Source organism: Phyllostomus hastatus, unplaced genomic scaffold (assembly GCF_019186645.2).
Source record: "Phyllostomus hastatus isolate PE091 unplaced genomic scaffold, TTU_PhHast_1.1 phas_contig_34, whole genome shotgun sequence".
In the NCBI taxonomy this organism is placed as follows: domain Eukaryota; kingdom Metazoa; phylum Chordata; class Mammalia; order Chiroptera; family Phyllostomidae; genus Phyllostomus; species Phyllostomus hastatus.
Window position 1 is genome coordinate 32,283,025 of NW_025333857.1, and position 144,179 is coordinate 32,427,203.

The following is a 144,179-nucleotide window of genomic DNA, read 5'->3' on the forward strand; positions in this document are numbered from 1 at the left end:
TCTCCTTCTTCTTCTTCTTAAAAAAGCCCTTTAACATTTCATATAATACTGGTTTGGTGATGGTGAACTCCTTTAGCTTTTTATTGTTGGGGAAGCTCCTTATCTATCCTTCAGTTCTAAATGATAACTTTTCTGGGCTGAGTAATCTTGGTTTTAGGCCCTTGCTTTTCATCACTTTGAATATTTCTTGCCAATCCCTTCTAGCCTGCAAATTTCTTTTGAGAAATCAGCTGAGAGTGTTATGGGAACTCCCCTGTAAGTAACTCTGCTTTTCTCTTGCTGCTTTTAAGATTTTCTCTTTGTCCTTAAACTTTGGCATTTTGATTATGATGTGTCTTGGTGTGGGTCTCTTTGGGTTCATCTTATTTTGGACTCTATGATTCCTGGACTTGTATGTGTATTTCCTTCACCAAGTTAGGGAATTTTTCTGTCATTATTGTTTCAAATAAATTTCCAATTTCTTTTCTTCTTCTGGTACTCCCATGATACAAATGTTGGTATGATTAAAGTTGTCCCTGGGGCTCCTTACACTATCCTCATTTGGGGGGATTCTTTCTTTTTCTTGCTATTCTCATTGCTTTTTTTTTACTTCTTTATATTCCAAATCATTGATTTGATTCTTGGCCTCATTCACCCTACTGTTGACTCCCTGTAAATTATTCTTTATTTTGATTAGTGTATCCTTCATTTATAACTGGTTATTTTTTATGCTGTTGAGGTTCTCACTAAGTTCATCAAGCATCCTTATAAACAGTGTTTTGAACTCTGCATCTGGTAGACTTCTTGTCTCCATTCTGTTTAGTTCTTTTTCTGGAATTTTCTTTTGTTCTTTTCTTTGGGCCATGTTTTTTCGTTTCTTCATCTTGGCAGTCCCCTGTATTTGTTTCTATGTATTAGGTAGAGCTGCTACCTCTCCTAGGCTTAGTAGAGTGGCTTGATGTAGTACGCATCCTGTAAGGTCCAGTAATACAGGCCCCCCTATTGCCCAAGCTAGATAAGTCAAGGTGTGCCCACCATGTGGGCTGTTTTCACCTCCTATTGTAGTTGAGCCTTTATCATCATTAGCACTTCCAAGCTCAGCCACTCCCTGTGTTCTGTCCAGGGTCACACAGCATAAGCTACAAAGCAATCTGCAGATGGCTGCTACTTGTACTGGGCTTGGAGTTGCCCAGGTGAGGCAAAGCTGTGAACCAAGACTGGCTGCTGCTAGTGCTGGGCTTGGGGAAACTTAGTGAGAGTTAAGGTGCTTGTTGAAGCCAGATGCTACTTGTTTGAGAGAATTTAGGAAAATCTGAAGCATAGATCAAGACAAACCATTCATTTAGAAAAGTCACAAAACAGCTGGGTGGGTGTGAAAGTTGGGTGGGCCAGGGTCTCAGGGAACCACCAGAGAAACAGTGTGAGTGAGGTTGAAGGAGTCCCAGATATGGTGTCCTCCTTCCAGCCCTGTGGCTCTGTGACTCTATGCAGGGGAGGGCTCAGAAAAGGAACAATGGCCTCTGCCAGCACTTCCGTCTGGGAGAAAGCTGCTTTCAGCTCTTGCACTGATGCTAGACAATTCAGTTCCTGTCTCTGAGGCCTTTCAATCTTCTGCCCAGGTGCTGGAGCTCAGAGAAAGTGAGTCTGAGTAAGTCTGTGTACAGGCCTTTTAAGAGGAACTGCTTGGGATTTAAGAAGTTTCTGTCTTCCACAGCTTTGACCCCCACTTGTTTTCACAGCAGGGAGACTTATTTTCATGGCACTGAAACCCTGGGCTGGGTGACCCAGTGTGGGCTGGATCCCCTTCCTCCTAGATATCCCTTCCAATTTTTAGTCATCATACATGAGTGTAGGACCAGCCCATTCTATGTCTCTATTCCTTCTACCAGTCTCAGTGTGGTTTTTTCTTTAATTCCATAGTTGTAGGACTTCCATTCAGTTCGATTTCTGATGGTTCTGAATGATGGTTGTTCTGTAGTTTAGTTGTAATTCTGATGCGGTTGTGTAAAGAGGCTAGCCATGTTTACTTATGCCACCATCTTCTAGAATCATGGGGGAGCTTTTAAAAATGTGTATGCCCAAGCTCCACTTTCAAATGTACAGCTGAACTTGAATATTGCTGCTGGTCTAGTGAGACCAACATAAAAGTGAGACAAATGATTAAGTGTGGCTTTATATGATGAAGGTCCCTAAGAGGTTATGGGCATAACAAGGGTGATAATGCACCCAATTCAGCCCAAGTCTTGGGAAAGGGTCTGTGAAGGCTTTGCTATGAAACTAAACCTTTGCTTGAGCCGAGTTGTAAAAGGTCAGTAGAGTTTAATTTGGCAAAGGATGTGGGGAAAATGTTTCAGGCATATAAAAATGCCTGGGTGAACACTCAGAGGTGTCTAATGTTTCCATTCGTCATCTTCCTCACCTCCCATGCTGACTCATAACCATGACCCTAAGCTGTAACCCCATCCCTCTGCACCCCTGGCTTCATAAGACCTGTGCTGTAGCTTTGTTACCTGCTTACCATCCTAACCACACCATGCATTTTCCCTCTGCTGCAATGCCTTTCTTCTATCCCTCTAAAAAAAAAACTTAATTGTCCAAGGTCTAGCTCCAGCTGTACCCTCTAAACCAGAAAACTATAATCTGTGAGCAAAATCCAACCCATCACCTATTTTTGTAAATAAAATTTTATTAAAACACAGCCATGCTCATTCATTTAAGTAGCATCTGTGTCTGCTTTCATGTTACAATGGCAAATTAAGTAGAATTAAGTTGTTGTTTCAGATATGGTGTGGCCTCCAAAGCTGTGTATCCTTGAGATAATTGCTACATAACCCTTCCAGGCTTCAATTTCCTTTTGAGTATCATGGTAATAATTATAAATGCTGCAGCATGTATTTTTACAATTATTAAATGAGATGCTGTGTATTTGGTGGATGCTGTGATGTGCTACCCTGATCCCTCTTCGGAATGAGGACATATTTTTCCAATTGTCAAAGGAGCATTTGCCTGTCAGCCTCAGGCGGCACTGGAAGAAAACTTAAAGTTGTAATTTTGTTTTTCTGGGGTATCCCTCCTCTAATGACTTTTTATTCTGGGAGGTATAAAGACCTGGTCCCTTACACTCCAACTTGGATCTGCCCGAGGAGCTGTCTCAGTACTAGAGCTCCCTATGAAGCATGGAAATCCAACCTTTCTTATGCCCAGTTCTGCTTCCTTCACAGCTGTTTATTCCAAGAGCACTCCCTCAGCTCCTTATCAGGGCCTTCAGTCAGTGATCCAAGCCCATAACATTAGAAGTGGTCCACAAACAGATGCTGAGATGGGATCTGGGAGCAGAACACCATCTGGCTGCCAAGGAGAATGTTGTCTCTGGAAAGTGAAACACACATTGCCCATGTAGCTGCTTACACTTCCAGCTGTAATCTGGGATGTACTGCATACTTACAGAAGGGGGTGGACTGGCTGGTGCAAGGCATTTGAGAAGTAAGAGGGAAATAGTAATCATTAGGATTGTGAATTGGCTGGCTGCTGTTAAGCTCCACTGATGCCCTGGAAAAAGGTAGAAAAAAGCTGAGATTGATTAATTAGCAAATAAATGATAAATGTGAAGGCCAGAGGACCTCCCTGGAAATAATAGAGAGGTTCCTATCTCTTAAATTGGGAGAAGAAGGGGTTCAAAAGTGAGGACAAAGGTCCAGATTTAATTGTAAGAGTAGCTAAGACAGGTCTGCTATGCCAAGGTTGGGCAAGTGGGCTCCTGACACAAGGTATGGGTGCATCTGTGTTGATGTCCCCCCAAAATCTTATATCTCCACATTACCCTGATCCCTCTGAGCCTGCACAAATAGTCTTCTCCTCATCTCTGTTAGGGGTAGATACATTTATACAATGGAATACTGCACAGCAGAAAAAAAGGAACTCTTATGTTTTGTGACAGCATGGATGGAACTGGAGAATATGCTAAGTGAAATAAGCCAGTCAGTGAATGACAGAACCATATAATCTCTCTTATAAGAAGAATCTAATGAACAAAATAAACTAATGAGCAAAATAGAATTAAAGGCATGGAAACATGGGACAGAGGGACAGTGGCCAGACAGGAGGAGGGAGGGGAATAATGGTGGAAAGAAGGGGAAAGGACTAGTCAAAGAACATGTATGAATGACCCACGGACATGGACAACAGTGTAGGGATTGACTGAGGGAATGGGGAAGGGAAAAGCAGGGAAAACTGGGACAACTGTAATAGAATAACAATTTAAAAAGAGCTAGATAAGCACACACACACACACACACACACACACACACACACACCCTTCATGCTTGAATTTAATGCAGAGGCCTCTCCTCTGCAAGACATGCACTCCCTTTGGGATCTCTACCATCTCCCCTCCCAACCACCAGGTGAGTTACTGGGGTTAGGTCACAAAATAACTCTGCCAAAGACCTGTGGGGACTACTAAGGGAGGAAAAGAACTATACCCCCCTCCAGCATAATTTCAACACTAGCCAATGGAGAAAATATGCATGTCACTCGATTCTGAGGGTGCCTGATGAAAGTGGGTGGAAGGTCAATTTGGGTACAAGAGAGCTTACCAATATAAGAGCACTCCTTTAATAAAGTACAGGGTATAATAATACACTGGCAAGGAGCCAAGTGAATACATGGTAGGATGGCACCTAGAAACATGGTAAATACAATGACCTGCATTAGCTGAGGTTGAAATGATGGAATTGCTTGACAGACAGCATTACACAACAGAGAAAGGAAAGAACATGTTTGGCACCTCTTCTCTCTTGCCCGATTTGATGGTAAATGACATGCTCAGCAATCTCAGTGTATTTATGTTATGGTTATATCATTCTGAAGATCTCCGAACCAAGCAAGAGAGTGGAGATTAGTGTCAATAATATTACTCCAACAGTGTTCCTCATGGACCCAGTAGTCCAGACAGACACACCAAGAGACTCCCAGGCCATTGATGGTTTTGCTGGAGCCATGCGGTTTTAGTTCCAGGAGTCCTTTCCCTATCTTCTACCCTGTCCTCAACCAGAACAATACCATACCTGACCTAATGGTCCAGATTTGTTCCCTCTGGCTTACCAGACCCCTTTATGTAGGGCAGCCCTGGATATTTGTACCTGATTATGAGATGGGGCCCATCATTTCCAATGACAAATTGCAACTGAGGAAGAAAAGAAGGCAACTCGGTGTACCCTGTGAGATAATTTCAGAGAACTACTCATCTCTGATAACAAAGAGTAATTTTTGTTTAGGAAGCAATCTCTAAGCTTTCTTTCTTTTTTTGCCTCAATCTATATTATGAATTGATTTATAAGTTCTAGCATTTCAGTTATTTTACAGTAATTCTTTTCTGTTTTAAAAATCCACAATGTGTATGTTTAGATGCCACTTGGGCATCCCTTACATACATGAATTTTGTTCTTTGGGAATGCCAAGCTGAGAATGCTTGCTTTTAGATTAGTCAAGTAACCTTACACCACATGGAAATTATTCCTCAGTCACTTGTTTTTAAACTCAATGGCCTTCCATGATCCTGACTTTTCATGGGAAGAATAGATGTTCACTCTTACTACAATTTAAGGAGAAGTAGGAAAGCTTCCTCATTTCATCTTGTACTAAATGGCTTCCTAGAAATATTCTCCCAAACAATAGTAAAAGTTTCACTGCAGTGACTCTATTAATTGGACCCAAAATAGTCACTGTATAATATGATGCTGTTTTAACCATCAACTTTCACTCAGTGCTTAGCAGTTTGGTCTTTTGAATGACACATTGAACTCTCTGTGTTTCTCATTTACTGCATAAGAACCAATCAGATTTTCTCCTTACTTCTTGTTTAGAGAGTACAAACCATTGCTATAATGGGGAGCAGGAAGACCATGAGAAAAAGAATAAATGAAGAAGACAGTGAAGGGGCTTGGACAGTAGGGATAAATGCCAATTTTTGGTTGGTGTTTCTTCAAATGAAAAACCAAATAGAGTGATGGAAACAGCCTTGAAGTAATTGCCAAAGGTCTGAGGACTTTAGAGAACCAGTGCTGTGATCTTAGACATGGCATTTAATGTTTGTTTATCTGAATTCTTTTATCTGTATAACGCAAAGTACTATGCCTGCCCTACTTACCTTTCTGGCTCATTGTGAAGACTCTCCATAAAACATACTGTGTCCTAGGGATGCACTGGGTTTTATTATGGGTATGTAAGCATCCATAAATCCTGCCTCAAAATCTGTTGGGAAAGAAGGTGTGTACAAAAGAGTACATAGAACTGAATTACTATTTGTGAGGTAAACAGGAGTAGAGAAGCTTCTACTTGACAGTTTTGCCTGGTAGCAATCCTGGTGCTGCTATAATAGAGCTGAGGACAGACTTCTTTGGGGGAACCGTGCTACTGGGAAGGAAGAGAGTTGACTAGATCATAGCTATGATATCTACTGACTTGCCTTTCTTGTTGGTTACGTCTCTGTTGAGTAATACCTCTTTGAAACCATACAATTCTGCAGCTTAGGGAAAACAATGTCAGCTAAATTCAGAGTTCCTGCTCCACTTGGTTATTTATTTATTTAACACCAGTATCCACAATTGGTTATTCATTGGCAAGACTGATCCATTTTTACATCCTCTTTTGAGTAATTACATTTTTACTCAAGAAAGAAATAAGATATGGTCCTGGACATCTTGGCTTATATTTTTCTTTTGAATTTGTAGTTTCAATCAACAAAAGCAATGATATGATCAGATAATAAAAATAGCAATAATATTTGAGCAACTTCTACAGTCTGACTGTTGTGCTAAGAATTATACAAGGTGAGACAAAATAAGTTTATAGTTGTGAGCACATTAAACAGTTTATTCTTGTACTATTATTTATTAATATCATTATTTTACATATGAACAACTGCAAGCCTACTTTTGCCACACCCTGTATCTATATTAATTCAGTTAATTCTAACAGTGAAACTGAGAGCCGGTATTTGTATTTACATCTTAAAGAAGTGAGATTTAAGATGAGTCACAAACATAAGATTAGGTAGTAAGTGGTAGATCTAAGATTCAGATCCAGTTTTGTCTGATTTTGAACCCAAGGCCTTTAACTTTCTCTCCCATCTTCACCCAAGGGCATCTATTCTGAGGAAGGTGTGCAGTGTACTGGCAGAAAAGGATGGATAAACTAGCATTTCTTTCCTCATCAAGCCCCATTTAATGTTTGGATAAGTATTATAAAACTACTATTGAGGGACCCACAAGGCTGAAACAATAATTACTATAATAGTTATTTATAGAAATAGTACATTTTCACAGTTTGAGGGGAAATATTCTATTTTTAAGCAATAAAAATGGTAACAGAATGTGTGGTATATCTTGTGTTGCGCGTGGGTCACTGGCCAGCAGTGACCATGGAACACTGCGGATGGCTCGACGATAAACACGCGAGAAAAAACACACATGCGCAGAGACAAACTAGTTTCTGTGGGGAAGTAGGGACGAAATGGCCACCCCTTCTAGTGAGGAGTGTGCTGATTTACAGTCCATACCTGCTTTTATTGGGCTCATTCTGCATAATAAATCAGGTAAAGTACAGTACTCATTAGGGGGAAGTAAGGAATCATAGAAAACAAAGAACTCTGCTGGGGGTCAAAGAGCTGTAAGACTGAGGAACAAACTAACTTCCTCCTAAGACCCTTCTCATTCAACTGAGAGCATTCTAAACAAAGAAGGTTTCACAGTAATTTACAGGTTCTTTCTTAGGCCTGATCACCCCGGGGAATCCGCACCTCTCAGTACAGAGCTGCACCACCCTGTCATTGTTTCAGGCTTAGGTGGAGCAAGGGAACTAAGGCAACTGAGAGACAAGGAGGTTTTCTCCCAGACGCTGAGAACTCAGGCTATGTCAAAGCTGAGGAGCGAGGGTCTATCACCCCCTTTTGCTGCAGCCCCCCAAGTCCTTCTTTTGGGGGGCCTCCCAAAGTGATCGTGCCTGTCTTAGGTCGTTCCCCCTGTGGGGAATCTTACCCGTCTTTGGCTAACCAACCAAGCTTTTTGGGGTTCAGTTATGAATAAAGCAGCAGAAGCAGCATTCCTGCCAGGAAGATAAGCTTTTGTCTCCTTGCTGGCTTACGGTTCCAAGGGTGTTCCCTTAGCCTTAGCCTAGGCGGGGGTTTCAGCTCCTGATACCAGCCAGGGCAGTTCCCAATATCTTGACTTCAACAAGGCATTGGACAATTTTTATTTTGTAAAGTCTTTGAAGAAGAGTGTAGAAATATCATGTAAATGACAGAATGGAGATTCTGTATGGAGAATTTCACAACTAATTGAAGACTTACATCAAAACAATTATGGTAGATTTACACAATGAAATACTACTTGTCTGTAAAAAAGAAGAAAATTTTACCCTTTGCAACAGCATAGATGGACCTGGAGAACATTGTGCTAAGTGAAATAAGCAGTCAGAGAAAGACAAATACCATGTGATTTCACTCAAATGTGGAATCTAATGAACAAACTGAACTAACAAGAAAAATAGAGACAAACTCATAAATAGAAAGCTCCGAGGGGCATGTTAGGGAGTGGAAGGATCAAGCAAAAAGACAAAGGACTCATGGACATGGATGACAGTGTGGTGATTGCAATGGGGAGGCCATGGGTGGAGGTGGAATGGAGTATAAGGGGGATGAATGATACTGGAAAAATACAATTAAAGAAGAATAATAAAAAAGATAAAAAGCATGAACAATAAAATGGCAAAAAATACATATCTATCATTAATTGATTCTAAAAACAGTATAAACAAACAAGCAGAACAGAAACAGACTCATAGATAAAGAGAAAATTTTGAGATTGCTGGGATGGGTTGGGGAAACATATGAAAAAGGTGAAGGGATTAAGAAGTAGAAATTAGTTGTTACAGAATAGTCATGGGAATATAAAATACAATGTAGGGAAATAGTCAATAATACTGTAATAACTATGTATGGTGTCAGATGGGTGTGAATTTATTGGGATGATCACTTAGTAAGTTATGTAATATCTAATTACTGGGGTGTACACCTGAAACTAATATAATAATATATGCCAACTGTAATTTAAAAAATAGTTTACAAATGGAAAAATGGAAAAAATGATTGACTAATACAGACAAGGTCAAGCTGGAGTGAGGTTCTAGAGATAGGCCATTGGGCTCTGTCCTAGTCCTTTACCTATTCATCTCTTTTAACAGTTGATTTGGTTACCACATAACAAATCCTGTGAATTGCATATGGGTTTGAGAAATCACTGACACATTGGGTTAAAAACTAATCATCACTAAGGATAATGTAAAGCTTGGAATTAGGTTCAGGAAGTCAATTACATTTGTGTAGGACTGATGCAAAAACAGTTGGGCTAGAAAAGATTTAAAAGTACAGTAGGTTGATATAACATGATATAGCTGCTAATGGATAAAGCTTTGTGTTCAGATCAAGAAAGATGTTCCAATGTAATCATCATCAGTTGTACTTTAAAAAAATATTACCATAGTTCCAGGTGTCTTCCTTTAAAGGAGATATTGACCAGGCAGTGAGAGGCAGCAGAGACAACATTTTTTTAGAATCTACCAAATACCAGATTATGAGCTAGGTGTCATCCAAATTTCAACATTCCTGTGAAGCACTTTTAAAGAAAACTGCAGCAACTGAACCTGAGAGGTTAGTAAGTTGTTTGGAACAAAGCTGACATTTGATCGCAATTGATTTAAGTCCAAAGCTCAAATCTGTACTATTACACCAGGGTCCCAGAGGGCACTGCAGGAAGTGACCTGGGTGCAGGAATGAACAGAGACAGGTAGAGTAGACAAGGGAATTACCATTGATAAGGCATCTGTTATTTGTGAGACATTTTACATACACATCATAATTAATATGGTAACTCAAAGAAATAGGTATTAGCACATCTGCATTTTAATATGAGAAAATTGAGGTTTAAAGAGCTAACTAACTCATATAAGATCACCTAATCAGTGGTGGAATCAAGATCGGGCTACTCATCTCTTTGCATTTCCCAACTTCAAATATTACGCACAGCACACATATTGATTTTGCCCAATTTGTATTGTAATTTACTTTTTAAAAATCTCACTTATTAAACTTCTGGCCAAGATGGAGGCATAGGTAGACACACTGTGCCTCCCTGCACAACCAAAATAAGGACAACAACAATTTAGAAACAAAAACGAACAGTACCAACAACAGAAAATTGAACTGTATGGAAGTCTAACAACCAAGGAGTTAAAATAGACACATTCATCCAGACTGGTAGGAGGGGCAGAGACAGGCAATGTGGTGGAGAGGACTTGGGGCAAGCCAGCGGTTGGCGGACCCTGGGCGCGTAAGGTGGCAGCTGGTGAACCCAGCCAGGCAGCAGATTGTGGAGGGGCATGGTGCACAAGGTGGCTGGTGGACTGGGTGGTCCCATACTCCTGTACAGGTAAACCAGGTGAAATTGGGGAGCAAGACAGATTGCTCAACCCAGGGTCCCAGCTTGGGGAAATAAAGCCTCAAAACACCAATTGAAAACACCTGTGGGGGTTGAGGTGCTGGGAGAAGCTCCCAGTCTCACAGGAGAGTTTATTGGAGAGACCCACAGGGACCTAGAACATACACAAACCCACCCACACGGGAATCAGCACCAGAAGGACCCAATTTGCTTGTGGGAAGTGGGGGAAGTGACTGAAACCCAGCAGAGAGTGGAGCAAGTGCCATTGTTCCCTCTGGGACCCCTGCCCCACATACAGCATCACAACACAGTGACTGCGTTGCCCTGCCCTGGTGAACACCTAAGGCTCCTCCTCTCACTCTGTAACAGGTATGCTGAGACAAAAAAAAAATGGTCCAAACGAAAGAACAGATCAAAGCTTCAGAACAAATACAACTAAGCGATGAAGAGATATCCAACCTATCAGATGCACAGTTCCAAGCACTAGTAATCAGGATGCTCACAGAATTGGTTGAATGTGGTTGCAAATTAGATGAAAAAATGAAGGCTACACTAAGTGAAATAAAGGAAAATGTACAGGGAACCAATAATGATGGGAAGGAAACTCAAACTCAAATCAATGGAGTGGACCAGAAGGAAGAAAGAAACAATCAAACAGAAAAGAATGAAGAAACAAGAATTCAGAAAAATGAGGAGAGGCTTAGGAACCTCCAGGACACCCTTAAATCTTCCAACACCCGAATTATAGGGGTACCAGAAGGGGAAGAGGAAGAGCAACGAGTGGAAAAGTTATTTAAACAAATAATGAAGGAGAACTTCCCCAATCTGGCAAAGGCAATAAACTTCCAGGAAGTCCAAGAAGCTCAGAGAGTCCCAAAGAAGTTGGACCCGAGGAGGAACACACCAAGGCACATCATAATTACATTAGCCAAGATGAAAGATAAGGAGAGAATATTAAAAGCAGCAAGAAAAAAGGAGACAGTCACCTACAAAGGAGTTCCCATCAGACTGTCAGCTGATTTCTCAAAAGAGATCTTACAGGCAAGAAGGGTCTGGAAAGAAGTATTCCAAGTCATGAAAGACAAGGACCTACATCCCAGATTGCTCTATCCAGCAAAGCTTTCATTTAGAATGGAAGGGCAGATAAAGTGCTTCCCAGATAAGGTAAAACTAAAGGAGTTCATTATCACCAAGCCCTTATTTTATGAAATGTTAAAGGGACTTTTCTAAGAAAAAGAAGATAAAAAATATGTACAGTAAAATGACAGCAAACTCACAGTTATTAACAACCACACCTAAAACAAAAACAAAATCAAACTAAGCAAACAACTAGATAGGAACAGATCCACAGAAATGGAGATCACATGGAGGGTTATCAACAGAGGAGTGGGAGGGAGAGGGAGGAGGAAAAGGTACAGAGAATAAGTAGCATAGATGGTAGGTAGAAAATAGACAGGGGGAGGGTAAGAAGCTAAAGAACTTATGACACATGGACATGAACTAAAGGGGGGAATGTGGGTGGGAGGGGGTGTGCATGGTGGAGGGGAGTAAAGAGGGGAAAATGGGACAACCATAATAGCATAATCAATAAAATATATTTTTAAAAAAGAATAATTGCTTTCCTGGTTGGTGTGGCTCAGTGGACTGAATACTGGCCTGCAAACCAAAGGGTCACAGGTTGATTCCCAGTCAGGGCACATGCCTGGTTTGTGGGCCAGATCCCCAACAGGGAGCATATGAGAGGCAAGCACACAGTTATGTTTCTCTCCCTCTCTTTCTCCCTCCCTTCCCCTCTCTCTAAAAAGAAAATAAATCTTAAAAAAACCTCACTTATTAAAACTGAAACTCAATTATTTAACTAGAAAGCTGTACACAAACGCCTAAATGAGAAAACAACTATGCCAATTCTATGAAAGAGAAACAAGCACCCCTTACCATGAGCAGAAAGAAACCATGAACATAATAAATACATTACAAACAAAATAATGTGTATTCTAGCTAGATACTGTGGCCCACAGAAGATTCTAGCTCTGAGATCTCCTCTCTCTTTGTTAAAGAAGAAATTTAGCAAGGTTACTAAACCTTTTAGTACTTAAGAAGAATTGAAAAATTTAAATAGAGTAATTTTCTCACTATAATTATGTGTAATTCAATGCTTTTTAATGCAGTGTCTGTGAGATAGCTAAAATCATCTCCAGAACCATCTAAGGACATCTTGCATTCTACCAATTGCTCCCCAATGTTTTTGAATATACTCTCTACCATTCTTCTTAACTATCTTGAAGAATAGTGGGATGATGAATGTGGTGGGAAAAAAAGAACAAAGGCTTGGGACAATCCCCATCATTTTCAGATCCTGGAGGGATGACATGTGGGAGATGGTACTGATTTCTTCCTTCTGGCTCATAAAAGTCAAACTAAGACAAAGTGTGTAACATATTGGAATGCAACTTTCAACTCAATATCATACACAAGACAAACATTAAAACTAGGAAGGGAAATGGCTACTGCTCAAAGAACTGAGCTCTCTTACAGGAAAATTGATAGCTAACTATTTTCCAGGATTGATAGGGAAGAAGTGATTTTATTACTTGGGCAATTGGAGTCAAATTTAAGATTCCTTAGAACTTTAAGGTCATTTTAACCTCCACCATTCTCCAAGACTTCACGGTGCTTCTAGAAACTCAAAGATCACTTGACCTGTAGTTGAGGGTCTTCCTCTACCAGGGGTGTCCAATCTGCAGCCCACAGGCCACACAAAGCTCAGGATGGTGTGAATGTGGCCCAACACCAAATCGTCAGTTTACTTAAAATGTTGGGAGATTTTTTTATGATTACACGTTGTAATGTATTTAATGTATGGCCCAAGACAACTCTTTTTCCAGTGTGGTGCAGAGATGCCAAAATGTTGGACACCCCTGTGGCCTAGACAAAGATTTTTCAACCTCAGCACTGCTGACATTTAGGACTGGATAATTTTTTGTTGTGCAGGGGCTCTCCTGTGCATTATGAGATATTTAGCAGGATTCCTGGCCTCTACACACTGGACACTTACTAGTCACATACCTTAGCTGTGACAATGAAAAATGTCTCTATACATTGCCACATGTTTCCTAGAAAGCAGACCATTCTTGGTTGGGAATCTGCTCCAGGCCTACATCTCTCTCTGTGTATCTACTCTTCTGAGACAGGAATCCAAAAGAAATTTCTTAAATTTTTATATCTCATGCATACCTTTACCATTGCACTTAATGAATCTAACACACATCTTTTGAGCATCTACAATATGTTAGATGCTGCATTATGCACTGTGGCTCCAGTGATAATGGGTACAGACCTAGTCCTTGCAGACCTTTATAGTAGGTGGATGAGGTTGCAGAGGTCGAAGGGAGATGATGTAGACCTGTATATTATCATAGTTAAATTGTGTTTCTGTCTGTTTCCACTATTATCTTGTGATCTTTCTGAGAACCATGTCTTTTTAAACTTTTGATTCCCAGGGTTTAGCTGAATGCTTGGAATATAGAAGATGTTCAACAAATGTTGACTGACTAAGTGAATGAGAAGGTAGGGGTTTGGGTAAGGATGGAAAGTGGTAACCTAACCAGTATATTAAACATGAAACATATCCAAACACACCCAGGATTATCTACAAATATGAACCGGGCATGGCCTACCATCCTCTTTCTAGTGCTTTACCTTAAGGTTAACAGATAAAAATGTGACCAAGAGAAATGATCAAAGCAGGGTTTTTTGATGTGGCTCACTTCGATGTATTTGGTCAAACTGCAACTTTACTAAATTTCATTAGTAATTTCAGCATGGCATGAGCAGTAGGTAAAGACCGTGAAGACTAGTGATTGAATCAACATTGTAATGCTATGTATTCTATGCCATTAAAATATCTCTCCATTGAAATAACCACATCAAAATGTTCTATGTCTGGAAATGACTAATTTACTAATATAAATGACTAATTTAATTAATGACTATTGAAATTACACAAAGTAAGTAAGGAAGTACATGGCCAATAGAAAGGGAAATTCCTTATAGTACCAAAATATTAAACATCTTTCATCTCAGTCATAGTGACCAAATTTCTGACCAGATCTATAGGTTCATGACTTTCTAAGGATACAGCAATCTGTAAATAAAAATGACAAGGGTAATTCAACTACACACTTTACTTTTTTAAAATTCCCTTCTGCTCATCATTTGTAGTGTGTGGACAGGAAAAAGCACATACTTACTTTTATATCATGCATAACACAGAACACTTTATCTTACCCGTAGTAGGCACAAAACAAAATTTATTGGGGGGAAATGGAAAGCATGTCACTATATAGTTACTTCATGTACATGATGTATTCTGTCATACTTTACCCATATTTATGCATATTTCTAATTATGTCTGTGCTTATTGTTTCATCAGTAGCTTTGAGTAAAGAAACCTGTATCCATCACACCCCAATAAACATCTGCTGTTTTTATTATCAAGCATCTACTCACCTTCTCAATTTGTCTGGAAAACTATCCCCTTTCTATTCTCAGCTCTATCCCCATTCTTAAGGGGAAGAGCATGTGACTCAGGTCGAGGTGTCACATTTTGTACTGTTCTGTGTCAGCGATCGTTTCAGGATTGCCCAGCTGGGGCAAATAAAGTGATGGCAGTTTGTTTGGTTTTCTCTGGAACATTTGGTGGAAGATAGCTTATTTTTTTTCCCCTCAAGTCTAGAGCCATGAGGAAAGACATTCCAGATGATGGCGTTTGTGTGAAGATGGTGGGGGGGGCGGGCGTGGAGAGAGAGAGAATGAGATACTGGGTACTATAGACATTGATTAAACCTGCAACTAAGCTGTGCCAGAAGCTAGTATGACCACAAGTTTTTTTGGTTATTCTCCTTTGGCTTAACAAGTTTGGGCTGATTTTCTGCCCAACTTAAAGTCATTACTTACACATGCTCCAAACTCAAATTACATTTTATTCATTTCATAGCATATTTTATTATTATGCACACTATTGCAATTTTAATGCTTGGGGAAGGGGTTGAGTAAGTCTGAATTGGGGTATTAAGAGTATATAATGTAACATTAATTCATTTACTATTTACTGTTATGTGCCCTTGCACAAAGGATTCTGAAAATACAAAACCAAATGTATGAAGGCAGCAACAAAATTGCTTCTCTTAGATGCTTTTCTCTTTTCATTTGTGCTGAATTTATATTTAGTGTCTTTTGCTTTTCATATGAGCCTTTCATAAATTGTAAGTTCCTTTATATACACATAATATTAAAAATCATCCCTTTAGAAATGTGCAGAAAGGAATTTTTGCCATTCATTTATAGTTTCCCAAAGAAGTTTAATTTTGTATATTCAAATTAGACTACAAGAATTTCTCAGAACTATTTTTTTCTTTAAAGCATCATTATTTTGTCACTTAACTTGATTTTCAGTTAGCTTTTAATTTCCAAGGATGGTAGTGGCTGACCTTCTGCTAGGGTAGAAACCATAATTTAGCATGGCTTCTAGTACCATGGACCCTACATGCATGCAATATAGCTCTTAGTATACAGCCTATCACGTCCTTAGCAGGGCTGAGCATCTTCCCAACTTTGGAACCACTGTCAGCTCAAGCCACTTGAGCTGTGCATTAGCATCTGTAAGGAAAATCAATCCTACTCATGGTCTCAAGAATTAGTACCTACATAGTATTTCATTCTCTATGTCTCAATTGTTGATGTGGCATGCTGGATACATATAAAATAAACTCTTCTAGTTAAAGGCAGAAAAATTGACGACTAGTTTCCAAAAATGTGTGAAATCATGTTAATGATTCCCTTGACAAATTCAAAACTATATTTCTTGAGCTATTTCTGACACTTGTCCAACATGAGATAGATTGCATGAGATAAGTAAAATGTTAGGTCTGCTTTTGTTTTGAATTATGTTGTTCAGTATGATAACACTAAACAGTTCATGTTGGAAAGAAGCTGTGGTTGGCAGTTTAGTTGGTCTATAACTAATGAAAACAGGGAAATATCTCATTCAACAACAACTTACATCAAGCATCTATCTTGTCTTCTTTATAGATAAAATGTTTTAAGACTTAAGGTCTGAGCAGGAGAAATAAAATTAGTTTTGGGGAATAAAGAAATGTGGAACTGTGATAGCATGTGATCTCCCACTTTACTGATGAAGAAGCCAAGGTCAGAAGAGGTGGAATGACTTTCCCAAGGCTTCAGTGGCTAGAGACTGAGCTGGAATAGGAGCCCATTGTATTGACTCTATCTAGTGCTTATCCTTTGTTATTAAATACAGGATATCTTTATAGCCCATTTTAGGGTAGAAATGTAGACAGAGTAACACCAGATCAATAGCATTTACTTTGAGCTTGCTGTCTTAGCTCTAAGGTGCTATGTGATTCTAAGGATTGGCAGTAGGAGCAGGTGATGGAGACAGCCAGTCATATGGTAGTAAAAGCTTTCTTACCCAGGAAAAAAACATCTTCCTGTACCAGCCTGGCATAAAACCTAGTTCAAGTTGAAACTCAATTCTCTTGTTTTGAAGTTTTTCTTTCTTCATTGAAATTCAGGTAACCTTTGACTGATGTGGTTCAGTTGGTTGGGTATTGTTCTGCAAAGCAAGAGACTGCTGGTTTGATTCCCTGTTGGGGCACATGCCTGGGCTGTGGTTTGGTCCTGGTCAGGGCACATATGAGAGGCAACTGATTGATGTTTTCCTCTCACATCGATATTTCTTTCCCTCTCTCTCTTTCTCCCTTCCCCCCTCTCTAAATATAAATAAATAAAATCCTTTTAAAAATTAAGGTAAAACATATGCTTTCTCCTAAATTTCTTTAAATTTAATTGCAGTCCTACAAAGTAGAGCTAACTTTTTTCTAGCTTACTTTTCTCTCTACAAACCTCTAGTCTACTACCTTTTGTCCCTTTTACATTTGAACTTTATCTAAGAAAACTTCAAAGGTGCTAATGGTGATGAAAGATATGAGCTATGAGATATGAATATTTTTAAGTATTCAAATTTTTAAAAATAAACATAAATTTTACAAAATAATAAAATATCTACTTAAAAATGAAGATGTCTTTAAAACAAATAATGTTAAACAAGTCACATATATCTGCATTGTCATCGATATGTGTCACTTCAGCTCTACTCTTCAGTGCCTATTATATTCACATAAAAATTTGATTGTTATATATATGATAATATGCTATTCTCTAATCGTGCTAGAGAAATGTTGTGCTAACACTATGAAAACTACTAATTCCTACTCCTAGCAGTGAGAAGGGAGATTAGTGTAAGCTGGTAAAGGGTAGGAAAATATCTGTGCTGTACATTGTTATATCCACAGTGCTTAGCATAGTGCCTATCATACTACAGATTTCCAGTAGATATTGGTTGCATGAAAAAACAGAAAAAAATATGTAGGGACTAGGACCATACTCATAGTCTCATAAAAATTAACTAAATGAGGACTGAGCCATTGCTCTAATAAATGCAGTAAATGCAGAAGTGAGGTATACAAACATAACTGCTACACAGATAAAGTAATTTGTGGGGTGGGAGTTCAAGAGTACTCCTTTGATGGGTTTGCAAACCTGCATTCTCACCTAAGAGCTAGAAAATTGATATCATTATGATTTTCTATCCATTAAGGCTTCCTACTCAAAAGAACACAATTTTAAAAGGAATGCATTTATTCCATCTCAGATTTTTGTGTGCTTTTTTTTTTCTTCCTTAAAGCCTAATGAGCTTGTCAGAGTTTCCATGGTGAACATGGGGCACCATGGAAACTGATAGATTTAGCTACACGAAAAGAATAAATAAAATAGGCAGGCATTTATTTCACTGTGCAATGACAACTTCTCTCCTGGGTGGGAGAGGAAAGTGGCTTCTCATTTGACCCACCTGCCCTTATTCTCTGGGCCTCATGAAAACACAAACTATGTTCCCTGCATCATTCTGCCAACCTATGCTGATGGATTGCTTATCTCCTCAAGGTCTGACTTTTGTTCCTACTTTGGTTTTACTTCAGGGTGGGTCTGTGTGTCACTGGTAATGGTTGGAAAACCATGCACAATGTGAAAATTGTAGATGACAACCCACAGTGCACTGAGCATGTGAGTCATGAAAATATTGAATGGAGAACTTTTTGCAGTCTACTGTGATGAGACAACGTGTCGGAATAGCTGGAGTCAAGACCCAGGTCTATCCTATACTAAGTGAATAGGAAGGCCAGTGCCCCTGAGCCTCAGTTTTCCCATCTCTGAAATGGGTAAAATACAGCCTCTTTCTATTTTATAAGGTAGTATTATGGCTCAAAATGAGATAGTAAAAGAGAAGGCCTTTCAAAACAGGTCAAGTTCTTATTAGCAGGAGAGACCAGCTGCAGGTAAAATTATACCAATAAGAGGGTCAAAATGTTAAACTGATTATACTGTGGTCCTGTTCTTTGCCTCAGACAATTAAACATTCAGAATACATTGGTCCTACCTAGTAGTTGGGGAGTTTTGAGACAACTTATTTCCATCTGAAATAGGGAGAAACAAGATCTTAAGAAATGAAGCTTTTCAACTTCCTTGTATGTTTAAAAATTTTTATAATGAAATGTTGGAAAACTAAATCAAGGAAATAAAGCTCTTTTTAAAATTATAATACTAATGAAAAGCTGAATATTAGCACACACTTACTATAGCCCCATGTTTTCATTAATAAAATATAGGTAATAGAGCTATCTCTTGAAATTCAGCATTTATACAAGTCTATTGAGCAGCTCCTCTTGGCCAGGTACTGTGTTAGGGGATATAGAGGAAGAATGGAAAAATGAGACTATGGTTCTTTAGGAGACTACAGTCTTCTGGTGGAGACAGACTAATGAAGGAAGAGCACTTAACATCGAGAGGGAGAGAGTGTAAAGATTTCCTGGAGGGGGATGGGAGTGGGCAATTAAGCTGATGAATTTGCCCAGAGGAGTGGGTAGTAACATGAGGCAGGCACCCTGGAAGGCTTATAAGGGCACTTCAGGTAGAGCAGAGGTGTAGTGCATGGTGGTGGACAGGAAGAAGAAGAAGCATCCATACAAAGGAGAGTCTCATTTTTTCAGAAGGAAGTGAAATGTTGGGGTTGGGCCCTGAAAGTGCACACATCATTGGTGGATTTTTTTTTTTTTTGAGAAACTGAGTTGCTGAGTGTTGAAAGGAGCCATTATAGACAGGGAATAGTAATACCAGAAAACAACACTGAAATGCATATTGAATAATAATCCTTAAGTCTCTTTCAGTTCTAATATTGCATGAATGTAAACAAGGGATATAGAAAGAGCTGAAGAATAGAAACTTCAATTTCCTTGAGACTTTGGAGGCGCAAAAATACCATTTGTTGCATACTTGGCCTTGGTCAGAAAACCATATTAACCATGAACTGGCCTATGCTGTGTTTGGGCTAGGTTACAAAGGTAAATATCAAAGATCTGCACTCCTTTCTCCCTCCAAACCTCAGTAACCTTGAGAACAATTTCTCTGGGGAGACCTGGATGGGCTTCAGAATTGTAGGAGGCCCAACAGTTTAAAGGAATCTGAGTCTGAGGGAGGAGAAGGGTGAGAGTGGTCAGGAAGCCAAGATTTCCTGACATGTGACTGAGCTTAGGTTGCTGAATCCTGGGCAAGGCATCTACAGTGGGAATGGAAGCAGAACTGCATACCACACAGAAGGGTGAGCACTTAACTGAGGAATGGAAAAGCCATGCCACTTGGAAAGCCCATGGTCAATCCTTCTGTTTAAGATGAACTTTATTTGAAGCTACACAATAATTACTCATACCATGTGTGACAGGCAACAATGTCAGTAATGTTCAAAATTCTCTAGTAATTCCATTACCCCAACAGGACCATGATCACTGACTGCTTGATATACCTTTTCAAGTCTAGCCATTACTTCTATAGGCATTTCATGATTTTAACCAATCGTAAATGCCATTTAAAAAAACTTAATGTTTTATTATATAGAATTCCCATGTGGCTACTTATTTCCCCTACTTGTTTCTAATAACTGCATAATATTCTACCTAGTAGACAAATTCTTTTGTTTTTTAAAGATTTTATTTATTTTTGGGGAGAGGGGAAGGGAGGGGAAAAAAGGGAGAGAAACATTAATGGGAGAGAGAAACACCAACTGGTTGCTTCTCATACATGTCCCAACCGGGTATTTGATGTGCCCTGACCAGGACTAAATCCACAACATAGGCATGTGCCCTAGTCTGGAACTGAGCCGACGACCTTTCGCTTTGCTGGACGACGCACAATCAACTGAGCCACACCAGTTGGTCAGGGCCTAAGTAGATACATTCTAATTTGTTAGTCTCAATTGTATATTTAGGTGGATTTCATTAATAAATGTATTAACTGTATCTGTTTTAGGGAACCAAGACATCTTTTAGAAGCATTTAATTGACTTCTTTTTAACAATAACAGCCAGACATTTTCTTCACTTTACTTTCTAAGGTTTGTGTGTATGCAGGCCTAGGTCAAGAGGACGTTTCATTATTCTGGCTGTTGGGACTGCAAGGAGGAACTGTGGTATTTAGAGTCAGGGAAAAGTGACAGGAAGAAAGGGTTAAAGTCTCTGCAAGGCACTGCTGCACTCTCAGCTTCAGAGCTTCCTAATTTGAGTCTTTGGCTGGGTGACCAACCACCTTGGTGTGCCTGGGACTGAGGAGTTTTCTGGAGTTTGAGACTTTTAGTGCTAAAACCAGGAAAGTCACCAATTAACTCAAATGAGTTGGTCACTCTGGACACCAGGGGGACTGAAGGAACTGAGAAAATAATGAATCATGCATATAAGCTAGCCCCATATTGTAAAAGCAGCAGTTCAGAGGAAGACTGCTCATGCACTGCAATGGAACATTAAATTTTTAAAAAATTAATTTAATTTCTTATTTAATTATATTTTATTGATCATACTATTACAGTTGTCCTGATTTGTCCCTCTTTGCCCCTCTCCATCCAGAACCCCCCCCCCACGCCCTGAGGCAACCCCCACACTATTGTTCATGTCCATGGGTCATGCGTATAAGTTCTTTGGCTACTCCATTTCCTATACTGTACTTTATACCCCCATGGCTATTCTGTAACTACCTACTTGTACTTCTTAATCCCCTCACCTTCACCCATTCCCCTATATCCCTGCCCCCCATCTGGCAACCATCAAAACACTCTCCATATCCATGATTCTGTCTCTGTTCTTGTTTGCTTAGTTTGTTTTTCAGATTCAATTGTTGATAAGTATGTATTTATTGCCATTTTATTGTTCATAGTTTTAATCTTTTTCTTAAATAAGTCCCTTTAACATTTCATACAATAATGGTTTGATGATGATGAACTCCTTTAGCTTTGCCTTGTCTAGTAAGCACTTTATCTGACCTTCCATTCTAAATAATAGCTTTGATGGGAAAAACAGTTTTGGCTCTAGGTCCCTGCTTTTCATCACTTTGAATATTTCTTGCCAATCCCTTCTAGCCTGCAAAGTTTCTTTTGAGAAATCAGCTGAGAGTCTCATGGGAACTCCCCTGTAGGTAACTCTCTGCTTTTCTCTTGCTGCTTTTAAGATTCTCTCTTTGTCCTTAAACTTTGGCATTTTAATTGTGATGTGTCTTGGTGTCAGCCTCTTTCGGTTCATCTTGTTTTGGACTCTGTGATTCCTGGACTTGTATGTGTATTTCCTTCACCAAGTTAGGGAATTTTTCTGTCATTATTGTTTCAAATAAATTTCCAATTTCTTGCTCTCTCTCTTCTCCTTCTGTCACCCCCATGATGCAAATGTTGGTATGATTGAAGCTGTCCCTGGGGTTCCTTACACTATCCTCATTTGGGGGGATTCTTTCTTTTTCTTGCTGTTCTCATTGGTTGTTTTTGCTTCCTTATATTCCAAATTGCTGATTTGATTCTTGGACTCATTCACCCTACTGTTGACTCACTGTAAATTATTCTTTATTTCAATTACTGTATCCTTTATTTCTGACTGGTTATTTTTTATGCTGTTGAGGTTCTCACTAAGTTCATCAAGCATCCTTATAAACAGTGTTTTGAATTCTGCATCAAGTAGACTTCTTGTCTCCATTCTGTTTAGTTCTTTTTCTGAATTTTCTTCTGTTCTTTCATTTGGGTCATGTTTCTTTGTCTCCTCATTTTGGTAGCCCCCTGTGTTTGTTTCTATGTATTAGGTAGAGCCATTGTGACTCCCTGTCTTGGTAGCATGGCCTAATATAGTTGGTGTCCTGTAGGGTACAGTGGCACAGCCTGCAGTATCAGCCAAGCTTGGTAGTTGAGGTTTGCCCTCAACCACCTAGGCCTGTGTGGGCCTAGTCCACTCTCCTCTTGTAGTTGAGGCTTGGCTACTGTTGGCAGATAAATGGGAGGAATTTACCCAGGCCAGTCAGTTGCAAGGATTGGCTGTGACCACGGACCACCACCTTCCACCCTCCATGGAAGGTCAGCTATGCAGGGGCAGGGTGGTGCTACTCTGGCACCCCCCTTCAGATTAGGTCTCCTGCCATTTCTGTTCTAGTCATCCTCTCAGGAACCCCCTAAGCCTGTGAACCAACTCCCTCTCCATGAGGTTGCTGGACTAAAGGGGATTTTAAGATCGAAGCTTCCTTTTCAATGTTAGACCTCTCCCAAATTGAGGATTGACTCACCATTTTTTGACATATGTTGGGAAGATAATTATTATCAAAAATGGAAAATCTTAGCTATATCTGAGCAAATCAATTTAATTTAAGCCTACTGGATTTTGGCTATAGAATGGATTTGGAACTGTAGATAAATGTCTTGTGTTTTGTTGGAGGTGTATTTTGTTGAAAGTACAGAGGAATAGTGAGAGAGAATACTTATAACCTTAGACAGACAGAAGAATCAGCTTGAGCAGAACCTGAATGCACCTATACAACAGCATACAAGACATGGTGGGTGGAATGACCCTCAGTCAACCAGCAAGAGGGAAGGACCCACCAAAGAACAACCCAACAACCATCAAAACCCAATTACATCCAGAGAGCCAACATAAACGGCATGAAGGGCATCCCAGGAGCATCAATTTTAAGAGATCAAAGAGACTGCACCACTGAATCTCACAGGTCTCCTAACATAGAAGTTCACACCACAAACTCAGGGAGTCAGGACAGATCAATTTAGTGAGCAAAAGCAAACAAGAAGAGTCTCACAAACAATGTGATGACAAAGAAACAAACCCCAATTGAAAGAAAAGGAGGAGTCCTCAGAAAGAGTGCTAAATGAAATAGATGCAAGCAAACTATTAAATATTGAGTTCAAAACAATGGTTATAAGGAAGCTCAATGAGCTGGGTGAGAATTATCAAAAGCTACAGGGAAGCTGTGAGGAACTTCCTGAAAACTATATCAGCATGAAAAAGGACATGGAAACTATCAGCAAGAGCCAAGAGGAAATGAAAAACATGAGAATGCATTTTCCAATACAGGAATTTATGTTTCTCAATCTAGGGAGGTAACTTGTAAAATTTGCCAAAAGTCTTGTGAAAGTTGGTTAAAGTTTCAAATTTGTGAAGAAAGAAACCTCAGGGTCCAGGACATCTTCCTCCATCTAATTTCTCTCTTGTGACATTCTTTGACTCTGGTGGAACTCGGAGTTATTTTTACTACTGCAACTCCCAGTCCTATATCTGGAGCAATTACCTCCTGTTACAAGGTTTCTGACATTTCAGGGGACATAGCAGCCCCATCTAGGCTCTTTCCTGTTGCCCAGTTCCTTGCACTGAGATATTATTTCCACTACTCATTAACAGTCCTTACAGCTTTTATTCAGAGTCTCAACAGATCTTCTTGCTTGGTATTTAGGACCTTGGATCCTATTTTCCAGTCTTCTTAAAAGATGTCAAAAGCAAACATGAAAAATCTTATGCTTTCTCTACAAATAATAGTAATTCAAATTATGTTTATGGTCTTTATGTGTTCATTCTTCATATGTATGACCTGTATATGCTATGTATTTGTCTGTGTATTACATGTGGTACATTTTTCTGCCTCCAGAGGGCATAACTAGGGTGTAATATTTTATTGGCCTAAAGAAATTAAATAGTAGTATAAATTAAGCAGGATCCACTGGTTTGGACAAATTATTTGACATCAAAACTGGTTTTAGCCCTGGATGATATAACTCAGTGGATTGAGTGTGGGCTGCGAACCAAAGGGTTGTCAGTTCGATTCCTAATCAGGGTATATCCCTGGGTTGCAGGCCAGGTCCCCAGTGGGGGCCACGTGAGAGGCAGTCACACATTGATGTTCCTATCCCTCTCTTTCTTCCTCCCTTCCCCTCTCTCTAAAAAGAAAGAAAATTAAAAAAAAAGAACAAAAACCCTGGTTTTAAATTTGATTAATGTTTTCTTAAAGTTATTATCAAATACACATATTTGTTTTACAACAAGATTTTGTTATAATCTTTTAGTTAAATATATTTTACAACCTTCCCAACTGAGAAATGACTTTGAGTTATTCCAATGACTCCTAGAACACCTTAAAGATTTATTCTTTCTCCTTATAAAAGAGAAGTTTTTGAGCAATTAGGTCTATTTATTTATTTATTTGGTTTTTAAAAGATTTTATTTATTTTTTTCCTCTTCTGTGTCCCCAACTGAGGTCTTGGCCTGCCACCCAGGCATGTGCCCTGATTGGGAATCGAACCAGTGACCCTTTGGTTCACAGGCCAGGGCTCAGTCCACTGAGCCACACCAGCCAGGGCCAAATTAGGCCTATTTAATATGCTCAAAATTACATGGGAAACTTTGTCAAACAGAATAATAATAACTATGTTCTATTCATATGTGTATATTTCTATCAAAATAGATGTTCTGGAAATTTCAACCTGTTCTAGGAAGAAACTTGCGAAAAGTTAAAGCCAAGTTCAAACAGGAAACTCTCACGGCTAACAGGTATCCTGTCTGTGACACTGGACAAGCCAAGGGTGATGGTTCCTATGGGGACATAATGCAGTGGTACTCTGCTTTATGTGAGTATTTGTAACCCATACATTGGGAATTTATTAATAACTTCCAATGCTCAATGCCCACATCTGATAAGTCTTGTATAGCATTTTAAAATCTTGCATTCTATTTGGTCTTTATATATTTTGAAATTGTATGTTGAATGTAAAAATATGGGCTTTATTTAATTATTTTATGTCATTTCATAGTAATTATTACTTACCAAGAAATTGTTATCTTGGAAATGTTGTATCTTACAAACAAGCAAAATTCAACTGATAAGTTGCATTATAATAAAATCTATAACTGTGTCATTTATAAACAGCCATTGTTTAATGCATTTGAAAATGTATCTTTGGAAAGGTTCATGAAAAGAACTCTGACTTATTTTAAATTACAGGCATCTTAGCAAGTCATATATGATGTAAGTGACAATTTATGGAACCCTAAGGAATAACTGGATTCATGGAAATGCAGGCAAATAAGACAAAAATATTGACTCAAAATATTGCTAATTTTAAGTCTTTTTGTCTTCCAAATATAAGGAAACTTCTTTTCTCCTAGAACAATTTAATAAGTTATGCCTTCGTAAGCAATATTGGAACATTTATATTTTTCTCCCTGTCTAATCTTTCCAGAATTCACCAACTCTTAATGAATGAGTATTATTTTCATGGCAATATGTTTGCATAAATCCAATAAGAATCTATTCTGTTTACAATGGCACCAGTTTCCAAATGTGGTTTTATGAACAAGTCTTTGTTTGGAATGCCATGATCAAAGAGTCAGGCCTGGACTCTGGATGTCACCAGAAAGCCTTAAAAAATTAAGATTGATTTCAAAGCCAATAAGAGCCCCTTGGAGAAATGGCCTGATACCTTGCTTGGTTCATGGCAGTCTTTCCAGGTTTAGGAATGAAGGTTGCTTTCCTGAAAGATAGTGAGGAAGGAACCTCAAGACATTTTGGTGTCCTCAAGAACTTGAGGAATCCACCCAAACTTATAAGTACTTCAGACACAGCCAGATGGCAACTGTGTGGCTTGGCTTTGCCCTGAATGACTGACTAAAGCTCATTCTGAAGTTTCCTTGTAAAATTCCAGCAAAGTGGATTTGAAAGAACCTATATGATCAATTACTATCCTTCTGGTGTTCATACAAATAATCAGGGCATATCAAAACTGGACTTAATGCATCATTCTCTGTGATAAAATGAGGGTGATTTCAGGGAGAAAAATTGTGTTTCAGTGGAAATCACAATGTTCAATTTTCACCCACAGACTGAATTAAAGTTTAACTTTTCCAGTTTTCTTCCAAATTATTATTTCATTTTTTTCTTTCATCCCTTGACTTGGAATTATTGAGAGCTACTGAGGTAGTGTCAGCCATACGGAATTTACCTACCATTCTGCCTCTCCCTTTTTGGGATTTTAAGGCCAATATCTGGTCCTGGTTTTCTTGACTGACTCCTTTCCTAGGTCCTCTAGCAGCTCTTTATTGTCACTTTTGGGCCATGTCTCCTGGGATACCTTATGTCTTTCATTCAACAAAGCATCCAAGCTCTAGGAGACTCCTTTTGCAAATGACCACTGGCTACAGCTCTCGCCTTTTGGGCTGTCCAGTTTCACTCTCTCCCTCTTAATGACCCATACCCAGATCCACAGTCAGGGACAGACAACTCTATGTCCATACTCTGCAGGAAGCAGTTCCAGAAGAAGAGACCTTCATCCCTACTCCCCAGGATCAGAACAAGTCCAGGTCATTATGAATAAATCCATCTCAAAACCAGAGGAGGGGAAAATAGGACAAAAGCCACTTCCTAAGGCTCTCTTTCCTGGAGCTGGCTGGACCCCGGAAAGCATGACTGACCCTAATTGTTTTATAAGCCTTTATCCTCAGGACTAGAAGATGCTAGAAGTGCCCAGAAGGCACAGAGGCTGTAGGAATTTATGAAACAGGGAAACAGGATGTACCAGGCCACAACGAGCAGACCAGATGCTGCAGCCCAACGGAAAGATCCTGCTCTACATCCACCCCATTACTGGATAAAAGCTCACAGCTCCTACCCCTGAGTGCTGGTGCCAGTGCATATCTCCAAATCTAGCCCTTTCCCTCTCTCGAGAAAGTAAAATAAAAACTTTTACTCTCTACACTTTCTTCCCTTTGTCAATTCTTTCACAGCCTGTGTCACTGAACACCCTAACATTGACCATAGTCTCTTGGTTCTTAACCCAGAGCTTGTTCCACTAAGCCATGCCACACTGCCATTCCTCGCTACTTAGTTTGAGTATGTAATTGTCAACCCTTGTACTACTGAAAATAAATCTAAGACATTAATTTAGGTATGAGGAAGATTAGAATTGGAATTGTTTATGGATAAACAGAAGGGCCAAAATATTGGCCTCAAGGTAAAGAGAAGTACTTTGGGGTCCAGATTAACCTCCAGTGGTGGGGCCCCCAGTAATTCTGTAAATTATGCTTCGGAAACGTAGGTTAGGACACATTCTATAGCTAGCAGAAACTGAAAATGAAACTTGTCTGTAAGTTTCGAAGCCCTAAATGACCTTTCCCTTTGCTTGAACTTGCGCGTGCTAAAGGTTGAAGAGTCCCAAGTTTGACCACAAAGAACCCTAAGAATTTGAAGGACAGGGAAAACAGGCAGATGCAACTTCAGGTGTGCCAAGAAAGGTGGAGGAGCTTGGGAAACGGAGAACAATAAAGTATTTAGTAACCAATTCAAAGTACTGGGCTGGAATCCTGACTCCTCCTGCCCCTTCCTCCATTTCCCGCCCCCTAGCTGGGTGACAGCCACCGGACTAAAAGAACGGCAACGTAAGCGTTGATTTGAGAGAAAGACCACACCCACAGGAGTGGGGAGTCAGCTCTCGGGAGAAAAATCTTATTGGCATCGAGGAGGCAGAGAGCCAGCCCCTGGGCGCGGCCTGCAAGGGGGCCAGTGATCGCTGAGGAAAGCGGGGGCAGGACCAGGCCAGAGCTGGTGCCCGCTCGGCAGCCACCAGCAGTCTCGGGAGCTCTGGCCGCGCCTCCACCCGGTGCGCCCTTCTTGGCCCGCGGACCCTGCGCTGCGCTCAGTCGCCAATATGTGTGCCGCGGGGATGTCACCCCTGGCGCACATCTTCCGAGGGACGTTCGTCCACTCCACTTGGACCTGCCCCATGGAGGTGCTGAGGGATCACCTCCTCGGTGTGAGCGACAGCGGCAAAGTAAGCAGACGCCGGGTTAGGCGCAGCCCGACGGGCTGACGGACGGGCGGGCGGACAGGTGAAGGGAATCTCGCGCAGTGCCCCCCGCGAGCCCAGAGTTCGCTCGCGTGCGGAGTGCCGCGGCTCCGGAGTTGAACTTGAGTGCTTGCCTGCAGGGGGACGCTGGAAGAATTCTCGCGTTAGGTCCTTGGGTTGGCCTGGGAGTACCTGCTCCCAGAGGCCGGGAGTCCCAGAAGCCGGGAGCCATTGGTTCGACAGCCGTCCAGGCTGTAGTGGGAGAAGGAGCTAGGCTATACCCTCGCAAATCTTGAGAGATCATTAATAGACTAGAACCTTGCGTCACTCAGCTTTGCATATTTGGCGCCGGGCACAGTGCCTGGCACAGGTTAGGCGCTACGTAAAATTATTGTGAAAGGAATAACAGAGAAGGGGGAAATTTGATCAGTGTTATTTAGTCCTTTACAGGCATAGAATAAGCAAAGTATTGATTTCACTCACATGATCATTCAACAGATAATATGCTTACTAATAATGATTCAAACTAAACAGCTCGTAATGCTGGAAAGGATAGTCTAAGAGAAATTATCCACCCTACTCCCCTAACACACACTCATAGCCATTTGCATCAAAGCAAGCAAGCAGCTCCATTTTAAGGTGCAAAATGTCTTCTATGAGTGTGTCTTCTATATCTCCTTTTCCAAAATCACGATTTCTACAAATGACACGGATAACTTAATGTCTAATACTTACTGTTCCATAGTCGTCGGTGGTAACTCTATCAGTAGTTGCCTGGCCAGTGGAAGACATTCGTTTTTAGGGGAGGAAAATAGAGATGGGGATGGGATATTTTTTAGCTTTCCCCCACTAGTATGGTTAGCAAAAGTACAGTTATTGTGACTCATCAGCTGGAAGCTACTATTCCTGAATAAAGATTCTTCAGAGTCAGTGACAGTTTTGAATCATGACTCTTGTATTTGGGGATAACTAAACCCTGGTTTCCTGTTTTCTTGTGGTGCTTAGAAAAATATTCTCTGTGCATATTCAGGGAGTTTGCTATTATGTTTCCAAGATGATCAAACTCTCAGAGCTCCCCCAAATGGGGAGACCCCCTAAACTCCAAGACTGATGAATTATTGCCTGTGTACTTGATGCCCCAAAGTTTGAAGGAACCCTTAGGCTCAAGGCAAGTCCTAAGAAGCAAAGGAACAGAAACTGCTAAACTGGGGAAAGATCAGTGGTGTTTGCCTAACCACAAGGAACTGTTCAACTCAGGATTTTTTTTTTTTTAAGATTTAAGATTTTATTTATTTATTTTTTGACAGAGGGGAAGAAAGGGAGAGAGGGAGAGAAACATCAATGTGTGGTTGCCTCTTGCATGCCCCCTACTGGGGACCTGACCACAACCCAGGAACGTGCCCTGATTGGAAATCAAACCTGTTACACTCGTTTGCAGGCCAGCGTTCAATCCACTGAGCCACCCCAGCTAGGGCTCAGGATTGTTTTTACAAATTAACTTCCCATCTCCAGAATTTTAATTGGTTGGATAGCAGTCAAGGGAGTAAGTTTGAGAACTGGCTTTAACCAGTGGTAAAGAATAAGAAAAGGAAGTAATTTACCTAAAAAAATTACTTTTGTTAGGTGTTGTACAGAAGAAGAATAAAAGAGTATCCCAGATATGCAATTAGTAGTTGAGTCAGAAAGTCTACTCCTAACTGAGGAACATACTGAAGTAATAAATTTAGAAAAATGTCATTCCCCCACAAGATAAAATTAACTAGGAATTGAATACAAAGGTGAGTTAATCAACCGATTTTGATTTATGGTATAAAATGTCCCAGCCACTGAATTGATAACTGTTTACTGCTCTGCTCCCAGATGCAAAGCAGTTGATTTCTAACTTTGTGTAAAGGAAAGACCTGTCACATATAAGTCAAGACTTGATAGCCCTCATTTTGAAAGTGGGAATTCCTTGCCTTTAGAGTTGCTAAGATAAATATCTTATTTACTTAAACATTTTCAAGATTCTAAACAGAAAATTGTATGCTAACGAAATAAATAAGTATGAAGAATCATCATGATCTTTACATTTTTACTGAGCTCTGAAAGCTGTTCTCAAATCTTGAGATGAATTAGAAATAGCTAGGGGTGCTAGTTAAAATGCTGGTTCCAAGGCATCATCCTCAGAGAATCTGAGCCTGTAGGCCTGGAGTGGGCCCCAGGAAGTGGTATTCCAACAAAGATGCCAGGAGATTCCAACATAGATAGTGGGTGGATTACATTTTGGGTAACAACAGTATGTAGGTCGTGTGATGGAACCAGTTGTGTGGGGTCTTGGGAGCTTAGTTCTCTACTTCAAGCTCAGGTCTGGGGTAGCATCTCAGAGAGAGGGGACATAATTTCCTTTGACATTCTCCCTCTCCCTTCTAGACCTCATCCCTTATTTCATATAACTTTATTTATGTCCAGAGAAAGATAATAACTTACTACTTGTAAGCCATTCATTAAAGCTCATTCAAAGTAACGTTAATTAAAATTAATTCTCTAGTCAACATTATAGTATTGGACATTTTGAATTCAGAGTTAGTTTTTCTTGTCTGGGAAGCTCTTTATTTCTCTAACAGTTTTAAATGATAGCCTTGCTGGGTAAAGTAACCTTGGCTGTAGGTCCTTGCTTTTCATCACCTTGAATATTTCACACCACTGGCTTCTGGACTGAAATGTTTCTGTCAAGTAATCAAATGCCAGTCTAATTGGTGCTCCCTTGTATATAACTACCTGCTTTTCTCTTGGAGCTTTTAGGATTCTCTCCTCGTCTTTAAGCCTTGTTGCTTTGATTATGAAGTGTCTCTGTGTGGACCTCTTTGGATCCAAGTCATTTGGGACTCTCTGAGCTTCCTAGACTTGTGTGACTTTTTCCTTCACCACATTAGGGAAGTTTTTGTTCATTATTTCTTCAAATAGGTTCTTGATCCCTTGTCAACTCTCTTTTTCTGGTATTCCCATGAGGTGGATGTTGTTACATTTCATGTTGCCAAAAATGTTTCTTAAGCTTTCCTCATATTCGTAAAATTCTTTTTTCTGCTCTGCCTGGTATTTTCTGCTACTTGTCTTACAAAACACTGACTCTATCCTCTGTTTTATATAACCTACTGTTTATTCCTTTCAGTGTATTATATTGCATTCTTTATTTCTAACTGGTCCTTTTTTATGGTTTCTATGTCTTTTTTCATGCTGTTGAGTATCCTTATAATCATTACTCTAAATTCTCTGATAAATTGCTTGCCTTAATTTCACCTAATTTTTCTGGAGAATTCTCTTGTTCTTTCACTTGGGGTCTGTTTCTTTGTCTTCCCATTTTGGCTGCTGCTTTGTATTTTCTGCCTTAGATGTTAAACTAATCAATCTAATCAAGCTGAGCTGTAATCCATAGTCAGGCTTAAGCACTACTGGGTGAGGCAGGGCAATTCCTGTGGGCAGAGCTATTGCTTCCCCTCATGCTTATGCCACTTGGAGGGGACTGCTCTGCCTGAGAGAGATGGCCTCTGCTGTATGGGAAATGACTCAGCACAGGGATCCTGGGGGCTGATCCTTCAGTTCTCCCCCAAGAGCCACCAGCCCCAAATTCTCCTTGAGCATCTGTAGTCCACTCTGCCCTCCCTCTGCTGGAGTCCAGGGTAAATGGTGGCAAATGAAATTTTGTGCATTGGCTCTTTAAGAGGCTCTGCATGTCCAGCCATCTTTCCCTGGCAGACAGAAACCCTGCTGCTTTTCACAGCTGGATGCTATCTGGGTTTCCTTCTGGCTCTCTTGCTGTAGGCTGGTGAGCCCCACTTGGGGCTTAGACCCCACACTTCTCAGGGCCCCTCCCTGCAGCTGCTGAAATATCCCTCTAGAACTTCAGCTGCCACTCATGGGAGTCCAGCCAGCCCCCTCACGTCTCCTCACACTCTCTACCAGTCATGTTGTTGTGAAGTTGTTTCTTACATCTGTCCATGGCTATAATACTTCTCTCCAGATAGTGTTCAGTTGGTTATTCTTGATGATTTCTCTACAATTTAGTTGTAATTCCAGATTGGTCCTGGGAGGAAGTTAGTGTAGTTTCCACTTACTCCTCCCGCATCTTGAATCTCCCCCAGCATTAGTTTTTCTACTCAGGTGGCATGTGGCCTTTCAAAAGAAAGACCCCACCATGTATAATTAATTTGCAGATAATTAATCTTGAGACACTGTGTGCTCAAATAGTACTAAATTGCTAGATTCTTTCCACATGCCACAGGGTCAGGCTGACTTTAAAGATATATAATGATGCCTTGGGTCTTTCAATACACACTTACATGGAGGGAAGAGGAGGGAAGAGAGTTATTTTGGAGATAATGTGCTGGGGTGGCAGGAGAAAGTTTTGTGGAGAAACAAATTTGGTCTTCACTGTTTATCTTCTCTGAGATCATGGGAGAAATACTTTACCTTTCTGAGCCTCAATTTTCTCATTTGTAGAATCAGGTTTCCTTTTCTAAACATTAAATGAAATAACATATGAAAATGCCTGGCACTTAGTGGGTACTTAACACATACGTGTTCATTCTGTCCCCTTCCTTTGCTCTGCCCCTAGCAAATTCTCTACCTATTGCTCACTGCAGCTATTTTGCATATTTCCATATGGTGGCATCCATGCGGGACAACTGATGGAGAAGGAAGCCACAGGATGGGATGGACCATGTGGGAAAAAGGGTGGTCACCAAACCTCAGCTGTGCAGCCTCACTGCTCATGTCATTGACTGGCTGGGTCAGAAAGATACATCTGAGAAGGAAGTTTTCAGGAGCATTTGCTTCCAGGTTGGATAGCACATTATTTCCAATATCTCTTTCAGTTCTCATGGTGTCATTCTTCCCAATTACAGATGGGGAAGTTGAGACTCAAGAAATCATACATTCAGAGATGGCTGTGTAGCTGGATTTTGAATTCATAGGGGCCAAAGCCCATGTTCTCTTCACTATAGCAGACCACCTTTCTGAGGCACAGGCTCTGACCTCAGAGACCTTGCATTTTTAGCAAGGGAGCTTAGCCTTGGACCTGTGATAAAAGTAGATAGATTCCTGAGCCAAAGTCTGGGCTCATTGCTGGAGATACATTGATGAATGAAACATACACACTCTGCTCTGTTTTTGCAAGGTTGATAACTAATGATACATTAACAGAAAATGGGGGAGGAGAGAAGGCTTTCCTAAGTATGGCACTTAAATTGTGATATGAAAGATGAATAGAAATGAAGTGGGTAAGGCAGGTAGGATTGGAGGTGAGGAACAGTCTTCTAGGTGGAAGGACCAGCATGTGCAAAGGCCCTGGTGTAAAAAAGAATGAAAGCATCAGGGTAGTTAAAGTTCAAAGATATAGAAGGTAGTACTGGAGAGGCAGGCAGGGCAAGATCTTGGAAAGCATAAGGAGTAGTGAGAGGGATTGTGTCATGACCAAATTTTGCATTTTTTAAAAGATCATTCTAGCTAGAATGAAGAATGTGCTGGAGAGGAGTTGATGCAGGCAAGGAGATTAGATAGAAGCCTGTTACGGTAGTTTAGGTGAAATACATTGTGCTTTAAAAGAGGGAAGACGTGTAGTGTATCAATTAAGATATGAATTTTTTTAAAAGATTTTATTTATTTATTTTTAGAGAGGGAAGGGAGGGAGATAGAGAGAGAGAGAGAAACATCAATGTGCAGTTGCTGGGGGTCATGGCCTTCAACCCAGGCATGTGCCCTGGCTGGGAATCGAACCTGCGACATTTTGGTTCACAGCCCGTGCTCAATCCACTGAGCTACGCCAGCCAGGGCAAGATATGAATTCTTAAGTGTGCTTCTCTCACAACCTCTGTGAATTTTATCAAGTTACTTAACAATTCTATCTCCAAGTTTCCTCATATAGTATAGTAATACTGTTACAGAACAGACTGGTGGGGGGCTAAACGATATAAAAGATCCCCCCTTTTTCTCCAGGGGTTCTTCCCCACCTCCTGGGTTCGTTTTGCCTGCCACCTGAGAAAAGACATCTCTTAATACCAGAGATTAGTGAAAAGGAAAGGAATTTATTATTTATTTGAAATAATACGAACTAAAGTTCTTCACAAATGCACACAGTCCTCCCGGCACCCTCCACATGGCAAAAGGGAGCACTTCCAAAGACTCGTGGTCCTGACTCTCACCCAAGCCTCATGGTCCCAACCAAGACACCAAAACTGTGTGGTCCTAAACAGACACGTGGTCCCAAAAAGAGAGATGCCGAATAGCTGCCATGCCTCTGTTTAAATCCCAGTGCCCATCTTCTTCTGCAGCCTCATTTTCGGCTTCTCCCACAAGTGGCCCCAGCTGCCAGCATTCTGGGCAGGTGTGGCCCTGTGGTGTGGAGCTAATCATCTCCAAGCTCTTCTGGATCCCATTACAAATCCCTATTTTGGGCCCCTCTCTTGGCTGCACCCTGTTACAATACTATATAGTATTACTGTACTTTATGTGAGGAAACTTTAGTCTCCCTCATAGGGTTGTTGAAAGCATTAAATGAATTAATAACTGTAAAGTGCATAGATTAATGCTTTGCATGTAGCACATGCCTAATAAACATCAGCAGTTATTATAAGCAATGAAGATGGAGAGAGGTAGACAAAACTGGTAGCTATTTAGGTCAACTGGATTTGATGATAGGGTTGGAAAGATGTTTGTGAATGTGTTAAATCATGTGGTGGGATACAGATTGGCTGGTGATAGGAAGAGCATGATGAAGGAAGCCAAAATTGAGCTGAACATTAAAGAATATACTGAACTTGGTCATTCAGAAATGGATTAAATAGCTCTGGTGAAGGAAATAAGTCAATATTCTTTAATTCCACAACCTGCTGGGACCTGAGACTGAATCACCATCTTGTTTTGCCAGGAGTTCTACAGTGTAAATCACAAATCTTAGTGGTTCTGTATCATCCTTTCCTTCTGCTTAGGCAGGTGAAGACCCATCTTTCCACCAAGCTCAGGACCTTAGAATATCCTGTGAACTTGAAGAGGGAATTTGAGAAAAGTCTCAGAGGAGTCTTTTCCCTCTGAGACTCCTTCTGAGTCTGCCAAATCAGAGATTTGCTTTCATTAGAAACATATGTTCATGCTCAAGTATCATGTTATTATCTTGTAAATTCCCATTTTGTGGAAGGCAATTGTTTTGTTCAAAATGCTCCCAGCAGGCACTGTTGGTTACCCACTCAATAGCTATAACACTGGCTTCCTTTTTAACACATCTGAATTTGATCTTCCTGTAATATAGTTGGCTCGCAAATACATCATGGTGTAAGCCAGTTTTGGTAATCATAATCCAATTTGCTGGATATTTCTTTTCTCAGCTTCCTGGTAGCTCAGGGTGGCCAGTGATGACATTCTGACATGCAAGAAGTCAGCTTAAGGCTTTTAGGAAATATTTCTCTCCCTAATCAGTGGACACAGTTGTGAGAAGAGAAGTCCTTTGTTTTTTGGATGCTCTCACATGAGGAGTGGAGCTGCTGCTGACACTGTCGGAGACAATAAGGAAAAAATTAAGAGGATTTCAGGGGCACTAACCTAGTCCCTTTTTGAATATCATTGAATAGTCACCTATCCTTGGAACTGCCTATTCCTTTCAGACTTCTTTTGGGAGATAATGTACAACAATATCTTCATTATTAACACCTCTGTTAATTGCAGCCCAGAGCACCACTAATGGTTACCCTGCTTTTTCAAAGAATTATATTGTTTTTCAAAGGAGTGCTAGCTGCCTTCTCTTTTTCCATTTCTCTTTTCATTATTGGCCACACCTGTCAGTGTCTTTCAAGGCACCCACATCAGCAGTTAAACCCAGCCAATTTTCCTCTGGGATATCTTTTTGCATACCTTTTTCTGTTGCTATTGGCTCTGTCCATCCATCCATTGTCTCTTGCCTAAAATATTACAGGAGCCTCCTAGCTGCTTTCTCTTCTCCATTCTAATGTCTCCTCCACATACTGATAGTTTCTTTCTTGGAGCATAGGTAGTATTATGTATCTGCTCTTTTGCAACTATGTGTGGCTGGCTCTCTATTGCCTCTATGGTCCAAGTGCCCAAGGAAGACATTCTAGGCATAACATTATTTGATCCCAATCTGCTACTCTGATACATCCTCCTGTTCCATTCTTCTCTCTGACAAATGGGAGTAGGATTACCATGACTGGTTTTCACCATGAGGGATTCATGAGCCAAGGATTGTCTATCCATGCCAGTTTCTCACTGTTTCCCACACATCATGCCCTGTAATGCCTCCTCTTTGTTGGTATCAATCTCTCAGCTTGGAATAGTCCTCCCTTTTGTTTTATTTTCTTTTTATTAAAACTAAATCATTTTGAATATATTTTATTGGTTATGCTGTTACAGTTGTCCCAACTTTTTCCTCTTTGCTCCCATCTGCCCAGTACCCCCTTCCCTCCAGCAATCCCCCTGCCCCCTCTTAGTTCATGTCCATAGGTCATGCAAATAAGTTCTTTGGATTCTCCATTTCCTATACTATTTTTAACCTCCCACTGTCTATTTTGTATCTACCAATTATGCTTCTTAATCCCTGCACATTTTCCCACACTCTCCTCCTTTCTCCTCCCAGCTGATGACCCTCCAAATGATCTCAATAACTATGATTCTATTCCTGTTCTGGTTGTTTGCTTAGTTTGGTTTTGTTTTTGTGATTCAGTTGTTGATAGTTGTGAGTATGTTGTCATTTTAATGTTCATAGTTTTGATCTTCTTTTTCTTAAATAAGTCCCTTTAACATTTCGTGTTATAATGGCTTGGTGATGATGAATTCCTTTAGCCTTACCTTGCCTGGGTAGGACTTTACCTGCCCTTCCATTCTAAATGATAGCTTTGCCAGACAGAGTAATCTTGGTTGTAGGTTCTTGCTTTTCATCACTTTGGATACTTCTTGCCAGTCCCTTCTTGCCTGCAAAGTTTCTATTGAGAAATCAGTTGATAGTCTTATGGGAACTCCTTTGCAGGTAACTCTCTTCTCTTGTTGCTTTTAAGATTCTTCATATTTAACCTTTGGCATTTTAATTATAATGTGTTTTGGTGTGGTCTTCTTTGGGTCAAACTTCTATGGGACTCTCTGAGCTTCCTCGACTTTCTGAAAGTCTATTTCCTTTGCCAGATTGGGGAAGTTCTCCTTCATTATTTTTTTCAAATAAGTTTTCAATATCTTGCTCTTTTTCTTCTCCTCCTGGTACCCCTATGATTTGAATGTTGGTACCTTTAAAGTTGTTTCAGAGGTTCCCTAAACAACAAAACAAAGAAACAAGCAAAATATAACCAAAGACACTGAAATAGAGGACAGGCTGACAGTGACCAGAGGGGAGAGAAGAGGGAATTTCAGGGGAGAATGGGTAGGGTTTACAGGAACAAATTTAAAGGACATATGGACAAAAACTAGGGAGAGGGTGGTAATGGGAGGGAAGTGGGGAGGGTTGGGTGGATGGGCTGGAATGGGAGTAAAAGAAAGAAAACTGTATTTGAACAATGATTAAAATAAAATAAAATAAAAATTAAAAACAAATAAAGTTGTTTCAGAGGTTCCTAAGCCTCTCCTCATTTTTAAAAATTCTTTTGTATTCTTCCTGTTCTGACTGAATGTTTATTTCTTCCTTTTGTTCCAAATTGTTTATTTGAATCCCAGCTTCCTTCCCTTCACTGTTTGTTCCCTGTGTATTTTTCTACATTTCACTTAGTGTGTCCTTCATTTCTTCTTTTATTTTGTGGTGGTATTCAGTGAGTTTTCTGAGCATCTTGATTACTGGTATTTTGACCTCTTTATCTTATGGGGTGGATATCTCTGTTTCCTTTGGCTCTTTTTCTGGAGTTCTGCTCTGTTCTTTCATTTGAGCCATATTTCTTTGCCACCTCAATTTGATGGCCTCCCTGTGTTTGTTTCTGTGTATTATGTGGGGCTGCTTTTATTCCCTTTCTTAGCAGCATGGCTTATGTAGAAAAGGCACCTGTAAATTGTGTGGGGCGGAGCCTCAGGTAATTGCCAGGGTAGGGCAACCACTTCACTGTTTTGTGGCTTTGTGAGGGGAGGTGCTCAGAAAAAGGACAATGCCACTGCCTGGCTTCTGGAGGCCTGTCTGGCACTTGCCCTGCTTCCAGTCACCTCACCTACCTCCCATATGTGATTGGTGTCCTTCCAGCTGCTGTTGTGGGGTTTGTGCACATTCTAAGCCTGTGTGGATACTTTAAGTGGTGAAAATCTGGCAGTTTTTCTGCTGCCCAACTCCCCCTGGCTTTTACAGCCAGAGGTAATGGGGTTATCTTCCTGGTGCTGGAACCCTGGGCTGTGTAGTCTGGCCTGGGGCTGTGATAGCTCTCTCCCAAAGTATCCCTCCCGGTTTTTATCCACCACATGTGAATGTGGGTCCATCTGTTCATCCGCTGCTGCCTCTCTGCACCACACCACTTTTCCCCACTGTCTTAGTGACTTTGCCCCTCCTACCTGTCTGGGTGAAGTAGCTTCTTTAATTCCTTGGTTCTCGGACTTACATACACCTAGATTTTCTGAACATTCTGGGTGTTATTTGTTTTTGATATTTGGTTGTAATTCTTTCTATGGTTGCGTGAGGAGGCTAAGTGTGGCTACTTAAACCCCCATATTGACTGGAAGTCAGTCCTCCTTTTCATATCCCCTTTTCTATTCCACCTTTATAAAAATGAAATCCTGTTCTTCAAGGCCCACTTCTGATAGCCCTTATTCCCAAATACTTCCTTGGCCATTATTCCCTGGTTAGAATAAATTACCCTTTGTTCTTCCACAAAATTTTGCATATATATCCAAACCAGTGCCCTCCTAGTGGTTAAAAGCATGGCTTCTAAAGTCAGAGTGTATGGATGCAAATCCCAACTCTGATACTCACTTGGATAAGTTTCCTAACATAGATGAGACTTGGCATCCTCATTCATAAAATGTGGACAATCATAGCACCCTGGAGAAGTTGTGAGGCAGATGAGATAGTGTGTGTAAAGCACACTCAGATTCTTCTTATTCAGTTTTTCCTTAATCCATTAATCTCCTTGCTTCCCCCTGTGATTGTTGCAATCACAGGCCTTTTGTGATAGCGTGGATGGACCTGGGCATTATTATGCTAAGTGAAATAAGCCAGCCAGAGAAAGACAAGTACCATATGATCTCCCTTATATGTGGAATCTAATGAACAAGATAAACTGATGGACAAAATAGAAACAGAGGCATGGATACATGGAACAGATGGACAGCTGTCAGGGATGGGGGAAACTAGATGAAAGAAGGTGAAGGGATTAGCTAAAGAACATAGCTGTATAACCCATGCACACAGGCAACAGTATGGTGATGGCCAAAGGGAAGAGGGGTGGGTGCTGGGTGGGTACAGGCAATGGGTGAGGGAAAATGGGGACATCTGTAATACTGTCAGCAATAAAAAAAAGAAAATAAATGACATTATAAAAAATAGTAAATGACCTGAAAATGTTAAAACTCAGATCATCTAATCTTACACCTCAAATAGGTCTATTTCACCTGTACCACATTCTCATTCATCTTTTGTTTAAATGTTTTTGATTAATATACCAGAAATCTATTGATCTAATAATGTGACTTTTTTATTTCTAAAATTTTAAGAGCATCAGTTTGAGCCATACACATAAAATAATTGGAAAGTCCAATATCAGTGACTTTGGGACTTCTCTTTCCTTTCTTTCCCCTCTCTAAGATTCCCAGAGCCTTTTATGATCAAACTGTTCATTCATTCCCAGATATTGATTCAGTATTTGTTATGTCCCAGGCCCTGTTCTTGTTCTGGGGCTACAGCTTGTTCTTTGGGAACAAGACAAAGCTGCTATTCTCAGGGAACTTTCAGTTTTGAAAAGGGATCTTTCATATGTGCAGCTCTTAAATAAAGATAACTCTTATCTCTAAGTCCATGGTCACCATGGCTGCCCTGTCCTTTGTGACCACATGATGCTGCACTTGGGTGCTGAGCCCAATCACCTGTCTGCCATCAATACTCTACCCTGTGCAGGCTGGACATGGCCTTCACCGGGCAGCTCAGGGGCAGCTCTACACCGCTGTGCTCGGCTTATTCAAGAACTATGATACAGAGCCCTGTGGTCATGCCGGTCTTAATAGTTAGCTTCCCCTCTAGAGGAGAGCAATGTTTTATTCTTTCCTGGTATATCCAAGTTATTAAGAGAACAAAGTACAAGATAAATTCTCAACTGGTCATTCAACTACAATGGCAACTTTTTATGAAGAATTCCATGGTATATTTAAATTATGATGTAAATAGTTTGATCAGTTAAAATATTAGTAGCATATCTCATATTAAACAGTAGTGTATTAGATACTGTAAGATGAATAAAAAGGAAATAAATTTTGTATATAAGTCATCTTCTTGCATTGCATCTGGCTTCTTGCCTGATGACACTGGATTATAAACTTGAGACAGGAGGCACATTGATGGTGATATTGGTCATATTAACAGCTGTAACAACATTGAACATTGACTGGACACTTGTTATGTGCTAAGTCCTGTGCTGAGTGCTTTGCAAAGCACAGTTCTCCTGACTGCTTTATAAAATGAAACAGTTCTTATTTTATAGACTAGAGAACTGAGCTTCAGAGTGTTAATCTTCACCCTGAAATTAATATCTGATGACTATACCTCAAATGAATCTTCTTTCTTCTAGAACCATTGTGTAGCTCTTTGTTTTTAAATAGTCAAGCAACCAAGTTACAATAGCTTCCCTTACTTAACTCGATAATACAGGTTCAATCCCTAAGATTAAAGGACAGATTTATCTCTTTTGATACATTTTCTAAACTTGAGCAATAAATGTTGATCTTCTCCTGGAAGATCTTGTTTCAGCACGACTTTGAATTGCTTCCTACCTTCTTAAAAGCTGCTACCTTTTCCTTTGTGAAAACATCGTTTAGTTGACCATATATCACATTAACTTATTAACTCTAAAGGATAAATTACTTTAACTTTAAATTTAACTTTTTTCTTAACTTTCACAGCATCTTTATTGATATCAAAATCAGTATGATGTTGATTTCTGTTTTTAGTGTTTTATTGTTTATGGTATTACAATTGTCCCATTTTTCCCCCTTCTCCCCCCACTGCTCCCATGCAGCCCATCCTCCACTGAGATCTGTTTTCAAACCCTTTTGACTGTTGAAGTTGGTGCCTCTGCATGTGAAAAGCTAATTTTCCCATGAATTAGTTATTTACGCACTATTACCTCAAGCCATTTCCCAGTGAACACCTGTTGAGTCTTCCTAGCACGGCCCTGTTGAGGTTGGCTTCACCTGGGTGGGACCTGTCTCTACAGTCATAATGCTCTTTCTCTTCTTTACCCATTAGTGATTTTTTAAAACTATTTTGACAGCGTGAACTCTCCTCAGTAAACCTGACCTACTTGAAAATCCTTACTTGTTGACAAGCTATTGATTCAGGAGTTAAAAAAAAATCTTTGAAAGCTAAAGCAATTACAAGGTAATTCTAATGTAAAGTGAGTTCATCTAGGCTTACATATGATGTAGGTATTTTAAAACCCTGAGGTTCCCACACAACTTAAACTGAGAGAAAAATATATGGTATGACCATTCAGCCCCCTCTACACACATGTAAAACACATTTCTGGAAGTCCATGTTATAACTAAAAACCTAAATAATACTTAAGGGTTGGTGATGTGGAGAAGAATTTTTACCTTTCACTTCATAACTTTTTCTTTTGTTTGTCTTGTTTTACTTTTATAATTTAACATAAAATTCACCATTTGAAAGTGTATGATTTAGTGTCATTTATTACATTAGCAATGTTGTGCAGCCATCACCACTATCTGGTTCCAAGATATGCTCATCAACCCAAAGGAAAAGCCATTAACCATAAAGCAGTTATTCCCTATTCTTCCCCCTGCACTGCCACCCCCAGCAACCACTAATTTGTTTCTGTCTGTATGGATTCACCTATTCTGAATATAGATCATATAAATGGACATATACTGTATGTGATCTTTTGTGCCTGTCTTTTTTCATTTAACATAATGTTTTCAAGGTCCACCCATATTGTGGCATGCTTGAGAACTCCATTCCTTGTTAGGACTCAGTAAGGATCTATTCGTTGTACAGACATACCACATTTTATTTATCCATTCATTAATCAATGGACTTTTGAATTGTTTCCACCCTTGCCTATTGTCAGTATGCGGCTATGAACATCTAGTATGAAAGTTTTTAAAACTAATTTATTCTTAAAAATCTTTTTATGGCTCTTTATTGCTTAACTAGGGGATAAATCCAGGCCAGGCCTTGCTGTTTACCCAGCCTTCTATATTGTTTATGCCTTTGTGCCTTTATCCGCTGATCCTCCTTCACCTTTCATCTACTGGATTAATACCTTTGAAGACCAATTAAATGCCACTTTCTCAATGAGGTCATCAGTGACATTACCTCTGCCCTTCTGTTGACAGGCAGGCTAAACCTGAGTTCCTTTGTGCCCGACTTTCTGCTTGGCACCTCTTTATCTCCTGAGTCTTCCCATGGACCTAACTTTGAAGGCAGGGGCTATGCCTATCACTTTTAGATCCACAATTCCTAGCACATGGTAGGTACTCACATGAACACTTGTTAGATAAATGGTGCTTGGATGCTTTTTACCACAAGATAACCAGGTTGGAAAAATTCACTTTTGGAGCCAGCAAAATGTACAGCCAGCTAAAAAATCTTCCAAATAACCAATTATTAGAATAAGAACTCTGGATTTTTCTAATAGGGAGCTTAATAGAACATATTTGGCCACTGGGAGCTATTAATTAGCTTCATGTCCTCATGAATAATTAAGAGCCCTGGAAGAGTAGATTTTAATTGGAACTCTAAGACCTCATAAAGTTCTCAAGTGCCTTTATTGTGGACAATGTCAAGGATCTGGAATGATGTAAATTATAAAGGCCTGCTTACTCCCTTTGGTTTTTATATTATTGTTTGTTGAATTTCCACATCTCCATAAAATGGTAATTTAGTTAAAATGTTGTTTGTAAATTGCCACTTGTAATTTTCAGTCCTGGAACATGGTAGAGCCTCCATAAACAATAGCTCTTATTGTCTCTCTCCTGTCCCTCACAGTACTTGGTGCATTAGCCCAAAATTGGTGTTCAATTAATGCTTCTGAATTGAGGAATAAATAGAATGGACTGCTGTGCTCTGTATGCTACTGCTTTTGGGGCACAGGTAGTCCTGACAGAGTAGACATGAAATAGTTAACATTTTCAGCTGGTTGTGGCCAATATGTGTGAGGGTGCAACACAAGAAGTTACATCATTAAAGTCTTCAACAGGTGGGGCAGAGTTTTCCCTCTGTATTATTTTACCTAGGAGTTGTTTTCCTCCTGCCATTTGTAGGGTGGTCTCATGCATGTTCTAATTCTGTTTTGAAGTGCAAAACACAGAAACCACTCCAGGTCCTTAGCCTGGTGGGGCCTTGTGAATGTCTTTAAGCTTCAGCATGGTGTGGACTGACTAGCCTTGTGTAACTAGTGCTCTTGGAGTTCTTAGGAAATGATGCTGGCTGAAAAGGACCAATGACTTCCAGGGTTTAGCAATAAATGGTGAACAAAAGAGGTGCAGGTCCTGCCTTATTTTCACTCAGAGTTAGTAATCAAATAAGCATTGTATGTATATAGTTTCTAAAAAGGAAAAATGCAAAGGCTATGGAAGTGTGAAACCACAGGACATAGCTCATCTTTTTTTTTAATTAGCATTTTTATTTATATTTTAACTTTTTTTTAGAGAGAGGGGAATGGAGGAAGAAAGAGAGGGTAAGAAACATTGGTGTGAAAGAGAAACATAGACTGGTTGCCTTCCATATTTGCCCCAACCCGTGACCAAACCCACAACCCAGAATTCTGCTCTGACTGGGAATCAAACTGGTGACCTTTTGGTAAGTGGGATGACGTTCAACCAGTTGAGTCACACTGGCCAGAGCTGAACTTGTCTTATGTTGTGGAGATAAATACCATTGGGCTGGCCAAAAAGTTCATTTTTTCCCCATAAGGTGGCTCTCATAGTGCTTAGTTGTCTTTAACTTCATTTGAAACAATTTTATTAGATTTTATTTTGACAGCTGTCATATCAGTGTGCATTTAAAAAAAACTTATCAGAATTGGTGAATTTTTGTGTAATCACTTTAATATTGAAGATGGAAGAAAATAAGCAAAATTTTTGCCGTATTATGCCTTAGTATTTCAAGAAAGGTAAAACGCAACTGAAATGCAAAAGAAGATTTGTGCAGTGTATGGTGAAGGTGCTGTGACTGATTAGATGTGTCAAAAGTGGTTTGCAAAGTTTCATCTCTGGACAATGCTCCGTGGTTGAGTGGACCAATTGAAGTTGATAATGATCAAATTGAGGCATTAATTGAGAACAATCAACATTCTACCACATGGGAGATAGTCGACAGACTCAAAATATTCAAATCAATCACATTATTGGTGAAAATGAGTCTTTTATTTTATGGGAAAAATCCATATGATTTTTTGGTCAGCCCAATATTTGAGCTGAGTTTGAAGGATAAATGGAAGTAGACTAGGCAGAGAAAGATAAGGGAAAGGCAGTGTGAAGACCCAGAAACAAGGAGGAACTAGGAACAGGTGTGGGATATTGCAGAGGATGGAGGAGGAGAGGGTTGCAGAAATACATGAAGCCAGAGAGCTAATCATTGGCTGTATCAGTGTCTTTGTTGGCCTTTCCCTTTATTCTAAGGGCATTTGGAAGCCAATGAAGGATGTTTGACAGATCAGACTTGCATTAAAAAAAAAGCAGTAATTGTCGAGTGGAGAACAGATTGGAGAAGGGCAAGAGTGATTGCTGAAGGAGATGAGTTAGCAGGTAATTGTGCTGGGCCACTGAAGAGATAGGTGGTAGAGTTGAAGAGAGAGTGGTCGAGTTGGAGAGAAGTGAGTACATCTGTGAGACACCAGGAAGGCAAAAAGCAGTGGGATTTAGTGAGCTGGTGAATGTGGAGGGAGAAGAACAAGATGGTTATTGGGGCTTATACAACTGGCTGGATGTGGTGGCCATCACCGAGTTAGAGAACAGAGGAAGAGGTCCATACAGGTAGGGCAGACCCAGAGGTCTGTTTTGGCCATGCTGAGTTGAGGTGACCTGGAAATATACACGTGGAGAGGTCAAGTAGGTGTCAGCTTGCAGGTCTGGAGCTCAGAGGAGATATCTGAGAGGGAGATATAAAATGTGGAGTAAGGGTTGAGAAGAGAACAGGAAGTAGATTAACTCCAGTGGTTGAATTTGGAATAAAAGAGGATGAGTAGGATGAGAAGGGCAGCCCAAAAGTCATAGGAGGGTGGTGTCATAGGAAGCAAAAATGGGATTTTCAAGATGGAGGCAGTAGAGCAGATGTCACATGTTACTGTGGGGCAAAAGTAAGAGAAATACTACTGGAAAAATGCCTAATGGATTTAGCAAACCTGAGATTATTGTTGACATTAGGAAGACTTACATTGTTGAGAGAGGGTGACAATCTGCTTGGTTTGGATTAAAACCCAATGGGAGGAAGATAAGGATATGCAGATAGTGACCACAAACAACTCTTGAGATAATAAATATGTAATGTTTTTATTTATCAGATGAATAATAATGTGCCTTCAAGAGTAATAAAATACAAATAAGTTACTTATGTTTTATTTCCCCAGTTAAGTTATTGAGGACTTTAACGCAAATGTTTGCACTGGTAAAAGTTATGTAAGCATGCTAGTATTGCCCATTTGCAAATGCTTGAGGAAACCAAAGCATTGGCAACGTAGATGTGCCACAGTTAGAATTAGTTGGCAGCCACCTTAGAAATCATTTTATATCTTATCTCAGAAGTGTAATTTAGTATCTCAGTGCACTGGAAATCTTGGTATTTAGTCAGAGTGAAAATCTTTTCATTTTATGAAGATGAAACAGGAAAGACAAAATTTTTCAATAAGTTTGAGACTGTTTTGAAATTAAAACAAGTAAAACCAGGTAAGATAATAGAACCAAATGTTTTCTGTATACACAAATGTAGTTTGGCTCTAGGGAATTATTTTTGGACTTCTGTCTTCTCCAAGGGAATTGAGAAAACCTAATCCCTCCCTTCTTGCTAGAAAAGCAACATATAAATGAGTCACATTCAGAAGAGAACCACCCCTCGTATATGTATAAATGGAGTCCTGTACAATCATTCTTTTTTTCTTTTTCAATCTAGACAGTCAAGAAGAAAGAAGAAACACAAGAAAACTAATTCTAGATATGCCTTTGGAATTAGAATAAATCTATAAGTATAATTTAGACAGGAGTGGATGCATCAAAAGTGCCAAATCACTGGGTAGATAGAGTGAGAAGACAGTAAGAAGATGTGGAAAGGAAATGATGTGACAACTATGGCAATAGAACCACATATTGCTTTCCATTTTTCATGTCTTTGGGCTTCTCATCTTTTTATTCACATCTTGAATACTCTTACACCTTATTCTCCCCCATATACACCGTATCCATCACCTCCTCCAAAGGAAAAGCCAACCTGACTTCTCTAGTCCTCACTAGAAATGTTTTTTCTTCTTTGGGGTTTCTCAGCTTAGTCTGTGATACCAATTTGCTTTAGAAACATGTCACCGTGCATTGTCCTCAATTTCCTGTATGCAAAGAAATTTTATTTCCTCAGCTAGAAAATAAACTCTTGAAAGGCAAAGATTATTTCTTATCCATTTATTGAATCCTTAGCAGTTCGATGTACATTTAAACAACATATACCACCCTGGGTTGTTATCAGTTGAAATGCATTACTGAACATGATAAGAGGTAGGCCAAGAAGCATGGGGTTTTTTTGTTTGTTTTTGTTGTTTTTTAACATTTACTAACTCTCTATTTTTATGGAAACAGTTGAAGACAAGTGCAGACATCATGAGTTTCTTCATCTTGTATCTGCTAGGTCAAGGGTACTCTCCTACATAACCACAATACCATTATCACACTTTAGAAAATTAACAATAACTTCCCAATGTCCTCTAATAAGATATAATTCATGTTCAAATTTTCTCAATTGTCCCTAACACATCTTTTGAGCTTAAAATAAAAAACCCAAACAAACAGAATCCAATCAAGGTTCATGAATTTGTTGTTATGCTTCTTTTGTCTTTTTAAATTTAGAAGTCCCTGCTTTTGGAGTGGGTATGTTCCAAGGACATATTTTAAGCAAGCTCCTGCCAAATCTTGTGATTTCTCCTCCCAGCCTCTGTATGCAATGATTTGATTGGCGTGCATCCTGTCACAGGCCCTTGACACACACAGCTGTGGCTTTAACTGATGACCCTGGAACATGCTTGCAGTTTCGTGGGCATACTGGTCGGTGTTGCTCAGCTGGCCAGCAAGCTCAGCCAGTCTGTCAGCATCGGCAGCTCAACCATTTCTTGTCCTTGTTTTATATACAGTAACTCTTACAAAGTAGTTGAAAAACAACCAAAACTTAGCATTTTTGTAAGATGTTGTAGCATTCTTGGCAAATTGATGAGCAAGTGAAGATGTGCTGCTATCAAATTAGCTTCTTTTCACAGCTGTGTCCCAGTGACCAAATGGGGTGAAGAGAGATGAATTGTAAATCACACAAACAGGATGAAGCATAAAGATTTTTTTCTCTTTGAAATTAGGGGATATGACATCAAACACCACTCTCTGTTTGGCATAAAAAATGTAACAGGAAAGTTGAACTAGACCCAGGTTTGACAATGAAGGCTGCACTCATGAAAACACGTAATTTTCCCTGATTTCTTGGAATGAACCAATTGTAGTAGCTTCGGGGGGTTAGGGTTTGCATATATTAATTTTAAAGATAGAATCCAGGTTGGCAAAAATAATTCTCCTTGCACTATATAAAGGATACAGCAAAAACCAAGCACTATACATAAAGATTGAGATAAAAAAAATAAAGCTCATTGCTGTCTTCATCCAACACAGATCTTTCTTAGAACTTAATAATTCGATTTTTGAGGAGTTTTATGTAAAGGAGATATTGTAAATTAAATATTGTGAAAAATATGTTGGGCCAGAAGTCAGGATACCAGAACTGAAGAAGGGATCCTATTGCTCAAAGAATCATGGACTAGTCAGTATCCTCTGTGTGTCTTTCTTCCTCACTCATCTGTGAAATGGGTATGGCATGTGGTCCTCCAGAAAGGACTTTTATTGTTTTCTGTTGAGAGCTAGAGTCCATTGGGATCTCCATGCATTTCATCTGAGCTTAGCATTCATTGCTCTTCTAGAGCAGGGGTGTCAAACTCATTTTCACCGGGTGCCACATCAGCCTCGTGGTCACCCTCAAAGGCCCGAATGTAATTTTAGGACTGTATAAATGTGACTACTCCTTAACTGTTAAGTGAGAGCTCAGTGCTGCTGCCACTAGGTAGAAACAAGGTGCCGGGCCGGATAAAACAAGGTGGAGGGCTGATTTGGCCCATGGGCCTTGTGTTTGCTGCCTGTGTTCTAGAGCCTCTTTTTAGTTTCACCTTAAAAACAAACCCACAAAAAAGTCCTTTATACTTTCCCTATGTTCTGTAAGTGCTACCAAAAACATCTTATGTTAATAGTTATTTTGTAGATGTAAGGCCCTTCAGAGTATCTGCCCACTATATTTACAGAAGCAGAAATTGCTAACATTATTGAATGTTTATTCTATGCCAGGCACTCTTTTGAGAATTTTACTTCTGTTATTCAATGCCCACAACACCTTTATGAGGAAGGTAGTATTTTTATTCAATTTTGTAAGTGGGGAAATGGAGGTCCAGTGAGATTAAGATTTGAGTTGTCAATATTACACAGCTAAGAAGTGCTGGGATGGTTAAAAAAAAAAACACCTAAAAAATAATCTATGCACATGATGGGAAATTCCAAGTGCACAAAAAGTCCCTTTCCAGTTTCTGTCCCTGAGACATGACATTGTCCCTCCCAGCAGACAACCGCTGTTCCAGTTTATGCTAGAGAGAATGTATTTTCCTAGAGATAGTATGCAAAATGTACAAGCTTATATATATATATATGCGCAAAATAGACAATATCTATACAAGCTAATATATATTATATATTAAAATACTTACATAATTTAATATATTCATTTTCCCCATACATGGCAGATCACTAAATGTGCTATTTAATGCTTTCCCATATAATATATAGATCTAGATACAGATATACATCAGTTAATATATCTTGGACATTCTTTCATATCAGTACATAAGGATTTGCCTCAGTTTCTCATTCTTCCATAATTTTCTGTTGTAGAGATGGACAAGAATTTATTTAATCATTCAGCATGAAAATCATTTCATCTGCTTTGTTGTTATAAATAGCATGGTGCTAAGATGTGAACTCAGATTGTTAGACTCCTGATCTCTGCTTCTTTGCCAACCCTCTTATTTGCTTTCTATGAAGGCATCTTCTCCGGAAATGATGAGGAGATAGAATCTGTTTTAAGTAGGGGAGTGACAAGTTACTAGTGCTTTATTATTGAAAGATAACTGGTGGCCTCAGCACAAAGTTTAGATGGAGATGAGTTTGGAATCATCTATTCGATGATTAATGCTAACTACCTTTTCCCTGTTCACTGTGTGAATGATACAGTCTCCTACTTCTTCCACCTGCCCGTTCCAGGGACCTCCATTCTCTTTCCACTTCAGCCACCAGCATGGCCTCACCTGGAATATTCGTAGCTCTGACCTGAGCCTGTCCCTTGCCCTATTCCAAGTCCCCAGTTTCCGTGGACCTGGGCCTTACCCTGTTCTCTTCTGTCTGGTTTTGATAGAAAAATAAAGGTAACAAAGATAGAGAGTAATATTCTTGGATTTTTAGTCCATACCTGGCACTTTTCATGTGTTACCTTTAATTTCTGAATAATTATTAGCTTTATTTTAAAGGTGAGAAAGTGAGCCTTTGAGAAATTAAGTAACGTGTCCAAGGATTTTCAGACAGCAAGAAGCAGAGCTTAGGTGCAAACCCAGTTCTTTGTGGTTCCTGCACCTGTACTCTTAGCCCTCAGGTGATGCTACCTTTGGCTTTTCAGAGAGACTGACACCCTTAGCCCCCCTGTACTGGGTTAGGGTGGGAGTTAGAGTTAGGACTCGCCTTAGGCTCTCCCCTCTATCCCTCACACCCCACCTGGATGTGCCCTGCACCCGTCTGTTTTGGAGTTGCTGGCTGGGTGGAGGGTGTCAGCTGGGGGTACAAAGGAGGCGTTTATAGAAGAGGGATGATGTGAGGAGCAGGACCTGCACACAGAGCTGTCCAACAGCAGGGGTGGGCAGAGGACTGGCATTCCTGCCCAGGTTCTCTGCATCCTTATTGCTGTTTACATGATTGTTTAAAAATCAGCCTTTGTCAACCATTGCTTTTGTGGGTCTAGCACTTTGTTTGGTGCCAGAAATAAAGGCCCAAGAGTGTCACTGTCTTTTGAGATTATACTTTAGTGGGGAGAGAGCTACCCTAACTCCAAATTATAATACAGTGAGGTGTGTGCTTGTATTAATTTTGTGTGGTGCTGGAAAAAATTACCACAAACTTGGGCTAAAAACACAGATTCTTTTATGTTTCTGGAGGTCAGCAGTTTGAAATCAGTTCCACTGGGCCAAAATCAAGGTGTTAGTGGAGCCCTGCTCCCTGTGGCAGTTGTAAGGGAGTATCTGTTTCCTGGCCTTTTCCAGTTTCTAAAGCTTCATTCCTTGCATCCTTGGCCCCTCCATCTTCAAAGCCAGCAGCACAGCCTCTTACTTCAGTGGTCATGTCACCTTTTTTCTCTGTCAAATTGCCCTCTGCTAAGGGTACTTGTGATTACATTAGGGCCCACACAGGTAATCCAGAATAATTTCCCCCATTGAGACCCTTAATTTAACCACATTCACAAAATGTCTTTTGCCATATAAGGTAACATTCGCAAGTTCCAAGGATTAGGAACTGGGTATTCTTGGTGGCCATTATTCAGCCTACCACACTACTACAGGCAAATACACGCAAACGGTGTCAAAGAAGTGGCAGACCCTTCAGCTGAATTCTTAATTAGTGAGTGGGAGTGAGCCTCCATGTCCTTACCTCCCAGTCCTGTCTCTCTGACATTACCTCTTACCATTTCTTTCCTGGCTCCTCAACCCCTTCTAGACTCTGTTAGCTGCAAAGCCTGGGCTTCCCCAAATGGCCCTTCTCACCCCATATTCTCTTCCCCAGATTATGTCAGCCTTTGACAGGGGGTTGACATTCACCTCAGATAGATGACTCCAGTCTCCATCTCCAGATCTGGCCACCCCAGAGCTCCAGGCCTGTGCCCACCCCAGCTGTTGGACAGCTCTGTCTGCAGGTCCTGCTCCCCCGCATCATCCCTCCTTCACACCTCCAAACCAACATCCCCTTTGGCTTCCATAGTGCTGTCCTGTTATTCTCATTTTCTCATTAACATACTTAGAATTCATACATAGCCTCAACTGTTCCCTCCAGATCCAGTGTACTGCCAAGTTGTGTGGGCCCTTCTCTAACATTCTGCCCACGTGGCACTCTTCTCTCTGGCCCTCCCTACACTGGCCATTGCCTCCACCCAGATGAGTCATTCAAAGGGTTCACTAAGGGTTCTGTCCCTCAACTTTCTTCCCAGCATACCTTATAATAATTGCTTTACTTATTTTTCTATGGGACTCTTGCTTAAAAACTTTTAGAGAATAAATTATAAACCCTTTACTGTGACACTTTAAGATTCTCTAGAGTTCAGGACCTACATTACACTTATTTATTCATTCATCAAATGTTCATTAGGTATCTCTCATGTGCTAAGACTATGGTAGGCTATGGAAGCATGACAGTAGGTAAAAATAGACACCCTTGTAGAATTTGCCTCCTAATAACAGAGACAGATATGAATAAAATAAGAATTATGAATACATGTGAAACTGCAGCTATAATAAAACAATAGCTGAGGATTACATAATGCCTTTGTTGTGCCTGGCCCCATTCTGAGCTTTTTACACATACTGTGTCATTTAATCCTCACAACATTGTTTATCACTATTATCCCCAATTTATAGAAAATAGACACAGAGTTTTAGTAATTTGCCCAAATTCACACAACCAGAAATGATTTAAGCCAGGCAGCCTGGTTCCAGGTTTTGTGCATTTAATACAAGGTAGTTCCATAAAGAAAGGGTGACTGGTGTTTTGAGAATCATTGACTGGGGGTGGGGGCATGAATGGGGGTGAGGAGGGGTAATTTGAGCTAGTCAGGAAAGGTTTCCTAAGGAAAGACTGAAATAAGCCAAACTGAAATATGAAAGCTGAGTTGGGGCTAACTGTGTGAGGTGAAAGGAAAGGTGCTCTATGCTGAGAGAAGGTTGTGTGTAAAGAAAGGCCCAGTGGTGGTGAGAGTAAGGTGCTCACAGGGTCTGAAATGGGGCCAGAGCGGTGCAGCAGAGAGAGCAAGGGAGAGGGAAGAACAAGGCTTGGGATGAGGCTGAGATGGGATTAGTCTGGGGAGGCAGGTAGGTGCAGGCAACTTTGGACCCTGTAAACTAGGGTACAAACTTTTTCTTGATCCTAAATGCAGTGGGAAGTCATTGACATTTTAAGCAGGAGGCAGAAAAAGATGTGACAAGGGTTTCTGGATTGTGCCCTGAATAATGTTGTCTCATTCTCTCAGACAGGGACCCTGGATAGGGACTAGTTTGGGCAATAAGATCATGGACTCTGTTTTGGACATGTTGACTTTGGAGTATCTTGTGAGAAATACAAATGAGCTATTAAGGAAAATGTCAGATATATAGATCTGGAGTTCTTAGAAGTCTGGGCTGGACCCTCAGGTTTGGGTGAGCAAATGGCACCATATTGAAGGAATTGGTTCCTTCACATATGAAAGCTGAAAGGGCTCAGCTCTTATTTCTTTGACCATTTGCAATGGGTGGTGAACTTGTAGAAGGACTTCTTTCCTGCTAGATCTTTAAGAGTCATTTGTGAGATCTGTGTTAATCTTTTGCAGCAGATTTGAATGTGGGATGATAATCAGCCAGAGTGGGAGGAATTATCTTTGGATTCCCCCTCTACTTTTTACAGCAGAATACCATCGGGTAATCATTTAGTCTTCAATTACAGGGACTAGTTTTTGGGAATTGTGGTTTGAGTCTATTAAAAGGGAGCTGGCAAAAAAAAAAAAAGCCATTTGAGCAGGCTTCTGAAGATTGCAATGTGTCTTCAGTGTTCAGATCAAAATGGATTGTATTTGCTGGCTATTGCTGCATAGTAAATTACCCCAAAACTTAGGGGCAGGAATTGACAATTTGTTATCATTACAGTTTCTTTGGGTCAGGGATTCATGAGCAGTTTAGCTGAGTGGCTCAGGATCTTTCGTGAGATGAGATCATTTCACAAGATGTTGGCCAGGACTGCACTCATCTGAAGGTTCGATGGGGGCTGAAGGATCCACCTACAACATTCAGCTTCATCCATGTGACTGTAAGCTGGTACTTACTGGTTGGTGTTGGCAGCAATCTTTGGTTTCTCCCCATGAGAACTACTCCCAGGGCTGCTCGAGTGCCCTCATGGTGTGACTGGAGGCTTCTCCCACCCAAAATAATAATCTAAGAGTGAAGGAGCCGGGCGGAAGGTATTCTTCCAAAGTAGCCTTAGAAGTCACATAGCATTGTGAAAACTTCATTCCAAGCATGTCGCTAAGTTTGGCCCACCTAAAGGTTGGGGGAGGGAACTAGATTCCTGCTTTGAAGAGAGGAGCATCAAAGATCTGTGGACATATTTTAGAGCTACCACACTGATGTTTGGCATCAGCTGTGGAGGGAGCCTCTCCTCTCCCCCTGTGTAGGAATTAATTTCTGTCACAACATCCCTGACAGATGGTCAGTCAGCCTCTGCCTGTCTCTTCCAACTCTGAGGAGTTCACTACATTGTGAGTCACTGAGTTCCATTTATGTCAATTTTTAGAAGCTTCTTTTATTCATGAAATTGAAAATTCTATTGCTGAATATTCCACTATGGGAGCTAGTTCTGCTGCTCTAGAATGGTGCTTTTATGTGATGGCTTTTCCATCATTTGCAATGACTTCTTTCTTTTTTAAACAAAATACTGTTAAGTTCTATTCAGCATTTCCCCTGAAGCTTTAAAAAAATTTTATTTCTTTATTTTCAGAGACAGGGGAAGGGAGGGAGGAAGAAAGAGAGAGAAACACTGATTGGTTGCCTCTCACCAGCCCCCAGCTGGGGACCCACCTGCACACCAGGGATATGCCTTGACAGGGAATTGAACTGGTGACCTTTTGGTTTGCCCAATCCACTGAACCACACCAGCCAGGGCTCCTCTCAAGTTCTGATTTCAGGATTTTTCACATTTTGGTCACCTTCCTGTAAAATGTTTCAATTCAGTGCATCCCTCCATGACTGAAAATCAGCAACTAGTTTTATGGACTGAGCTGAGTCTAAAAGAACATGACAAAGCAGTCCTCACTCTGCATGACAGGGCAGGACTGAAAAGAAATGACTGTGAAAACTGGAATCATGCAAGATACAGGCAAACTTCGGATTTCTCCAGAGTGCAGGTTTGGTTCCAGACCACCACAATCAAGTGAGCTTTCCAATAAAGGAAAGATGTAACCCTTCTGCTAGTAGAAAGGCTTGACTTTACTGTGTCAAAAATGAAACATCTGTGAAGCCCAACAAAGTGAAATGCAATAAAATGAGGTATACTTGTAATCTAAAGAATCGGCATGGAAATTATGATTAATCTGAAACCTTTAAAAACTTCCATTAAAATGTTTAAAATTATCTTTCAAATCTAAATGCATGGAGAAATGAAAAATAATGTAACTAGTATTCATTTAGTAGACTGTAATTTAAAATATTAGAAACAGAATTAAAGTGTCTTATTTCTTTATTTAAACAACTTAAAAGTAGTTTGAACAGTGCTTGCCTTTTTCTTTTCACCATGTGACATAATATAGAGTGAGCATCTTTTGTTTGCCTTGGCAGATTGTCATCCTGCTTTGTAAATTTGAATCAGTTTCTAACATTTTGTCCTTTGAACTCTCAGTATTGTGAAACGTCTCTGAGATATTTCCCTGAGAGTTCCTCTAATGGAGGTTTTTGCTGGTGTCACTGTCTTCAGTCACTATTGTCATCTGTGTCAATAACTTTACCTTGGCTAAGCTTCTCTGGCTACAGATTTTGTTTCTTGAATGGTGGCGATGTCAACATTTCATGGTCAACTCTTCCATAACTCCACTTATGTTAGATTCCAATTTCAGTTCTTGTGTTCTCACTTTTCATTTCTTTGCTGTACTTTCATCTTTGTTAAGCAATTCACTCTTTCAATTACTTATTTTTGTAAAATGCCACGTGACTTTATTGCTGGGAGGCGAGGGGGCAGCACCACTACAGGCTTTACTGTGTGCATGTGAGCTGAGTAACAGATGCGCAGTGAACAGTTACCACAGACTTTGGAAGAAGTGACGTGATTGGTCACTGATCACTATATACATCTATTATGAACGTGGTGACTTGATTGAAGAGCTGGATGTCAACTTTGTGCTTTATGCAGTCACTCAAAGTTAATAGGCTATGGTAACTGATATTTGAACATGTTGTTAAGGGACTGGTATTATTTAATAAACTATGGCATCTGAAATTTATGTATATCAGAACCATGCAAAACAAGGGCTCCTGTATTTCTACAAATTTGACCTTAGTTAGAATCTGTTTTATCACCAACTATTCCACACCATTAATTTAGAGTCTCATGTATCTTCCTTTAAAAATATATATATTTTAAAAACATCCTCATCTAAGTGTATGTTTTTATTGATTTTGGAGAGAGAGAGGAAGGGAGAGAAAGCGAGAGAGACAAACATTGATGTGCAAAACATCAATTGGTTGCCTCCTACACACGTCCTGACTGGGCTTCACATCTGCAACAAAGGAATGTGCTCTGACAGGAATCAAACCCGTGATGTTTAGGTGTAGGAGGTGGTGCTCCAAACAATGGAGCCATCTGTCCAGGGCTCACAAATCTTTCTTTACCTCATGTATTTAATTTTTCTTAAGTGTAAATGTCAGATTTTACTTACATTCCCATTAAGCTTCATCTTCTTAATTTTATTTTGTGGTTGTCTTTTCATACCTGGATTTTGCTATCTAAGGAACAAACTGTCCCTTCCAAACTGTTGTCCATTTCACATCTAAGTTAATAAGAACAGTCTGGGACAGGGCTCGGTGAAGTGTCTCTAGAGCTCTCTAGCCATGCTTCTCTCCTCCTGTTAATCAGCTTTTGGGGAGTAGGAATATAAAACCAGATATGAATCCTCCAACTCTGCTGTCATGTGCTTGCCTTTTTTGAGCTGGTCCAGCAATGTTAATTTTATGGTGCCATCAGATAACTTTCTGAAATCAAAACACACCATGTCAGCAGTTGTCTCTTGAAATACCAGTCTGGGTACCATGTGAGAAATTACACTACTGAAAATACCTTGTGTTTATGGAGAACTTCTACAGTTCATGGAATGTTTTTTGTCTTAATAGAGCTGAAAGGTGTAATGGCAGATATTAGCATATTTTTAAAAATGGTCAAGTCAGAAAGGTTAAGGGGTTTGCCTTGATTCACAGAGCCAATAGAGAGTAAAATCTTGATTCTTCAGAAAGTCTAGTGTATTTTTCACCACCTCAAGCTTCTCTGACAAGGTGCCTACAAAAGCGATAAAAAAGGGTTTCTGCAGGGTTTTGTTGTTGATGTTGATTTATTAGACCAGTCTTCTAATCCCCCCATCTCATAGGGTTTTCTGTTTTGTGAGAGCTGCCATAACAACAGAAATGTATTGCCTCTCAGTTATTGAGGCTGGATGTCCAGGATCAAGGTGTCAGCAGGGTTAGTTCTTTCTGAGAACCATGAGGGAAGGACCTCTCTAGACATGTCTTCTTGGCTTGTGGACGAACATTTTATCCCAGTGTCTCTTCATTTCACTTTCCCTCTGTGCAGGTCTCTGTGTCCATATTTCTCCTCTTGATGTGGAAACCAGTCATACTGGATTAGAAGCCACCCTAATGACCTCATTATAACTTACTTCTCTCTATGAAGACCTTATCTGTAAATACAGTCACATTCTGAAGTACTGGGGGGTTTAGACTTTGATATATGAATTTTGGCGAAACACAACTCAACCTATAACACACCTCTAGGACAGATTTTTAAAATGACCAAATGAGTAAGTGTGTGTGACCAGCACTTTTGGGCATGCCTACATTTTCCTACCCATAGCTATATATTTGATGCACCTTTCAGTTATCAAAGAGAGAGTGAGTGCTTTTCCTAAATTCATTCTCAGTTATCTACTCATTGAATTTAGTCTTTGAAGATGACTTTTGCAAGGCAGATGCTGAAGTTATTAGCTTATTTCATGATTTCAGGATTCAAACTTGTCATTTAACCTTGGCTCTGAGATTTCTGCTGAATCTGACTGAGTACTTGGTGAAAATTATGCACCCATCAAGAGAGTTTCCTTAGTCCACAGATTGGAATCAAGGGATTCTGATTTTAGGGAATAAATAAATTAGGGAGTAATAATTTGTATCCCAAAGATTCACAAGCACTCAGGTACATGCAAAGATTGTGTAGCACATTACTGACTGGTTATAAAAACAAGGGACAAATTAGGTTGCTGATGTTGGGGTGCTATAAACATTTGATGTGTGTCATTCTGTTTCCTCATCTCCTCCACCCACCTCTGTAGCTTCTCTTCTTAGTCATTTGGGTATTCTACAGTTATTAATGTCAGCATTTTATATGATATGGATTTTGATGTTTAAAAATAACACTTAGTGTGAACAGAGAGTTTGTTTCTGTTCATATATTTTATCATAAAGAAGCAACAGTTATAATTCTGTGTAAGGTGTAATGAATGAAGACGTGATGACCTGTTGGTTATCTCGGAGGTCCCTGTATGTCTCTCCATCCTATTTTCTTCCCTTCCCAAACTGAGGAAACCATTATCCTAAGTCTTATGTTTATCAGGCTCTTGCTTTTTCTTTTTTTTTTCTTTCTTTTTATTAATCATTGTTCATATACAGTTTTCTCCTTTTTACTCCCAATCCAGTTCCCCCTCCCACCCACCCCCCTTCCCTCCCATTACCACCCTCCCCTTAGTCTATGACCATGTGTCCTTTAAGTTTGTTCCTGTGAACCCTTCCCACTGTCCCCTTAAATTCCCTCTTCTCTCTCCTCCGGTCACCATCAGCCTGTCCTCTATTTCAGTGTCTTTGGTTACATTTTGCTTGTTTCTTTGTTTTGTTATTTAGGTTCCTGTTAAAGGTGAGATCATATGGTATTTGTCTTTCACTGCCTGGCTTGTTTCGCTTAGCATAATGTTTTCCAGCTCCATCCACGCTGTTGCATAGGGTAGGAGCTCCTTCTTTCTTTCTGCTGCATAGAATTCCATCGTGTAAATGTACCATAGTTTTTTTGATCCATTCATTTACTGATGGGCATCTAGGTTGCTTCCAGCATCTAGCTATTGTAAATTGTGCTGCTCTGAACATTGGGATGCATAGGTTCTTTTGAATTGGTGTTTTAGTATTCTTAGGATAGAGTCCCAGTAGTGGAATTGCAGGGTCAAAAGGCAGATCCATTTTTAGTTTTCTGAGGAAGTTCCATACTGCTTTCCATAGTGGTTGTACCAGTCTGCAGTCCCACCAACAGTGCACTAGGGTCCCTTTTTCTCCACAACCTCTCCAACACTTGCTGTTTGTTGCTTTGTTTATGATGGCCATTCTGTCTGGTGTGAAGTGGTATCTCATTGTGGTTTTAATTTGCATCTCTCTGATAGCTAGCGATATTGAACATCGTTTCATGTGTCTTTGGATCCTCTGTATGTCCTCCTTGGAGAAGTGTCTATTCAAGTCCTTTGCCCACTTTTTTAATTGGATTCCTTGTCTTCTTAGAGTACAGTCGTGTAAGTTCTCTATATATTTTGGAGATTAGACCCTTGTCTGAGGTGTCATTGGCAAATATGTTTTTCCCATACAGTTGGCTCTCTTTTTAATTTTCATACTGTTTTCTTTAGCTGTGCAGAAGCTTTTAATTTTGATGAGGTCCCATTTGTTTATTCTTTCCTTTATGTCCCTTGCTCTAGGGGACACGTCATTAAAAAAGTCTCTTCGTGAAATATCTGAGATTTTCTTACCTACGTTCTCCTCTAGGACTTTAATGGTGTCATGTTTTATATTTAAGTCTTTTATCCACCTTGAATTAATTTTTTGTATATGGTGTAAGTTGGTGCTCAAGTTTCATTTTTTTTGCACGTGGCTGTCCAGTTCTCCCCAACACCATTTGTTGAAGAGGCTATTTTTATTCCATTTTTATATTGCTGCCTCCTTTGTCAAATATTAATTGACCATAGAGACTTGGGCTTATTTCTGGGCTCTCTGTTCTGTTCCATTGGTCTATGTGCCTGTTTTTATGCCAGTACCAGGCTGTTTTGATTACAGTAGCCTTGTAATATAGTTTAGTGTCGGGTATTGTGATCCCTCCTACTTTACTCTTCTTTCTCAATATTGCAGCAGCTATTCGGGGTCGTTTATAATTCCATATAAATTTTTGAAGTGTTTGTTCTATGTCTGTGAAATATGCCAATGGTACTTTAATAGGAATTGCATTGAATGTGTAAATTGCTTTGGGTAGTATGGACATTTTGATGATATTAATTCTTCCAATCCATGAACACGGTATATGTTTCCATTTGTTTGTGTCTTCCTTGATTTCTTTCTTCAGTGTTGTGTAGTTTTTCTGAATACAGGTCTTTTACCTCTTTGGTTAGGTTTATTCCTAGATATTTTATTTTTTCTTTTTTGCTATTTCAAATGGGATTTTTTCCTTGATCTCTGCTTCTGCTGTTTCATTGTTGGTGTACAGAAATGCCTTTGATTTCTGGATATTGACTTTGTATCCCGCTGTTTTGCCAAATTCATTTATTAGGTCAAGCAGTTTTTTGGTAGAGTCAATAGGATTTTCTATGTATACTATCATGTCGTCTGCAAACAGTGATAGTTTTGTTTCCTCCTTTCCGATTTGGATGCCTTTTATTTCTTTTTCTTGTCTGATTGCTGTGGCTAAAACTTCCAGTACTATATTGAATAGAAGTGGTGAAAGTGGACAGCCTTGTCTTGTTCCTGATCTTAATGGAAAAGGTTTTAATTTTTTGCCCATTGAGAATGATGTTGGCTGAAGGTCTCTCATATATGGCCTTTATTATGTTGAGGAATGCTCCCTCTATTCCCACTTTGCCGAGTGTTTTTATCATGAATGGGTGCTGTACCTTATCAAATGCTTTTTCTGCATCAATTGATATGATCATGTGGTTTTTGTCTTTGCTTTTGTTTATGTGATGTATTACATTTACTGACTTGTGAATATTGAACCATCCTTGCATCCCTGGAATGAATCCCACTTGGTCATGGTGTATGATCTTTTTAATGTATTGTTGGATGCGGTTTGCCAGTATTTTGTTGAGGATTTTAGCGTCAATGTTCATCAGTGATATTGGCCTGAAGTTTTCTTTCTTTGTTGTGTCTTTATTTGGTTTTGGAATTAGGATGATGTTGGCCTCATAAAAAGAGTTTGGGAGACTCCCATCTTTTTTGGATTTTTTGGAATAGTCTGTGAAGGATAGGGGTTAGCTCTTCCTTAAATGCTTTGTAGAATTCTCCTGTGAAACCATCTGGTCCCGGGCTTTTGTGTGTTGGGAGTTTTTTTGATTACTGCTTTCAATTTCTTTTGTTGTTATTGGTCTGTTCAGACTTTCTGCTTCTTTTTCATTGAGTTTTGGAAGATTATATTTTTCTAGAAAGTTGTCCATTTCATCTAGGTTTTCAAATTTTTTGGCATACAGTTCTTCGTAGTAATTTCTTACAATCCTTTGTATTTCTGTGGTATCTGTTGTAATCTCTCCTCTTTCATTTCTGATTGTGTTTATTTGGGTCTTCTCTTTTTTTTCTTGATGAGTCTGCTTAAAGGCTTGTCTATTTTGTTTATCTTTTCAAAGAACCAGCTCTTGGATTCATTGATCCTTAGAATTGTGCTTTTAGTCTCTATATCATTTAATTCTGCTCTGATCTTGGTTATTTCCTTCCTTCTGCTTGCTCTGGGCTGTCTTTGTTGTTGTTCCTCGAGTTCTTGTAGACGTAGGGTTAGGTTGTTTGTTTGGAAAGTTTCTAACCTTTTTAGGTGGGCCTGTATCGCTATGAACTTCCCTCTCAGGACTGCCTTGGCTGTGTCCCATAAGTTTTGGGTTGTAGTGAGTTCGTTTTCATTTGTTTCCAGAAACCTTTTGATTTCTTCCCTAATATCATTCTTGACCCATTCATTGTTTAATAGCATGCTATTTAATCTCCATGATTTTGAGTGTTTTTGTTTTTTTTTCCTTCGGGTTGGTTTCTAGCTTCAGTCCCTTGTGGTCTGAGAAAATGCTTAGTATGATTTCAATTTTCTTGAAATTCTTGAGGCTTGTTTTGTGTCCTATCATGTGGTCTATCTTTGAGAATGTTCCATGCACATTTGAAAAGAATGTATATTTAGCTTCTTTTGGATGGAGGGCTCGGTATATATCAGTAAAATCCATTTCATCAAGGGTATTGTTCAATGCCACAATATCTTTGTTGATATTTTTGTTTAGAAGATCTGTCCATTTTTGATAGTGGGGGTGTTAAAATCTCCCACTATAATTGTGTTGCTGTCCATATCTTTCTTGAAGTCCTCTAAGATTTTCTTTATGTATTTCGGGTGCTCCTATGTTGGGTGCATATATATTTACAATATTTATGTCTTCTTGATGGATTCTTCCCTTGAGTATTATGAAGTGACCTTCTGGGTCTCTCTTTATGGACCTTTTTTGGAAGTCTATTTTGTCTGATATGAGTATTGCTACCCCAGCTTTTTTTTTCTTGACCATTTGCTTGGAAGATTTGTTTCCAGCCCTTCACTTTCAGCCTGTGTAGGTCTTTTATCCTGAGGTGGGTCTCTTGTAGACAGCAGATATGTGGGTCATTTTTTTCTTATCCAATCAGCTATTCTATGTCTTTTGATTGGAGCATTTAATCCATTTACGTTTAAGGTTATTATTGATAGGTACTTATTCATTGTCTTTTATGTATGTGTGTTCCTCTCTCTCTCTCTCTCTCTCTCTCTCTCTCTCTCTCTCTCTTCTCTCCTCCTTAAAGCAGTCCTTTTAGAATCTCTTGCAGAGCTGGTTTGGTCGAGGTGTATTCTTTTAGACTTTTTTTGTCTGGGAAGCTTCTTATTTGGCCTTCTATCTTGATCGAGAGCCTTGCTGGGTATAGTAGCCTTGGTTGCAGACCTCTGGTTCTCATTACCTGAAGTATTTCTTGCCATTCTCTTCTGGCTTGAAGTGTTTCCATTGAGAAGTCAGCTGTTAGCCTTATTGGGGCTCCCTTGTATGTTATTTCCTTCTTCTCCCTTGCTGCCTTTAAGATTCTCTCTTTGTCTTGAAATTTTGTCATTTTAATTATGATGTGCCTTGGGGTGGGTCTCTTTGGGTTCCTCTTGATTGGGACTCTCTGTGTTTCCTGGATTTGTGTGACTTTTTCTCTCATCAAATTAGGGAAGTTCTCCTTCATTACTTGTTCAACCAGGTTTTCGATCCCTTGCTCTTCTTCTTCACCTTCTGGTATCCCTATTATACGGATATTATTGCGTTTCATATTGTCTTGCATTTCTCTTAATCCCTCCTCATTCTTTCTGAGCCTCTTTTCCTTTTCTTGCTCTTTCTGGATGCTGTTTTCTACTTTGTCCTCCAGCTCGCTAATCCGATCTTCTGCTTCATCGATCCTGCTTTTCATTCCTTCTACTGTGTTCTTCAGTTCAGAAATTGTATTCTTCATTTCCTCTTGACCTTTGTTGAGAGTTTCTATTTCCTTTCTTTCATGTTTATATAGTTTGCAGTGAGATTGATGTAGTTTCCCTCTAATTTCTGAAAGCTCATTGTGAGTTCATTGAACTTCCTGGTAATCATTGTTTTGAACTCACTATCTGATAGTTGGGTTGCCTCTATTTCATTTAGCATTTTTTCCTGAGGCTTCCTCGTTTCCCTTCAGTTGGGGGGTTGTTTCTTTGTTTTCTCATTGTTCGTGGGTTTCTTCTTTGTTCTTTTTGTTTGTTAATTTGAACTGTTCTGGTTCCCTGTATTTATGGTGTGAACTTCTGTGGTAGAATTTTTGTGTGTTTCAGTGGTGCAATCTCCTTCGTGTATCCTGGTGGTCACAGCTTCCCCCTACTCTTTTTTGGGATCAGTTGGAGGAGTAAGGCAAAAAGGGTTTAAAACAGCAAGATAGTATACTATGATATTTACTTTAGCAGCCAGTAGAGAAGAGATGGGTTATCCTTTGGCTCCTTATAGTGTAGCCGTGATCCTCCACCCCCCTATCCACGTTTTAGAAAGGATGGAAAGAAGGTAAGACTCTTACTGGGGACGAGAGGATTGTTAGTTGGATCTAGAAAGCTGTGAGGCTGTGGGAGGTCAGCTTCTAAGGTAGGGTTGGACTAAAGATTAGTATATAGGAGTAGTGAGTAACAGAATAGAGACAACCCCCCACAATAGTATAGTTCAGAAAATTGCAAAGTGGGCTGAGATCAGGTAGGGGTATTGAGAAGCATTTACAATTGTATAGACTAGGTCTTACTAGCAGTAATAGTAAAGTGACAGTCTTGTGGCAGAATCGATGAGGTCTAGATAACAAGAATAAAGAGTATAGAACCTTGAGAAGTGTATTAATGGAACACAGATGAAGGATAGTAACTTATCAATATCCTGTGACTGAGATACCAGGGGGAACCTATCAAATGACAGTATAACCAGCCAAGCAAAGAAGATTATACAGAAAGAGAAAGAGTACCAAAATATTATTAAAATAAAAAATGTCAGTAAAAGTGAGAAAAAGATAATACAAATTTACAGAAACTTGCAAGATTAAAACAAAAAGGAAAGAAAAAGCAGAAGATGTGGTGCAGGAGAGCTAAATTTGGGAGTGGAAAGAATAATATTAGGTTGAATGGAAGAGAAACGTAAGGGATTGCGATATAAAAATAATGAGAATTGAAAAAAAAGTCACATAAAACACAAGATAAAATCAGTCAACCAACAACAGCCAGAGAAACCAATAAAAACCAAACACAACCAAAAAAACAAACAAACAAACAAACAACAAACAAACAAAAAAACCTCTTGTTGGTTTCTAACTGGCCAGACCAGTTTTTCTGATCTTGCTAGCTTCAGCTGGCTGAGGGGCCTTTGAAATGCTTCTCTCTCTCTCAACCAGAACTCAGCAAGTCTGTCAGGTACCCGGGGCGCTCCAAGACACACTGGTGCGAGAGAGTGTCTTCCCTATGAAGGTGCGGGAGCCCAGCCGTTTCCAGCTCAGTGTTCCCCGCCAAAGGGCTCTCTGACGGAATGTTGGCGCCTTTCCCGGCTCTCCGGTCGGGCTGGCTGGAAATCTCTGAGCCACCACTGAAGGAAGCGCCCAGCCCCTCATCCCTCCTGGGATCGCAGCGCGCGATTCCTGCCTCCCTATGGGGCGCGAGCCGAGCGCGCCAGCGTGTGCTCGCTACCGCTCTGCACTTCCACCGGGCTAAAGATGCCCCTGGTCCTGTTGGCTAGAGGCTCTCACTTCTCGGCCTCTGGGCGGGATTTCATATTCCCTGGGCGATTTTTTTCTCAGTCCAACTGGCCAATCTGTTCCTTCTAGCAACCCGTTCTCCCCTGGAGTTGCTCACCCCCGTATTCGGGGGAGGGAGGGAGCAGCAACTTCCCTCTCCCGGGATCCCTGGGGCAGAGCCCGGAGCACCGGGCGGGCCTGGGGTCTGGGCGCCCGAGAGCCTGCACTGATTCTTGGGCCCCTTTTGTCCTGTATCCGCCTTCTTACCGTCTGGTTTTCCAATAATTTCTGATGTCCTGCTTTCAAAAGTGATTCGGCAACCCAGCCCCCTTGCTCTGCCTCTCCACCGATCCGCGAGTTTCCCCCCTCTTCACAGAAGCCGAGAAAAACGCTGCCTACAGTAAGGCCGCCATCTTCCTCCTCTGCTTTTTCTTATACTTTATATTTGTATTTCAAAACAGAAATAGCATTTAAGTTTTGTAGTTAAATTTTGTATTTTTAAATCATTGCAAAGTTATAAAAAAGTTACAAGGATAGTATAAACAATGTATATATACATATGTAAATACATATACATAACATTTTTCATAACCAATTGAGAATAAGTATAGATATATTGTTCCAGTCTAAATACTTCAAGGTGTATTTTTGTACAAAGATAAGGATACTGTCTTACATAATCACGTACAATCATCTAGATCAAGAAATTGATGTAGATACAATTCTCCACATAACCCACAGATCCATTCATACTTTGCCTATTGGCCCAGTTTTGTCCTTGATAACTCTCTTCCTCTTTCTGGTTCAAGAGCCCCTCCAGAGTCCCGTCACAAGTTGCATTTACTTGTGATGTTCCATTAGTTGTCTTCCATCTGGAGTGAGTCTTCAGTCTTTCTTTGTTTTTCATGTCCTGGATAATTTTAGAGAATACAGGATAGTTTTTGTCTTGTCTTAAGAACGTCTCTCAGTTTGGGTTTGCCTGGTGTTCCCTCATGATTAGATGCAGGTTATGCATTTTTTGGCAAGAATATCACAGAAGTCATGCTGTGTTCTTCTCAGGGCATTATATCAGAAGGCACATGATGTTGATTATTCCATTACTCTTGATCTTAACTTTGTTCACTTGGTTAGGATGATATTTACCAGGTTTCCCTACCATAAAGCTACTAGTTTTCTCTATAAAGTAAGTTTTAGGGGGAAATAATTTGAAATTATATAAACATCCTTTTCCTCAATGAATTATCACCCTCTGGTTTTAACATTCATTGATGATTTTTGCATGAATAATTTATTAAATGGTGCTGCCAAATGATCATTTTTTTTAATTCTGTCATTCCTTCAACATGTATTAGTTAGTATTCTACTGTAGAAAGAAGGCTTCCTCATTCATTCATTCATTCATTTGCTCATTTATTTGTGTGGACTCATGGATTTCTATTTTACTCTTTGTAGTTTAGTTCATTACTATTATCATTTATTTTCACCCCCATTTTGTTAGTAGAAGCTCCTTCAAGGTGGCACCTGTATGCCACCTTGCATACAGGATAGTTTTGTATGCAAGGTGTATGCTTTTCACCACTCTCCATCTATATTTTGGCACTTCCTTACTTTTTGATGCAAATTTATATTCCAGATTTATCTTGTTTTAGGTTTTTAAAAACAACTTTATTGAGATATGTTAATAATCCAGATACCATACAATTTAGTGGGCTTTCCTATTTTCATAGAGTGTGCTATCACCCCCACTATCTGTTCTAGCACATGCTCATCATCCCCTGCAGAAGCCCATACCCTTTGGCAGTCACTCCCACTTTCCTCACAAGCCCAGCCCTAAGCTCTTTCCCACCACTAATCTTTCTTTTTGTTGCTATTGTTTGTTTGTTTTCAAATTCATTGAAGCTTATTCCATTATTATTTCAGTTGTGTTGATAAATAAGGCCAAAAGGTGCTATAGAATTTGATCCACTCAAGTTATAAGGCATTTTTCTTGGAAGTTTCCTTTGCTGAATTTAATTTAAGCAAGTGCCAATCTCTTTCAAAAAGCTAGAGAAGAGGTAGAAGAAATATTTCTAAAATGCTTCTGCTCTTTTAAAATATTTAGAATTTTTGAAATACATTAACATATATATGGTGTTGAGAAGGAATTGTAGTTTCTTTGCTCCAGCTCTGGAATCTCTCTGATTCTTTCTATTGAAGAATGGCATATAGAAACCAAGATCTGAGCATTAGGTATGCTGAGTGCTACAGGATGTCATTGTTTCTAGGCCCCCTCAGCAGATAGAGCAAGGAAGGAAACCTAAATATATTAACATATATAAAGGGGTGGGCAAAAGTAGGTTCACAGTTGTGAGTACATAAAACACAGAGTTAATAAAGCTATTGTTGATATTCATAACCTGCATGTGTTTTTTTATGTGAACAACTATAAACCTACTTTTGCCCACCCTTGTATAATTGATCTACAATAAATTAAAAACCACAAGTTGACACCAATACCTCTAATTTAAACATAATACCACAGAGTTTTTCCTAGCATTCTGTGTTTGTACCTCCCTTCTGAGAAGGCTGGCTATAATTATCCACAATATATTTACATATTTGTTTGTTAACCTTGTATGTAATCAATCTCCTGAACCTGGCAGCTCTCTTCTCAGCCAAATCCCTGACCACTTAACCTTCCTCCTTGACTCTCCACTTCCTCAGCCTGTTCCCCTGTCCCTATAAGACTTCTCAGCCTTGAGCACTCCCTTAGACCTGACTACCTTCGCATTCCTGCTCTCATCAGGCCCACCAACCAGGGCTGTATTAAAGAAAGGAAAGGAAAAGCACCAAGAAATATTTTATAAAGGAAAAGGAAGAGGGGGGCTGTTTTATTAATTTATTTTAAAGACAGTTTTAAAAAATGTATAATATAGCTTTAATAGTCCCCAGCTTGGAGACCAATTGTGGTTTAAATTCTAGATTTACCACCTACCAGCTGTGTAATCTTGGGCAAGGCACTTAACATCTCTGTGACTCAATTTTCTCATCTTTAAAATGGGGCTAGTAGTATAGGACATACCTCATAAGATTCTCGTGAGTTTTAAATGAGTTAATACATGTAAAATGTGTAGGACAGTGTCTTGAAAAGATAAGTACATTTAAGTATTTTTATTATTATCAATCATTTTGGAACACACTGCCTTATTTTTCCAATAAAAAGTTACTGAATACCAACGGATCATTAGTGATGTCTTCAACAGAGATTGGAAAAATTACTAAAGTTACTGTTTTATTTATCAAAAATATGTTTTCTATAGCAAAGTGGGACTTGTAAAGCAGCCAGAATTTGTACTTTTCCAAGAGTATTTTATCTGTCCCTGAAGTTAAAAAAAAATTTTTAAAGTTATTACAAATTGAAAAACAATCATAAATTAAAATAACGCTGCCTAGAAACACTAATGTAAGCCACAAATGATACAATTTCAATTTGCATGGGTCTTATTAGGAGCCTTCCTCAGAGGTTGGCAAACTGTGGCCCACAGGTCAGATCCACCCACTGTCTGATTTTATATGGCCAGTGAAGTAAGTATGATTTTTACACTTTTACATGGTTGAAAAAAAGAATATTTCTTAACAAAAGAAAATTATGCAAATTGTAAATTGTTTTCTCTAAATAAAGTTTTATTGGAACATAGCTGCACTCAGTTGTGTATGTTGTCTATGGCTGCTTTTGCTTTACCATGATGGAGTTGAGGAGTATCACAGAGACAATACAGTCTGCAAAGCCTAAAAAATTTACTGTCTGGCCCTTTGTGGAAAGTTTGCTGACCCTTGGTGTATATTGCTAGAGTCGTAGAGATGTGGAAGAATCCCTGGGGGGATGGGTTAATTCTGGCAGATACTCCTGGCTTGCCCTGTGACCTTGGGCAATTTACATTACCTGGTCTGTTTCCTCACCTGTGAAATGAGAATCTGGGACCTAAAGATCTAAGTCTCTCATGTTTTCCTTTGTTGCCTTTATAATATGAATTTGCTAGATTCTACCTTTATAGCCTGACTTTTTTTTAAAGGCAATCTCACGTCTTCTTTCTTTTCCATTAATCTGTTTCAGGTGAATTGAGCTAATGTGGTAATTTTCATCTTTGTCCAAAAGCTTCAGAAATCTTGAGACCTCCATTTTTAAAACCTGATTTTGTCTCCCATTGCAGTAACTAAGAGTCAATTTTGTGTAATGGGTTGCAACACGAGTGTATACATGTTACCTTGTTTTGTTGGATGGCTGAGCTATTTAACAATGGCCCGAAGAGTGGTTTACTCTGTTCCATGGCAACAAGCCTCTTGTCCAAATTTGCCATCTGGTGTTTGAAGCCTCTATCTTGCAGAGATTTTTTTTTTCCTTTAGCTGTTAGTCATTACTCATCTCTTTTGGCTTTGGTATTCTTGACATTCTCATCATTCGCTCATCCTAAATATTCCCAGTTTCAAGTAAGAGAGCACTTGGAGTCATTTGCTTAACAGAAGGGATTCAGTTTCCTCATCTGGAAAATAAGAGGGTTAGATGAAAAGGTTCCTACCAGCTGGCACCATTATGACTGTACGATTTTATGAAATTTGTGTTTTAGTGACTGCTGTATGTGCTTGACAGACCACCTAGACTGTGGCCTGTGAGGAAGCCTGTGGGCCATAATAGGCACTCTTTCTAGTGAATGGTTGAATAACTGAATGAACGGCCACATAAACCCAGGTAACTTCAGGTTAAAAGACCCATTGCCCCATAAAGAAAACATCAATGATGTTTTCTTTATTTTGTATCTTTGCCATATTTGTTTTCCAAAATATTTTTAGAAATTTCTTAAAAATAAATCTCAAGGTTGTACCATGACCTACAAAGCTATCTAGCACTCTTTCTTCTATTTCTTGTATTTTATCCCACTCAACTCCCTGATGTTTTAAAACATGCCAAGCATCTAATTTAAATATGCATATTGGGGACTTTGTAGTGATTATTCTCTCTGGAATACTTTTCTCAAAATACCCTAGTGGTTCACTCCCTCCCTTCACACAAACTTGTGCTCAAAATTATTTTTCAGAAAGACCACACCCCACTTTTTATTTCATCTATTTACCTTGCTTTATTTTTTATCATAGTACTCATTTTATATGTAATATATCTTATATTCATCTATTACTTTATTGTTCCTACTTCCTGGAATATTGCTTCTCACACAAGGGGCACTTGGGCAGTAATTGTTGAGTTAATACATGAATAAAAGCAAGAAAAAAGTCGATGAAATACTTGATTTGTGAATTGAAGTTTTCCCTAATTCAGTGCCCTGCTGTTATAAAGTACACTCACATCTATAACACATCTTGTGGCTTTTGGCCTTTGTGCCTCTGCTTCTATCATTATTTACCTCTTCCATCCCTCTCTCTTTAGTCCTGGGTACCCATCAAATGTCAAATCCTATCCATCACTGTTGAAGTTCTGCCCTTCTTTGAAACCTTCACCGACCATGCCTGCTGTCTGTACATCAGAACTGAGGGGCCTATTGCACTGTCACCATTCCTTCCTCATCTGGTTCATTGTCTATCTGTGTGTCTTAGCTACCCAACTTTAGGCTCTATGAGTGGAGATTATGTATTTATATATTTTTTATGTTACATTTTTATATACATTTAAAATGGAATTGACTTTAAAGTTTAATCTAAAATAAAACATTTACCTGGCTGGCGTAGCTCAGTGGATTGAGCACGGGCTGCGAACCAAAGTGTTGCAGGTTCGATTCCCAGTCAGGGCACATGCCTGGGTTGCAGGCCATGACCCCCAGCAACCGCACATTGATGTTTCTCTCTCTCTATCTCCCTCCCTTCCCTCACTAAAAATAAATGAATAAAATCTTAAAAAAAAAGTAGGAGTTATAATGATAGCATCTTCACATTTAAAAAATAAAATAAAATAAAACTATTATTAACAATTTTGAATCTAAAATTGTAAAAGTGTACAGATGAAAGCAAAAATTACCCCCAAACCCATTATAAAGAGATATTATCCACTGTCAACATTTAGACCCAACACACCATATTTTTATAAAACATATGATCATACCACTCATGTTATTTAACAAGCTTCATTTTAAAAAACATCTTAAGATTGTATTGAGGATAATTTTCCATTCAATGCATATACGTCCTCACTGTCACTTTAACTCCTGCAGTGTTTACTTGTATTTAACCAATCCCTCAGTGACTGATTTGAAATTATTTTCAATTTTTCAGTATTGTATATGTATAGTGTACATTTTTGGGGTCACTGGGGGCAGAGATTTGAAGAGAGAGTGGGTTTAAAATCATCAAAGTAAAAGGCTAGAATACAAGTTGACTAGAGAAATGCTTCACACGTTTTTTGCTAATGTGCCCCTAAAAGACTTTTGAAAAGCTTTATGTGCTTTCATATTTTAAAAGCTGATGTACATAATTTTTATTAAATTCAAATATCTATAAAGTTCATAATTTCTGGCAAATTGTAGATATACACATGCTAAAATTGAACTCTGACATTACATTTTTAAAAATATTTTTTAGCCCTGGCTGGTGTAGCTCAGTGGATTGAGTGTGGGTTGCGAACCAAAGTGTCCCAGGTTCGATTCCCAGTCAGGGCACATGCCTGGGTTGCAGGCCATGGCCTCCAGCAACCACACATTGATGTTTTTCTCTCTCTTTCTCCCTCCCTTCCCTCTCTAAAAATAAATAAATAAAATCTTTAAAAAAAGAAAAAATATTTTTTATTATTAAGTTACAGATTATGTACAATATTACATTAGTTTCAGGTGTACAAGTCAGTGATTAGATGTATAGTATATATAACGTACAAAGTGATAAACTTGATAAGGGTAGTACCCATTGATACCATACTTAGTTGTCACAATAGTATTGACTATATTCTCTATGTTGTATTGTACTTTACATCCCCATGACTATTCTGCAATTACCAGCTTGTACTTTTTAATCCCTTCACCTTTTTCACTCATTCTCCCAATCTTCCTTCCATCTGGCAGCTGTCAAAATGTTCTCTGTATCTGTGAGTCTGTTTCTAGCCTATTTGCTTGTTTATTTTGCTTTTCTTCAGATTCCACATTTGAGTGAAATCATATGACATTTGTCTTTCTCTGTATGACTTTTCTCACTCAGCACAATACCTTCTAGGTCCATCCATGTTATTCTAGGTGGCAAAAGTTCATTCTTTTTTTAATGGCTGAGTCATACTTCATTGCATATATGTACTATTTCTTTATTCATCTGTTGATGGGAACTCTGACATTATTGTGACATTATTTTAAAAATATATTTAATGGAGTGAAAATGTAATGATTTTGTATCTACCTTAAACTATTCTAAAAATCATGAGCTTACCTGTCTTTAATGATCTAAAATGCTATATAGTACTTTTCTTTTCTTGAATTACTAGTTATATTCTACTTTCCTTACAGAGTAATGCTAATAACATCTAGTTTTATTGATCAACCAGTGCAATTAAACTGTGTGCATACATTTAAATATTTAAAATTTCCTGGGTCCATAAGGAAATTTAAAAATATATATTCACATTTAACATATTGAAAGATAATTTGTTAAATGTGAAATTAAAAATCTGTTTTATTTTTCTCCAACTATATAAATATATCCATATATGAGTGTTACTTGGTAGAATGAATGGAATACAAGCACCATTATTTTTTCTTATTTTTTATTTTTATAGAAGTAAATGCTGAGAATTATTTTCACATAAATCAAAGATGAGGGTGGGAGGAGTTTCTTATAGCAATATCTCTCTATTCTTTGAACTCCTTCTGAGTTATTTGAATAAAAACTATATATTAATCTATCATCAAAATATTTTTAATAATCTCTCAGTGAATAAGCAATTAGGTCTCCTATAAGTTTTCTTGAAAGTAAAGACTACAGTGCTAGAGAAATATCTTTGGATGTCAGGCACAGGCATTGGTAGGAGCACATTTGAGCCTAATGCTTGGTTATTCCTGTTGCGCGTGGGTCACCGGCCAGCAGTGACCACGGAACGCTGTGGATGGCTCGACGATAAACACGCGAGAAATAACGACACATGCACAGAGACAGACTAGTTTCTGTGGGGAAGTAGGGACGAAATGGCCACCCCCCTAGTGGGGAGCGCGCTGATTTACCGTCCATACCTGCTTTTATTGGGCTCATTTTGCATAATAATTCAGGTAAAGTACAGTACTCATTTGGGGAAGTAAGGAACTATAGAAAACAAAGAACTCTGCCCGTCTATTGAGTTGGGGGTCAAAGAGCTGTAAGGCTGAGGAACAAACTAGCTTCCTCCTAAGACCCTTCTCATTCAACTGAGAGCATTCCAAACAAAGAAGGTTTCACAGTAATTTACATGTTCTTTCTTAGGCCTGATCACCCTGGGAAATCCGCACTTCCCAGTACCGAGCTGTACTACCCTGTCATTGTTTCAGGCTTAGGTGAAGCACGGGAACTAAGGCCACCGAGAGATAAGGAGATTTTCTTCCGGATGGACGCTGAGAACTCAGACTTTGTCAAAGCCGAGGAGTGAGGGTCCATCACCCCTTTTTGCTGCAGCCCCCCAAGTCCTTCTTTTGGGGGGCCTCCCAAAGTGATCGTGCCTGGCTTGGGTTGTTCCCCCCATGGGGAATCTTACCCGTCTTTGGCTAACTGACCAAGCTTTTTGGGGTTCAGCAGCAGAAGCAGCATTCCTGCCAGGGAGATAAGCTTTTATCTCCTTGCCGGCTTACAGTTCCAAGGGCGTTCCCTTAGCCTTAGCTTAGGCGGGGGTTTCAGCTTCTGATACCAGTCAGGGCGGTTCCCAACATATTCCATCTATAATGTACCCCCCAGAGAAGGAGACAGTTGCTTTTAGTTAGGGTTGAACTTTTATTAGATGTATGTTGACTACAAGTCATAAGCAGTATGAAGTAATACATGGTAGAATTCAAACTGTACAAGGGAAATGGTGAGAGAAGACTGCTAATGGATTGAGAAAAAGTGGAGGGGAGAACATAAAGGGAGGGCTTTTTCAGGTGGAAGATTGGTTGGAGTTGAAATGGCAAACAAGTAAAAGAAGAAATTGTGATCAGATGTGTGAATTGGGAGTTTTGGAGGTGGGACAGTTATAATGTGAAGTTCATGGAAATAGTAGGCCATGGTGTCAAAAGGGTTGTCCATGTTGATATTATAAGGAAGAAAGGGCTTAAAGAAAGGGTGTGAGGCAGGCGTCAACAGGTTTGAGCAATGAAAGAAAGGTTGGTACAGGAGAACAACAAAAAGAATCAAAAGATGCTCTTGAAAGCTGAAGGAGCCTTCTTTATTTACAAGGAGCTACGGGATAAATGGTTTGGAAATGGCCATGGTGGCTACATAATGCACCAAACTCATTGCCTGAGCCTGGTGTGTGAATACCTGCCATTTGAGAAGCAGTGGGGAAGCCATGTCCTCAGCATAGAGCCCCAGCTATTAGGAGGGAGAAACTCAGAACTTACATTGAAGGCAGAGGGGAAGGGCAGAAATAGAAGGTCACAGTGAAGGGTTTTGGTAAGTGGAGAGTAGTGGGAGCTCAGTCAGGGACAAGAAGGATGGAGCTTTAATGAAAATAATGATACAGATCAAGATCCTTGGTGTTTACATGAGGAGCAGGTGAATTCTAGCTTGAATGTCCGCTGAAGGTAACAGGAAAGACAGTGGGTGGGTTTATTCTAGTGGTCTTTAAGGAGTTGGGCTCTTGCCTAACTAATAAAAATCTGCTGTAAATTGATAAAAGGTATGTCTTGTTTGGTTAGAATAATTGAGGCTTACATGTTGCAGACATTCTAAATTACTATTTTAATTACTTTTGCTTTTTTATCATTGGGATTATTTCTGCATCTATTTTATTAAATAACAGATGACATTGGCTTATAATTTTTGCTCTCTGTTTGCATGTATGTGTTTATGAATGTGTTGTGTATACTTTATCAGGTTTCGTATGAGGATTATGCTGATTTTGTAAAAATGGAGAGGTGTGTACTCTTTTCCATGCCCTGGGGCTCTTTACCCTGCACAGATATTATCCGTTCTTTGTAAGCTGGAAAGAAATTAGCTGAGAAATTCTCTAAATGTGTGCTGTTCAATGTAGTATGTTAAGCACTTGAGATGTGGCAAGACTATGAATTAAAGTTTTAATTTTTGTAATTTCTTGTTTTTTATTTTAAATTTAATTTTCCACTTAAGAATTGATAGTCATCTCAGTTTTGGAAATCTTTTAAGTGCTTTTGGATCAATCTGGGTATGTGAATCTACTTTTTGTAAATTATATAAAATCTAAGTATAAGATAAAATATATTTTTAAAGACTTTATTTATTTATTTTTTAGAGAGGGAAGGGAGGGAGAAAGAGAGACAGAGAGAAACATCAATGTGTGGTTGCTGGGGGTCATGGCCTGCAACCCAGGCATGTACACTGACTGGGAGATAAAATATTTTTGATGAAAATTTAGTTACCCAGTTGAAATATACTTTAAATGCAAATGCAAAACACACCCAGGAATTTAAAGACTAAATAACCCCAGCAAAATAAAATTAATAACTTTATGTTGATTCTTGTCGGCATGCTAATCTTTTATCATGGCCACCTATGCTGTTAAATAAAACATTTTAAAATTAATTTTACCTGTTTTGTCTCAAACATTTAGTGTGGCTATTAGAAAAGTTAAAGTTACATGTGCATTTGTGACGGACGTAATATTTCTAATAGGCAGCATGGTTCTGAACCATATGATTTCCTAAAGAGTTAGTAAAACTTCTCAGTTTCTTCTAGAGTTAGTTCATTCAGTTTTCCTACCTCTCTGGAATATAGTTAGATCATTTATATTTCTCTCAAAGTCATTTATTTCAAATGTATTTTCAAATGTGGAAATATCATGTTTTACAAATATTTTATTATTAATTGTTTTAATAGTAAATCAGTTCTGAGATATAGTAATAAATTGTTTTGTGGGTTTTGATTAATTTTGTGTCTGCTTTGATATTTATTTATTTGAATATATTTTTTGAATCATCAAATTACTTTTCCTTATTTGTAGAAATTACGTCTTCATTTTCTCTTCTAAAAATATTCTAATTTTTTAGAAAGGGTAGCTTTAATGAATAAGAAAGTTAACATTTATTTTATTTTAGTTCTACAAATTATTTTTTGCAGTATATTGCCTTCTGATTAATTAGATACATTTTATCTACAGTTTTTTTCAGCATTTCATGTTCCATGAAATGATTTTTCTCACAGTATTGCATTTTTAAAAAATGAAACAAGGCATTTTTTCCTTGCCCTGTCTTGCTTTGCAAGCCATTTTTATAGAGAAAGCAATCACACTATACTTAAATTATCAGCATCAGGTATAATGTATCTAGCATTTAACACATTCCAAGGGTGTGCTAACTTCTTTACTGAAATGATCGCAAGGCCTCACAATAGCCTTGTAAAGTGTGTACTGGTGTTACCCCCTGTTTGCAGAGGGGAAACCAGACCAAGAGAGATTAAGAGACCATCGAGGTTTCCAACCTTCGGCCCATGGGTTTCAGACCTCACAAATCTAATAGAAGCAATCGCTATGTTCATGTCTGTGACGTAGTACTAGAAGAATACTGCAGACGACTACTATCAGAACATCAACCTAGTACATGCTAAAACTCAATTGTCAGGCAACTATGAGCAATTATTAGTGTTAATAAATTACCCCATCAGGCACTACTGCAGTACTCTGAACTTGAGTTTCCCATAATAGCCTAACAAAAATCTCTTAGTCCTCTGCAGTGAGGTATACTTTCTATAAACAACTGTTTTCTTTAATCCTTGTCAGGGGTGGGGAAGAAATAAATGTCAGTTAACCATTTTAAACACCCTGTATCTTCAAATCAGAATTTTTGAAGTCTTATTTATACCTACAGAATGCCAGAAAAGGAGAAATAACATGCAGTTTACTTTGCTGGGCAGCCAAAGGCAAGCAACTGCCTTTTGCCTCTAAACTCAATCCCACTTGGTATCAAATACTTTTTAAAATTAACTCAGCTACAGTATCTCTTTTAAAAAGATTTATGTATTTAGTAGCAATGAGTGACTATGTATGGTTCATTAATTTGTGATTCTTTCCTTTCTTTATTTTAAAGATAGTGTTTTTAGAAGAAGCATCTCAACAAGAAAAGCTGGCCAAAGAATGGTCCTTCAAGCCATGTGATATCAGAGAACTGAGCCGCCAGTAAGTCATCACCAACTTCTCCCCCTTTGTGGATGCCATTAACTCGTCTCAAATGATAAGAAAGATGCCTCGAGAGACAGAGAGGCTTTTTAAATTCTTTAAGGTGTGAGGTGTGAAGGAGGAGACAGATAAAGAGGGGAAGCTGAAGGACACGATAAAAGTTTTGAGTACTAGAGGCTGCCGTTGTTTGTGTAATCCTTCAGCAAATATTTGTTGAGCTTAGTATGTACACAGACTAGGATCTGGGGGTGAAAATCGTTTACTAAGTCTTTGCCTTCGCAGAGTTGACAGCCCCTGGGGAACACAGAGTGTGAACAAGTGCACGGATACGTAAGCATGATAGTGATGGGTGGTATACCTTCTGTAGAGGAAATAAAGCAAGGTAGAGGTAATTGTTGGGAGGGTAGGAGGGCACTTTGGGGAGCAATTGCTCTGATGGCATGGTTAGTTGGTAAGACCTATTTCTGAAAGTGCATTTGAGCTGTGATTTTATGTTCCAAGTGCTTTTAGTAGTTTTTTAATAATTTGTTCAAAATCTGTTTCTTGTGGTTGACTCACCAGATCCTGCTAGAAACAATTCTGCCTCGTACACTGTGATGTAAGTCTGTCCTGAATATTAACCTCACCTGTGAACAGGTGTTTTCTGTTATTTCATTCTCTAGATCACTGCTTCAATCCTCAGTTTTATCCAACCTGCTGTTGATTTCTTCTAGTGGGTTCATTTCAGATTTTGTTCCACTTCTTGGAATACACTCAAAGACACTATTGTGGAAGAATATTTATACTCCTATGTTCATTGCAGTACTATTTGTGATATCCAAGATTTGGAAGCAGCCCAAGTGCCGATCAATAGATGAGTGGCTAAAAAAGCCCTGGTACATTTATTTACACAATGGAATACGCAGATGTTAAAAAGAAGGACATCTTACCTTTGGTGACAGAGTGGATGGGTCAGGAGAGTATTATGCTAAGTGAAATAAGCCAGTCAAAGAAAGGCAAATACCATATGATTTCACTTATACATGGAATCTAATTAACAAAATAAACACAGAAACACACTGATAGATACAGAGAACAGATACGCAGCTATCAGCGGAGAGGGTGATTAGGGGGCTAGGCAAAATAGGTGAAGGAATTAAGCAAAAAAGTAAAAATAAAACAAGCTCATAGTATAGTGATTACCAGAGGGAAAGCAGGGTGGAGAGAGGTAGAAGAGGCTAAACAGGAGACGAATGGTGATAGGAAATTAAGCTTTAGGTGGTGAACACACAATACAATATTCAGGTGATGTATTATAAAACTGTACACTTAAAACCACAATAAATTCAATTAAAAAAACAAGCGGCCCAAATAAACCTTGTTGTGTCCAACTGCTAAAGAGGGGAAAAAGGAGAGGAATGTTCAAGTTTTAGTTCTGTTCTTCCCTCTACAGAAACCTCTGGCCCCACCAGCTTCTAGGGTTACCTACACCGAGGAGACTCATATCTGAATCCTATCTTTAGCTCTTCTGTGACCTCTTACCTCACATTTCCAATTGCTTTTAAAAAACTTGAGGGTCGTACTTTGACTCAAGGCTTAATATGACATCACCGTTCCCTCAAATGGGATTTTCTTCTAAATTCTTTGACTTTATGTCATATGTTCAGCCTCACATGCTCAAAACTTACTCTCTTTGACTCATTTCTCTCCTTTGCTTCTTAATTAAAGATGAAGTTCTTTCTCTCATATTCATTTCCTTTTTTTCTGTCACCATAATCTCTATTCAGAAATCTCATGTTTTAGAGATTGAAAGAGTCTTTTCACACATGCCTGCCACCATCAGATCTTCTAAACCAGATGTTTAATATGTGACAGTTCTACCAAGAAAATAAAAAATAGAGAAATGCACATCCTCATGATTTCCTTACTCTTGGCTATAGAATAACAAATATAGGTTGATTCACTAAGTTGAGTATTCAAGACCCTTTCTAAAAAAAGTTTTCTATTGTTATTATTTAGAAAACATTTAATATAGTAAAATGCATAGGTCTTAGGTATAATTTAATAAAGCTTTATAAATATATACCTATGTAACCAACATGCCAATCAAGATTCCTCTCATCCCAGAAAATTGCCTTGTGCCCCTCTGGTCACACTCCAGCCCCCATAGACAACCCCGTCTGGTCTCTGTCACATAGATTACTTCTGCCTGTTTTTGAATATCATGTAAATGGGATAACTCAATATGTGCTCTTTTGTGTCTGGACTTTTCCACCTATCATAATGTTTCTGAGATGCACTCACACTGTTATATATAGCAGTAAGTAGTTCATTCTTTTTCACCACTGAATAATATTCCATTGTATTAATATACCAAAGTTTATCCATTTTCCTGTGGTATTTAGATTGTTTCCAATTTGAAGCTGCTATGAACATTCTTTTTTTACTATTTCATTTGGGTAAATTACTAGGCATGAAATTGCTCACTTAAACCCTTTATACTTTGACCACTATACGTATCCCTTTTTTTATACCTCCTGTCTCTCTCTCTCTCTCTCTTTCTCCCTCTCTCTCTCACACACACACACACACACATACACACAAGCCCTTACTCACCCCTAATCTCCTAACTAGGTTATAATCTCTTTGAGGACAACAAGATGCCTTCTTTCTCTAAAAACTCCACAAAGCTTAGTAGAGATTTTAAAACATATTAGAAAATTGGGAAATAATATTTAATTGAACAATTCAAGTATTTGAGGAAGTCACACTTCCATTCCATTTTATGGTGGTAGAGACACAAGGATTGAAGAGGTCAGTGACTAACACCTACAGGGAATTCATATTTCACCCTCCCTCTCTGCATGCCCCCTCAGCACTGCCTTTTTGCCTTGCTCACATGTTGTCACTACTCTTCATTTTGAAATTGAACGAACAGTTCTGACACATGGAGAGTAATGGCCAAGGGTCCTGAGTCACTGACAACTGCCATGGTTTGAATCTAGTTGACTAGCTGAATAATTACTTTTTTCAAGCTAGTTAAATTTCCTGAGCTGCAGTTTACTCTTATGTAAATGAAGATAACAATATTACTTCATAGATTTGTTGTATTACATCATCATCACAACTAATATTTTTTGAGTGTTTTCCATCCTCTAAGTACTGTTTTTACACATGCTAACTCATTCCTCACAACAGCCCTGTTCATGGCACTCCTATCTCCACTTTACATAGGGGACACTGATCCACAGTGAGATTGAATTACATGTTGAATATCCCACTGCTGGTTTATGGTTGGGCATGAATTCAAAATCAGGCAGCCTGAGTCAAGAATGTATATACTAAACCCCTGTACTAAAAAAATAAGATGGTGCATATAGAATGCTGTGCCCAGTGTCCAGTACATGTACATCTTCAGTAAACATTACCTGTTGTCACCATCGTCATTATCATTATTGTTTCCAGTTATCATTTAAAAAAAATAAAGCATTTATAGATACCCATGTCTTTATTTGTTTTCTACTGAGGTGGTATACATTTGAATTGGTAGTATAAGGAATTTTTTGTTAGGTCAAGTTTTGAGTTCAAATGCTTTATATATATAAAAAATATAGTATTTATTTGGGGTGATGGTGGTACATAGTATCTTTTAACAAATATCTGTTACGATGACATTAAACACAATAAATACTGATGAACAGAAATAGTTTTTTTTTTAAAGATTTTATTTATTTATTTTTAGAGAGGGAAGGGAGGGAGATAGAAAGAGAGAGAAATATGAATGCGCGGTTGCTGGGGGTCATAGCCTGCAACCCAGGCATGTGCCCTGACTGGGAATCGAACCTGCAACACTTTGGATTGCAGCCCATGCTCAATCCACTGAGCTCCGTCAGCCAGGGCAAGAAATAGTTTTTTTAAAAAAGCTTTAAATATCTCTTAGCACTGGGCTACCTCAGTTCTGTGGGTAGTGCCTCTGAAAACTCTTAGAAACATCTTTCCAGGGTTTTTTGTTAGAAGAGTTCATAGAAAAGTAAAAATTGATTGGTGGATCAGGGTAATAGCAGGCGTGATCAGAAGCCTCACCTAGCATTGCAATAGTATCTTCACGTCTCCTCTTCAGTTATCCTTAGTGGCTTGTGTCTAATTCCTCAGCATGACTCTAGAAGATTTGAAGACCACCTCTCTCATCATTTTTTCCCTGCCTTACAACCCTAACTTGTGAGAGCAAAGTCATAGAATGAAAGCACCGCTTCACTCCTTTCTTGTGCTCTGACTGCTCTGCTTCTGTCCAGCGCTGTGCTTTTCCCTCCCTTCTTCATCTGTGGTTAACCTCATACCAGACATTCAAGTTAGGAGCTATGTCTTTCTGGGCAGAGCTTCATTTTGATTTCTTGACCTCTAAATAAGAGGAGAATTTATTCATCTGATGGCTTCAGCTCTAAACCTATGGGGGTGAACAGTTCAATCAATGCCAAGAGAAAACATGATTTAAAGATACAGAAAATGCCTAAGGATGCTGTTTCTCTCATCTTCATTTTCAGTGAGTTCTTCATGCCCGGACTGGTTGATACACACATCCATGCCCCTCAGTATTACTTTGCTGGGAGTCATATGGACCTGCAGCTTCTGGAGTGGCTGACCAAATACACATTTCCTACGGAACTCAAATTCAAGAGCAATGATTTTGCAGAAGAAGTATACACTAGAGTTGTTGTAAGTATCCTACTTGTGAGACTCGGTGTACTATGTTTGGTCACTTGTAGAAACATTCATTTCTTGGGGCAAATTTTAAGTGTAAAACACAGGCAGTTAAGGCTAGAATGGACCATTGAGATTTTCTCAGTCTTTCACAGCCCAGAGAGTTTGTGACCACCTCACTACAGAGCTTGTCACTAGCAACAAGAGGATTTGAGTTCGAATTCCCAAGCCCCCAGTCTGGTGGGCTCTCATGACTCTCTGTCTTTTACTTTTAGTGTTTTACTTTACTAAATTTGGGTTTAATGCATATGTGTGTTCTCTTACTCCTGTTAATCTACAACACTGTTCTGGAGACCATATGGAATAGCTGCACAACCTTTGGAAAGTTCTGCAACTCGTCTTCCCCATATGTAAAAAAATATAGATAATGATCATGCCTATTTCACAGAATTGTTACAATAATTAGGCAAGTTAATATTTGTAAGGCTCTTAGAATAGTGCCTGACATATGGTAAGCACTCTATGTGTTTGCTTTAAAAAATACCCAAGGAAATGTAAAATTAAAAATTTAAATTGCAATCATAAGGATGTCATGCTATTTTGGTAGCTTCACAAGGAGGGAAAATAGGATGTTTCCATTACAGGGCATATGGGAATGTGACCAGCATTATCACCACTAGAGGGAACTATGCTAGTTCAGTCACTGAACAGAGGCTGTAGTGTGTTGTGTGCCAGCCCTACGTTGAAGGCTCTGAACATATCCTTCCTCTTACTCTCTTAGAAAATTATTTCTGGTCTTTCTACACCAACCCTATGTCCAATCCATTTAGCAACCAGAAACAGCTTCTGCGATTGAGAATTAAAGTTGCAAATACCTTTTTATCTGACCAGTACCTCTTATCATTCAGGACACTTAGTCTGAATATTTCTGCAATTTTGTTGGACCTATTGATGAATTTTCTCCTAAAGTGATGGCTATGTGATGGTGACACTATTATAAGCCACATTTCGTGACCAGTTATCCTGCCAGTTCTCTGGTCTTATATCATTCAAATCTGAAAGAATAAAAACAAGTGCTATCATTTAGACACTTGCCTCAATTAGACATTCAGTGTAATTGTGGATCCTACATATTTCGCATGCATCTGCATGACACCGGAAAAACTGAGAAGGACTAAAGCTGTGTCTGGAATTGCCGGTGCATTGTGTTAATGAACTGTGTTAACCACACCAAATCTTTTTATTTTCAAAATTTATAATACCTTGCATTATTCTAAAAATGGTTTGAGATATCTTAAAATTGCATAGTATCCAACAGAAGAAAATGAGTCACAAAATCATGGCAAAGGAAAAAAGAGGAGGGGGAAAATAAAATAAAGCCAAGAGGTAAATGTATGCCATGGTTTTTTTGTCACAGATTTGGCTTTAAGTGTCTAGCAGTTGACCACAGAGGGAAATCAGTTTTGAGTTCTACACTGTCTGTGTGATTTAAAAAAAATTGTTAAGGGAAATAAAGCATATCTATTTTTCATACTGAAATTTAAGAAAATTATACCCAATATTCCAATGTAGTTATATGCTATGTTTCAAAATATATATATATATATATATTGTCAAGGTACTATAGTATCTAAAGGTCCAGGTATACCAGTGTTTTATGTTTAGAGAAAGTATCTAGAAATATGTGTCCTTCAGGCCATGCTCCATAAGTTTTATTTCTTAGGTCAAGGATTTGGGTAAGAATTTGATGTCAGTGAGTACAAAATGGGTGTTATTCTCAACAAGTATTTGCAGTTCATGCAGCCAATGTTTCTGCTTATGAGCAGGACTACACACTGTGAGAACTGCATGAGCCAAGGGTGTGGTTGACAGCTGTGTAAAAATTAAGATTTGTGCCCTGGCTGGCATAGCTCAGTGGATTGAGCATGGGCTGGGAATCAAAGTGTCCCAGGTTCGATTCCCAGCCAGGGTACATTCCTGGGTTGCAGGCCAGAACCCCCAGCAACCGCACATGGATGTTTCTCTCTCTCTCTCTCTCTCCCCCTCCCTTCCTTCTCTAAAAATAAATAAATAAAATCTTTAAAAAAAATTAAGATTTGTTAACTAGAACGTGTCCTTAGGCTGAAGACTGCACCTGGCAAGGCATAGGGGTGCTATGCTAAGGCAGTACCCATGAATATTGTCAAGACATTTTCATTTTTTTCTCCCTCAGAAAACAGTTCTAGATCTATATTTCAACAAATGGGCAATCAAGACCACAGTTTTGCACCATAGGTTTTGACATTTATGGGTAGTATTTTTTCTACTTTTTTAAATCATTGTTCAAGTACAGTTTTCTCCCTTTTTCTCCCATTCTAGTGGTAGTATTTTCATTGTTCTCATTGCTAAATAGCTGAAATTTCCCACTTTGATTTCATTTTCAAGCTCAAGTTTCAGAAAGGTATTTAAATTTTTGAGAATTTAGAAAACGTCTAATTATACTTCCATTTGAATTTGGAGTTTATTTTACTCTGGTTAGTGAATGTAATTTTTATGATTATTTTTCTTGGCAATTAATTCACTGTTATTTTATGACACAACTAAAGGTCAATTTTTATGGATATCTGCACAGGACACTTTTCACATCTCTATTAGACTAAGTTGTTAAAAATATTAAGCAAGTCTATCATTTTCTCTATATCTCTCATATAATGAGACAAGAATCTTACATACCCTGCCCTTCTCATGTTATGGCCCCTTCACCAAGTCCTGTGATATATCTTCTGAGGTTTTAGTTTCAGTTTATTTATTAGGTATCATCTCCACTTAATTGAACATAAATAAGTTTTAATGCTTGAATTTAATATTTTAAAATTCATTTTATTTAATTCCAGTTTATTATTTTCAACACCTGTACTTACTTTAACAATGAGTTTTTACTTTTATAAATATATTTTATTGATTATGCTATTACAGTTGCCCTAACTTTTCCCCCTTTGTCCCCCGTCACCTGGTACCCCCATTCCCTCCAGGAACTCCTCCCAACTTGGTTCATGTCCATGGGTCGGGCATATAAGTTCTTTGGCTACTCCATTTCCTATACTATCCTCAACATCCCCCTGCCCATTCTGTAACTACCATTTGTACTTCGTATTCCCTGCACCTTTTCCCCCATTCCCTCCTTTCCCCTTCCCAACTGATAACCCCCTCCCAAATGATCTCCATATCTATGATTCTGTTTCTATTCTTTTTGTTGGCTTAGTTTGTTTTTTACATTTAATTGTTGACAGGTGTGAAATTATTGCTATTTTAATGTTCATAGTTTTGATCTTCTTTTTCTTAAATAAGTCCCTTTAATATTTCATGTAATAATGGCTTGGTGATGATGAACTCCTTTAGTTTTACCTTGTCTGGGAAGCACTTTATCTCCCCTTCAATTCTAAATGATAGCTGTGGTGGATAGAGTGCTCTAGGTTGTAGGTCCTTGCTTTTCATCACTTTGAATACTTCTTGCCAGTCTCTTCTAGACTGCAAAGTTTCTTTTGAGAAATCAACTGATAATCTTACAGGAACTCCTTTGTCTACTTTTCCTTGCTGCTTTTAAGATTCTCTCTTTGTCTTCAACATTTGGGATTTTAATTATGATGTGTCTTGGTGTGGTCTTCTTTGTGCCCATCTTGTTTGGGCCTCTCTGTGCTTCCTGGGCTTGTATGTCTATTTCCTTCCACAATTTAGGGAAGTTTTCCTTCATTATTTTTTCAAATAAATTTTCAATTTCTTGTTCTTTCTCTTCTCCTTCCAGCACCCCTGTGATTCAAATGTTGGTATGTTTGAAGTTGTCTCAGAGGCTCCTTAGCCTATCCTTGGTTTTTTTAATTCTTTTTTCTTCTTGCTGCTCTAATTGAATATTTTTTTTTTCCTTATGTTCCAAATAATTGATTTGATTTTCAGGTCCATTCACTCCACTGGTAGTTTCTTGTAAATTTTTCTTTAGTTCATTTATTGTAAACTTCATTTCTGCCTGGATCTTTTTTTATGTTGTTGAATACCCAATGAGTTCCTTGAGCATCCTGATAGTCAGTGTTTTGAATTCTGCATCTGATAGATTGTTTATCTCCTTATTGTTCAGTTCTTTTCCTGAGGTTTTATTCTATTCTTTCATTTGGGCCATATTTCTTTGTCTGCTCATTTCAGCAGCCTCCCTGTGTTTGTTTCTATGTATTAGGTACAGCTGCTTTGACTCCTTATCTTAGTAGCATGGCCTATTGTAGAAAAACATACCAGTAAGTTCAATGGGACAGAGCCTTAGGTAATTACCAGTGAGGGGCAGCCTGTACAAACCAGGTTGATGGAATGTCTGATATTGTGTCCCTACTCTGTGCTCTGTGTGTGGAGGAGTGCTCAGAAAGGGGACAATACCGCTGCCTGGCCTCTGGAGTTTTGTCTATGAAGAAGCTGTCCCCAGGTACTTTCCCTGATGCCAGATACTTCAGATTCTCCCTGTATACCACTGGTGTTCTTCCAGCTACTACCCTAGTGCTGGAGCCCAGGGCAAGTGAGTCTGTGTAAGTCCTAAGTTGTTGAAGGCTCTTTAAGAGGAGACTTTGGAGAATCCTGCAGTTTCTTCAGCTGCCCCAACCCCCATTGGTTTTTGCAGCCCAAAGTTATGGGGACTTATCTTCCTGGCACTGGAACCTGGGCTGGGTGGTCTGGTGTGGGACTGGGATCCCTTGCTTCTGAGGTATTCTTACAATTTTCACCCACCATTCGTGGGTGTGGGACTGCCTGATCTGCATCTCCACATCTCCATGTGTCTCTAAGCATCTTGGTGTCACCACCCCTCCTACCCATCTTGATGAATATGACTTCTTTAATTTCTTGGCTATCAGATTTCCATACTATTTAATTTTCTGACGATTCTGGGTGATAGTTGTTTTGTATTTTAGTTGTAACTTATGCTGTGGTTGAGTGAGGAGGTGAGCCGTGTTTACCTATGCATCCATCTTGACCAGATTCCCCTCCAAGTTTTACTTTTTCATTAGCTGTTTGGATCCCCTTTCTCATTTTTTCATTACCTATGCATCCATCTTGACCAGATTCCCCTCCAAGTTTTACTTTTTCATTAGCTGTTTGGATCCCCTTTCTCTTAGATTCATTCTTTATTTTCTTGGAATATAGCTCTGATAATTCTTTTTTCAGTAAAGTGGGTGATAAACCTTTCAAATCCTTGAATTATCAAAAATGGTTTCACTTTGTTCTGACTCTTAAATGGTGTGCTTTCATCATAGAGAAAATGGTATTTGGCATGATTTTCCCATCAGCATCCAATGTGCTGGGGTCAATCTGATTCTCATTCCATTCTGGCTAATTTGCTGGCCTTCAGGATATTCTAAAATTTCACTTATAGATTTTTTTGTTCATTATCTTTAATATGTAGTTCATTCAATATGATAACTCCTGTCTGTCTTTCAGTTAGGGAATTTTTCTTTCTCTCTGAATATATTCTTCCCTTCAGTCTTCTCTTTTTTTTTTTTGTAACTCCTATCAGAAAAATGTTGATACTTCTATATATACTTTTATATCTCATTATTTTTTCTTTTAAAAATAACTTCACTGAGATATAATTTACATATCACAAATTCACCAATTTTAAGGTTCAATGTGCCACCATCACCACAATCCAGTTTTAGAAGATTTTTATTAGTCCAAAAAAGTTTCTTTACACCTGTTGTATCACATTCTTCAAGAACACCATAGTCCAATGTTGCAAGTCATTGATTCACTCTGCTGTTATAATAGCCTGTCCTCTTTCAAGAACATCATGTCCTATTTATCTAAGAATACTAATTTTAGTTCATTTATGTCTCTTGTTGCTTAGTCATTCACCTTCCTCAGGTGTTCATTCAATAAATATTTACTGAGTACACAGGCTGCAGACACTTCAGGAGTTGCTGGAGATTGAATTTGATATCTGTGTCATGGTATCAGCTTTCCTCCTGGACTTGTGATTCTGACAGACAGCTCATCATTGTCTGTAGCTGACAGGTTCTAATTATCCTCTATTGGCAGTCAGATGCATTTTATTTCACGTGCAAAGTGTCTTAAAATTTGAAAAGATTAACATAAAATTTCAGCTTTTCAAATTCTCTTGTCCTTTGGGACTGACTGACGTCACTGGGCTCTCATTTGCTTTTTTTCACCAATTGGCTGCTGCAGAGTAGAGACTGCTGTCTGAGATATGGGCGTGCTCTTCCCTGTTGTTTAAGTTCAAAGTGTTTCTCCTCTCAGGGATTCTCTTTTAATTTATCCTACAACACTTTTATTGACTTCTAAATTTTACTTATCAAACTTTTACTTTTGTAGAACTCTTGTTCTTTGATTTTCATAGAATTCTGTTCTTATGGATGCGATATCTTCTTTAATTCTTTCAGAATGTTAATCATATTTTTTTTAATCTCACCTCTTGCTGATCCTGTTTCCTCCAATATTTTCCTTCTTCTCCTTTTCACAGCAGCTCTCCTTCAGTGTCTGTTGAAGCTTGAGCATATATTCATACTTAAGTTTGATGCCTTAAGGTATCAACTGGAAGATCTGGGTGGGGGTAGTTCTTGTTTACTAGTGAACTTCAGTGTAGGAGAAACAGTGGAGGTAGTGAACAGCCTTTTCAATTGTGGGCCCCACTTGTCATTGTGAGGATGTCTTTCTTGTAGAGTAACTCATCTTCTCCAGGTAAGAGTCCTTCAGTCTAGCCAGGAGTGGTGGGTGTAATACATGTGGCAATCTGGAAAAGCTGACTGAGGGACCCTGGAGATGAGCCAGATTTGCCCTTAAACCTCTTCTTTTCAGCCCGTGTCCCATCTTGTCCTTTGGGGCTTTTATCCTCTAAATACTACCCAAGTTCTACAAAGAGTACATCTCTCTTGCAAGGAACAGATTAGGCGTCTTGGAAGAGGGTCCTGCCAGGGCTTCATCATCTGTAGACAGACTTTGAGCCCATTCCCTGTTAACAACCACATGCTTCTCGCTCTTTCTCTTCCTAAATTGCACTTAGGTTCTCGTCTATATTCTTTGTCTTCCAAGGGGATGTTGAAATGTTTCTTCTGTTCATGTCTCTTCTTATGTTCTTCTTGTTGGGTAATAAATTTTGTACTTTTTTACTGTTATTTTAGTGGAAATTTGCTCAGGAAGAGACGTAGATATATGTGACCAATCTGCCAGGGTTGGTCTAGAAGTCTGAACTAGAAATCTGGCTGAATTCTTTTCTGCTGTAATAGACAGAAAAATCTCATTTATTCACTCCTATATGCAATAAATTTTACATATCCTTTCACAAACCTAAAAGATAAAGAATTAATTAGCATCACCTTTTATGAATTCTACAAAACAGAACTGTGTGAATCTAGGAAATCAAAAGTACCAACTTTTCCAGCTCACACTTTTGAAATGTCATTACTGCCACTTACCTTAACTGTATTTCATATTGAGATGACATACCTTTAAATAAAAACATTTTCAAATTAAAAACTAGAATTCTATTTTCATCTGTATACCCCATGTGACTTTCTTGGAACATGCAACTCATGGTTTTTGTGATTTATTTTTAGAGGAGAACGCTGAAGAATGGAACAACCACAGCTTGCTACTTTGCAACAATTTACACTGACTCATCTCTGCTCCTTGCGGAAATTACAGGTGAGGAGATGAAAGCATGATTTATGGGCACATCCAACAAAGTCAACCAGACCATCTCTGGCAGTGAGTTATTCTTGTGGGCAGACTTGGCTTTTAATTGCTGGAATTTGAGCATTGCATTTCCTGCAGGTAATTAGGTGTCTGTGTATTACTGTGGTCCCTGAATGTTTTTTATTATTTAAGAATTTGGTTATTTACTTATGCTTTTTGTTTCCAGAATTATGTGTATTAATTTAGGGCTTTTCAGGGTGGGTTTATTAATTCTGGTGATGGCAATAGTGTGTTATAATCAACAGACGTAAGATATGGCTATTGATTAGGTTCAGGGCACTGTGCAAATTTCTGGGAACAAGATGAAACAGAACATAATTTCTGCCCATGAGCTGACAGATAGGACTAATTGATTAATAACTGCACACATTGGTTAGTAACTTTAGGAACATCTGTAGTACTCTTACTAAGATGCCTGGCATCATGCAAAGCACTCTACGTGGATTATGTCAGCTAAGTTGCAAACAGCCTTCTGAGGTAGTTATTACATCCTCATGTTTCAAATTGATAAACTGATGCTCAGAGAGGTTACAAAACATACCCAAGTCACACAGCTAATTAGCACAGCTGGGACTTGAATTAGGTCGATGATTCTGAAACTTGTATACAAAGTGCCTAGCATATAGCAGCTTACTCAGTAATTTCTGTTGACTGATATGATCACACTACTGCTTGCTGACCAAGATCATTGATGCCAAAGGCCTGAAGCATGATGCTGAAAATAACTATTGCTGTTTTGGGAGGAGACAGAGAACTCAGAACTGGAACATCTAGGAAGACTTCCTGGAAGGGAAGAGATTTAAAAACTTGGCTTTGAAGGAAAGATAAAATGGAAAAAGAGAAAAATGTCCTCCAGACAGGGGAAATGGCATGTACAATGTCATGGAGGCAGGAATGTCTATAGTGGACACTGGAAGCAGGTAACAGAGTAGCTGAACCAGGGGGCGGGATTCATTGTGTGGAGGGTGCAGTGGGTGAGCAGGTTGGGTGGATGGAATGGTTCAGACTGTAGAGAGAATACGCATCAACATTCATGTTCTCATTTTTGAATATGCATCAAAAACTCAAAGAAGGTTTTGAGCTAGATAAAGTATGTGATGAAGGTGGTGTTTTAAGAAAGAGTAATCTAATAGCCAGTTATTAAAATGAATTACAGGGAAAGAGAGAGGCAGAAAGACTTCTGTAAGATTCTTATAACAGAAGTGGAGACACTGTAAAAAGAATTAACAATGCCCAAAGTACACTGAACTTCCTAACTGAAACAGAATTCCTCTAGAACCTCTAAAGAGGACTAGGTTCTTCAGTGCTAAGAGCTGCTTGTAGGACTAAATACAATTTTTGTTACAGGTAATAAAATTGGCATAGCTACAGTAAAGAATAGCACCAATATCTTCTCTAAGCATGTGCCAGATACTTTATATACACTACGGGGTGTGTTCCTTTTAACCCTGCACATAGCACAGGACACTGGACACATAGCTATTTAGACCTTAAACAAATAATATCCACTATCCTGGAAGTTAACAGAGGAAGGAGTCAAGTCCAACCAAGGCCATCAAACTCTGGTGCCCTTTTTCTTATCATTAGACCATGCCGCTTTTTCTGTAAAATGGGAGAAAAGTATAAAGAGGGACTCAATCCATGGGACAGTGGTATGGTAGGAAATGGGAGGGAAGTTGTGAGTCATAGACAAAAGAGAAGGAATAAAGAAGAAAAAGGTGTAGACATGTGGACATGTCTACCTTGACATGTTGAATAGTGTTTCACCAGGGCCTGAGGCTGTCCCCTCTCCATATGATAATATAGGAACAAGGATAGTTTTGACTTGAGTAAAAATATAGACAACCTGTGTAAGCAAAGGGAAAAGCTGAATAATAGGTGCAAAACACCCAATTATTGCCTGACCAGCCTGGAAGTGGGGGTGGGGGAGGCGGTGGTTGAAACAATGGATGGAAGACTATTTACTACTTACAGATCTTAGTGGGGTTTTGTTGTTATTCTTCTTAATGGATCATCTTTAACATTCTCATCTATGTTTTCATAATGATTTTAAGTTTTAAAAGTCTCAGAAGAGGTACTGTGTGGGAAAGACATGTGACTTTAGATTCTTTTTGTGTGCCTCAGATAAATTTGGGCAGCGGGCATTTGTGGGCAAAGTCAGCATGGATATGAATGACACTTTTCCAGAATATAAGGAAACCACTGAGGAATCAATTGAGGAAACAGAGAGGTACGTTTGTCTTGATTTGTCTGGAAGGCATCCCCTCGGCTGCATTGATGGGGCTGGAGACAGGGAGGGCTCTGCACCAGGCATCATGTGTGCAAATGTTGCAATGTGGGTTTGCCCACCTTTATGAAATTTGCCAGGTCCTTTAAAAAAGTTGTGTGCCAATACTATTTTTGCATAGCAAATTATAGTTTAAAGCTTCTGGGAACTTGTTATAGGAATTCTAGGGTAAGCCCCTACATAACCTGAGGGATTCTTTTTTGAAGTGAATGATTTACTCTCTCTATTATAGACCTGGTCTACTCCTGTGTATTGGACTTGCTTTAAGTGTGTACATGGCTTACTTATTAAATTACAGTTGACCCTTGAACAACATGGATTTTTATCTTATGTTGGGATATTCTACTGATCCTATTGGTACTTTTTCTACATTGCTTTTATGGCTTTTCCATAGTGCTTTAAGGATTTGACAAGGAGTTGTGTTATATGACACTCAGCACCCAAGAAATATACATACAAGAAATTTCTTTAGATTTAAATATTCTCCAAGTCCAAACATACCCCGATGCAAGTTTTAGAAGTCCTGCTTTTCTTTGTTCCCCAGGCTTCCTTCACCTTAGGGTGCCCTCTGAACGGGAGGCTGAGTGGCTGCCACCTGCTCCCAGGAATAAGGAAGCAATGCCTTCCCCTTACCATTGGTCATCAGCGCTACTTTTCCATGAATTTGTGTTTGTGGTCATAGTAAACTTTCATTCACATTTTATTCTGAAACAATACTGAAGGCAGGAAGCTCTGACTAGTAAACATTACCAGCCAGGGCAGAACTAGCAGTTTTGTAGGCCATGCAGATTCCACTGTCCCTGCAGCTATAATTGGTAAGATCTCCACACCCACCCTCATGTGTTTCGCACAACCAGCTCTGACTTTTTTCGTCTGCCTTACTCCAAATCCAGGTGGAGTAGGACACTGCCTTGGGAATAAAGGAGGATATTGTGTAAGCAAGTAGCTTCCACTTAAGGGAAATCAGGAGCAGAGAGCTCCATGGCTTCTAAATGCTTCCGAGTGCACATAACTCCAGGGCTTTAATATCCCTGTAGCATCACATATTGCGATGTTCCCCCGAACCGAGCTCAGGCTGGGAGAATGGCTTGAGTGCTGTGGGAACCCTTGTGAACAGCTCAGCCAATGTTATATGATATAATTGTGCTTCCCTGCAACTTTGCACTCCATCTCTGCAAATGAGAAAGCAGAGTAATTACTACTTGTTAATCACTAATTAGTGGTGAAACATGTGCAGTGTTGGAAATGTTTGCATGGGAAACAGGACATGGAAAGATTATGTTTCCATGCTTAAAAAATATTTTTTTGAAAATGCCTAAATTTTTAACTTCTTGTTTGTTGTGTTCTTTCAGATTTGTGTCAGAAATGCTCCAAAAGAATGTAAGTAAATTTGTTCGCAGTTTGTTTTTGGATTGCCTTTGTGTTAGCTATAGGATTTGTTATGAAGTTGCTTGGCAGAGAATAATCTGTGTGTGTTTGGCTTATCCCGTGCACACAGAAGTGTTTTCCTAGAACTCCGAATCATTTTCACAGTGGACCTGTCAACTCAGCTCAGTGAGTTCGGGGCACTTTTTGCTTTCTCGGTGGTTTTCTCTCCCTCTCCTCTGGGATCTTGTAATTTTGTAGGACTGGTCTCTGCAGAGGTAGGGGATGGCTGCATGGCTGTGGACAGATTGGGGGCACCTGGAAATTGAGACATGGTGTTTGTTGGCTATGTTAGTATTGGCTCTGGCCTGCTGTAGCCCCTGATGGGATCTGATGTACAGGTGGTGTCCAGTCCTGATGCCCCTGCCACAGGCTGCCTTGGTCCAGATACATATGTGTGGCATGTCACATGCCTGCAGGCCCTTAGCCAGGCATCCCCTTTGCAGGCCTTGTGGCTGTTGGGACTATGGAGGCAGAGCTGTTTCCTGCCCCATCCCCAGCAGGGTGGTTCATGGTTCCATAGTGCAGGTTCTTCAGTTGGCAAGATAGACCCTTCCCTTACCATTGTTTGAAGTCTGATTGGAAACCATAGGGAATCTGAAAATGTCTTTCAATCTAATCTTGGAGACTTAGGTGGAGCTTGGTGAATCCTTATTCTCACCATCCCTCTATGAGTGCTTCTTTCCTGCTCGGACCCTCACCTCAGGTGACATCAGGGACAGTTCTACAACTAAACAGCTTTCAGGGGTGTGCCATGGTCAGCACACCTCCCCAGGATGCAGAAAGGGGAATAGGCCACTGCCCTACCCCTAGTCTCCCCCGCCCTCTCCTTTAAAAGTTCTCCTTTTGCCTCTCTGTTCTCTTCCTAAAGGCCACCAAAATAGGTTTCAACTGAGCCTTCCTGTAGATGTGGAGCAGGGGGTAGCTATCATTTGGGACAAGATCTTCTTCCATTGGACTTGGTGCTACAGAATGTACTTTCCTGTGTCCTTAACCATGAGTTGTTTCCATGAAACCCAGCACTTCCACCCAGTCTTAGAAAGGAGGACTGTTCCCAAATATCAAGGCATAAAACCACCTTGTTGTATGATATGCTACATATTCATGATACCTAGTTTCCTTGTCAACTGTTGTTGATTATTTCCAGTATCCTAGAGTGAAGCCCATAGTGACACCACGTTTTGGCCTTTCCTGCTCTGAGAGGTTGATGAGTGAACTTGGAAAAATCGCAAAGACCCACGATTTGCACATTCAGGTGGGTATTTTTATCCAGTTCATGCCTCTTTCTAGACCTGGAAGACTTTTCAGCGTCTTTCATTCTGGCAGTAATCTCCAATTCTTCTACTGAGATCTCCTAGGGATACAGCATTATGGCCTTTACAGATGTCACCTAAGTCCACTTTAATTTTTCCATTAAGAAACACGAAGTTCCTTTTCCTCTCAGTGGTTTCTGATGAAGCATGCAGAGATGAGACCACCATAAGCAACCCGGAGAGCTCTATGACAAATGGTTTACCTGTTGTCCGTAGGATACGTTTAATGCATTGCTTGTCTACTTCTCTTTCATTTGATGTTTTCTCAGCATTCAAGTTGTTCATGTTTCAAGGAAACACCTATTACTTAAAAAGCAATAAGAACCTAATTTCCACCTTACAAAATGCATTTAAAAGGCCCTTTGTTCCAAGTTTCTTAATTTCAAATTAGGAACAAAAAAGTAGGTTTTACTTTGTCATTAAGCGGTTGCAATTCGGGAACAAAACACTTTTTAAAGCTTCCAGCTGGATTAAAATGGGAAGTTGGGAGCTCCCCTGCCCCACACTCTGCCCCACCCTCTGCCCAGTCCCAGCTTCATTACATACCTCACTAAAATTTCCTCTTGGAAGAATTGGCTATCTTATAACAAAGGACAGGACAGGGGAAAGGCAGCATGCTGATTCTTCATCATTTGTTGGGTGGAGGGTGCTTTCTTTCTTTTGAGATTTACCTTGATAGGGCTTATTAATGATTCTCATCTTTGCCCATTCTCTTTTTCTGTTTGTTTGTTTTTTGCAATCTGTGATACTTGAATGTTTGATTCAACCCCACACAGTTGTAGGGGAGAAAAAAGTTTTCCATAACATTCTTAGGGTATTTGTCTGGGTCTGAAAACTAAACTAACAAAGATAGATTAACAGAAGAAAAACATGCAAATATATTTAATGTAAGTTTTACATGATGGAGCCTTCACAGGAAATGAAAGCCCAGAGAAACAGTTAGACCTGAATAGTTTTTGCTAGGCTTTGATGAAGAGTGTGTGGTCAGGGAGGCATGCAATAGCTTAAGGGAGAGGAAGTAAGTGAAGGAAACTTAGCAAGGCCTGTTTGTTTGGATTCTTCATATCTCTCTTTGTCTTCAGAGATAAAGATGTTCCTGTCCTCTGGGTGTAAGATAGGCATCTGTCTCTTGTGGCTGTTATGACCTGTTCCAGGGAAGGAAGGGGTGGGGGCGGGGACCACCAGAGTAACCCTCCTGCTTCTTCCAGTCTCAAACTCCTTCAGCTTAATAAGGCATTTTTCAACTTGCTGAGATGCCATATTTGGGGGTAGTATGTCCTGAACCCCATCCACACACAACAAAAGCAAGTATATCCTTGCTGGGGAGTGTGTCTGTACAAATATATATGTGTATTTACTCAAATTTATCAAAATGACACAAATTGTCTGGTTGTCCTTTCTGCTCATCTGCTGCTCATGCATTTCTTCAGTGGTCTGGGCTTTCCTCAAGCTCATCCCATAGGGGGAACACTGTTTTTGGAACATTGCTGTTTTCCTTTTTATTTATTTGGCTATGCATACTCTACCTCATGGAGAGAGGGAAATGGCACTGCAATTCTTGGGAGTGGTAATGAGTTTTTCCCCATAATATCTATTCACCACCAGAGGGGTAGGTGTGTACACTTAAGTGTTGTGACTCAAAAACACATAATGTGCTCTCAGGTTTTGCAGTGCCCAGAGAAAAATCGGTGTGGGAGCTGGGACTTGCTCACTCTGCTTGCATGTGGATTTTTATGGGCTCTTTCTGGATGACTGCAGGATTGTCTAGCTTAGTTATTTTTGAATTATTTTCTCCAGAAGAACTCATTCTGGATACAAAAACATGGGACAGAATAGAGACAGGGTTCCAGAGTCCCAACCCTGCTTCATCCTGAGAGGCAACTTGTTTATGCCTTTTACATAGTAGATCTCTATGAATTTTTAGCAGAATAACATCCAAAGCTAAAAGAATTTGGAAAATTACTTATCTACCCCAACTCTTTTATTTGAGAGATGAGGAAATAGAGACCCAAAGAAAAGAAATGACTCACCCCAAGACACATAACTAGGGTCAGAACTTCGGCTAAAATTCAGCTCTCTTTATTCAAATTCCACTGAACTCTTCTTAAATGGCCAACACCAGAAGAGATAGGTGGGCAAAAAGCTAGGGTCTTAGTTCTCTTGAAGGAATACTTTTTATTTTTGCGTGTTCTTGCTATAGTTCGGAATTTGAAAACACTTTGTTGGAAGAATATTACATGTGTTAGAACATTACATGTTTGTATAATTACATATTCATAGTTTCTTCATCATATGATTATTTTAAATAAAACACATGTATAATCTTCCTTGTCTGTCTATGCAGTGCCTCACATAGGCAAGTAGAAACCACCCACACTATTTTGGGGTAGGAAGTATAATTTCTAATGGCATTTTATATTAGAAAATTGAAAATATTATTTCTTCTCTTACAGAGCCATATAAGTGAAAGTCTTGATGAAGTCAAAGCTGTGGAAAACTTATACCCCAGTTATAAAAACTATCCAGATTTGTATGATAAAAACGGTCTCCTGACAAATAAGGTAAATCGCATGTCATGGCATAAGCTGTGTGAGATCAGGCACACGTACCTAAATGTTAAATCCCAGCAGTGCTCTTCACTTCTATGACACACGTGCACTTCCCAGGCTAGAGTGAAGCTCAGAGTCTGCGTACGTGTGTGTGCATAGTTTAAAACGGGCCTGACCTTTCATCTCACTAAATAAATGTAAAGGCTTCACTAAGGGTGGGAATGTCATTCCCTCAGTGGGAATGTCAAACGTCCTTTGGTCCAAGGACATTTTGCTGGTATTTATTAAAATGTAAATGTGTGTTCCCTTGAGTTAATAAATCATTTCTAAGGATCCATTCTGTAAGGACTATGAATAGAGATGTTTATTACATATGAAAGTTAAAAAATGGCTCTCATTGGGATTGTTTAGATTATAGAACATACATGATTAGGATTTTATCCAACATTCACAAAGCATGAGGCATGCAGGCTTACCACATTATTCGAGGTGTGCATACACAGGAGTGGGCACAAGTTTACTCAGAAAAATGTGTCTGATAGACACACATTAGACGTTCACAGTGATTCTTCCTGAGGAAGAAAGCAGAAGGACCTTTCCCTTTTTATTTTTAAACACTCTGAGATTGCTTGTATGAGCATGTATTTTTTCTATAATCAAGCATTTTAAAGTAATTAAAATTAATATGAGTGAAGAGAGACCTCATTAGAATGATCTGCCCCTTGGCCTTGGCCTTCAAGGCAATGTACAAATTGCAGGAAGAATTTAATTACGGCAGCCGATAAATTCGTAGGACCTTTGTGAGTGGAGATGTGAATATGACTAATTTGAAAGGTTAATAATCAGCATAAATCTTATAAATGCTACACCTTAATCTGCATTCTCCATTACATATATTTGCATACAATTAATAAATCATTACCTTCTATTTGCATATTAATTTGATTTGCACAGAGGTTAGGAAAATTGTATTTTAATAATGATTCTGTGGCCACCGAGCCATGCCTCCCAAAGGAGAAAGCTATTCAGATTCAAGTTCTGTATTGAGGGAAAAAGAATTCTGAAAGAGTGAAGTCTTATTCAGGAAAACCCACACACATTACCAAGACTAAAAACTAAGAGAAGTCTCCTGTGTGTGTAGTGCCTGCCTTCTGGTATCAATTTTGATTTCTGAATTTATGCTTGTAGGGTAGTACATTTCCTAATTTTTATTAAAATGTAAATATAGGTGATGAAATAATTAAAGTGTGTTTGGTTATGTGTCATGACCTTGGGCGCCTCTATCTAACTAGGGCAGAAATAAAGAACTCTTCCCAGGATCACTCCTGTAGCTTCCGTGTACTGAGAAAGGAAAGCTTACTTCTAGAAAGTCTGATTAAAATTGGAATACGCACAGTCCCACCAGATGCCCACTAGATTTACAAAAGAAAGCAACTTGGTTATTTTCTAAAGTAGAGATGAAGGAGTCATAATATCTTCAAACTGGAGGGATGTCCTATGCTGTAGATGACCTGGATCAACCCTCCTTATTTTATAGATTTAAAAAGTAAAAAAGATAAGCTCTATAAATTGGTGGACACTTTTTGTAATCCAATGTTTTTACAGGCTTTTTCTGAGATGTGACTTGTGCCGAGTGATTTTATACAGACAGGTAATCATGTTCTCGTGACCGTGCTAACAGACGTGTCCGTGTATGTACTGACAGAAACAGACGTCACAGCTTCTATCTGTACCTATAATGTGCTGTTGTGAGTGAGGACTAACTTAAGCATTTTTAAGTGGTAAACTCCACATAGGACACTCTTCTCTCCAGACAGTGATGGCACATGGCTGCTACCTTTCCGCAGAAGAACTGGATCTATTCAAAAAAAGAGGAGCATCGATCGCATGTTGTCCCAATTCTAACATATCGTAAGTAGGCAATTATTGATTGATAGATTATGAATGTTGGGGTTGCAAAATAGCAGCCTTTGTTTTCTCTGTCATTTCTTTAGTATCTCTCTTCTATAGTTATGTTTGATTGGGACAGGGACTGGATAGAAACCTACCTTTGCTGTAGTGGGGAGCAAGAGTACATAACAGGACATTTTTTTTTTTTTGCAGAGTATGCATTTGAAAAGCACCACATCTCTTAAAATTTCTGAGTTTACACAAAACAGAAACTTTGAATAACACCAGAAAGAGTTCAAAACCAGTAACATTCAGAACTTACAGCTTAAGACTGAAAGGGCACATATGCCAGCCAGCTGTTCAGGGAGAGGGTGCTGACTTCCCATTACTTTGTGCTGTGTAAGCTACTAGAAACAGACTAGTGGAAATGATGCAGTGCTACTGGGAGCCAACGTGCTACATACATTATATGCACCTGCTGGATCTGGCTGCATGCCAGTTCAGATAAAAGGGACCTTGCCCTATTATAGTTCACCAGAATGCAAAAGCTTTATTTATAAGTTTACATTTTGAAAGGTTATATATCTACAAGTGAATCTGATGAAAGTTATGGCCTATATCTTCAGAAAAAAGCCCAGAGATAAAAATATGCTGGAGCTAGTTTCTCGGAATTCATAGACCCCGTGATGCTGTTCCATGGGTGCTAGGTCAAGAGTTCATGCTCCAGAGGTAGAGACAGAGAGGAGCCTCATTTCTGGTGTTAGTCATCCCAGAACAGAGCTGCTTCCTCTTAGAGGCAGGGTAGGGTGGATCGTTCATATATGCATTCAATACATTGATTTAGCTTCTGCTAGGTTTTAGTTTTTGAAGGATTACTTTGTGTTTTCCTTTTTTTCACCTTTTTTTTTTTTTAAATTTTGAGTTCTTATAGAAGCAGACCACAAGACAAGGGTTCACACACAAGTAGTTTATTGGGGAGGTGAGCCCAGGAAGCACCTTTAGTGGGGTAAGACAGAGAAGGATAGGAAGTCAGTAAAGAGTGCATCATTAACCAAGTTACCAAGATGGGCTCCTGGAGTTTAGTCCTGGAAAACTCAGGGAGCCAGTGTACAAAGCAGACCTCCAAGTCATTGTGCTCAAGGGGTGTGGGAGCTGGGATAGTTATGCCCACATATTCATCAGTTATTGTTGGACAACTGCTGGGTGGGGCAAAGAGGCATTGATTCGTTGGGGCTTCTGACCCTCCCCAGACCAGGGAAGAGCAGGTTCTAGCAGCAGAAGTGGGCCCTTGGCAAAGAGGTGGAGATGCTGGCAGTTAGAAGTCCAGTGACTTTGTAAATGAAAAAGTTATATATCAGTGGCAGTATGGCAAGGGCACAAGAGGCACAGTGATCTATTTCTGTAGTGTTTCCAGAGGCTTCCAGTTTTCTGACAGATAGTGGTAACACATTACAGGAACCCTGCCTCTCTTCAGCTTAGTGACCATAATTATGGTCTGGTGGCCAGGTAGGGGGAGGGTTTAACATCCCTTATGTTAGTTACACAACATCTAAATTAAAACAAGATCCAAATAAAAGTTTGAAGTTAAATTTCTTTATAGATACATTTCTGTTTAAATGGTCACTGCTATTCTTTCTTCGACAACTTGGAGAGATTTACTGCATGTATATCGGGGCTTTGAAAATTATGGTTATGTGCATATTTGAGCAGACCACTTTGACCTTTGCATCTTTTCAAACTTCTAAGAGTCACTTTACTTTTCCTTTGTTTCCTTAGAAAGGCAGCATATCTATTAAGCTCAGGGTCACAAGATCTAGAATTTAATTCAGGAACCATCTGTCCTAGTTGTTGCTGTCCTCAGCAGCCACATTTGAACTGTCAGGCCCAGAATCACCAGCCTGCATCCCATTCCCCAGTTATACCCCTCCTTATTTTATCTTGAAAGTTGCTACTCACTCAGGGTGACAAATTATTCCAGATGGACAGGAAAGGCTATGCTTCATAATTTTTACTTCCTAACATAAGAGGATGGGTTGGCTAAGAACATAATAAAGATGGGTAAGACTTTTAGGCTAATTGTAAGATTTAATTTCTTCATTTATCTTTCTTCACAAATGATCCCCTGCTTTCTGTTTTTGCTCTTGCTTCTTTGTACCATCCTAAGATTAAACTCAGTGCAAGGGTTTGAACTCCTTTATGATCTGTTTTCACTGCAGAACTCAGATGGTCTGATTTGATGAATATGTGTGGGTGTGTCCACATTAGAGCTGATGTGATGGAGAACACTGTTTTCCGTGACTTCACCATCACTGTTGTTAGTGTCCTTCTGTTGGACCCACATAGGTCTCCTTATTCTAACAGTCTCTTCTCTCTACAGCCTCTGCAGCGGCTTTCTCAATGTAGTGGAAGTGCTGGACCATGAAGTGAAATTAGGGCTGGGTACAGGTTAGTAGTCCGCCATTTGGAGTTATGGCAAAGTAGTTGATGAAGTGCGCAACTTCCTAATGTGACTAGTTTTCACATTACAGTTCCATGCTTAAAAATTAGTTTTATTTTCTGATATTAATATCCTGAGCTAAAAAAATAGCGAGGTTGGAAACAAGGGTAGACACTTTGATGTCACTAACCTTCCGAAAGCTATTATTTGTATTTACTATAAAGGGTATGTTCTTCTCAGGTGTTTCAGAGATTCTTTATAAAGAGTCCTTGATTTTTTTTCTCTTTCATTTTGGTCTTCTGGCTAAGCTTTAATAGTGTGGATTTGTATGATTTTAGTTTTCGATAAGTGTGCCACTCCACATGCTGTCTCAGAAGAAAATGGTTTGACCTTGCCGTACATGGCAGGCACAAATTCAATCCATGCCAGCATGGAGAACTCTGAGTCATGTTAAGTACTTGCTTTATGTTTAAGTGGTGTTTAATAAAATGAGATTCCTTTCCCATGGGCCATCTGATGTTTGCTAGGCTGAAGGACATTCTCAGTGGCTAATAAAGTAATGATGTCTCTTTTTTTCATAGTACATTTTAATGATTTTTCCTGAGTGTGTGCAGTACTACTCACTTTGAAAATGTATGTTAGACCCAAATGTCTAGGCATATCCACTGTGAACCTGTGTTTATTAATGTGTATGAAGGAACTAAATGTTTTAAAAAATGGGTGTGGATGCAAGGACTCATTTTCCATTCCTCATGCATTTGTCCCCCTGATGTTTCAGAGCATCAGGATACTTGCATGTTGACAAAGATGGTTGTCATCATTATCTGCAATAACTCAAGTCTCAGTTAACTTTATACTAAGCAATTCCTTGGTAAGACACACAATAATTCAAAAAGGTTTATTAATATTTTAAAATAGGTATGCTAATTTAGAAGTTCCCCCAATTTTACATGAATCAAAGAAATCGAGATTTTTAAAAAATTCTAATTTAATATTTGAATCATTGTGATTGTGTAATACCTGGATATAGTCACAGGTGCTAAGGCAGGAAACCAACTGTTTTGCTTTAACAGAAAAGCTTTAATGAATAACAAAAGAATGGCCAAGGGTTTTTGTCACATAGTCTATTAATGAAAAATTTAGCAGACACGCAAAATAAGGTAGGTATTGCTTTCAAACTTGCTGGGAGTTTTGTCTCTGTAATTTAAATTCATCACATGACTTCTAGTTCTTGATTTTGGGTTGTATAGCAAGGGCCTTAAACATTTAGGTAAAGCTTTAATTGTCATTTATTAGCGGCAAGATATTGAACAAATTAATTTTCTAAGACTTCATTTTCTAATTTCTATAACAATGACAACAATTGTAACCATATCTACCTTACAAGCTTGTTTTAAGGCCTAAATGAAAAAAGTTCTTGAGAGGTGGTTAGCACATATCTGACACATTGTACTGGTCAACAAAGATTGGCTTAAAAGGTAAAGGGCAATGTTGGTGTATTGACCAAATGTTTTATTAAATATGATGCATTTGCTAATTAAGTTGGAGAATGCATTTTATATACTCTCTGCTTTGGTAGCCACTCTGTGCTCCACTATTTCCTAAAGAGGACCTTTGTGTATGAACTTACCCTTCACTTGTAGACTATAGAAGATTGTTTAACCTGATATAATGGACAGAAAACAGTTTCAAGAGCAGTTCATTCATCATATCTATAACGAGGGCAGGCATATCTGGACTTGCTCGAGTATTAGAGGAAACCCACATGAAGCTTACAACCCACACTGCAAAACAAGAGAAAACAATATCAAGAAGAATAAAAGGGTGACCACATTTCTGAAAACAATTTACTTCAGGATCCAGAAGAAAATTTCAGAAAACTACTATCATCCTTAGAGTACAAGAAGACATGGCACTGTAAAAAACCCACAAGTTGTGATGGAAAAGAAAAATTTTTTAATGAAAGAAGAAAAAGCAAAAGAATAAGAAGCATGTAGACTCTCATACACAACTGGAGGGGGAGGCGTAAATGTTCAACCTCTTTAGAGAACTCTTTGGCAATTTCTTATAAACTTAAATATTAATCTACATGTGACCCAGTAATTCCATTTTGGGATTTACCCTAGAGACATGAACACATATGTTGGCAAAAAAGAATTGTATAAGAATGTTTATACCAGCTGTATTCATGACAGCCCCTCCTCCCTACCTCTCTAGTCCTCATCAAAGCAAAACTTCTTCAAAGAGTGCAGCCCCACATTGCTGCCACTTTCTAGGCACTCTTCCATTCCTCCATGCACTTCAGGCTGGCTTCTTGCCCCGGCCTCCATGGGAATGATCCTTGTCCTTTCTCCCTCGCAGTATTACCCCTGTGATCTCTTGCTGTCAGCTCCAAAAGACATCATTCTATATTTATTATACTGGACTTCTGAGCCATGGTTGACTACTCTCTCCTTTGTTCAAACAGCCTTATACTGGATTCAGTGAAACCACACTGTTCTCATTTCCCTTCTTCCTCTCTCTCCAGCCCTTCCTTATTTTCTTTGAAGGTCCTTTCTTCTCTCACTGGCCACTCAAGGCTCAGTCCTAGGCTCTCTCCTCTTTTGACTTTATGCTTTCCTGTTAAGAGACTTCATTCACAAACATGGCTTTACATGATTACATGTATGCAGATGACTCTGATTTTTATATGTAGATCAGATTTCTCTTTGAATTCCAAACTTGTATTTTCAGTTTCTTAGTTTCTCCTTTCTCTTTGACCCCTCCTCATAGATCTTTCACAGCTTATTATGTCCCAAAACACATTTAAGCCTTTAAGCCTGGTTCTTTTAAATGGCTTTCCTTTTCAGAGAAATCAGTTTCTCAAAATGGAAACTTAGGCCTTGTGTTTGAGACCTTTTTCCCTCTCACCTCTCTCCCATGTCTAAGCCAGTGCAATGTCCAGCCTCATGACTCCTTTATAGCTCCTGAATCTATACTCTTTTTCCATATCAGCCACCGCTCGCTAAAGCAAGCTGCCATTGTTTCTGGCCCAAACTCTTGCACTAGCTTCCTAGTCCATCTCACATTCATCTTGGGCCCTTCTAATCCAGTCTTCTCTTTTGAAAAGAATCACAGTGGAAATCTGACCATTGCACCCCCTCCTGCTTACCACCCTTGAGTGGAATTTTGAATAGGCAAACCTTATTACAGGGCAACAAAGCTCTGCATGGTCTGACATCCATCTACCTCTCAGCCTCATACCCTACCACTCTCACCTCCTTACCCGGGCTATCTTTAAATTCCCTCCATGAATCACACCCCCTTCCAGCAAAATGCTTTGGTGCATTTTGTTCCTGTGCCTGTAATGCCCTTTATACCTCTCTTTACATGACTGAGTTCTTCTCATTTCTGTCTTAATTTAAATGTCATTGCCTTGAAGAGGTCTTCTCTGACCATCCTGCCTAAATGGGCTTTTCACCTTCTCTAACACTAACAGAACAAAATGTCTAGTTAACATTTGTTTGTTTATATGTCTCCTTTCTTTCTCCTCTACTAGCTGGTTAGCTCATAGGGAGCCCATAAGGTCTTTTTATGAATGCTTAAATAAATCAAGAACATAGAAGGTGCTCAGTAAATGACTGTCGATGAATGAATGCATACAAAGTGAACACATACATGTAAAATCATTTTCTTCTATGTTTTCATTGCCCTCTGGCTCAAATTTCTACTCTTGTATGGTTTGCTGAGAGTCCTCTTGTAAATAGTGCATCCTTATGCTGACTCTGGTAAACAAATCATAGTGCCACTCTTTATCATGATGCTAGAAGACATGGGTTTGAGGATAGATTTTTCTGAGAAAATGCATCCATTTTCTCCACCATTTCTCCATGCAGTTTTTACATTTTAGTCCTCATTCCCTTCTCCAGCATTTATGTTACTTAACTGGATTTTTCAGCAACTGTTAAAATAGGTGATGTTACTTCTATTTGCTGAGAAAATTGAGATTCACAGGTAGTAAGTAATTGACCAAAGGTCAACAAAGCAAAAAAGTTCCAGATCTACAGTCTAAAACCAGATCCATAAAATGTGGTGTTCATTATCTCTCTTTTCAGCCCCTCACACTGCCTCTTGTTAGATGATAAAGTAGGAATTCTGCCTTCACTGATGTGTTGCAGAGGGAGGAGAAACCACCAAACTCACCATGCAGGGCACCGATCAGAAAGTTACTGTCACAGTGGAAATCCCTGGAAGAAAAACTTGACTACATGCCATGGTTTATATAGTCCAGGGTTTATTCTTTGATCTGCACGGTGTTGTTTCTTGTTAACATAATGACCAGAAGAAGATAGGACGATTAAATCATCCTATAAGGCAGCAACATAATAAGACAGCTGTGAAAATTTTCTCAATAAATTGCATAGCATTGTTTTTTCATCTATCCTTATTTTTTCTAGATTGATAGTTTGCTGAGATATAGAGGAAAATATGACTTTCCATACATTTTATATAACATGTTTTTATAACTGCAAGTATTTAAATCTTCCATGTTCATACAATCCTAATGACCTTGCTTTTGTTTTTCTGTTTCCTCTCAGTCTTTAGCTATATATTTTAAAATATATGTTCAGTCTTTATATGTTTCCATACCATACAGTGATAGCATTTTCATTTAACTTTTTTGTTCTAGAAATAAAGAAAAAACAGTAGACAAAGTTTTCCAAAGCTTAATGTGCATTATTCCCAAATCTCATTTGTTTTCTTAGTTTGATGCTATGGTAAAATGAAAGTTTAATAGATGGTTACTAAAATGGACTAATAACTTAAGTAGATGTAATGAAGCTTGTCAAGAAAGTGGATGATCCTCAGGCAGTACTGTTCTAGTTAAAGAAAAAATTATAAAGATTTATCTAAGGACATGGAAGACAGTGAACATAAAATTGAACATAAATCTAGGATTGTTACTTACTAAGCTATTAATTTTGTAATATATATAGGTGCTATGAATTATATATATATATATTTATATATATAAAATACTTTGAAATGACAGAAAGGACCCTTGAAAGAGAAAGTATATTTTTTACCTATATTTTTCTCCTAGTAAAACATGCTAACTTACTTGGCTTATTTACACAAACCCATATAATAACTCCTACATTTGTTCTTGTTCTTCTAGATTTGTCAAAGGTAGTATTTCAATTTAAATATGAGGGACTTTATTTTTTAAATTATGAAAAATCTCATTCCTCCTCTAATGATGCCAACAAACATATAAAGCTGTCTACATTAGCATTGCTCACTTATATACAAATTTCCCAGAATATGTCAATTCATTCTGAAAGCTCTGCCTCTAAAATTATCATAAAGAAGTGCTTTCTTAATTTCCAAAGCTCTCATCTGAATTAGAATAAAGGTAGGACAAGTTATTAGAACATAGAATTGTGAGCTTATTTTAACTAGGCAGGCATATTTGACCAGCTTCTGTGAGAATTTAGGGGATATTCAGATAAGAACGTTTAAATAAGAACGTTTTCTCTTAACTTCATTAACCATTGGTCTTTGCACTGGACTGAATTGTACACTCCCCACCCCTCAAAAAAACTCTCTGCCTTCTTAGAACATGTAAAAATGACCTTGTTTGGAATAAAGGTCTTTGCAGATGTAATAAAGGTGATGAAATCATTCTGAATTAATGTGATCCCTAAATCCAATGATGAATGTCTTATAAGAGACAGAAAAGGACAGTCACATAAAGACATGGAGGAGAAGGCCATTTGAAGATGGAGGCAGGAACTGGAGATACACTGCCACAAGCCAAGGAATCCCAGGAGCCACCAATAACTGGAAGAAGTGAGGAATGGTTCTTCCCTAGAGTCTTTACAGGGATCATGGACCTGTGAATACTTTGATTTAAGACTTCTGTCCTCTCCAGCTGTGACTGAATAAATTTCTACTCCTTTATGACACAAAATTTGTGGTAATTTGTTTCAGCAGTCCTAGGAAACTAATACAGGTGCACATTTGATACTAATTGCATGTTTTGAATTCTTTTACATGTTAGTCTGTGTCTATTCCATATTCACCGATAAGATCTTTTATTTGAAGTATATTAAAGACTGAATATCTGTCACTAAAAACAAATAAAAACTCAACCTATTAAGAGATACAAACTGGTAGCTACAAAATCATCATCAGGATGTAAAGTACAGCATAGGGAATATAGTCAGTAATATTACTATTGTAATAATTATGCATGGTGCCAGGTGGCTACATGAAATGTTGGAGGGATCACTTTGGAAGGTATATGATTGTCTAACCACTCTGCTATACACCTGAAATAATGCAAAATAACATTGAATGTAAGCTGTAATTGAAAAAATTTTTTTAAAAGTCTATGCTTAATATTCCATTTGTCTTACAAGATTACTGTTTTGGCTTTATTTTGCTTACCATAGATGTTGCTGGTGGTTATTCATCTTCCATGCTCAATGCAATCAGAACAGAAATGATGACTTCTAATGTCCTTTTAATTAATGAGGTAAATGAAAAGGGCCTCACCTTTGAAGAAGTGTTCAGACTAGCTACTCTTGGAGGCAGCCAAGGTAATGACTATTTTTTCTCTAACAATAGACAACCATGCTTATCTGTGTCCTTGGATGCACTGTGAGGAACCTGATAATGGTATCAGCAGGAATCCAATACTCATGACTGTTGCACCTCACATAGCATACCCCAAACTTAGCAAGTCAAGTACATGTTCAAGCATGTAGTGGAGGAATAATTCTTATAGCAAGCTTTCTGTCTTTGGAAGAAGAGATGTTTAATACACAGTTGCCATATTAATAATTTTAATGGATATTTGCATTGGTCACATGCATACAAGTTTTTAAAAATAATCAGTATTTCCATTGAGTCAGGAACACTTTCTATTGGTCTCAGTGAAGATAATGATAATAATACTAATGTAAAAATAATAGTGAATAGCCCTACTGGTGTGGTTCAGTGGATTGAGCACTGGCCTGTGAACTGTAAAGTCTCTGGTTCGATTCCCTGATAGGGCACATGCTTGGGTTGTGGGCCAGGTTCCCAGTTGGGGGTGAGCAAGAGGTAATCAATGTTTCTCTCTCTTTCTTTCTCCTTCCCTCCTCCTCTCTCTGAAAATAAATAAGTAAATAAAATCTTTAAAAAAAATAGCCAATAGTTCTTACCCTATGATAGGTACTATGCAACATTCTTTATACATATTGTTACTTACCTCACAGCCACTGTTATTAATTCCATTTCATCAACAAGGCACCTGATGGAAGTGCACACAACTGTCAAGCCATAGAGTGCCATGATCTGAACCCGAATCTGATGCCAGTGAAAGTTTTTACCTTTCCACTGCGATATCTTCATGTATAAATTTTAGCTTGGAGTATGCACTGTGTTTATATAATTAAGCACACTAATTACCTAAGTTTTTTTAAGTCAAAAGATGTCAAAATATAGTTGTTTCACATGCAAATATTGTTCATCAGCTTTTCCCAATTTTCACATGTAACTGTATTTTCATGGAAAAAGAAATCAGTTATCGTATTCCTTTCAGTCACGTTAGTATTGCGGTGCAATCTAGGTAGATAATAGTGAACATAGCATGAAATCTTACATGGCTAGTGAGAAATAAAATCATATATATAGAGACAGATGTACATATATATGTAGATTTATGATAAATCTAAATTTATGATACCCTGGATCTTGAAAAATGGAGAATGACGGAGACCAATATCCTTGGAAAAGAAACTTCCTGGCTCTTCTTTGAAGGTTCTGTGCTATGATGGATGCCATAAAGAAGCTTTCCTTTTTTTTTAATTTTACAGAGAGAGAGGAACGGGGGAGAGACAGACAGATAGACATGGATTTATTGTTCCACTTATTTATGCATTCATTAGTTGCTTCTTGTATGTGCCTTGACTGGAGATCAAACTCACAACCTTGGCATACTGGGGTGATGCTCTAACCAACTGAGCTACCCACTCAGGGCATAAAGAACCTTTCAAGAAAAACAAGTAGAGGTCATGTTGTTTGCATTTCCAAGACATAGGATTCCAATTCATAGGATATGTGAAGTTCCATGTTTTACATCACCATTTTTTTTAACAAGTGTGGTGCTCCCCAACCTCACCACCACTGTGTTTGTGCATCTGAGTTCAAGCAGCTGGCCAACCATCTTATTTTCATGGTGCAAAAGAGTTGTATTTAAATAGTGCTGCTTGAAAAAAATTTCTAAGCTCTCTGTGACTTACTTCATGAGGATTCTGTGTCTGATCAAGACGGCAGTATGGGGGACTTACCAAATCATTTCTATGTTGTATCACTTTCAAATCTATTTTCTGGGCTGCTTGGCTTACTGTTAGTGGGATTTCTTCTCCTTAACTCATGTCTCTACAAGAGTCTGAGTGAAATGAGATGAATGGATCCCTATTTTAAGTGTGACCTCTGCCTAGCTTGCCATGACCTATATATATTCAAGATGTGCATAAATGACCTTCACAGAGCCAACATTTGCCCCCAAAGCAGCAAAGTGGTATTTTCTGAAATGCAGTGACTTGCTTACCAGCTCAGCTAGGCCTTACTGCAATAATTTGAATTTAAATCAATTTATAATTTCACCAAAAGCAATTGTGTCTCTTTTGGTTAGTGCATGCCTGTACTCTCCAGGTTCTAACAAATAGCTCAGTTAGTTTATATATGATCACACTCTGGCAAATGAACCTGGTTATCTGGACTATTAAGTATACAACAATTTTATACTGAATATAGTCATTAAAAGCTTGTACTTGTCATGTGCCTTTGTCAAGTGCCAGTAGTGGAAGAGGGCATTTCCAATGATTTTCTATTACATTCAGTCCTTCACCACACAATTAGTAGAAGTCACCTAACAGCTTTTAACATTTCTAATTATTTTTGAATCCCTGTCTTCCTATAAGAATTCTTTAGCTAAAAATATTTTCCTTTCTGAGAATAAAAGAGTTGCCTTTTAAATAACCTTTTAAGAATAAGTAGGATTTCTAAGTCAGTGATAAAAGCATTGCCAAGAGACTTCTGCATATCCATACATAGACATATAATGTACGAGATATTGTCTATCAGGAATATGCCATCCAGTATTTTCACATCGGACCACACCCTGACAGTGATAGAATACAACAAACACATGTAGAAATTCAAATAAATAATGCTGCACTCTAGTGGGCCCCCCTTTATGCATTCTTCCATTTGGTACATCACTGTATACCTTACTCAAATTACAGGCTTTACTGAGCTCAAGATGCAATAACTTTATTGACCAGGAAAGCCAACTACACCCATCTTTTGAAACTAAATCATATTAATGAAAGAAATGTTCTTCTTTGGCTTGTAATACTTGTGGAACATAAATTTTAGCTATGAGATGGATCAAATCAATAGATATTATTGACCTATGTTCTATTGTAGAAAACCATCCTTCTCTGGCAACCAGAAAAACATCTTTGAGGTTGCAAAGAAGTTGGTCTGCTTTTGAAAGGATAGGGACTCCTAAGTTATGAGCATCCATTTACTTTCAGAAGCGAATTTTTTCTATTCCAAAGATTTAAACTAAAGAACTTATGATGGATATGCCTGTGTTGACAAATGTGCAAAAAGATAATTATTTTTTATTTATTTGAGGTTCATTTCATGGCCATGAAAATAGATGTTCTCAGCTATTTCATAGAACAAGAAGGACAAGGAAAGGAGTCATAGTGTTGGTGGGGGGACTAGGAGGGAAAAAAGCAGAAGGTATTTTATCATTTGTATTTTTTGGAGGGATGAATGAAAGTCATAGACCAGTTGGATTGTGTATTGCACTGAACTGAAAAACAGAGATACCATCAGAATTATGGTCATGGTGATGAAGGGAGCTGTTTTTATTCTCAGATTTTGCTTTCCCTTTGCTTACTCTGCTTTCTGTAAGGCGAAGTCTTGTGACCTATCAGAATAGAATACTTCACTATTAAGATACTAATGTTTTTCTAGTGACAGAAAAACATTAGTTTTTCTTGGCAGACTCTGTCCTTGCAAACTGGGACATTGGCATTGGCATGACTCAAAATACTGACTGTTTATTAATTTATTCTACCCTATAGCCCTGGGGCTGGATAAAGACATTGGAAACTTTGAAGTGGGCAAGGAATTTGATGCCCTCTTGATCAACCCCAAAGCATCTGACTCTCCCATTGATCTGTTTTGTGGGGATTTAGTTGGTGATGTTTCTGGGGTAAGTAAAAAGAACAAAAGGTTAACCAAAAAGCACCTATTTCATGAAGTAATCACAATAGCTTCCCTGTAGAAAACAAAACAGAAACATTTTAAAAGAACACAGGAGACTCTTAAAAGGAAAGCTAGATTTTAAAAAGTTATAGTACTATATGATCTCATTTATATATTGAATCTAATGAACAAAATAAATAAAATCTAATGAACAAAATAAAACCAGAGACATGTATACATGGAACAGAGTGACAGATCATGGAAGTGGGAGTGGGGAGGGGAAGAACAGAATGAAAGAAGGGGAAGAGATTAGCCACAGAATATATATGCATAACCCATGGGCACAGACAACAGTGTAGTGATGTCCAGAGGGGAGGGCTGTTGGGGGTTGGGTGGGAGTGGGGAAAGGGGGGGAAAATGAGGATATCTATAATAGTGCCAATAATAAAAATAAGAAAAAGGAAGGTGTAATTGCATGACAATACTGTTAGCAATAATGTTACTAACAGAATATTATATTTTGAATATATTTACATATTTGAATGTATTGGCTATAAGAAGCCATAATGTAGCTAGCCCTTACTGAATACACTTGCCAGATGGCATGACATTAAGCATTTTCATACATAATTTTTCTTTAAAAATCAGAACAGCTCTTATGAAAGCAGGTACTATTGATATAGCCATGTCATTTGTGGGGGAGTGAGGCCTAGGGGAAATTAAGTGTTTACCTAAAGGACTCAAGACTCATAATTAGTAATTAGTAATTAGTAGACAGAGTTGGGATTCCAGCCCAGGACTTTATGACTTCCAGAGTCTGGACTCTTCACCACATTCTACATTGATTTTCTTAATTATAAGAAAATGGGTTTTATTACTTTGTTCCTCTTATTATAAAATGTTTCCCTATGTATAAAATAATCAGGTTCTTCTTACTTTAATAATAATTTGTTATAAGATGTTAAATTATTCTAAAAAAATTAATTACCATTTATAACTAGTTCCACTTATGAAAGTAAATATGTAAATATAACATATTTAGATTTTTTAGAAGAAAGATGCTGGATATTTGAGGTTGGTTATTTGTTGTTTTCATGCTGGTTATGTTTTTACTTCTTTATTACAGTGGATTTCTGGGAATAGGGCTCAGTCCTAGTCATCCAGTCATTTCTCTTATACACCTCTTAAAATATTTGCTTTATTTTATTAAATTAATTAATTTAATTTATGTAACACTTTTCTTCTAAAGATTTCAAGATTATATACCAAGAACTTTTAGGCAATAGATAAACATTTGTTAATAGCCAGTATTTTTTTAAGTAAAAGACCATTTCTTTTTCATTAATCCAAGTAGATTTTACCATTCAGTAATAAATTTGTATTTCTGTGTTTGGCTAACCCATTATTGGCTGTGAATTTACTTTTCTAAATGCACAAAATAATTCTTATTACTTTTATTTTCTATTTTAGGCTATTATCCAGAAGTTTCTCTATCTAGGTAGGTAGAAATATGTCTCTATGCTAAATAAAATCTTCCTCTGTCTCTTTTTTGGGTATGACTCACTGCATGTATGATACCACATGTTAAACCCAGTGTGTGACCATTTACTTTGATTAAAAAAATAATTCTTCAGCACAGAGCCCATTTATGGCACAACATTTAAAGATACAATTTGAAATTTGCATGCTCTTCTAGATCATCAGGCCTCTGTGTCCTACACTTATTCTCCACACCAGGCTGCACTACCAAGTTGTGTTTGTGAGAAGGATGTGGGGGAGTCTCGTGGTGGGGGCTTCTTCACGTACTCATGTTCTATCATAGTCATTGAGGGAAGAAATAAAGTGTAGAAGATGCTACTCTGCTTCCCCCTCGGCTGAGTGAGCTCTGAGTCTTGGCTGAGTGAGCTCTGAGTCTCTGAATACAACATGTGTATTTCTCATGGAGCTCGGTTCTCACAGGTCCTTCATCTCACCATGCTGAGTGTGATTCTGGGGTTTAAAGATAAGTGTTTCCTTTAATTTGGTGCTGGAAAGGCAAACTACTCCAGCTGACAGGACAGCAATGGGGGTCAATTCAACTTTATGTGATTTCTGACGTAGGTGCAGAGTTCAGATCCCAGTCCTCAAATTGGATGCATCTTCTATTGGTCCTGTCCATATTTTAAACAATCAGAGAAGGAAAAAAAGGCAGCTTTTTGTATGTTCTGTCTTAGAAGTGCATTTTGCTTTTAAATCTCTCCCAGGGGCAATTAAACTACTTACTGACACGAAAGCACCTTATAAATGATTCCTTGATTTTTCTTTCAGGAGATGACCGAAATATTGAAGAGGTTTACGTGGGTGGAAAGCTCGTGGTTCCCTTCTCAAGCTCAGTCTAAGACCCTTGGCATCTCCGAGTTTTCCTGGTTAACGTGCTTCTGCGCCTCCCTTGTGCCCAGGCGGAGTTAGAAAGTCAAAAATTAGTACCTTGTTCTTGAGATGATTCTCTCTTTCTGTGTCTGCTTAAAGTACTCACTGGACAGATCAAAGGAAGTTGCTCTGATTTTCAATTCTCTGGTTGGAAGGATGCAAAATCTCTCTTTTTCGAGCTGTTCAGACTTATTTAGAGTTTAAACATAAGAATGCTATTACTAGTGCTGTTCTTCTTATGAGATTTAAGTAAAATCTATTTTATATTTGGAAATGTGGAGAGGAAAGATATTCCTAGCAGGTTAGGTATTTTGAGCTAATAATTGTGAAAACTAGATATGGAAAATGAACCAGGGAGTCTATTTTTACAAGGGAGAAAAAGTTAGACTATGGACAAACGTTGGAAAAACCACTTCAGATTGTTTGCAAATCATATACTGAGCTTACTAATGTCAAAGGAGAAGTTGTTGAGTTTTAAAACGTGTTTCCAAGATAGACTTTGTGTTCTGGAAATTTGTCCTTAATGGAATTCGTATTTCAACGATTTGTTGTTGCTGTGCTTTGCCTTTTTTGGGGTGAATTGTCAGAGGCTGAATGCCATATGCTTTCTTAATATAGTTCTGTGCTTCCAAGTGTTTGACAGAAGTTGGCCATTAAAGATTTTAAGTCTCTTAGGAATGTTATTCATATAGCTACATGGCATAAATAATTGTATGTTTGTGTACCTTCAATCACCTTAACCTGTAGCTGCGTGATGCTATCATTACTTCAGTTTTGTTAGAAGAGAAACAAGGTCCATACCCCACTGTTGTGCAGACTGAATGAAGTCCTCACAGCCGAGCGAGTGCCGGGTGTCCCGAAGCTGTCAGCACTGAGAGGGGCGTTTCATCACCATGACTTGCTCTCCCCAAGATCTAAGCTGTAGTTGCTGGCAATTTCTTCATACTCAGATCAATCTGTTAAAACTTTCAAATGAAGGACAAATCCTATTAAAAGAAATATTACAATCTTTAAACCCTGCATATTGAAAGCATTCTATTTTTCAATTTTATCCCATGGTCTTTGTAATTCCTAATGATTTTAGGGCACTGGAATTTTAGTGTAATGAAAAACATATAGGCATATCACTTATTATTTATATCAGCAGGATTTAATCTGTATTAGACATCTAGAAGCATTAAACAAAGAGTATTTTTATGCTTCCTAACTAGTGCTCTTTCCCGTAACCTAGAATTAAAAACCAATTATGACTATGATAAATCCTTAAGAAATAAGAATGTGAATGTTATTTAAATACTTTATTTTTCTCATTTGATTCCAAATAATATAAACTAAGAAGAAAAAGGAGATTTTCTTAGTATTTCCTAACACTCATACCAAGGGGCTTAGGTTTAACCTCTTATCGTTGTTTCATAGTCAAAAATTTTATGTTATGCTGCTAACTCCATGTACACAGAAGTAAGAAGAAAATTCTCCCTCTTGTACAATAATTTTTGTTCTTACCTAATCATGTTAATTCAGTGATAATTCACTCAGCTTTTTTTTCCTGCTGGAAACACTTTTAGATTTGGTCGTGTATAACTACACCTGTTGATAGAACATGTTTGGTCTTTGTTTTTAATAGCACTGTTTTAGGACACTAAGTAACACAGTAAATCCAGCTTCTAGTCTCAGTAACTGTATTTCCAGAATCTCTAACTCCTGAGCCAAGTCAGAGACGGCCTACCGAACTTCTCTCCGTTTCTCTGCAGTGCCAGCGTGTGTCTTCTGTTCCATCTCTCGATCCAGGCGAAAAGACATTGGTTTCCTGGTGGCTAACCCACATCGTGAGTGGGCTTAAGAATTTGGAGGAGTCAGCCCTGGCTGGCGTAGCTCAGTGTATTGAGCGCGGGCTGCGAACCAAAGTGTTGCAGGTTCGATCCCCAGTCAGGGTACATGCCTGGGTTGCAGGCCATGACCCCCCAGCAACTGCACATTGATGTTTCTCTCTCTCTCTCTTTCTCCCTCCCTTCCCTCTCTAAAAATAAATAAATAAAAATCTTTAAAAAAAAAGAATTTGGAGGAGTTGTTCAAGATCCACTGATAGGCAGCAGCTGTCTCCAGCCTTTACAAGATCAATAGTTTTACCTTCTGGTAGGGTGTACATTTTAAGGCTGAATATCAGTTTTCATTTAGATTTAGGACTCATATGCAGTAAATACAAATAAGCACAGTGTCAGAAACAGGAAAAATGGCCATATACAACAGCAACTCTGTCAAATGTCAAATTTAGCCCTGGTAATATGCTAAAACTTAAGTATCTTTTCTAATAAAAATAGAGTGTGTTGACATGTTTACATGTGCTTTGATCTTCCTGAATCACTTAGGACTAATGCGCTTTATTCTCCGAGTGTCATGTTCCCGAATGTTGCATGTGCTTTTTGCAACACTTTGGGCACTAGCTGTACATGGGCCCAGGTGTTCTGCACTCTGAAATGTTGCCTTTGCCTAATGTGGGCTGCCTTCCTGTGTTGTGGAGAGGCAGTATTCCAAACCAATTCTGTTTGTCATTTTGTGTTTGAATATTTTGCTCTCTGACAGGTAAGAAAGAATTAAACTTCTAACCAGATCCCTCACTTCGCCATGCACTAGTTTGCCTCAGGATTCATGGTATTTTTAATGGAATAAATGTCAACGAATTTTATTCAGGCCAAAATTTATTCATCATACATTTTAAAAATATTTTTGCAGCCAGAACACAAAAGCAGGCTAATCAGCTAAGATACATTTAATTTTCCAAAAGAGAGTGAAACATGGGGTGGGGGCATGAGAGGATGTGCTAGTTATGGTAAACTGAGGCCAAGGAGACTCTGCTCTCTTATTCACTCTCCCAGCTTCTCTGATTCCCTTGCAAAGGTTTGAGAATCTAAGAGAATATCTTTGAACAAGCTCCCTTCGTACCGGGAGGAGGTGTTTCTAATTTAATATTGTGAGCATCAAAACCCATTGACTTTCATTTTTACTTTTGTGCAAATTCTACATGGTTAAGAAAGGAAAGTGGTGGGAAAACACTCCTGTTAGGCTGAGCTGTTTTTGAAGCCTGCCCTTGAATATCCCTGTTGGCAGCTGCAGCTGAGATGTCAGGGAGAAAACAATGGGTGTGATATCCAGTGACACATTTTGAAACTTCTCTGCTTTCCAAACTCTCCCTATTTTTAACCTTCTCATCTCAGAACCAGATATACAGAAAGCCTTAAAGGCAAGCCAGGAGGCACGCCGTATCAGTTAACATGGAAGACATCCGGAATCAGATGCTTCTGCAGTCTTCCGGACATCTTTCCATTGTCTGTTCTTCAAAGGTGATGATGACGCCAGAAACACAGATGTTTAAAAAGAGTGTTCTGTGTTATCAGAAGGTGAACTAAGAAGTGTGTCATGGGCAGTATCCTGACATGACTTTTAAATGGTGAGGGTTATTGTGAATTTTTAATATTTTTTTTCTTTTCCTGAAGGCTTACAAGAGACATTTGCAGTTTCTAATTGACCTAGCCAGCTTAGGTACAACTTTGAACCCTAACACACTTGGATGTCTCTAAAGGAAAAGCACAGAATGAAGTGCACAAACAAGTGGACACTTGGGAACCAGGCACCGGTCCCCACATGAGTTTTCATGCCTGGGCTCTCCTCCCTGTTTCTCTCCAGCCTTGAGAGTGAGAGTGAGAGCTCTGAGGGGTTAGTTCTGGTCCAAATTTAGTGAAATGAAAAGGTAACAGGCCAGTGATGAAATTAAATAGAAATTCCAAGGTTGCTTTCCCAGTCCTCAGGGTTCAAGTGACTGAGTGCCAGATGTTTATGTGGCAGTAACTTACCTGTCCTCTTCCCACTCAAAAGCCTGTCAGAGAGCATTCTTTATTGAAAAGAACTTCATATTATTGTTAAATGCCTGATCGCTGCTCTGAAGAGTAAATATATATGTGTATGTATTTATGGAGACATTTTTTCTCAATATTTGAATGGTTAGTTTATTGTTTACATGCAGAGTGAGCTCCTTTGTGCTTTGGAAAAAAATAAATGAGATTTTGTGTTCGATTATTTTTTATTGTTGTGAGTTCTGTCAATATGAAAGAAGGAGATGGATCTTACAATGTTTTTCTTCTCTTAACATGAATTAAAAACAACAGAAACAGAATAGAATATTTAGCTGTGGGCCAACATGTATTGTTCAACCTATCATAGTCATTATACATAGCTTTTTAAAGTTAAGCTATAATGTTCAGGGCTTTTAGAATCAGATTGCTATTGGTTTTGATTTCAGCATAGTTTATATTTTATTTTATATATTTATTTAAGCCACAGTCCAGAGTCAGGATGTACTTGAACATCAAAATTAGTTCACACATATGTATGTACATGTGTGTTTAAAAGAACAGTCTCAAAAATAATACTTTTCCTGTCTGTGATGCCCTGAGCTATTTTCTATACTATTTTATTCTGTTCTGTTCTGTTCTATTTTATTTTATTCTGTTTAATTATTTTTGGTTTCTTAAACCAGCATGGAAGCAATTTCCAGTTTCTTTTGAGCTGTCTGCTTAAGTCTCCAAAATGACATCCTGTGACTCAGGCCTGACATGAATGCCTACTTGGACTCACGAGGACTAAATAAAATAACGTGCAGTCAGCACTTCAGATAGCATCAGGGACAGAGTGAGTGGCCACTGTATAGTTGTTATTTTTTAAATGAAAACAGGCTATGTTTTAGAATCCAAATGCAGTGATATTACAGATCTCTCTCTGTATAAAAATATTCTATAAGGATTAAATCTGATTTTTTGGCACTGTTATGTTTATTTTTATTTATGCATGAAGCATAAGAGAGTAGTAGATTTAGTCTATAAATTCACTCTCAATGTTCTGAGCAACTTACTAAGCACCTTTTTTATCCCAGAGCAGACCAGATCAGGTGCATTCGGGGTGGCATGGCCATAGACAGCACTTTTTCTTTCTTCCTAGAGGACAACTTAGTTAAAATATTTTGAAGAGAATTTTTATGTGCATAATCTTGCAAAATGTGTGCCTAATTTACACATTGTAGGCCCTGAATTCTACAATAGATAATTAATAGGCACATGCAAAGTCTTGTGTAGTACTAAATTCAGAATTTAAATAAAATAAAGTTTAGACATAAAATAAATACCTGCCAGAAACAAAACAGGGCCTGTGGTAGGGTGTTTTAAGACTCAATGAAGCCACTCAGTTAAAGACACAGGACCCACAAGCAGTTGTCACCAACAGGAGGAGGGTTGTGTGTGTGGGTGTGTGTTTTAATCTTATTTTAACATGGGATAAGGGCCCTGGGTGGTGTGGCTCAGTGGATTCAGTGCTGGCCCGTGAACCAAAGGGATCACCAGTTGATTCCCAGTGAGGGCGTATGCCTGGGTTGTGGGCTGGGTCCCCAGTAGGGGCTCTCGAGAGGCAACGGCACATTGATGTTTCTGTCCCTCTCCCACTCCCTTCCCCTTTCTCTAAAAATAAATAAAAAATAAATAAAATATTTTAAAATGGGATAAGGGAAGTATTGTGTTTTTTAACATGATAGAGCATTAACATGTAATTAATTTTTTTCACTAATTCATGCTCATTCACTTTTACCATCAAGCCTGCCTATAGCATCGTAAAATTACATTAAATTTGCCATACTTCTATATTTTTATGCTTCTCTACTAGCTGAGTCTATATTTTGGGTGGAAAGAAAGATAGGTTACTAAAAAAGCACTCTCTATAGCAAAACCTTTGTTGGGAAATTTTCCAGTATACCTCAGAAAAAATTTTATTTTTTGCTTCAACATAAAAAGTGATCAAATGTGAACAGATGACATGGAGTTTTTCTCAGGCCACTGAGAAATTAAATTGGACCCACTTCAATTGCCTAGTTTCTGCCCATGCCTAGAGGAAATTAAGCAAACACCCGTACCCCCATTTGTAGAAAGAGAGCCCAAAGTCAAAGCAGTCAAACCCCACATAAGAGCAATAAAGGCCTTAGAAAAGTCATCCTTTAACCACAGGACAAGACCTTTGCCTGCGCCTGCTGGAAAACTGACACTTGCAGCTGCCCAGTGAAGTTAATCTGTGCCCTCTTAATCTTGGGCGGTCTCTCCACAGGAGACTTTTGTTTCATGGTTGTTAAATAAAGCCACACCCCCAAAATGAACAACCCAAAGGAGAGTTTTACTCTTGTTTTGTTTTGCTTTAATTTCTAAATTTGCTTCCCAGAGCACTTGAAAGGCTTTAAACAGCTTTGGTGTTTTGTTTTCCTTTTTCTTCCTGAAAATGTTGATTCCATCCCCACCTGAAGCTGGGAACACAGGCAGGGATGGCTTTGTGGTTGGAAAGTACTTTGAAAACCTTGACTGAAGTACATAAACAGATAAAGATGCAAGAGGCTTGTGTTATTTCAAAGGATGAATTAAGAGGCTCAGAAAAGGCGGTGCATACACTTCTTTCAATTCATGAACACTTTCATCTTGGCTGAACTATGAAAAAGGAATCAGGTTTGGCAAATTATGCATTCTGGGTTAATTTCTATAACTACAACAAATCTTTCAGCATTGTACTCATGTCTTGGCTCTATGCCAGGTATGCTCTGCATCCAGTAAATCTCCTGCTTATGAGCAATGGGTGTGGCATCTGTGAGAAAGGTAGTATGGGTGTAAAAGAGAAGCTATGGACTTTAGGTTGATTGTGGTTGTTGTTATTTTAAGTTCAGTGATAGATTTGTTTTGATGTCCAGGACGATTGCACAATCTCTTCCGAGTGGGTTATTTGTGGTAACTCATAGGAGGAAAAAAACCCATTGTATAGAAACATGCACAAAAATTGTGTTCTCTGTAAGATTACCATTCAAATAAAATAGAAAATAAATCAACATAAATGCAAATAAAATCTTCAATTAATATCATTTTGGTACTGTAGACTATTTAACAAGGCATAATTAATTTTAAAAGAAATCTCAGTGAATCAGTCAGGTTGCCCTGAAATGTACATAGCTGTTCTCCTATGGTTTTCATGTATTGGTAAAATTGAGTACTTGAAATTAATTGCTTTTTAAAAGAGATAAAAACCCATATATGCAGAAAGCATAAATTATAGCCCATTAAGTAATTTTAATTTACTAATCATGGGGTGCGTAAATTTTAAACCATAGTCATTCAAGTGATACTTCATTAAGTCACACTCGATACCAGGCATAGGCCAGTTTTGGTGGTTAAAAACAACATTCATCCTTTGAGAACCCCAGTTTGGGATGGGAGGTAAGGGGACTATGCAGATGAATCGATACCTTAAGTTCATGGCAGATGTATGGAAAGCCAATGGGACTCAGAGGGAAAGCTGGGGTGTGTTGGGCATTTTGTGAGTGGGAAGAACAAAGGGCAAATGATATGGTGAGTGTTTCTCAGAGGAAGTGACATCTAAGCTGGGAAGAATAGCTGGAATTTATTTTCCATGTGAAGACTCTCAAAAGGGCACTCTAAGCATTATTCAGCATCAGCAGCCATCATAAAGAAGTTGACCTTTGAAAAAGGTAAGATAAGGAAGAGGTGTCCTAACCCAGGGACCATCTGGGTCACCGAGAGTCTGGTCTTGGGCCTATGTGTTTTATGGACAAATGCCTCAGTAAGGCCCAAGGTGGGTTATAGTGAAGAGGACCATGCTGGTGATGACAACAACCAGGTGTGGTCATCAGTGTGGGATGCTGAAAAGAGAAGACGTGGCACTGACTGAGGCCGGAAACTGTGAGCCTCGTGTCCAACATGGGCCATTTACCTGTGCATGGGGCAGATAGCTCATCAGCAGCATCGCACCGCTGCACCTCTGCTGGTGGGGAGTGGTGCTGGCAGCCACCTTCCTGCCACATGGGGAAACCGGAGAGTGTGAACCCTGCCCATAAACACTGACGGGCCTTTTTCTGACTCTGAGACAAGAGGCAGAGGAGCTCCTGGGCAGGGCGACTCCCTGATCTGACCTGAGATGCCAAGGCTGCCGTAACTCCTACTGCTCTACCACTTTGTAAGCTGCCTCAGTATCTTATGTTGACTTAAGCTACTGCAAGCTTTGTTCCTGTCACCCACAAATCAAGGAGCCATACTAAAATTCCCTCCAGGCTTTCCCCTTCCTACAATGGCTGCATTCTTTATAGAAACAGGTTATAAACTTTTTTTTCTTAAATAAATGAGAATGATACAGAAACAATGATCATTTCATCAAGCATTTGGCCACTTCCTCACCCCAAGCCTTCTCAGAGCTCTGTCCTCCACATCCTTAGGGGCACCTGTGGCCTGAACCTGGCACCCCCCAGGAACCCAGTACCCCCTCACTCACCATCCTCCTGTTTTCCCTTCAGTAAAGGTGCTGGGGATGAGTGGCTGATGGCAGAGTCCCAGGACATACTAGGAGAGTGAGATGTTGTTCAAACAAGTCGGTGTATACTAGTTATATAAGGAAATGTCCATGTGTTGAGAAAATATGCGTAAAAGCATTTAAAGTGTCATCTTGTCCCCACCTTGTCTCCGCCAAGTGATGTTTCTGTTGCGCATGGGTCACCGGCCAGCAGTGACCACGGAACGCTGTGGATGGCTCGACAAAACACGCGAGAAAAAACAACACATGCACAGAGACAGACTAGTTTCTGTGGGGAAGTAGGGACAGAATGGCCACCCCCCCTAGTGGGGAGCGCGCTGATTTACCGTCCATACCTGCTTTTATTAGGCTCATTTTGCATAATAATTCAGGCAAAGTACAGTACTCATTAGGGGAAGTAAGGAACTATAGAAAACAAAGAACTCTGCCCGTCTATTGAGTTGGGGGGTCAAAGAGCTGTAAGGCTGAGGAACAAACTAGCTTCCTCCTAAGACCCTTCTCATTCAACTGAGAGCATTCCAAACAAAGAAGGTTTCACAGTAATTTACATGTTCTTTCTTAGGCCTGATCACCCTGGGAAATCCGCACTTCCCAGTACCGAGCTGTACTACCCTGTCATTGTTTCAGGCTTAGGTGGAGCAAGGGAACTAAGGCCACCGAGAGATAAGGAGATTTTCTTCCGGATGGACGCTGAGAACTCAGACTTTGTCAAAGCCGAGGAGTGAGGGTCCATCACCCCCTTTTGCTGCAGCCCCCCCAAGTCCTTCTTTTGGGGGGGCCTCCCAAAAGTGATCGTGCCTGGCTTGGGTTGTTCCCCCGTGGGGAATCTTACCCGTCTTTGGCTAACCGACCAAGCTTTTGGGGGGTTCAGCAGCAGAAGCAGCATTCCTGCCAGGGAGATAAGCTTTTATCTCCTTGCCGGCTTACGGTTCCAAGGGCGTTCCCTTAGCCTTAGCTTAGGCGGGGGTTTCAGCTTCTGATACCAGTCAGGGCGGTTCCCAACATGTTTTGACCTCTGCTTGCATACCTCCATTGCTAGGCCCTTATTTTAAGCAGCTCACTTTACTTTAGAACAACACAGATCATTAGAAAATTATTAATTAGATTAAAATATAGTTCCATGTGATTCAAATTCTAGGGTAAGTACAATTATTTCAAAGAACTTGAATAAAAACAACACAGAGGGAAGAAAATGATAAAGATCACAGCAAAAATAAAACAGTCTAAAATAGCGGCACAAAAGATCAATGAATCCAAGAGCTGGTTCTTTGAAAAGATAAATGAGATCGATAAACCTTTAACCAGACTCATCAAGAAAAAAACAGAAAGGGCTCAAATTAACAATTACTTCAAAGTGAATAAAACTGACCTTTTGGAATACCAGGTGAGATTACAAGTAATCCAGCCAGGTGGAGAGAATGTTTAACCAATGCACCACCTAGTGGTCAAAGCTTAAACAAACAGCTGTGAAATAACCAGTCTCCCTCCAAAAGGGCCACGTCACAGCAGAAAAGAGAGGAAACACTAATTTTGACACTCAGCAGGACAGAAATTCATAATTTTCATATAAGTCAAAAACAAAAAAAATTTTGAAGATTTTTTTCCAGCAGGAAGATGGACATATTTGTTCCTGTGAAAGGAAATTAATAAATAATTTTTTAGCTTGAACTTAGACTCTGTAATAGACCAGGTTAAAGAAAATTATATTCTCAACACAAAAACATATCATTTGCTTACTGTCCTTAGTGAATAAAATTTCACAAGAAAAAGTTAAACAAAATTATGAAATTCAAAATGGCTTGCTTGAGTCGCCCAGTTTTTAGAAGAAAAACAAAGATTTGTCCATCAGAAAGGAATGTTTGGAGACACTGCAAAATGATGCATGGCCATGGGCATGCTAAATTTGGCCTAAGAAGTAAGAATGTAACACAAACTGTTTTACAAATCGCCAAATATGAAATTCAATAACATTGCTTATAGTCTGGTTAATTATTTTAGATTCCTTTGAATACATGACTGATTTAATTATGAAGCTTGTGCTAGCTTATGCAAACCAACTACCAATGAGCAGCTATCACCCCCTCTTCCAGGATTTTATAATCGAATAAAATCAGCAAGGAAATTGGGAAGATAGTGCTGGCATTGTCCCATGAAAGACATTAAGAGTCAAGGCTTAGAAACCTAGGGTCTCAGATTTGGAAGGGCACTTTAAGGATCCTTTTATCTGACCAGCTGGCTGATGCTCTAATCCTTTCTTCAGCATTTCCAGCAATGAATATTAAACCTTGTTAAGGTTTAATGAATATTAAGCCCTAAGAGTGATGGGGAGCTCAAGGCCATGTCTCAAAGCTCCTTCCTTTCTTGGATTGCCAAGTTAAAAAATCCTCTCTTGGTAACCTTTACGAAAACAAGAGTACCCTTCTGCATGTGGCACTCCTCACGTATCTGAAGGTAGCTACTATGTCCCACCAAAGCATTTATTCTCCAGGTGAAGCATCCCCATGTCTTCATATTACACGGTTTTTCATCTTTTCATCATTAAGACCTCTTCTGCCTGAATAATACAGCAGATTACCTATTACCTCTTTAAATATCATGTCATGAATTAAAGGAAGGTTTTTAGACTTTGAAGGCAAATAAAGACAAGAGGCAAATATCAATGCCTTAATTCTAGATCAATATTTTTTAGTCTGTGTTCTCCAGAACACAGTTTCTAGGAGATGCTTCATGAAAAAAAGAAGTTTTTGTAGCCAAATAAGTTGGGGAAATATTACTGCCTTTATCCATATCCCTCTTCCCCTAGAGATTTGCCATTTATAGTAGCATATTACTGATTCTTCAACATGGTTGAAAATCAATTCTATGGCCTAATAATTTTGTCTAGCTTTGTTTACCCAGTGTTTCCAAAAATTATTAGGCCACAGAATCACCTTCCAGTTATTTTTATCCAAAAAATACCTATTAATATTACATTGATATTTTGGAACTTTTAGAAATTCTTTTTAGGTACAGTACTTCAATCCGTGGGGACTATAACCTCTTTTTGTTATTGCGTACTGAACACTATAGATCATAGTGAGCTTTACTGTCCACCTAAACTTCTCATTCCTTTGCACATTGCTCTGCTAAATCATGTATCTTCTCATCCTGTTTTTTCTGTTAGAAGTTTTAGACCCAGCTGTTGGGCTTTTCCTCTAACCCTACTGAATCACATGGTGTTAGAGCCCATCCTTTCAACCTGTTAAAGTCTTTGTATCCAGAATTTACTATATCCGCCAGCGGATGAACCTGCCTCCTTTCACCCATGGCAGGCAGTCACCAGAGGTTTTTCCATACCTCGTTATTAGGTGATGACCTTGAAAGGGATGGTGAAGGGGGGTCAGCCAAAATTATTCCCATTTATAGAGAAATAAAAACCAGGTGGCCAAGCCAGTCCCCACAGATGAATTCTATGAACCATGCCTCCCAGTATGGAGCCTTTATGCAGTCCTCTTACACATTGAATGTGGGCTGGACCGTGCCTCACTTTGACCAATCGAATGCAGCAGAAGTGAGGCTGTGCTGGTTCTGCGTCTAAGCCTGAAAATGTTTGCTTTTGTGCTCTCGGAAACACTAAGCCACCAGGAGTCTGGCTGAAGAGGCTTATTTAAGAGACAATGAGGAATGACCACGGAGAGGGCACATAGATGTGAAGAAGTTCTCAAATTACAGAGAGAGAGAGACAGACAGACAGACAGACAGACAAACCCTCAACTTTTCCAGCATCGTAACAGCTCTGCCTCCCAGTCATCTCTGCAAGATGCCATTTTGGTCAGCAAACTACCTTCGGTGTTGTAGCCCAACTGAGTTTCCAGGTGACCACAGCCCCAAATGACATCACATGATTGTCAGACGAGCTGAGCCCCATTAATCCACAGACTCGTGAGAGAACATAACGTGGTAGTTGTTTTAAGCTACACTATTTTGAGATGTTTTTTTACCAGTGCAATACATAATCCAAACAGACAGATAAGGATATAGTATTATGGCAGTTGTCAATCAACTGACTCCTTACTTCAAGTTCACGTTTTGTTGCCTGATCTTTGAAGAACTAACCGGGCCCTTTAAATACTATTCTTCCGTCTGGCACGATGCCAAACTTTATCAGTAGAGGGCGCTAGAGAGACATTCCCAGAGGAGGCGTGGGGGCGTGGGGGCGTGGGGGTGGCTTTTCACTGGGTTCTGAGAGATCCACTTTCCACCTATTGCTAGATGCCAGTGGGATATAGCTTTCTCCACGTTTGGCACCACATGTCTTCTCCAGCTCTTCACTCGGGCAGTGGTAGTGTGACTGACAGTCCCAGAAGGTGCAGACCTGCACGCCAGCCCGGCTTGCTTCTCCCCACGTGCTCAACGGCCCCACAGCTATTACTACTAATACTGACTGTACATAACATTTGCTTACTTCACGGAAGGAGGGCCAGCGTAGAGGTCACTGAATTTTATTTTATATTGTGTTTTATTGTTTGAACTGCTGGTTGGCAGCAATGAATACCCTATAATTTGGGCCTCAAACTGACCCAAAATTTCAGGGCTTTTCTTTGGTTTATAACTGACACATTTCAGTAGCTTTTTGTTTTTATTTATTTTTTTTCAGATTTCTTTTTATTTCTTTTTATTTTTTTTATTTTAATCATTGTTCAAATACAGTTTTCTCCTTTTTACTCCCAATCCAATATGAGCTGTTGATTAGAGGTCATACACAAATCATCTGTATCCTACTGCTAATTACATGTGAACATAATCCTTCCAACAGAAAGAATGTGAAGCGACACTTTCCAATGTTTCTGTCATTGTGCTGTTCTGGAAAGGAGGAACAATTAGGGTAGCAAGGGTCTTTTGCCCAACCTAAGTAGACCACAGTTTAAAAGTTTGGTATTTAATTGTCTTGGTTGAGCATGATTTGTTTTTGCCCTTTGAGTCAAATCATTGAGCTGATAATAAATGTGATCGATGTCCTCCTGTCTAGGAAAAAATGACACAATCACAATGGTAAATAATGATGTGAATGAGGCCGAATCAGAAAGTATGCTGTGTGCAAAAATGCAAATTACAGCACATCTAATGTTTTATTCATCTGGGATGTAGCCTAATACTACACCTAGAGAGTGAATGGAGCATATTAAACTGATTTGTCTCTGCAAATTTTAAAGTGTTTGACTAGATTTGTACATATCTGGAATTATTAACCATGCCACTCTAGCCAATTATAGAATTTTGCAAGTCTCTTGCTGTGAGAATAATTGAAAACAATATCAATTATTTTTCTTTTCTAAAATTACTGTTATCTTCAGGTCAATACAAATGTTTTCACATTTGCTAATTTATATTTTCATTGGTACATATACTAGTTGCTTATTGTAATGGAAATTGGTCATTACATTAGAGGACTGATAGTCTTGGAAAGAATTTGTCTTTAGGGAATAAAAATGTGCCTGATCTGTCCATGTTTTAAGACTTTGAAGAGAGATCCAGGTTTGCCCAGAGATGCAGAAATTTATACAATGTCTGGATCAAAAAGAGTCTGTGATGTTCGTATTGTCTAGGATTTGTTGTTGGAAGTAACAGAAACTGACCTGGACTAGTTTAAAAACTCATCACAGAGGCTGGAAAATCAGGCTCCAAAATCAGGCACTGTCCAATGCGAACTATAGAAACAACCTGTTCAAGACCCTGTTGATGCTCCCAGTAACACCACCAGGTGCCATCGCCATTGTGGAACACCGTCCACGCGAATGGGTCTAACTGCCTTTCACATTCGGTTCCTGGGCATCTGGTGGCCATCTTGTGTCACGTGCCCCCACCTCTTCAAGGGGCATGAAGTAGGAAGACTTCATCCTGAGTGTCCTTAGTGAGCATTGGGGTGCCACTTCCCACTGCCACCACACAGGGAGTATTCCTGCAAATAAAAAAGGGGGTTAGATATGGAGACAGTCTGGATAAAGATGAAAACTGGTTATAGTACTCATCTCCACAGTGCAGGAGGTCCTGACTCATAGGTCCCGTTACAGCTCTTCTCATGTTCTAGAACGACGCTTTTATTCCTCACATCAAATGTCCTGCCTCGGTTCCTTCTTCCTGCCCAAGCCTGTCTTATTATTTTACTTCAGCACTGCTTATCCACCAGTAATTCTATTTCCCTCACCACTACCATCTTCTTCCATTTTATGTTGTCCCTGCTCAGGTCACAAGAGACACTCCTCACTGGTGTTTGAAGAAGGAAGAACCAGGATGGGAAGGGGGAGGCAGAAGGCCACCTGCAAAGGAAAATTCTTGTTCTCCCAGGAGTGGTATACATTTGGATGCCCACGGTTAGAAGCCCACATGCATATGCTATACAAATGGGCTGACAATGAGGTCTGCATATTGGTCCCCCTATTTAAGCTTTTGTAAAGCCTAAAGCCCACCAGCACCACCAACTCAAATTTTTATATCTAATTGGTTTAAATATAATCCAAATAAACATATTTTTTAGCAATCTAGAGCCTGCCTGCTTTGCCTTCCTTATGAAACTGTACATAACAACTACTAGGCTTAAGTAAGATAAAACCCATAGCTGTAGAAGACTATTAGCTACAGAAATGCTGCTGCCCTTCAGAGCTCTCTGACCCACAGACTCCCCACCTTGTTGTGGCATGACATTGCCTAAACACATAGCCCCTTCCCCAGTTTCCCTCTTTTCTGAGGCTTCCCCTTCCGGCTGGTGGCCCCACACCACTGTCTCTGGAAGGTCTCCGGCAGGAAGGAACCTTCTCTCTTTTGCAGCCCTGTCCTAGAGCTGCCCAATAAGTAGGTTGCACAATACTGCCATCTTATGGTCATTGGCTTTCCCTTCAAAAGTCCAAAATTCTCAAACAGGCCACAGCACCTTATTTTATCCACGGTTCAGAAGTTTTCCATAATTAGGACCAAGTTTTGATTATACAAAGGGCTTTCGTGAACTACTTTGGAAGCATAACTATCAGAAATAAGTAGGGTGAGGACTTCCAGTCAAGACAGTGGCACAAGTAAACACAGCTCACCTCCTTCTACAACCTCATCAAAATTGCAACTAAATTATAGATCATCGCTAAGAACCATCAGAAATCAATTGAATGGAAGTCTAGCAATAATGGATTAAAGAAACACCCATTCAGACTGGTAGGAGGGGTGGAGATGAAGAACAGGCTGATCCCACACCCAGGTGTGGTGGATAAAAATTTGGGAGGGACATCTGGAGAATGAGGAGTTGCAGCCCCACACTAGGCCCTCCAGCCCAGGGTTCCAATGACTGTAACATAAATCTCCATATATTCTGGTTCCAAATACCAATGGGGACAGAGTTGGTGGAAGAAACTTCTGGAGTCCCAAGCAATTCTTCTTGAAGAACCCACATGTGACCTCACCTGTTCATACTCACTCCCTTTGAGCTCCAACACAGCGATAACAGCTTGAAAGGAACCAGTGGCATACAGGGAAGAAGTGAAGGGTCTGGCATTGAAACGAGAGATAGGGGAGAGCTTTCTCCCAGACAGAAAAACCATTGTCCCTTTCCTGAGCCTCCCCCCACCCCCACCCACACAGAGCCTGAGAGCTGACAGTCAGATGCCCATATCTGAGACTATATCAACCTGGCTACATGGTTTGCCCCACCCTAGAGGTGCCTTGAGACTTTGTCCTACCCAGTTTACAAGCCCACCTAAACTGTTAACAGAGACTTTTCCATATGAATGGCTGGTCTTGGCTCTTGGCTCACAACTTCCTAAATCCTATCAAACAAGGAATAGCTGACTTCATTGAGACCCCAGGCCCAATACCTTTTGCTAATTGGCCACAGTCCCCAGCACTATGAGCAGCCAGCCTAGATTCACACCTTGGCTTTGTCTGGGACCCTCCAAGCCCAGCACAAGCAAACCCTAACTCTATGGTTGTGGTATAGACTTGTTTCCTAAATTTAAACTCCTTGCTTTGTATGTTTTTAATGGAACATCATCTGGTTTTGTGAAAAAACAAGCTCTAAAATTTCTATAGAAATCATTTGTCCATTTTAAAATCAGTCATCTTTTTATTATTGAATTATAAGGGTTCTTTATATATTTTAGATACATCTGTTGTGATTTGCAAATATTTTCTCCTATTTTGTGGGTTGTCTTCTCACACTTTTATTTATTTTTTATTATTTTTAAAAAAGATTTTATTTATTTATTTATTAGAGAGAGGGGGAGAAAAGGAGAAAGAAAGGGAGAGAAACATCAATGTGTGGTTGTTCCTCACATGCCCCCAACTAGGGACCTGGCCTGCAACCCAGGCAAGTGCCCTGACTGGGAATCAAACCGGCAACCCTTTGATTTGCAGGCCCGCACTCATTCCACTGAGCTATACCGGCTAGGGCTTCTCACACTTTTAAAATGGTGTCCTTTGAAACATAAAAAAATAATTTTGATTAAGTACAGTTTATTTTTTCTTTTATCAAATGTACTTTTGGTGTTATATCTAACAACCCATTGCCTAACCTATGATCCAAAAAATTTACTTTGATGTTTTTTCTTAAAGTTTTATAGTTTGAGTATTTTCATTTTAGTCCAGGATTTATTTTGAGTTAATTTTTGTGTATGGTATAAGGTAAGTCTAACTTTATTCCTTTGCATGGGGTTATTCAATTGTCTTAGCACCATTTGTCAAAGAGACTATCTTTTCTCCACTGAATAGTCACCCGTAGCAAAAATCAGTTGACAAGAAATGTGAAGGTTTGTTACTGGATTCTGAATCCTATTCCAATGATTTTTCTGTCTACCCTTTTGCTAGGACCATACTTCCTTATTGTTGTTTTGTAGTAGACTTTGAAATCACAAAGACTGAGTCCTCCAACTTTGTTCTTTCTTTGCAATATATTTTGGCTGTTCTGGGTACCTTAAATTTTCTTATCAATTTTAGGATCAGTTTGTCAATTTCTGTAGAAAAGGCAGTTGAGGACTGCATTGACTCTATAGATCAGTTTGGGAAGTATTGCCATCACAACAATATTAAGTCTTGCAATCTAGGAACATGTTAAATTTTATTCTATGTATATTCTTTTGGTGACATTGTAAATGTAATTGTTTTCTTAATTTATTTTTCAGATTGTTCATTGCTAATAAATAGAAATACAAGTGCATTTTGCATATTGATCTGGTATCATACAACTTGCTGAACTTGTTGATTAGTTCTAATAGTTTTCTGTGAGTGTATGTATTTCTTAAGATTTAAAAAATATGTATACAAGATGAGATAATATGTATACAAGATGTAGAAAAACTTCTACAAAATGAGATGGTTTTACTTTTTTCCTTCTGGCCTGGATGCCTTTTATTTCTTTTTCTTGCATAATTTCCAAGAAAGGAAAATGACTAATTCTATTTAAAGGAGTGCAGTTAAGCTTAAAGAAAGAATGATGTTTGACCTGCATCCTGAGAGGCAAATAGGAGTTTGACAGCCACAGAATGCAGGGTAGAAAGAGGATATTTTTCTATACTTTATTACTATAATTTCTGTTTCTAAGTTTTTATTTTAAAATTTTCAAGAGGCAGTTTTTTATTTGTTTCTGAAGTGTTTTCATAAATAGTTTGTGGAAGAAAATCCTTTGGCCTAAGGTGGAATTTTGTATGTACAGAGAACTCAAGAGTGTGATCATTTTTTAAAAAAAATAATCTTTTTTTAAGTTAAATCTTTACTGTATATTTTTCCATTACCATTTAGTCCCCTTACACCTCCCTTCCCCCAATGTGTTCCTTCTTATTCCTGACCTCTGAATCTTCTGGACTGACTATGTGATTGAACTTAATCAGGACAGGCAGCACGAGGTAGGATCTCAGGAGGCTTGAAGTGATAATGAAGCCTCTGGGTGTCAGATTGCACCTTCACCGGAACTGCATAGTTCTTCCTGTTTTATTTCTCTCCAGATGTCATATCACCACTACTCCGGCAGAGGGCATGCTTTTGAAATGAAATTCCTTCCCAAATAAATTCCACAGCCTTTTTACTTTTGGTTCATAGACTTTAATTTTTATGCATATTTACTACCAAAATTTACATAGAAATGGAGAATATAGAAAATACTTAAAGTTAATCTTTAAATCATTAACAAGAAGTCAGAAAACACTTTTCCCGAAGAATAAAAATAGGTGGTAATGAGAGCTTCGCTTTAGGAAACCAGAAACTAGCAACGAAGCTGTGTTGTGAGCACATAGTGAAGGTGAGGCAACTACCCAGAACGTCAAGGCAAAAGTAATGCCATTTGAAAGCATTTTTGTAATATTTATGTTGGTTGAAGCTTCTGTGTGGGTGCGGGGTGGGGATTCAAGTGTATTTCCATAGAAAAACAACGAATGGGCAAGCTATCATGACTACGTACATAAGTCTTGGTGGGGTAAGTAGGTCTAATGACAAGGGCCCAACTGGTATTTGAATCTTCCCCCATTACTAGCCTCTAATCACTTTCCTTCTTTAGGTCTCATTTTGCAAGAAATGGAGGGAGTATCATTTGCTTACTTCACTGTGCTGTGGAACTAATCAAGTGAGATAACTCATATTAAATAGCCTTTTAAAGTAAATAAGCTGCATGCACGTAAGCTAATTTTTAGAATGAGAAACACTTGTTCTTGCTATTCTCCTTCTGCTGATAAGTTTACCCTCCTTGGTAGGAGGCCAGCTATATTCAAAACTTTTATGTAGAAACCTTAATCATTGAGGCACAAGATCTTATATGTACCAACAAAACACTTTTTCTCATTAGAACAGCAAGCATGGACCTTGTTAGTGATTTAAAGGTAAATCATCTGCAGAAATTAGCCCCCAAATTACACCAGTGTTACATATGTGTGTGTGTGTGTGTGTGTGTGTGTATAAATAATTCAATTGTATTCACTGCATGTATATTGAGTACTTGTTCTGGCCAGACATTGGGTTTAGACATAGGTGATACTTTAGTGAATAAAACAGACAAAAATCTCTTCTCTGTTGGAGCTTCCATTTCTGTGGGAGTGGGTTGGGAACAGTTACTGGGATTTATTGTTTTCTCCTTTTAATAAAATATAGAAATATTTAAGGAAGTTAGCATTTTCTCTGCTAACATATTTACATAGAAATGATGAGCAAATTTCTGGGTCCTTAAATTAAAATATTAATTTTTCTCACTTTTGGAGGAAGTTTCATTAAGAATTCAGTTTCTCTCATGGTCAATGCTGTTTTTTCAACATCTACTTGAGTCTAACATGTGGATATTGAATACTTAAAGGGGTTTCTGGTTTGTCTCTATTGTCACAATTTTCCACATTTATTTTTTCCTATTTTCTTGCAATTTTTTATGTGTCCCCTTTTCACAGAGACTTGAGAACAAATGGCTTTGTAATGGGCATTTAATAATGCCTATTTTTTCAATGGTTTTTAGTTGACAAATTGTTTTATCATATGCGATCTCTTTTGAGACAACCAGCAATCCCATCCATAGAGGCTATTTCCAGTTTGCAACTGAGGAAATTGAGGTTCAGAGACAATGAGCAACCTGCTCAAAGTTGCACAGTTAATGAGAGGTACTACTGGGATTCAAACTCACATTTTCTGCATTTAATCTTTTTTTAAAAAGATTTTATTTATTTATTTTTAGAGAGGGGAAGGGAGGGAGAAACAGAGGGAGGGAAACATCAATGTGTGGTTGCCTCTCAAGCACCCCCTAATGGGGATGTGTCTTGCAACCCAGGCATGTGACCAGACTGGGAATTGAACCAGTGACCCTTTGCTTCACAGGCTGGCACTCAATTCACTGACCCACACCAGCCAGGACTGCATTTATATCTTAAGACCTTCCTCAAGAGCACCTCTTTCCCTTCTCTTTAGAAAATGAAGTTGTCACTTGACTTTGGTGTTTTAGCTCCTTCTTAAGCATACCGAAGATACTGTGTCAAGAAATATATTATAGTTACTAAGCAGTATAAGCAAACTTTAGAGTATGTTTCCTTTTAGTTTGTATAAATTCCTGCTGAATCCTAGAGTCTAAAGGTTAATGAAATCAATAACTGACACTATTGGTACAAACTACATCTGAAGTCTACCTTCTAATTTATTTTTATTTCTAACCTAAGCTCCACATCAATTTAAGAAGGATACAAATGAGAACTACTTCCAGATACTGTGCATCTAAAGCCATGTTGAGGTGTAAAGACTTTTAGAGTAGGAGATATTAATACAAACTGAAGTAGCAAATATTCTCTGAAAGTGAGGAAGAGCACTGATCATCCATTAAAATAAAAAATTGAGCCTAATCTATCCAAAAGGCTAAGAATGCCCAATTTTAGTAAAAGAGAACAAAGAGAACACCTGAGTTGTTTAGAATGTGGGGCACAGCTAGGGATTCCCCGACCACGGCAGGGAGGGGGCTGTGCTATTGGTTTAAGTAGTTCACATTTTGTGATTCTGAGTGACTGTGTTTTATCTTCATGCACCTATTGGTGCACATAGTCAATGCCCAAGATGACCATTGCCTGGTCTTCCAGTCTGTGCAAGGGAGTGCTAAAAACATGAGGAAAAAAAGAACAGGAAGAAGAAAGAGAACAGAAAGACATGGTACTGGTGGAAGACACAGCACCCACAGGTCCCAATTTAGGCCATGGACTTCCTAGCCCTGGGTTGAGGAGATGGGAGACAGAATTTCTAAGCCCTTGTCCTTCCTTGCTTTCTATCACTCTTCTGTGTATTCTGGGCCCACTACAAACATTTATGTGGCCCAGGGTAAGAATACAGAGTTCCACATACCTTATAGCTAAATATTTAAAAGTCCTAAATCAAGCATACAACCTTGACAAACATACCATTATAATGACCTAGAGGGCCAGGCTTCAATTTAGAATTTCTAGACTTCCCAAAATTCCACATTGAATCATGGTGGCAGAGGGAGAGCTGGGCACCAACACTTGTTCAACACCCCTGCAGGCTCTGTCCTCAACCATGAGGGACTTCATGAAAGTGAAATAGACACTCCAGACTGCCCCTCAGTCCAAACTGCACAGGCAGCAGGTTTAGCTTAACCTTGGGCTAGAGATTTCCATACAAGTAGGGCAGTCTATTCTCCAATGGAGAGGCTTGGGGACGAGGTCTGCAGAGGCCTTCACAAGTGGTAGAGAGGGGACAGTTGGACTTCAGGTAGACAATTTCCTTTAGGTGCATGAATTCCTTGCCTCATATGGAGGGGTGTTGCTTGTGGAAAGCCAGAGCAGAACACTCCTAATTATGTGTCGCAGGACAGGGCCCTTCTTGGCTGGGCCTAAAAGTGATGTTGCTGTCTCCTGGTGTCCACTCCAATTTACTAATCATGCAAAATGCATGAAATGTTCTTTTGCAAGTAGCCTTGCAGGCAGGAGCTGATGTGCTGCCACACAACATGTGCAGCCATGCATGTGCTAGTCTGCTGTTTTGTGTGGACTGTACAGAGAAAAAAAACTTTCTTAAACAAAACTCAGTTCCCAGCATTCTGTGTGGCAAGACATTACTGGATATTGTTTGACTTTTGCTGGTTGAATGTTTAAACTCAAGGAGCCACTAAATCTAGTTTGTTTTTATCCATCATGGCTGGCTTGCTTTCTTCTGGCTCACTTTTAAAACTTCAGAATAGTTTCATCGTCAAGTTAATGTAAAATTAGTTGTACAGTTTCTCTATTTGCTTGGCAATGTGTATCTTATTATTTTAGATACCTTCAGGTTATAATTAAATAAAAGCACACTGAGGAACATCAGTCCATTTCTATTCACCCTAAGTGTTTTCTAAGCTGTTTAGAACTAAGATACTCATTCCTGTCAGCCCGAGTGGCTGATGAGGCCCTGGTTGGCTGGAGCTCTGAGGCCTGTGGCTTCTGTGTTCTAGAAGCCTCCTTCATTTACCCCAATGCAAAACCTTACCATTTTCTAAATGTGCTCTGAAGTTAAAGAGATAAGGAAGTATTGCAAAAGTAGTTTTGCTCTGACTGCATCTGAGAATAGATGTATTTATTAATTCACTCTATGTTGCTAATCTAAACAATACTGGTATTTCTTCCAGTTTAGCAGTTTATTTGCTCACCTCAGTCTTCTGAAATGCTTTTCCTTCTTCATCCTCTCAATTTCTCCTGGTTCTACTTATCCTTCAATGCCTGCCTAGTGGATTCAATCATCAAACAGGTACAAAGCTCCTATTTCTAGGCATCATGCCCGCCTTTGCCTTAAAGCCTTCATTGACCATGGCCATCAGAACTCATAGTGTATTTAATTCTCACTCTTTTATTTTTCATCTTTTTTTTCTGTTTTATTTTTTTCAGTCCGTTTTCATATACATAGTCAAGTTTTTCCAATGAGATTATAGATCTTTGAAAGAAAACACTACTTCTCATAAAGCCTTGTAAATCTCACTCCACCAACTGGAGTGCATTTAGTATTTATATAAAGTTAGTTAACTCATTGATCATGACTGTAGTAAAATAAATATCACTTCCTGAGCACAGTGCTTAGAACACAGCCTGTGCTGAGTCAGACAAAACTGGACTGCATCCTGACAGTGGAGCTTGTTAACTGTGCCATCTCAGGCTGCTGACCTAACTGTTTCCTCATCTATAAAACTGATATCAGGATGGCACCTCCCTCATGAGGTTGTTTGAGAACTTACTGTGATAATACTTGAAAGAAATACCTAGAATAGTTATCATACAGAGAATGTTAGATGGTAATGATAATAATCATAATGCCAGGCATGGGGATAAATTCTTTACATGTATTACTAATTTAACTCTTACTATAATCTAATAAAGTAAGAACTGTTATTTTTTAAATTATATTTTATTGATTATGCTATTATAGTTGTCCCAATATTTCCTCCTAATCCCCTCCACCCAGAAGCCCCAATTCCTCAGGCAAGCCCCATCTATTGTTCACGTCTGTGGGTCATGCTTATAAGATCTTTGATTACTCCATTTCCTATACTGTACTTTATGTCCCCATGGCTATTCTGTAACTACCTATTTGTTCTTAATCCACTCACCTCTTCACCCATTCCCCCACAACCCCCTCCCATCTGGCAACCATCAAAACCCTCTCTGTATCCATAATTCTCTCTCTGTTCTTCTTGTTTGCTTAGTTTGTTTTTAAAATCCAATTGTTGATAGGTATGTATTTATTGCCATTTTATTATTCATAGTTTCAATCTTTTTCTTAAGTCCCTTTAACATTTCATATAATAATGTTTTTGGTGATTATGGAATTCTTTAGTTTTTTCTTCTCTGGGAAGCTGTTTATCTGCCATTCGATTCTAAATGATAGCTTTGTTGGGTAAAGCAATCTTAGCTGTAGGTCCCTGCTTTTCATGACTTTGAATATTTCTTGCCAATCCCGTCTAGCCTGCAAAGTTTCTTTTGAGAAATCAGCTGACAGTCTTACGGGAAGTCTTCTGTAGGCAACTAACTACTTTTATCTTGATGCTTTTGAGTCTCTCTTTATCTTTAACCTTTGGCATTTTAATTATGATGTGTCTTGGCATGTGTTTCTTTGTTTCTTGTTTGGGACTCTGTGTTTCCTGGACTTTCATGTCTTCACTGAATTAAATAATTTTTTTTCATTATATTTTCAAATAAAGTTCCATTTTCTTGTTCTTTCTCTTCTCCTTCTGGCATCCCTATGATGTGAATGTTGGAATACTTAAAATTGTCCCAGAGACTGCTTACACTATCCTCATTTTTTAGGATTTTTTTTCTTCTTGTTGTTCTGACTGTTTGTTGTTGTTTTTTTTGTTTGTTTGTTTATTTGTTTTGTTTCCTTATGCTCCAAATCCTTGAATTGATTCTTGGCTTCATCCACTTTACTGTTGTTTCCCTGTGAATTGTTCTTTATTTCAATTAGTATATCCTGCATCTGACTGGATCTTTTTTTATGTTGCTGAAGTCCTCAGTAAGTTCCTTGAGCATCCTTATAACCAATGTTTTGAACTCTGCATCTGATAGATTGCTTATCTCCATTTTGCTTAGTTCTTTTACTGGAGTTTTGATCTGCTCACCAATTTGGGCCATGTTTCTTTGTCTCCTCATTTTGGCAGCCTCCCTGTGTTTGTTTCTATGTATTAGGTAGAGCTGCTATGACTCCATGTCTTAGTAGTGTGGCCCAATTTAGTGGGTGTCCTGTAGGGTCCAGTGGCACAGCCTCCCCTATCACCCAAGCTGGGTACTTGTGGTGCATTCTTAATGTGGGCTGAGTACACCTTCCTCTTGTAGCTGAGTCTTGATTGTTGCTGGCAGATAAATGGGAGGGATTTACCCAGGCCAATCAGCTACAAAGACTGGCTATGACCACTGACCACCAACCTCTGCCCTCCGTGGAGAATCAGCTGTGCAGAGGAAGGGTGGTGGTGCTCAGATGTGGTCTGTAGCTGCCCACCAGGTGCATTGGCCCTGGGGTTTCTCTGGTGGTGCAGGCTAACATCAGTCTCTACCTGTGTTCTCCCAGGGCTACCCTGCATGAGCTATAAAACAGTCTGAGAGGGCTGCTACTTAGCTGAGCTTCAAGATTCTCAGGCAAAGCCAAGCTGTGAATCTAAGCTGGCTGCTGCTAATGTTGGGTGTGAGGCCATCTTGCAATAGGTACAGGGGCTGGGGGCTCACTGAGGCCAGCTGTTGCTTGTTTGATAGGATTTAAGAAGTTGTGAAGCATGAGCCAAGGCCAGACATTCATATGGAAAAGTCATGGTTAACAGTTTGAGTGGGCCTATAAGTTGGGTGGGACAGAGTCTCATGGGATCGCCGGGGCAGGGAAAATGTGTTAGTCAGGTTGATGGTATCTCAGATATAGCACCAGCCTGCCAGCTCCGGGGCTTTGTGGGAGGAGGGCTCAGAAAAGGGACAATGACCTCTGCCCACATTTCTGTCTGGGAGAAAACTGTCCTCAAGCTCCCACCTTGATGCCAGACACTTCAGTTCCTCTCTGTATGCCACTGGTGTCTTTCAAGCTGCTACCCCATTGCTGGAGCTCAGAGGGAGTGACTCTGACTAAGTCTGTGTGTGGGTTTTTTTAAGGGGAACTGCTTGGGACTCTGGAATTTTCTTCCATGGACTCGATCCCCACTTATTTTTGTAGCCAGAAGTTATGGAGCTTATCATCCTGGCACTGGAACCCTGGGCTGGGGGACTGGTGTGGGATTTGGATGCCTCACTCCCAATGTATCTTTCTTGAATTTTTATCTAGCACATGTGGATGTGGAGCCAGTCCATTCTGCATCTCTGCCCCCCCTACCATTCTGGATGGATTTCTTTAATTCCGTAGTTGTCAGACTTCCATTCAACTCAAGTTCTGACAGTTCTGAATGATGGTTGTTCTATATTTTGGTTGTAATTTTGATGTGGTTGTGCAAGGAGATAAGCCATGTTTACCTACCTATGCCATAATCTTGACCAAAAATTCCAATGTTTCTAAGAATTATTATTATAATTATTTTACAGATAGGTAATGCAAGGCTCAAGGAAGATGAGTATCTAGCCCAAGATCACAGACCAGGCAATCTAATTACATAGCCTACCTTCTTACTGGATGCCAAGTTGCAAAGACAATAGCATCAGGATCTAATGACATTGTGCCCTTCAGGTCACCTGTGGAAGAAACATGTTGGGAAAGTACAAGGGTTTATATTTATATTTATAAAGGAGTCTTGCCCTACACTGAAAGTGAGAGTCAGGTTTGTCTGAGCATGACAACGACCTAGTAGAGAGGTTGGCAAAAGTCAGTGGTAACTTGGCTTTGGTTGAACCTGCAGTGGGAGGAGTGGCATGCCCTGGTGCATGATGTAGAGAGATGAGGGTAGGGAACAGAGCTTGGCATGTGGTTTTCTACTGCCCAAACCCTTTAGGGCAACAGGCTGCAGGGAGATGATGAAGTAGCTGTTTTCATGAAGGATGCTGGGACACAGAGGTATAAGCAGCCTAGCTGGAGGCCCAGTGACAGGCTGTGACACAGAGTGGGTCAAGTGGTGCTCTCTCCACTTCATGGGCCTGGCTGTGTGACAGTTTATGCTACAGAGGGGGCTGCATGGCCTGGGCATCCTTAGCACAAAAGAAGCCACCCTGAGCACAGGCAGGAGCAGTGATGGAGAGGGACCCAAAAGTGACTTCCTGGAAAGAGCAGGAGTAGAAGTACTTGAAAACTCTGAGCACCTATGGATAACCTTTGGGATTCATACTGACCTGCAGTCCTGCATCATGCAAATAAATAAAGACAGTCAAAGCCATGTTGCCATCTCTTTCCAGCTTCATCGATTCCCCGAACTTACATGTCAAAGTCCAACTCCAAGTATACCTCAGATTTTGGAGATAAGACCTTTAAAGAGTGATTAAGTTAAAAATGAAAATGTTCAGCTGGGTCCTGATCCCACATGACAGGTGACCTTACAAGAAGAAGAGACACCAGGGGTACACTTGCACAGAGGGACAGCCATATGAAGAGGCAAGAGGGCCTCTTCATGTGGAAGCCAAGCCAAGGAGAGAGCCCTCTGAGGAAACTACCCCTGCCAGCAAATTGATCTTGGACTTCCAGTCCCTAAAACCCTGAGAAAACAAACTTCTATTGTTTAAGCCTCTCAGCCTGTGGTATTTTGTGACAGAAGTCCTAGCAAATTAATACTCTATCCCTAAGAAGTTGTGTTTCATGCCCCTAGGCAGACGAGCCTTGGGGCAACTTGGGGTAGATCCACATTTAACTCTCACCGTGCATGTTTGAGACAGACAGTATTGCTCATTTTTACAGAGTAGAAACAAGGTTCAGAGAAGGTAAATAGCTTGTCCAAGATCACATAGCTTCTAAGTGATGGGGTCTAGATTAAAATTCTAGGCCTTCTGACACCCCATTCATATTCTATGTGACATTGTCTATTTTTGCCTGTACTATCAACACTGACATATTTTACCTACATGCTAATCAGTAGTGGTTAGTAATTAACGGGAATGGCACCTCTCATAGTGCCCTGATGATACAAAAAAACCCAGCTCTTCATTTTTTAATTTACTACTGTTGACTGTGTGGTAACATAAACTCCAGAAAGATGTGCTGGTAAAGGAACACTGGATTTCCCAAAAAGGTTTTTAAAATATTTCTAAACAATTGCTGTTGAATGGCATGAAATGATCTTACTAAAATAGTGTAGAGTGGGGCCCAAGGAAGCAAACAGATATCCAGGCCTGTTCCTGAGAGTGTGTGCTTTGGGCAAGCAGCGAAATAAAGAAAGTGGGATGAGGAGGAGAGGAGAGAGAGATTTCACTTCTCTTCTCAAAGTCAAAGATTATGTCCCCATGGTTGTTATATGCCCCAGGGTTTTGCAGGGCTTGGAGTATATGGGCTTTTGACTTGTTAGCCGACTGAACAAATGAACAAACAAATGAATAAATTCCATCCTCTGATGAGGAGAAAAAAAATCCTTAGGCTTTTTCAGTGACCTAAACTTGTCAAAGTATTTGGGGCTTTTCCTAATTTACTTTCTGTTTCATTTAATAAGATCAGATGGAACTTAAGAGGAAGTAAAGATTGTACTAGAGAATTAAGCCACACACCAAAGCAGGGCAAAAAAGGGTTTTTTTGCCTGAATATTTGAATAATATTAATGAAAAGATGTCTCCTTGCCACCCTTTACAGTCATTGTAGAAGTCAGCTTTACCCCACTGCCTCAAGAGAGCTCGGAATGCATTTATTTCAGGTGGATATCTTGGCCTGTATGTGATGAGCTACAACCGGAGATGCACATAGCTCAGAAAACAGAATGCCACCATGGTGAATACAAGCAGAAGTCATCCAAATCTCATGAGCCAGACAGAATTTTTTTCAGGCTGTGATTTTTAAGAGCTCTCTTCAGATCTTGTCTGTTATTTTAATTACACTAAAAATAAGTATCTAATAGGCAGAGCACAGAGGATTTTTAGGGTAGTGAAAGTACTCTGTGTGATACTAGTATAGTGGGTTCATGTTATCGTACACCTGTGCAAACCCATAGAATGTGTAATACCAAGAGTGAACCCTAACACAGACCATGAACTTTGGGTGATAATGGTGTGTCAGTGTAAGTTCATCAATTGTTACAAGTGCACCACTCTGGTGGGGATGTTGATAATGGGGGAGGCTGTGTATGTGTGTGGGCCAAGGGTCTATGGGAAATCTCTGTACCTTCCTCTCAGTTTTGCTGTGAACCTAAAACTACTCTAAAAATAAAGTCTATTAAAAAATATCTACTAAAAATAAGTAATGCAAAAGACCCCTCCCCCCACTCCAATCAGAAAAGGGGATAACAAAGTTATAAACAGGGCAAAACAAAATGAAGTGCCCTTAAAGTTTTTAGGTTCTATTCTAAAACCAATACTTAACTTCTGTACCCTTTACTATGATAAAATGCAAAACTTCCTGAGCACTCTATTTAAATTTTGATAAAGTATTATAGGACAAAAGGAGTGTTTTTTTTCACTCTACCTTGGTGTATTATAATTATTAGTGTGATAGCTGAAATATCTTGTTTTTTCTTAGATGCAATTTATTTATTAATATGAAGGATATAAGAAATGAGGGTGAGTTACTATGTGTTGATATTTCACCAGTGTTCCTTAGGGACAAAGATTGTTCTAGTAACTGAATAATTTGAATAAATATTTATCCTTTTAAAAAATAAATGAATCAAGTTATTATTAATTTCTAATCTATCTGGAGAAATTTTAATGGGCTTTCAATTACAGTGTTTCAACTTAACTTGCAAATGGAAGATATCTCCATCCTACTACTACCTGCTATTATAATAAACACAGCTTTGAGTATGAACAATCCAGTGATGATTAGAGGTTTTCAGCATTAAGCACTGGTCTCATCTCTCAAGTTTAACAAATAACACAATACATAATTCCCGGGCACGTCCAGTCCTTTTCTGTTGTGCAGTTGAATCTCTCTCTACTCATGTGACAGGCCAACAGAATACATACTATAATCAACTTAGCAGGCTATGATTAACTTTGTACCGAGCTGTCCCCAAACTTCCAACAAACT

General features: G+C 39.1%; 1 protein-coding gene across 1 annotated transcript; it reads left to right on the plus strand.

Annotated features, from left to right (window-relative positions):
* The first annotated feature begins 28,432 nt into the window (after positions 1 to 28,432).
* GDA (guanine deaminase) lies at positions 28,433 to 115,214 on the plus strand. Its single transcript, XM_045840688.1, has 14 exons — positions 28,433 to 28,724; positions 77,665 to 77,753; positions 82,274 to 82,445; positions 90,014 to 90,101; positions 92,277 to 92,382; positions 93,792 to 93,819; positions 95,012 to 95,119; positions 97,631 to 97,738; positions 99,540 to 99,637; positions 101,994 to 102,061; positions 108,491 to 108,637; positions 112,187 to 112,317; positions 113,781 to 113,808; positions 114,618 to 115,214. The coding sequence occupies exons 1-14, from the start codon at positions 28,602 to 28,604 to the stop codon at positions 114,686 to 114,688; spliced, it is 1,365 nt and encodes a 454-aa protein (XP_045696644.1). The 5' UTR covers positions 28,433 to 28,601; the 3' UTR covers positions 114,689 to 115,214.
* The last annotated feature ends 28,965 nt before the right edge of the window (positions 115,215 to 144,179 follow it).

Bases quoted from the DNA above. Each gene is read 5' to 3' on its own strand.
- GDA (XM_045840688.1), top strand. From the start codon at position 28,602: ATGTGTGCCGCGGGGATGTCACCCCTGGCGCACATCTTCCGAGGGACG. The intron at 77,754-82,273 runs GTAAGTCATCAC...CTTCATTTTCAG, and splicing joins ATCAGAGAACTGAGCCGCCA to TGAGTTCTTCATGCCCGGAC. The intron at 90,102-92,276 runs GTGAGGAGATGA...TGTGTGCCTCAG, and splicing joins GCTCCTTGCGGAAATTACAG to ATAAATTTGGGCAGCGGGCA.